This window comes from Marmota monax, unplaced genomic scaffold, assembly GCF_021218885.2.
Source record: "Marmota monax isolate L192 unplaced genomic scaffold, Marmota_monax_Labrador192_F-V1.1 WCK01_AAM20220418_F8-fsc00059, whole genome shotgun sequence".
Taxonomy (NCBI): Eukaryota; Metazoa; Chordata; class Mammalia; order Rodentia; family Sciuridae; genus Marmota; species Marmota monax.
Window position 1 is genome coordinate 5164194 of NW_026693595.1, and position 144179 is coordinate 5308372.

Genomic DNA, 144179 nt, shown 5'->3' on the forward strand with positions numbered 1-144179 from the left:
GTTGAACAATTACCTGTCCAAATCATAAATTCCTGTGTCCTTTGTTTATGTCAGAATCTCTTAACCTTGGTGCTATTATCTTGGGTGGATAGTTCTTTGTCCAGTACATTGCAGGATATTTAGCATCATGCCTGGCCTTTATTCATTAAATGTCAGAAGTACCCATACTCTCCACACATGAGTGTGACAATCAAATTTCCTCCAGATATCCAGACATTGCCAAATATCCTCTAGAGAACAAAATTACCTCCATTTAAAAACCACTGGTTGAGGGTTTTTGTTTTTGTTTTCTCTAAGAAAAAAAAATTTTTTTTCAATCCTGGAAATTGAACTAAGAAACTCACAAATGCTAAGCAGCACTCAGTGACATCCCCAGCCCTGTTTATTTTATTCTGAGACAGGGTCTTGCTAAGTGCCCAGGCTGCCCTGGAACTTGCAATCCTCCTTCCTCACCATCCTGAGTTGCTGGAATTACTGGTGTGTGCCACTGTGCCCGACAGGTTGAAGATTTTTAAGTGCTGCATAACAACCACCTCAAATTTTGTGGCCTAGAATGACAACTACATTATTTGCTCATGATTCTGAAATCTGACTTGGGCTCAGCGAGGCATGTCCTCCGCTATTCTTCAGTGGTCATTCTAATGGCTGCATTTATTTGGTGGGTAGGTAGGTTAACCTCACTGGGATATTGAGATGGCTGGGCCTTCTCTCTCTGATATGTCTGGTCTTCATTTTTCATACATGTCCTCTCAGTAGAGTGAAAAGGTGAAGGCATAACTCTCTATCCAGGAAGTCTCTCCAGCAGAATATCTGGGTTTTAAATGGTAACTCAGGCCTCCATCAACATAAGAATGAAAGTTGCCTGGCTTTCTTAAAACTGTTTCTGATTTTCAACTGAGCAATATTTCTGTATTTCTATATAAAGTGAGGAGGTTGTCCAGAAAATTAGTGGACCTTCATGTCTACTTTTGATTTATTGGGGAATCTGGGTGAGGTCAGTCCAAGAAGAAATTATGCAAAAAGTTTGCCCTTGGCCTCTCCAGAGTCCACAAGGCTTCAAGTCAGGATTCCCTTGTCTTCAGGCCTTAAGTGGCTCTGATCCTTCATTTTCAACCAACATAACTCATCTTGCTTCTCAAATTTCTGTTCTGAGGATTAACTTCCTTCTGATCTTAGCTGACTTTCACTTCTTTGGAGAGGCAGTCCTTGACCACCTTTTTAAAATTTTTAAAATTTTACCTTTTAAAAAATTTTTAATTAATTAATTCTAATTAGGTATATGTGACAGTAGAATGCATTTTGATTCACTGTACACAATTGCAGCACAACTTTTCATTTCTCTGGCTGTTCACAATGTAGTGTCACACCACATGCACAGCCATACATGCACCTAGAGTAATGATGTCCCACATTATCTTAAATACCCCTTATCCTATGCACCCTACTTCCTCATCCAAGTGCTTCTGAAGCCTATGCTTAAACATTCTGTTGTTGCACAGACCAAAGCGAGTCACATGGCCAAGTCCAGAGTCAATATAGAAAACGTCAGGAAGTATGGTTTATTGAAGGCCATCAGTGTAACCTTTTTTTCTTTTTTTCCCCCAGTGCTGGGGAGATTGAACCCAGGATCTCATGCTAAATATGTCTCTACCACCCAGTTATACTCCCAACCTCCATCAATGCAACTTCTGTCTCACCCCTTACTCCTAATTTTTTTTCCATTAGAGAGTTTATCACCATCTGCATTATTATTTTTGTTTTTTTCTTTTTACAGTACTGTGGATTCAACTCAGTTTCCTGCATGCTAGGCAAGCCCTCTACCACTGAGCAACACCCCCGCCCAGTTTTCTTAGGGGAGGAACCCCTACTTAAGTGGCGAGGGCTTTGCTGTCTGATTCACTCTCAAGAATCTATCAGTGTTTGCATAAAGGCCAAAAATAAATAATTGTTGAGGAAATAACTGAGATTTCTGAGTTTTCTAAACAGTGTTTAGCTCATCTACAAAAGACCCCGTGCTAACCAGTGAAGGGATTGAAATACTTTGCTTCCTTTTAAAGCACCATGCACATTTTAAAAGTAGTTTTCTGAAAATAATGCTTTAAACTTAATCATGTGGTAAATTCTTACATCCAAATGGAATATAAAATCAGATTTACCTACTTTTGTCAAGACTGGCATTTTTTATCTTCTTAGAAACAGGCAATACTTTATGGCATTTGTTAGCTTATTAATATTAATTCAAATAACCTTTTTTGCAGCTTTACTGAGGTATAATTTGCAAATAAAAATTGTACATGTGCAAGGTATGTCCTGTGATGATTTGATATGTATATATGTTGCATAATGATTACCATAATCAAATCAATCAACATATCCACACATAGTAATCAATAATCTTGACTATCTTTAAAAATGCTTTCATGGTCATTTCTTTAGAGTAATGCAGAAGTGTTAAAAAAAAAAAAAAGATTTGTGGAGTTCAGCTGGAGTGATGATAACTTTTGGGAAGTTGTTAAACTGTAGATTTTCAAATCAAGGTGAACTCAAGTTTCCCAAAGTGCTCTTTTGCAGGAATTTTTTTTCTTGTACTTTAAGTTTTTAATAATCTGGAAAATGCAGAGAGATTTCAAGCAATATATGTTAGAGGAATTTTGATGGCTTTGCATGTAAGCAGATCAGGAACAGAAAGGAAGGGTTAAAACTTAGAAGACAATATATGATTTCAGGATATTCATATTATTTCAAATTAAAATTTATATACTGTATTACTCCATTTTCTGTTGTTGTAACAAAACACCTGGGTACTTTATAAATAAAAGAGATTTATTTAACTCACAATTTGGGAAACTAAACCTCCAAGAGTGGGTATTCCCATCAGTTTGGTCTCCAGCAAGGGCCTCATGGAATATGTCATGTAGGGAGCTATGGTGAGATGGAAAGCCAGAAACTGGGGAGAGGCCAGTCTTGCTTTTGCAACCTCCTTTCCCAGTAACTAACTGGGGTCCCTAGAGAGCAGATTAGTTCCTTCTGAGGGCAGCAACCCAATGACCTAATCACCTTCCACCCTTAAGTGTTCTACACCTCTCTTATTGCCGCACTGGGGACCAAGTTTCCAGCATGTGAACGTTTGGAGGACACATTGAAACCATAGCATATACATAGCAAGTGTTCTCCATTCTTATACAAATTCATTATTAAAAATCTCTCAGTACATATCCACATGCGAATATAATGAAAAGATGTTACATTTCTTGTGTGTGTTTTCAGTGTACGTCATGTAATCCTCATAGAGCAAATATAAGATATTAGTAGCAATACTGCATTTATTTTAGACATGTTATCAGAAAATCTTAATCCAAAATAAGTTACAGAAACAATTGCATTCTATCTGAGTGACCTCAGACAACTCATTTCCATTCTCAATTGTGAAATGAGAACTGGGGAGGGCTGGGGTTGTGGCTCAATGGTAGAGTGCTCACCTAGCATGCAAGAGGTACTGGGTTGGATCCTCAGCACCACATAAAAATAAAAATAAAAGACATTGAGTCTACCTAAAACTAAAAAATAAATATTAAAAAAATGAGAACTGGGGAGATGCCCTTTCTAATTCTTAGGTCTGAGTTCTGGCAGCAAAGCAATATCACCTAGGTAAAGCTGTCTGTGTAGGCCTTTGAAATAGAAAAAAATACCAAGAGTATGTAACTTAAAAGGATTTTGTATGAATTTTAAAGATGTTGCATGGGAGGTTCCCCCTTCCCCCCTTTTTTTTGAATAAGAAGTCATGTTTTTGAGTGAGAAAGAGAAAAGAGGTTTATTCTAATCAACCTGATAGAATTTAGAGACTTAAAACATAACACATAAATGTTTTTCATTTCTCTGAAAAGGTTGTCAGAGTTTTATCTATATCAGAGTTGCTTACATCATCATTTAACACAAGTGTCCAGAGAGTTCAACAGGAAACAAGCAGCCTTCATAATGAGCTGATTAAGTGTGAGAATAAGGTTGTTTGGATGGAAGGAAATGAAGAAAGAAAAGATGGTCTGTAGATGTGCAGCTGTACCTCAGCAGAGAAAGGTCACACTAACATTTGGTAATGTTATTGCATTGAGCAGATGGGGGGAAAATTCTTCTAAGACTCTTAATTAAAGTGAAGATGGCAAACACCATACCAACTGCTTCCTAGTGAGGCATTAGTCACCTGAGAATCATTTCCACACCCATATACCGGGTGTAATAGGAACGAGTATGAGCAGAACATGATTTTAAAAATGATCCATTCTGACCCTCATAGAATGAAAGACCGTTTGAAGGAATTAATTTATGACAGCCTGGGGGGAAAGAGAAGAGGGAAGAGTGGGAGAGAGGAGTTTCTCTCTTAAAAGGGATTAGAGCTGGAAAATGCAGAGCAAGTGGAGACACAGGAGGTGCTGAGCCCATAAGTGCATACACTTTTCCATGCCATGGTGTTTGGTTCTCTCCCCTCTCCCAGAGGGCTTGGCCAACTCCTTTTTCATCTTAGCAAAAGAGCAAACACTGTGCTGGGCCCTGAGGATTTAAACATAACTAAGATTCCATTTTGAACCTCTGAATCTTGGGGTATCCAGTCTACCAATTATGGGAGCAGGCAGGATGGGACCCCGAGATAAGACTTGTTAAATAGTCTCAGAGCAGCAGGGTTAGGGTTGTAGACAATGTGTGTACAGAGCCATTGGTGCTGAGGGCAGGCTATGGATGACCCTGGTGTGTCTCACAGAGAGATGACATTTGCTATAGTCTTCAGGAAAAGGGCAAATTTGGTGAAGGTCAGTGGTCACAGGGGTTGTGGGAAGGGGAAGACTGGAATTTTAGAAAGATAGAAGTATCTGTGTGTGTGTGGGGGGGGGCTGTTCATGAAAGAACAAGGTATGTTTGGAGGGTGGCTGCTGTTTCTCAATATTAGAAAATTCTAGATTCTGTTACTTACTGTATTTATTTTATGTCTTTCACCTATGGCCTGGATCCCAAGGACAGTTAGTCTCCTATCCCCATCTAGAAGTCATTGAATATAAGCTGATTTAAACTCAAAATTAGCCTACTCATGGGGGTCACTAAAGAAGAGATCATCAAAAGCACCAATAGTACAGTTTGATGAGTACTAACCCCATTATAACATGGTCATGTTTAATTCTCATAATATCTCCATGGACTAGATACTATTATTTTTCCTGTTAAATATCTTTTTAGTTGTAGATGGACACAATACCTTTATTTTATTTGTATGTGGTGTCGGGGATCCAACCCAGTGCCTCACGCATGCTAGGCAAGCGCTCTACCACTAAGCCACAACCATGGTCTCTTATTTTTCCTTTTTAAAAGTGAGAATATGGAGGCACAGAAAGGCTGGGGATCTTGTCCAAAGTAAGACTAGTTAGCTGTGGAACCTGGTTCTAACCCAGGCAATGTGACTTAACAGTCACCACTCTTAGCCAATGAGCTATCCTCCCTCAAGACGAATGCACAGTTGTGACCAGGAGAAAAATGAATACTTCAAGTATCCCACTCTCCAGAAGCTTTCTCTCACTCAGAGAAAACAGCATAATGGTGAGGATGTCTCATACCAAGTAAGCTTGTGACACAGAAATGTACCACCTAGATCTGCCTGCAAAGAAGAACTGATGCCTATCTTGGGGTGAGGGACCTCTTCTGTCCAAGGTTAAGCCCCTTCCCAGGATGGACCACATATAGCGACTGATTCGGGGGGGGGGGTGGTATCTAAAGATCCAGTTATACAGGCCCAATATTCTGATGGGCCATGTGAGCTCCAGAGCTGCCGCTGGGGTTGGGGAGGCGGTTGGGTGCACACTGCAGCTCAACTTCTCCTTCTGTCCCATCCTGCTTCCTGCCCCTCCTGCCACAGCTGCTAACCCCATGGGTATTCCTTAATGAACATCCTGCCACTCTGTCTCAAAGCCTGCTTCCCTGGGGACTTAATCTATGACATCAATTCCAGTGAAGAGAAGTCTGTGCCCTCTCTGATTCCTTTGTAACTTCCTTTCACATTGGTTTCCTTTGATTTTTCAACTTCTAGAAAAATATCTAAGAACAAAAGTTGGCAAAATTCTCCAAGGTAGGTCATATAGTCACCATCCCCTTTTTGTTAATCTACTTTAGTTTTTAGAGTAGTTTTAGATTCCCATGAAAATTGAGCAAAAGTTACAGAGAGTTGGCCTGTAAGCTATTCCAAGACCTGCACTCCCACCCTTGAGCTCATTTTTTTCCAATCTTAGCACCTATCTCCCTTGGTTCGGGCTATTGATATATATTGTAGAAGTAAGACTTCTTTACAATCAAAACTTTTACCAGAATTATTTCTATTATTTTGTAATTTTTATTTTTAACATTTGATTATTTGGTAGACTTGATTTTAATAGGCTCTTGCCTTGTAGCCTGGGCACGATTCTTAAGCTTTCAGAGTCAGTATCCCACCTCCAAAATTGAAATAATAACCTTTGGGAGGGTTTAATTACATATCCTAATCCTAACTCAAGGTAAAGTGCCTGTTTTTTTTTTTGGAGGGGGGTTGCCAAGGATTGAACTCAGGGGCACTGACCACTGAGCCACATCCCCAGCCCTATTGTTGTATTTTATTTAGAGACAGCGTCTTACTCAATTGCTTAGTGCCTCACTTTTGCTGAGGCTGGCTTTGAACTCATGACCCTCCTGCCTCAGTCTCCTGAGTCTCTGGGATTACAGGCATGTGCCATTACTCCAGGTTGCTGTTGCTGCTGCTTCTGCTTCTTCTTCTTCTTCCTTTTCTTTCCTCCTCCTCCTGCTGCTGGGGATTGAACCCAGGGCCTCACTGATGCCAGGCAAGTGCTCTCCCACTGAGTTATACCCCACCCACTTTTTGATTTTTACTTTGAGACAGGGTCTTGCTAAGTTGCACAGGCTGGCCTCCTGGTCAGGCTCCTGAGTAGCTGGGATATCAGATATGCACCACAAAGTCTAGTTGCTGGGTGCAGTTTCGCCAGGCATGGTGGCCCATGCCTGTAATCCCAGTGGCTCAGGAGGCTGAGGAAGGAGGATCATGAATTCAGTCAGCCTCGGCACCTCAGCCAGGCCCTAAGCAATTCAGTGAGACCCTGTCTCTAAATAAAACATAAAAATGGGCTGGGGCTGTGGGGCAGTTTTGTATTAAGCTGGCACAGTAAAGGATTCAGTGAATGCAAATTTCTTATGGCTTCAATATCCCAATGCCAAAACTGGGTTGATCAAAAACCATAGAAATTTATTTTCACATTATTTGGCCAGACAACTAAACACAGTTGCTGCACATGTTTAAAGTCAAGGCTCTAGAGGGGACCCCTGTCTTGACTGTTCCAGCTTCTGGTGGCTGCTTGCTTTCTTGCCTGGTGGCCACAGCATTACAATCTCTGCTTCCATAGTCACATTACTTTCTCTTCGTCTCTGTGTTAGATTTCCAGCTTTCCCCTTGTAAGAGTTTTTGTGGTTGCAGTTAGAGCCCACCCTGATAACCCAGAATAATTTCCCTAACTCAAGACCCTTAATTCAATCACATGGGCCTAGACCCTATTTTTATTACCAGGTTAACATTTATAGGTTCCAGAGATTGGAATCTGGTATCTTGGGGAAGGGAGCATTTTTCAGACAACTACATAAGGTAGTTGACAGTTTCTGCCCATTTTGTGTGTGTGTGTGTGTGTGTGTGTGTGTGTGTGTGGTGGGGTGCTGGGGATTAAACCCAGGGCCTTGTTACATCCTCAGCATCTGTACTATCTTTTAAAGGCATAGTTCTAAGCAGTTCACTTTGGGATCAGTAAAGTAGTCCTTTGCCCCTTCCGGCTTGTCATTAAAAGCCATCTGCCCTATTTTAAGGATTTTTCTTTACTCTCTCTCCCTGAAGGGATAGTGGTTCCAAAGGGAGTCGGGTACCTGTTCTATAAAGTCCCAGCAGTAGATGGAGTCCTGTTTGGAGCATCTTTCCAAGGTTTTAATTGTGGACAAATTTTAGCACAGTTCCCCAAATTTACATTTTCCTGATTCAGTAGATTGGGCGATGTCTAGGAATACATTTTTTCCCCCAAAGTGTCTCAGGATTCTTTTCATCAGCCAAGATTTGGAAATACTGATTCCTTCTACAAATCTCTGAACTGAAACCTTCGAAATAGGGTATTCCCCTTCCTGCTTGCTGGGTGTGTCACGGTTACATGACTGAATTTTTATTGGAAGGGTGGGGTAAACAACCAAAAAAGAGCATCCCTGAAAAGTGAACAATCCTCTCTGTACAGTATTCACTGAAAGTGTTCCCTAGAGGGAAGATTTACAATTCCTAATGAAATAGAAAATGACGACGGCCGGGATTTGGCAGTTCTGTAGCTGTCATTAGCTCGGGATCTCTGGCGGATGACGGATCGAGCCCGGCCGCACCCTCGGCTTCAGCCAACGCTTTCCAGAGTGAAAGCAGCTTCCGCGAGGGGGGCGAGGTCCCTCCAGACCTAGTGCGGGTGTCCAGAGAGAAGTACTTTCCCAGTGGGATGGGCTGGGAGTGGCTTTCAGCGTCCCCGCCCCGCCCCCTGTAAGAGGCAGCTATTGCAGAGTGGCGTGGGCAGGGGGCGTGGGGAGATGTAGGTATATTTATTCTGGCCTGAGAGCTGGACGCTGGGAGTGCTACAAGCTACCAGAGGAACTATCATTGTCCCAGCAGTCTGATTCTTCAGAGGACTAAGAACCTCGCACCCCTGGTTGGCCAGGTGGGGGCAGCCGTGTTACGGTGACTTTATGCACAGAAAATTTTGTGGGAGTTTGAAAGTTCCTTTGGGAATGCTGGGACGCTGAGTAAGTCTCAGCAGGGATCGCTGAAAAAGTGGTGTCCAGCTCAGCCATAGGGTATAAGGGTCATGTTCGACCACGGCGTATGGGGGCGCAGCGTCTTCAGATTCAGCCGGAGGTGATTGGGGGCTCAGTTGGGCGTGATGGGAGACACAGGTACAGGTTCCGCCGGAGGCGACAGCGGAGCAGTACGAAGCTCAGCTGGGGTGAAGTGGGGCGTCGGTTCAGGTTTGACCAGGCCAGGTGCGCGCTACCAGCACAGGTAGGAGCCTGAAAGGCACAGCACGGGACGCTGTAGGGGGCTCTCGTCCGGTCCGCGGCGCGCCAGGGCGTTGTTCCGGCTCGCGGCAGCGAGTGGCGCTGAGCCGGGAGAGTCTACAGCTCCCGGCCCTCGGTGGCGGCGGGAGGAGTTCTGCGAGGCTACCGCCCCCTCCCGCCCAGGCTCCTCCTCTCTCTCCGCCTCTCTCGTTCTGGCTCTCCAGTCCGCCCGCCCGCCCAATCCGCAGCCCTCCACCCACCAGAGCCGGGCCGCTTGTCTGGCCGGCGGAGGCTGAGCGCGACCCTAGTGAGCCGTGGCGCCCGCCGACCAGGGACAAGCGCGACTCCTGGGACGCGCTCTGCTTCGCGCCACCGTCTCTTCCCCTATTGTTTCGGGGACACTCGGGTCGGCGCCGTCCGGGTCGCGATTCTCCTCCTCTTCCTCCCGGAGGGGAGGGAAAGGAGAGAGCCTAGCGTTTGCTCCGGGAGAGCGCAAGCCGAGGCCCCTGCCGCCGGGGCTCGGGGCTGGAGGAGGTGGAGGCGGAGGCCGAGGCAGAGGGAAGTGCGCGTCACTCCCGGGAGGAGAGTGTTTCACCTTCAAGCGGAGGCTGTGGTTACAGCTGCGTAAAAGCAGCAGCACAGCGGCGGGCACTGGGGCTGGAGGGGCTCCTTGGCCATGGAGAGGAGATCCGGACCGGGCGACGCCAGGAGCTCCGCTCAGTCTCTGTGGATCATTGCGTAGGCACCTGAGTTAACCGACGCTAGGCGGGGGAGGGGAAGGTAAGGAGCGTTGGTTTCGCCGGCCCCCTGCCCCGCCTCCTTTGCTGTCCTAGGAGTCCATTGCGAGGGCGCAGACCCGGGTCTTGCGCACCTTCCCGGTCCCTGGAGGCCTGGCCCGCTTTAGCGTTGGGCATTTCTGCCGAAATGAAAAATATTCTCCTGCTCCCCGCAGCACCCTCCTTCCCTCTCCCGCGCTCCTCCTTTCCCCGGTCTCTTTGGATTAGAAGTAACCAGACTCCTCTAGAGTCAGTTCTTTCAGTAAGAAAGGGTCCTTGGGAACCGTGTCTTGATTTCTTTCTTTCCCTGTATTTTCTCATTACGTTTACGGGGACCGGAACAATGGATCTTTGAAAGTCTGTGTGAACAGCCTTAAACTTTCTGTAGAGGGCTGGGATTAAACCCCACAGGAAGCCGACTACAGTGAAAGGTTGATGGAATGTGCATTGTAGAGTTTTACCTTCCGTGCGCGAACGCTTGTGTGTTTGCGGGGGCGGGGGGGGGGGAATCTTTGTCTCCTTACTGTACCCCTGGGTTGGTGGGTCCTCCATCCCCCACTTCACTTTGTGTTACTTAGGGTAAGATGAGGCTTTTAAGTAGCATGAAACTTTAAAGCTGGGGAATAGTTTTAGTACTGGACTCCACTCTGAGCTTTTCTCTGCAGAGTTGGGAGATCCTGGCAAAGGAGGAGCTCTCTCCTTGAGGACCCGAGGTGCTGCAGTCACTGCACTTTTCAGCAATAAATCCAAGGTCCTGACTTCCCTGGATGCTCTCTGCTGAGGGTTGATGTGTGTCACCAGACCTCTCCCTGGAGCGGAAACAACTCACTTAAATTCTCCACATAAGGTTAGGAAAACAGACTTTGATATATGTCTCCTTTCATCAGCAGTTGAGGATAAAGACGGAGTGCCCAATAATTTAAGAACTTTAATTCTGCTCATGAGCCTCTCACTACCTTAACTTCATTCCCTTTATGCCAGTGTGACAACAAAATGCCATCCTGTCCATTTGCATGTGTTGAGGGTATGCAGATGTGAGCTCCTTCCAGGGAAAAGTGAGAAAAATTGATAAAAAGGGGGAGAGGCTTCTTCTGAGCTGAGGGAAGCCTGAATTCCCAGGAAATGACTGCTAAAATCAAATACATATAAAATAGCTTTTTAGTTCCTTGGTTGGGTAGAACAGAGTTCTTGGTTTGACAGTTGAAGAAAGCTTGCTCTTTTTGTAGTTGGGCATCATGCTCTGGTTGGATGCCTCATTACCTATTCAAAGGGTTCTTCTGAGTTTGTGTTTATGATCAAAGCAGAAGAAGGTGCATAAGTATGTCCTCTACTTCGTAAACATTGGGTGGCACTTTTTGGTGCTTTATCCTATTGCTGACATGACTCCCCTCAGCTTTCTGTGTGTCTGCACTAGAGGAACTGGACAGTTTGGAACTTGGAATCTGTTTTCTGGCTTTCCGTTCAGTCTACCTTGTGCTATATTTTTCTGATCTATGTGTTCTTACATGATCAGAAAACTAAGGTTAGGATTGAACCCTGAGTCTTCCGCTGTTCGATTTTATTAGCCTGTGGATAAGAGAGTAAGGTGAGGACTGGGTGTGTGTATGTATGTCTGTGCATGCATGTCTGTGCATGCACATGTGCATGTGTATATACAGGAAGTAGCATCTGTAAATTCTTACATGTTGCTTGTGTAAAGTTTCTGTGTTGTGGTTAATTGAGTAAAGTCTCCTTCCTTGATCTAGCTTAACTGGTGAATTTCAGAAGTGTCAAAGTCCCAGTCACAACAGGAAACCTGACGGGTGCAACCATTTACTAGTCACATTCTGGTAGAATAATCAAGTCTGCCCTCAAACAGCTACTAGAAAATGAGAAGACAAGTGGGGGTAAAATAATCTTGTGGGCCATTTTTGAAGTTGAAAGGGTACTCCTTTCTAGCTATGTGCCTCTGTGTAAGTTTTTGAAATTTAGAAAGATGAATCATGTTTCAGAATGAGAAAACTTTATCATTGCTTTCAAATTTACAGCTTGAGACTCATATTTGAAATGCTGCATGTAAATATCTCCATTATAAAGTGTTCTAAAACATTTGGATCTCACATCCTCTATCTACCCAGCCACTGTCCATTCATTTAACTAACAATTATTAATTACCTATTGTAATTAGGCCATGAATTACAATAGACTTCTCTGGAAGGAGTCTCAGCACCTGCTTCTTGGAGCAAAGTGGAGCAACAGAGGGACACCGGTGGAGTGGCAGCTGTTGTGGAGACCACATGGTACCAAGTTATCCCATGTGGTGGTCTCCAGCTACCAAGATGAATAAGACATATCCTCCTGAGTTGCTGGGATTACAGGCGGGCACCACCACACCCAGTTCATTATGCACATTTTTTAAGAAGCCAGAGAAGGAACTGATTGGGAAAGGGGTTGTGTTGCAGTTTTTTGAAAAATAAAATTTATTAAATCAGAAAAAAATAAATGGGACTGAAAACTGGTATCAGGGTGCCATTTTAGGCACCTTGAAAGGGTTATACAGTTGCTAACCAACTATCTGCTACTGGGAAAATCCTCTGATTTTCTTCATCTGTAAAGTGAGTTTTCAAATGCTTTATGGAATGTTCTGAGGATTAAATTGGATTAAGTTTGCTATGTATATGATAAAATACTACATAAGCTAGTGCTATGTGTTATCCAAAGGGACTTTAAATATGTGTGTGTTTTAAAAGCTATCATTAGTTATAAAACATAGCTTGAACTTGTATTAATCAGAGATTTCTGATTTATTGGCTTCTTCCAGACAGTTTTGAACCCCCTCTGGGGAGCAAGTCTTTGTTTTAGGTTCTAGCTATTGTTAAATGGTATTCCTCACCTAGACAGGCTTCTCATCCCAGACACAGGAAATTCTCTGGCTTCATTTGGGTTGTGAGCATTAATTAGAAGGATGAGCTTTCTGGTACAGTGCAACCATGGAGAAAGGTTTGTCCTGTAACATACACATATCACCCTGCCTCCCAAGCTAAGCTGGCCTTTACTTCCCTCTATCCTACAAGATGAATATGGGAAAGAAAAGAGGAAAAGAAAAGAAAGCAAGAAAAGCTCTGTATTTTTGAGACCATGAAAATCACCTGACTAGTTTTCTCCATTTGAAAACAGTTATAATTTCCAACTAGACTGTTAGAGGCTCTTCTCTCAATAGCAGCAGCTGCTGTCTAGGTGAAATTTGAATCTGTAAGCAATACTTGCTTTAGTTCTCTACTTGAAATAGAATTAAGCTCATCTGACATTTTAATAAATTGCCTTTGATAGAAATCCAAACTCAGATATTTAAAGCTATTGAATTAAATGTGACTTTTTTGAAGAAAGGAGATGATATGAATGTAAATTGGTTTTTTGGACAGTGCTACATATGCTGAATCCTAGTATAGAGTTCCGGGGGATCTTAAAAATAATATTAAAACAAGGAAGTTGAGACCCAGAGAGGCTTACTAATTAGGTAAGGTCATATAGTAATTTAATGACTAAGCAGGGACAAGACCTCCTTTGTCTCTTATTTCCAGACAACACCCCCTCACACACCATATATTCTCATTTATTCCAGTTTGGCTTTGTTTAACAATATAGTTATTTGAATGTTTTTATGGTCAAATAGTATGCATTTGAGCATAGAAAACCATTGCATCCAAGTTAAAGACAGACCCTGTATCTTTTCATGTCGTAGTTCTTACACATAATATGGTGATCATTGTGGGGTGATGTTACTTGTAATAAATTTCTGTCAAATAAGGAACAAAGTGTAAGAATAATGTTAGCTTTACTTGCATTTTCTAAAAACAGGACCAAGTTTAAAATATTGTAGAAGTGAACATTTTTTTCAAAGCAGCAAGTTCCTGGAAACATTATTCAGATTTGTGTTGTGAATCACAGGATAAAAGCATACTAGAAATAGTTTGTATGTTCTTTTGTTTTTCCTTTATTTGCTTTGGGAAACCTTTAGTGTTGGTTGTTAGAAACTACATTCAGCAAATATTTTGTTGTATTTCTAAAATGTGCAAGGTCCTGCTGCTTTCTGTGAGCAAAACAAAGATAAATGAGACATGGGGTCTTTATTAAAATACCTCTTTAAAAAGTGAAGCCGACTTGGAAGCTGTAATTATTATCTCCTAACAAATGAATCTGGTGATCCGTGAAGCAAAACTGTTTTGAAATTGTTGTCATTAGACTAAAGTTATGAGCAGAGTTGTAGCAAGACACATATTTTCATTATAGCATGAAGAGTGGTACATCTTTTACATTTATTGTATCAGGGATTCATTTTAGTTTGGACAGTAAGTCAAAGTTTGGCAGTATTTGATGAATTTTATATAATGAAAAATTTGCTGAAGAGAGATTGTGGCATTTTTAGCTTCAATGTATTAATGTGCGCACATACACACACACTCACACTCTCTTACAGCTTTAATGCTGCATAGAAGGTCCCTGAGGACATTGTTGGTTGAAGAGTTATAATCCACATTGAGTCACTCAGAAGAAAGAATTGTCCTCATTGATTGTGAGTTTGATGTAACTATCGTAGAACATACAAACATCCACCACAAACTAGATGTCTTCATCGGGTCTGTTACCAAGTCTCTCTTAAGAGTGAAACTTACTGATTTGAAGATATTCCCCAAATTACTGTCTTGCCCTTTGGAGGAGGCAAACCTTCTGTTGTCATAATGGCCTGAGCTAATGATGACTCATTTTCCTGAAAATGAATGGTTTCACACACAATGAAATTGGAAAATTAATTGTTAACATCTTAGTCATTGGCAAGTTTAATTTAGCACAAGGAAAAATGTCAAGAGTCCTGTTTTGGAAGGAATGAGAAAAATGAGTTATTTTTTTAAAGATTGTAACAGAACAAAACAAAACAAACCCATATAACATTGTTTTTTTGACACCATTAGTGCCACCACTATAAAATGAACTTTATATTAGAATTTAAAAAATTATACCTCATGAATGAAAAAAGTGTGACTTTAATTGCTCAGTATGTACATACTGGTAGCCATTTCCGAATCAGCGGACCACATATAGCTTAAAAAGAGAATGAGGGATGAATAGCCTTTCAGTACAGTTCATGACATCTTTTGATTCCTGACAATGCTCTGCTCTCCCAAGGCCTACCCTGACTTGGACACTGCTTGTACTTACTGCATGGGAACTGCTCCCAGGATAGGATCAGATAGTGGATAACTTCCCAGCTGTTTGGTTACCATGTGGTCTTAGCTTGACTTTAACCTTCTTGCCTCCTGTTTGTGCTGGTAACAATAGCCTGCCCTGCTTCCAGGTATCCCTATTTAGGTACACAAAGGCCAACCATCTCTATAGTGCTGGACAGTTGCTTGTTCATGGAGGTCCTGACTTTTGACTCTGGCATCCTTGAGTCTTGGAGAGCAGAAGGCAACTGTTGAGAAGAGGTCATGTGATCCATTTATTTGGCCTAGGATTCACATGCCCTCAGAAGACGTAGAGATTGGGTTTATATTTTGGCTTGGAACTTGCTTTCCAAAGAATAGGAAAGACTTCTTGGGTCTGTTGCTTCCCCTGCCCTATTGGTGTGTTGGACAATGTATTGTTATTTTTGTGGCAGTTTAGTGATAGATTTTAGTGAATACTTACAAAGTAGTTATCAGTAATGATCTGATGGTACACTTTGGCGTTAGTACATTTGCCAGGGCTTTTAGAAAATTTAAACTTTCTTCCATTCACAGACATTTAAGAAACTGAGGTGATCACCTCTTCAGACCCACCAGACCAGTTTCTTTGTCCCAGTGTGACCTGGAATTTCTCCTTCACTGATATCGTCTCCCCACCTCCTCTTAGCACTAGGCTTGGAGCTCTTTGATTGGAGGGTTCATGTATATATATATTTTTCACCACTGTGTCTGCATTTTTTTAGCAGAGTCCTCAAGAGATTCTCAAAACTAAACTTGTACCTGGTTTGAAAAGGTTTTGCTCCCAGTGGCTAAAATTGTATTAAAAATAGGTTATGTACTACAGTTAAAAGAAACGGTACACTTGAGTCCTGGTCTTGCCATTAACCAAAATGTTGCTTTTTCTTCTAGCCCTGGATCATTTCACTTTGGACATCTGATTATTCATCTAGCCTCTTTTTGGTTTGAAAGGCATGTCAAAACATACTCATTGTGTATTTCCTATTGTCATTGCATTTCAGTATCTGTATATCACTAGATCATGAACTTTTGGTGTGCCTATACTTGTTTATGTAGCACATCTCGGCTTTATCTTTCCCCCCACTCTCCAGCATTCTACCAACATAACTTTCCTGGCTCTTTCTTCTTGAGAAGTAGTTGAAAGCGTTGTCCCTGGCATTCTGTAGAGAATGCAGCCCACAGGCGGCTCTGGCCTTTGCTGTAACCTTAATTAAATCAGCCTCCCTCAAGTCAGGCTTCAGCTTTGGCTTGTTCTTTTGAAGGTCAGCTGCAAGGCTGACACACGCCTGCACCACCATTGTGTGCCTCTGCCCAGCCATCCATCACTGTCTGCAGGTTGGAAGCCTCTCTTGGGTTTTACCAGCGGCTGGGAAGGAGGGCGTGGAGGATGGTCTAAGGAGCATGGGGGAGGAGGGGAGGACCCAGGATAGCAGCTTTTCAGTAGAAAGAATTCAGGAGGGAAAGGAATCTGATGAATAAATAATGGGAAAAAAGAAACAGATGAGCAGAGAAGGACTGATAGGTAAAATGACCCACTCCCTCTGTGTCTAATTTTCCAGAACATCTTCCAGGAGTTTATCTTTTAGTTCTGTAGAAAGACAAAATTACATGCTAAGTGAAGCTAGCCAATCCCTAAAAAACAAATGCCAAATGTATTCTTTGATATAAGGAGAGTAACTAAGATCAGAGTAGGGACGAAGAGCAGGAGAAGAAGATTAACATTTAACAGGGATGAGAGGTGGGAGGGAAAGGGAGAGAGAAGGGAAATTGCATGGTAATGGAAGGAGACCCTCAGGGTTATACAGTGGAGGGGGTAGAGAGAGAGGAGGGGAGGGGAGGGGAGAGGTGGGGAGGGGGGAGGGTGGAGGGTGGAGGATGGGAAAGGCAGCGGAGCACAACAGACACTAGTATGGCAATATGTAAATCAATGGATGTGTAACTGATGTGATTCTGCAATCTGTGTATGGGGTGAAGGTGGGAGTTCGTAACCCACTTGAATCAAAGTGTGGAATATGATATGTCAAGAAATTTGTAATGTTTTGAACAACCCACAATAAAAAATTAAAAAAAAAAATTACAGCAAATTTAGTTATGGATCTGCTGGGCTTTCATTGAAAATTCAAGAAATGAGGCAGCTCCATGCAACAAAACAGGAGAACTCCTAACCGGGCAGAGGCAGAACAGTGGATTTTATAAGGTGGGAAAAAGGAAACAGCACTAGAAAAAAGCTGATTGGTTAACATCAGATTATTGCAAGTTCCTTTTTTTTTTTTGTATAAGAGTTAAAGCAGAAGGGACTTCTGTATTCTACTGATTGGAGTAAATTGGAATCTCCTGTTTTCAGGGAAAAATTGGTTTGTTTGGGATCTTAAATGAAATCCCACAGATTTCTGAATGAAAGCGGACTTCATTTTTTTCAACAATCTCTTGCACGTATCTGTATGTATGGACTTAGCATTTATGCTGAATTCCTTACAGGGGTTGTTTTAGAAAAAGTATTTTATTCTGTATGCTCTGGAAATAGAATAGGCATTGCATAATCTTCTTCTGCATTGTATAAAAAGACCCTCTCAAAAAACTCTTTGTTTATAGAAAATCTGTATTATACATTAAGTTCATGATCTTCATGAGAAAATTGGTCACACTTAAATATTTATTTGAAAAATTAACAAATTAATGGACCTAAAAAGTCAACTTTGCTAAGATTATTTCTTGTCTCCTTCCTCCCTTCCTCCCTCCCTTCCTTCCTGGGGATTGAACCCAGGGCCTCACACCTGCTAGGTAAGTACTCTACCACAGAGTTATATCCCCAGCCCTTTTTTAAAGAAATTTTAGATTTTGAGACAAGATCTCATTAACTTGCCCATGCTGGCCTCTAACTCATGATCCTCCTGTCTTGGCCTCTGTCACAAGCATTTATTATGGACTCAGTCTGAGGCACAGTTAGATTTAATCAAACCTATTTTATCGATGCTAATCACACTTCAGACACACATCCTAATTCTAAGTCCTAACAGTCTACACCCAAGGGTCCCAGATGCTCACGCTCACGTGACCTGTCTTAAGTCCCGGCTGCTGGAACTTGATCTGGGGTGGAGGAGTCTGGTGCAGGGAGGACAACAGCAATGGAGGCCTTGGTCTCTCTGTCCTGGGTCCTGTTAGTCCTATCACCCCTCAGAAGTCTGGGTTCTTAAGTTCATTTTAAAATTCATTTGCTTGCAGCTGATAACTGGGTGAGGTCTGGGTGTATGCCCCGGGTGTAGACTGTTATTACTAACTTAAGTCAAGTTTCTGCAGTTTATCTAAGTTTTGCAGTTTACATTATATAATGGCACATTGCTTATAGTCTTTTATCCAACATACACACTAATTAATATAATCAACAGTCAATAATCCTATAATACTTCTAGTACTAATATCAGCCTCCCACACATCGCCTGCTTATTTCTATTGAACAGTTCTGTATGACTAAGATAATGAACTTGTTGTATCAACACACATGATCTAAATCTAAAACAAAACTAAATAAAATACCTACCTCTTCCACCAAAAAACAAAACAAAACAAAAAACTGAAAATCACCTCATCATTGTGCCTTTTTTAAAAAAAGTTGTAAGTTGGGAATATAGAATTATTCATTAAAAGTTCAAGGCTATTAGGAACTCCTTGAAGATTTTATTGGGTCAGATGTACTAATAGTAAAATCCATGATTTGTTTTCATGATAATTCATGCATATCTTGTTTCTGACATGTTTTACTTTTTGGGCATACCAGTCAGTTTGTTGTAAAGATCTTTATGAAAGATAGAATTTTTTGGCCCCCAATTTTTATTTTTTTTTTTGGTGGCGGGTACTAGGGATTGAACTCAGGGGCACTTGACCACTGAACCACATTCCCAGCACTCTTTTGTATTTTATTTAGAGGCAGGGTCTCTCTGAGCTGCTTTGTGCCTTGCTTTTGCTGAGGCTGGCTTTGAACTTGGGATCCTCCTGTCTCAGCCTCCCCAGCCACTGGGATTACAGGCACATGCCACTGGGCCTACAGGCACATGCCACTGGGCCTACTTCTTTGATTTGCTGTATTGAAACTGTAGAAAAGCTAAGATACTGGAAGTTGTGGAATTAACCCATGGATTGAATACTGTTTTAAAATCATGAGGAGGAGGAGGAGGAGGAAGAAGAATTAGATCAGCCTAGCTTCTTGTCTGTTCTTTCATGGCTGAACTTCCCATTAAAAATAAATTCTCATAAACTGAGTGTGGTAATCCCACTCTGAGGCAGGAGGATCACAAGTTCTGGCATCCTCAACATTTACTGAGACCCTCTCTCAAAGTGAAAAATAAAAAAGGACTGGGGATATAGTTCAGTGGTAAAGCACTCCTAGGTTCAATCTCCAGTACCCTACCCCCACCCCAAGAAAAGTTCTCATAGAAAGTGTAGGTGGGATTAAAAGAAATTTAAATAAGTCAAAATAATTGGATTTTTATTAGGTGCTCAATATGGGACCAGTCTGCATGTCTTGACACTGTCTGTGGGACCCCTCTGCATTGGGCTAGAGGAGTTGATGGTTTGGGGGACTGATGATATGGCCTGTGGGCAGGTGTCCTGAGCTATTCCAGTAAGTGATAATCACAGGGGAATGAATTTGTTTTGCCTATTGTTATCTCAGCCATAGAAAGACCATTAGGAGCTAGCCCTTTTAAAGAACTCTTACTAGTTCTGAATTACTGCTGCAGTCTCGGTAGAACACAGCTTTTCTTGGCTGTCAGCATAACAATATAAAGTGGCTGGAATGTTTTCCTTTTTCCTATGTGCCTGTTGCATTTCATAGTGTATGGTTAAACCATTGAAAAAATTATAAAAGGCTAAACTTGTCCAGCTAGTTTACCGCTCTTTATCTTTAGCATTCCTGTCAGCAGTTGTTAATTATACTTTTTAGTCATCAATTAGATTTCATATTGGCCATTGACTTTTTTGCTTTAAGTAATGTTCTTAATTTCTTCTACATCAGAGACACTCGTAAAGATTAGTTAAATTTCTCAGGGCCTCAAGAATGTTGAAGAAGGATTAAATGGAAAGTTTTAGTATCAGTCTCTGTGTATGTGTGTGTGTGTGAGAGAGAGAGAGAGAGAGAGAGAGAGAGAGAGAAAGGGAGGGAGGGAGGGAGGGAGGTGGTGGGGGAGAGAGCAGAACAGAGGAATCTTGTAGTTTAACAGATTGTTTGGGAGTATACTTACACAAAATCAAACATCTCTGAATGGGGGTACATTTTGTTTTTATTTTTTTTCAACCATCTGTCTGTTTTCTCCCAAATATGAATAAACACACACACACACACACCCTAGTACTTACGCTGAATTCCTTTGCAGGAATTTGTGATCTGAGTTCAACAACCACTTACTGAGTACCTCCTATGCGTAATGTCCTATGTGTATACCAAGACAAGAAAGACCTCATCCTGGTCTCAAGAGGCGAACTGTCTACTGCAGGAGATGGGCAGGTACACAAATGGAACCTAAGGCCAAAAGCAAGGCGATCCTCTTAGAGTTTTAAGCACAATACACAGAAGTGTGGACATAGGGAATGTTGAGGCCTTGTGAAAGAGACGGTGCAGAATTGAAAACTTTGAACGAGAGTATCTCAAGATTTTTTTTTTCCTTCAAAATCATGCCCTTTTCCCAGTTTTTTTTAAAACAATCTTTAATGTTACTGAAATTTACAATAGTTTGCATTCTGTGAGTACTTAGTGTAATTTATTGTAAATAAATTAATTGGATGCTTTTACCAACTGTATATGTCCTTCCTACCTCAAGCTGTTATTTGAGGTAAGGCATCCTTTCTCCAAGAAAAGAGTTTTATTTAAAATAATAGTGAGTTTTTAAGGTATCTTTTTGGGGGCAGCTGAGAATTAAGACAAAAGTACTAGATACTTCTTTGAATGTTTTTTCCTAACTTATATGTGTATATCTTTTTAGTCTGTGGTGTTCTCAACGTCTTAGTAATTTCTTTAATTAACTACTTTATATATTTGCCTTAAATTTTTATTTTTGTGGTGCTGGGGATGGAATTCAGGGCCTTGCTAACACAAAGCAGGTGCTCTGTTATTGAGCTATAGCTTGCTCCATCCTGCCTATGCAAATGCTTAAGTGCCTGTTAATTTGTTTGATGTATAACAAACCTTTTGAGCTACCACTTTTTGTTTTCCAGTAAATAAATACTCACAAAATAATTATTTCAAGGGACATCTAAATGCCCGAAAATTATGCTTTTAAAAACTGGGGAATGCATTTCCATTTCAATATGAATAATTTGGGTTATGGCCCATTTTGGATTATCTGTCTTACTTTAGGGGCATCACAGTTGTAATACCCCTAAGTGCATTGTAAAATATGCTAGACCCCTTCTACATAGATTGTGCTTTCCACGACAAGTACAACCCTTTAAAAAGCAGCATATAATGCAAGACAGACACACCATATTAAAGTGAAATTGGTCTGTGTAAAATTGATATGGTGCATAATGTTTGCATTAAAGCCTTGAAAGCTAGAGGATATTCTTCATTGTCTTTCCCCTGGTAGTTCCCTCCTTTGTTTTCAGGATGCCAAATTCAAATGCTACAAGTAGTGTTAACAACTTTTGGATGAGGTAGCCATTGGAGGTAGCCTGGGAACCTACATCATTTTAATGGTATTTCCTTGGCTAGTTTTATTCTGCTCTCCACAAGTGATTCAGAATCGAATATAGGAATTATATTTCTTGAGAATACTATAAAGCTTTTGTATGTCCCCCATAGTTTTCACCACAATCCTCTGACAGCAGGGACTCCCAGTTGCTTACTTAATGAGTGAAATGCCATTTTTTTCCCCATGAACAATTTAGATCTGAAACTAGCAGAGGTCTTTCACCTCCTTGGTTAGATTTATTCCTAGATGTTTTGTTGTTGAGGCTATTGCGAATGGTATTGTTTTTTCTGATTTCTTTATTAGCACACTCCTTGGTATACAAGAGACGGAGACATATTGAATTTTGTATGCTGATTTTAACCTACTACTTTGCCAAATTTGTTTATTAGCTCTAGCAGTCTTTTAGTGGCATTTTTTTTTAATCTTCTAGGTACAGGGTCATATCATCTGCAAACTGATAATTTGATTTTTTTTCCTTTCTTATTTTTATCCCCTTTCCCTCCTTCTCTTGCTTAATTGCTCTGGATAGAATTTAAAATAATTGATCATAATACTGTGTCCCAGTAAATCCATATATGTAGAATAAAATTTTAAAGTATTTACATCTTACATTGAGGGGAGATATCTGCTTAAAAAATGATTTTTTTTTTTTTTGCTTTTATTCTAAGATACAATTGTCAACAATATGTTAATTTCTAGGAAATGAATACTTGTACATTTACATATTTTTCAGTAAAATAGAGCCAATGGACTTAGAATAAATATCTATTTATCATCTGTCCCCATTTAGCTTGTGGTAGTCATGATTTGAATTTTCATCCTAGGTTGCCATTTTGTGACCTTGAAGACACAAATTATTCTCAGTGGACCAGTGACTCCATTGAGTGCCTCACTGCCTTTTTTTTTTTTTTTTTTGGGTACATCTGGTGACATATTATCTCACACAAAAGGGCCCTCCAGCCTGTTAAGTAGTAACAACCTTTCTCACCCCCAAACAATGAGGTATCAGATGATTGCAGCCTGAGAAACAAAGGATTCCCACTCCTTTTCAGAGAGGATTAGGGTCCTAATTCCCTCCCCTCCTGATGAGACTGGCACTCAGGAATATCTAGTTTAGTCTTTGCTTTGTTAATAGAGGATCATAAAGAGGCTCTTTGTTATGCTCCTCCTTTTCTTCCAGCAGGATGTATCCATTATTTTGGTTTGTTGCCTGGTACTTGCAGCAGTTCTTCAAATAGCACCTTGAATGGTGGTGTTTTTTTTCTTTTGTCGGAAAGCATAAGCTTTATCTAAATAATTACTTTGTTCACAAATCAAACCCCACAAAACTAGTGTTTTCCACAAATGCACTGACTCTAGAACATTCTTTGCCCCATGTAAAATCAGCATCGATTGTGGATTAGATTTCCTTTCTTTCCCTATTAATTTTCAGGTCTTTTGCGTCCTGGGAATGCTTATTTGTGGCTTCTCTAATGATTGTTTTGTGTTTCACAGGGTTTGTGGATGCTTTAGAGCATTTGGGAGGCACCCTTATTACTAGAATCTTGTTCATTGTTTGGCAGAAGATGAGGGGATTAATTGTAAGGGTATTGAATGAAGTCAGGTGATGCTTAGATGCTCTAGTTAAGGAAGGGGCATAGTGGGAGAGGAAGAACATCAGGTTTCTGAAGCCTTTGAGCACACCTTATTTATCCAGTCATTGCAACAAAACAGTATATGGTTTAACTAGTTCTTCTGCCCTCCCTCCCTCCATCTCTCCATCCTTCCCTTCCTCCCTCCCCCCTGCCTCCCTCCCTCTCCCTCCCTCCCCCTCCCTCTCCCTCCCTCTCCCTCCCCGTCCCTCTCCCTCCCCCCTGCCTCCCTCCCCCCCTGCCTCCCTCCCCCCTGCCTCCCTCCCCCCTGCCTCCCTCCCCCCCCTGCCTCCCTCCCCCCTGCCTCCCTCCCCCCCCTGTCTCCCTCCCCCTCCCCCTCCCTCCCCCTCCCTCTGCCTCCCTCCCCCTCCCTCCCTCCCCCTCCCTCTGCCTCCCTCCCCCCCCTCCCTCCCTCCCCCTCCTCCCTCCCTCCCCCTCCTTCCCTCTGCCTCCCTGCCTGCCTGCCTCCTTTCTTTTACAGATTAACAGAGTTTCATTCCAGACCTGAAAGTGATCATTGTAAACATAAGAAAATAAAAAAGGATTTCCATTTGTGTGTGTGTGTGTGTGTGTGTGTGTGAGAGAGAGAGAGAGAGAGAGAGAGACTTTTCCTAGATAAAAAACAACTGTGTACTATAGTCTAGTGAAGTTCTACATGAAAAATTCCTGACAAGATTAATATGCCCTTCCACGCCCAGCAAGGTTCTTATCATATTCTTGGAAAAATGCATTCTTTAAAGTTATTTCCTCTCAACTGTTTGGAAAGATCAGTGTGTAACTTTAGAGCCTTAACTTCAGAGTCAGAGTACCTGGGTCTAAGTCTTGATTGTCTGCACTAGTTGTGTGATGTTTGGGAAAGCTTATTAACCTTTCTGGGTCTCCATTTTTTCTCATGGGCAAAATGGGAATAATGGTACCTACTTGTAGATTTGTTGTATGCAGTCTGTTATTAGTGAGTTAATAACACATAAGGTGTTTAGAACAGCGTTTGGCAGGAAGTACATGTTAGCTGTTGTTGTTGTTGTTTTTTTTTAATCACCTGAATCATAATATTTGAATGTCTGCTTTTTTAAGAAAAGAAATGCAGAATTTAAAGAGATAAGATAGACTTCAGGCTTTTCCACCCAATGATTCAGAGTCTGTAGTGAAGTGAGAACACAGGTAGAAATACTTAAATTGCTTAACCCAAAGATAGTGGGAAAATTCAACACCCAAACACGAACACCTATCTGTTGGAACTTTCAAGGGCCACCCATGGTGCTCATAGGATTTTTGAGTTTAAAGAATTTCAGTTTAAAGAACTTAGCATAATAATACTCCAAGTGTGACCAGCTGCTTCAGTGTTACTAAGGTTCATTAAAAGATAGATAGATAGATAGATAAATAAATAAATAAATAAATAAATAAATGTAAAATCATTTGGACCATAAGCACAGGGGCAGAGAGCCCAGGAATCTACATTTTTAACAAGCTTCCCTGGTGGTTCTTAGGCATGATGAAAATTGAGAACAGCTGGTGAGAGCAGTTGGCTCTAGAGGCTTGCTAGATTCACTTGGGGAACATTTAAAAGATTCAGATGCTCCAATCCTGGCTTAGCCATCCTGATTTAATTGTTTTGGGGGTGTGGCCTCGGTATTAGCATTAGGAGGTTATTATAATGGGCAGCTGGAGTAGAGAAGCAGTGGTATTAGAAGACAATTAGTGAAGGTGACTGTTGACATAATTTATTATATCAGGGATGTAAGCTGACTTGAAATTTTCAAAAAGTCATTACAGTGGTTATCAGCGTCGGGATGGAATAGGGGATTATTTAATGGGCATAAAATTTTTGTTTGGGATGATGAAAAAGTTCATGAAATGGATGGTGGTGATGATTGCACAACTTTGTAAATATATTTAATGCCACAGAACTTAAAAATGGTTAAATGGCAAGTTTTATATTGTGTATATTTTGGGACAATTAAAAAAACACCTCTTAAAAGACATTATAATTTACATATTCTGAACTGTATTATTTTTTTCTTTTCACAGTGACAGGGTATCATGTATGCCACTGATTCCAGGGGACACTCCCCTGCTTTCCTGCAAACTCAGAATGGAAACAGCCATCGATCACCTGGTTATGTTCCAGGGAAGGTCGTTCCCCTGCGTCCCCCTCCTCCTCCAAAGAGCCAAGCTTCAGCCAAGTTTACCTCCATCCGACAAGAAGCACAGGCAGCCTTTGCATTCTCACCTGAAGAACAGCAAACACAGAGAGCAAGCCGGAAGCAGAAGCGACACAAGAATACTTTCATTTGCTTTGCTATAACTAGTTTCTCATTTTTTGTTGCACTTGCAGTCATTTTAGGAATATCCTCAAAATATGCTCCAGATGGTAAGTATATATATGTGTGTGTGCGTGCGCGCGCGCATGTGTGTATATGCTGCATACCTAGAACACATTCCCAAAGAAGAAAGGAGGAAATATTGGAATAATTTTTAAAAACTTTTTTTTTCCATAAGTTGGCTCTAGCAAGCCAAGACACAGTTAGGCAATATGAACCTGTTATGAATAAGAACAGTTGTTCAAGGAATCCATTGGAAATTATAAATTTCAAGGATTTGCTCTTCTTTGCTCTTTTTCCACTTGGTCCTGGTGCTCAAGTTGTTCTTGTAATCTCTCTTTTGGAAATGCTTTTAAGAGTCTTTACTGAATTCTTGTGGTAGCACAATTTCATCGTTTGTGGTAGAATGATTTTTGGACTACCGAAAGTATGTTTTTGTGTCATAAATATGATAAATTGGTGTTGATTTAAAAAATGATTAAAAATAATCATAATATGTTTTGGAATGAGCTTAGTAGACAGTTCCAAAGGAGGAGCTTTAAATATTTTTTAGTTATATACAGTGTACATCCTTGAAGCAAAGCCTCTCTGAGTATGTGTAAATTCTGACACTTAAAAAAAAAAAATCACCCATTACTTCATAGTTAAATATCATGTAGGGAGGTTTTTATTTCTTGAATGGTCTTTGCTTTTCAAGAAACAATATCAGCAATTCAGTGATAATATATTTACTTTGAATGATTTTGAAGAATTTTGTTGTCATTCAGCTTTAATAAAACACTAACAAAGAATTGCCTCATAAAAGAAATCTATGTATCTTCCAAAACTCAGAGGGCTCAGGGCTGTGACTGAGATCATCAGACCATTTCAGCCTGGCTTAGATGCTGTATTTGTCTACTTTTTTTTTTTTTTAAACAAACTCTAAAATAGATTTCCCCCACCGCTTTAGTTAAATTAGATGCTTCCTTAACTAGATATAACAGCTGAGGGACATTTTGCCATTTATAAGACTTAAAAACATTATTTTATTTATCTTTCACAGATGCTTTTGGGTCCCCAAGGGGGGGGGGGGTTAGTGCCAGTGCTTCTGAGACGATAGATGCAAAAGAAGAAAGATTTGTATCAACATCTTTGTTCCTCAAACCATTAGAATACATTATAAATTTGTAACATTGATTTCCATTCTAGGCAGTATTGACTTCCTCTCTCCTTTTCGCAGCAGAATAAGCAAGTTCCCTTCTGCTGTTTCATACTTCCCAAGTAGTCTGCAGTAAAGGGATGTTAGATAGTGGGAATCAGAGCTGAAGTCTATGGCTTTCCTTTGTATTTTCATGTCCTTTGAAAATGTTGAATTGCTAATGTAGTTCCTTGAGTCAACATTCTTTAGTTTCATATTTTGGCAATATAAATACAGATTATCCATGGAAAGATCTGTCATGCTGAAAAATTTCAGGCTCAGCATTTTGCTGTTACCACTCTAAAAGTGGGTAGCTGAGAAGGTGAGATTGGCTGAGCTGTTTTTCACTGCTGTCTGCACACCACACATTTTGTCATTAAGTGAATTTTACTGGAAGGGAACAGATTGGAATTTTTGTGATGGTTCTAATGAAGAGTGCTCCCCTGGGGAATAATTATAAACAATTAAGAGGAATTATATAACTGTTTTAGTGGACTCCAGATTTCAAAGGATGGGATTTCCCTCTCTGTAGCTGAGAATAGTGCTTGTTACATGTGGCATAAATTAACTTTATTTCTTTTTTCTTTTTTTTAATTGGAGATTGAACCCAGGGACACTTTACCACTAACTTACATCCTCAGTCCCCACCGCCCAACTTTTTTTTTTTTATTTTGAAACTGGATCTTGCAAAGTTTCTAGGACCTCATTAAGTTGCTGAGGCTGGACTTGAACTTGTAATCCTCCTGCCTCACCCTCCTCAGTTGCCAGTATTTCAGGCATGTCCCATGGCTACATTTGCTTCTTATATAACTCCATGGAGAATTCCAGCTAGATGTTTTAAGGGGGAGTGGGGTGTTGAAGAAAAGTTCAAGAAATTCTTAGTAGTTGTCAGAAAAAAATTTAAGAGATTCTTATTTCCTTAAGAGAATGAAAAATTGAAGGATTTCCACTCTGCTTTCTGTTCTGGGGATTAAATCCAGGGATGCTTTACCATTGAGCTGCATCCCAGCCCTTTTTCTTTTTTATTTTGAGACAGTGTCTTGCTAAGTTGTCTCCTTTTCTATATTGCTGGGATTATTGGTATGAGTTACCATGCTTGACAGATTGTTTTTATTTTTATATATTTTATTCTTTACAGTGCTAGAGATTGAACCCAGGACCTTGTGCATCTTAGGCAAGTGCTTCACCTCTGAGCTATACCTGCAGTCCCAAGGATTGATTCTAATATAATAGTGATGATCATTGATTTATCTGAAGAATTAAATATCAGTCATAAAACAGCTGCTATGAGAAAAATTATTTCCTAAAGTAATTGCCACAGACTTAGCTAGTGGGACTAATTTGAGGCGTGGTTAGTGTCACCTCTGAGAGAAAGCAGTAAGACTAGGACAACATAGGCACTTGGAAACAGGAAGAGGGTCGCAGAAGGTTATGCAAGTTCAAAGGGAAGAATCAGAAATTTTTCTATGTAGAATTTCTTTTGTGTTACACTCAGTTTGCCACTTTAACAAAGATATATCTTCATGTGTCTCTTCCCCCTTCCCCAGCCTTAGTTCCTAGAGATTAAATACCCAGCAGTATTTAACCCCTGAGCTACACCCCCAGCCATTTTTTTTTTTTTTTTTTTTTTTTTTAAATTTTGAGTCAAGGTCTCACTAAATTGCTTAAGACCTCTCCAAGTTGCTGAGGCTGACTTTGAACTCCTGATCCTCCTGCTTCAGCCTCCAGAGCCACTGGGATTACAGGCATATGTTACCATGCCTGGCTCTTCATATGTTTCTCGAGCATATCTTTCTTATTACTACCTTTGCTTAGTTTAAATACAAGTGACTTGTTAGTCTAGCTTGATGAATCATGTGGACTTGGATGGCAGGGGATACATGCATATCTAGTATTTTTATCTCCCCTTCATGCTCATCTTGTTTAAATACTATCCATCTTTTGGGGTCTAGATCTAGTGCCAACTGTTTCATGAAGCTGCTGTAATTACTCTGGCCCCATCCTCCCCTGAGGTCATTTGTACCTTAAAGTAACTACCACCTTGTTCAGCACATATCATACCTGATGGCTTTTTCTTCTAAGCTAGCAGGTAAACTTGAATGTGAGCTCATTTTATGCTTTAGAAGTTTTATAGTATGTATTACAAATGCACAAATCAATCTTCAACAAATACTTGATCATTAGTTGATCAGAAGTGAAGGTGTGATTTTCCCCCTTCGTCTTTCTCATTGTGGCACAAAATAAGGATTTCATGCATAAATAGCTGCAGTTTCACTGTCACCTGTTCGAGAGGCAAGTTGTAATTCTAGTAAAGGAACACTACCAGTGAAGAACCTCATTTCTTAGAAGCAGAACTTTCTCATCACTCAGCTTGCTAAGTGATCTTGGATTTGGCTCCCCTAATCTGAAATTTCCTCATCTCTGCAAATGAGAGGTCATGTTTGTGGCTACTTGCCTCTTGCAGTTTCATGGGAAAGCACACATGACTGAAGATGCTAGTATTCCTCAGCCTCTGCCTTGGAAGGAGGTGCTACGATGGCCCACTTTGTGATTCACTGTGCATAGGAAGGAACTTGTGGATATCCAGTCTACGTATTATTTAGCAATCTCCATTTTTCACTTACCAATATGTTGTGTTTTTTTTTTCTTTTTGTGGTGGTGGTGGTCAAACCCAGGATTCACACATTCTAGGCAAGTGCTCTACCACTGAGCTACATCTCCAGTCCTATATTTTCTTTTCTAAAACAACTTAGTGTGAGTCCAAGGGTAATTTATAATTTCACTTCTTACTGTGAATTTATTTCCAGAGTAGATGGTTTGGGGGAACTTCCTTTTTGCCTTGTGAAGTTTGACCTGAGCTAAATGCTGGCCACTTAGTTTTGTGGTAACCATTTTTTTTTTAAAATGTTGGGACAGTACAGGAAAGGGGTGGAATTTCTACCCTGATGTTAGGAAATCAAAATATATCAACACCTTACTTGCAAAACTATATGTAGTAGTGAGAATGCTTGGATTTGGTTAATGGTATTCTTGCCTTTTGCTGGGTTGGATGGGATATCAGTGTTGTGTTGTTTTATAGAGAATTGCCCAGATCAAAACCCGCATCTCAGGAACTGGGACCCAGGACAAGATCCTGCAAAACAAGTTTTTATCAAGGAGGGAGATATGTTCCGCCTGACCTCAGATGTCACGGTGAATTCAATAGTCATTGAGAATGGAGGTAGGTAATTGTCCCTGCCTGCAGAGACTGCAAGGTTGATCTTTAATATGGGGGATATTTGCTGTTCCTTATAAACTATTCTTAAATGGCATAGATTTGGGGATAGAATGTCACTCTAACCATGGAAATGTGTTTCCAAGATTGAGCCATGGAATTCAAAAACTCTAAGGACCTTACAAATCACTCGATCCTTTTTATAGATAGGGAACAAGAAAGGTGATTATTTGCAAGCTGAATCTGTGTTACAACTGACGGAGAATGATGAGAGAGTTAACATGGGTTTGCATAAACAAACATGAGATTCAGATTTATAGACTCTTAGCTATTTTTTCTAGAAATGATTTATTTCTAAATTGAATGGATTGAAATATCAACTCTTCACTTTTTCATTGGCTTTATTTTGAAAACTAGTTTCAGTTTCTAAGCAAATTTTTCCTAACTTAATAGTGGAAGTGTTATCTTTTCTTTGTTTCTTTCTTTTTTCCTACTTGAGGGGAAATCTATTCCTGTGTGTCTCAGAAAGATGTTCCAGAAGTTGGCCTACAATAATGTTGTTCCCTACAGGGCTGCTTGTATTTGGGGATGATAAAGATGGATCCAGAAATATTACTTTGAGGACTCGTTACATCCTGATCCAGGATGGTGGGGCGCTTCATATTGGAGCAGAAAAATGCCGCTATAAATCCAAAGCGACAATTGCTTTGTATGGCAAATCAGATGAAGGCGAAAGTATGCCAACATTTGGCAAAAAGTTTATTGGCGTGGAAGCTGGCGGGACACTGGAGTTACATGGGGCACGGAAGACATCATGGACGTTGTTGGCAAAGACGCTGAATACCTCAGGCTTGCCATTTGGGTCCTATACCTTTGAGAAGGACTTTTCCCGGGGCCTCAATGTGAGGGTCATTGATCAAGACACAGCCAAAATTTTGGAAAATGTGAAGTTTGATACACATGAGTACCAAAATGAGAGCAGGCGACTTGAGGAATTTCTGAGAGTCCAGGATCCGGGTCGAATTGTTGCTATAGCTGTGGGAGATTCAGCTGTCAAGAGCCTGTTACAAGGAACTATCCAGATGATCCAGGAAAGGCTGGGGAGTAAGCTGATCCAAGGACTGGGCTACAGGTGGGCATGCCTTATTCTTTTTCTCTCTAGCTCTGTGTTGGAGTCTTTGTTTGAGAAGAGAAAGGAAGTGGGGAAGAAATCACCCTTTATAATAGAAAACAAAGAACACTAAAAATGAGCCAGCACTACATGCAACATGAATGATATTCAATAACATAATGCCCGAGTTAGCCGGGTTGGATCGCCAGATATGAGATTCAGAAGTGCTTGTCTTGGCTGTCAGTTATGAAGGCCTTTGTGAATTATCTTGTCAGGTTTGGGAACAGAACAGAAATGTGTTCCTGAAAACCAGTCAGGTGGCATAAAGGCTGATTTGCCTTCAAGGAGACTTCCTCTTTTCATTACCTCTTGAAGACAGAAATTCTGAATGATTCAGGGAACTTAGGGGTTGAAAGGTTAGGGCACAGTTCCATGCTAAGTTTTAAAACCCAAAGGGGTGGGGCATTCCCAGTTTCCCTTTTCTTTTGGAACCCTTTGCATACTGTATTTCATACTTTGAGTGCATGTTTATACTTTGAACCCACTTGTTTGACTCAGGTCTCTAGAGTCCTAGCATCTGTGAGGAAGGAAAAAGTCTTACTGTCATCTAGACAGCCAAATTTATTTCTACTATTTATGGTTCTCGTAGCATCTACTTATTAACCGTGATTTCTTAATGCAATTCTGAGTCTGGGGAAAGTAGCTGGCTCAACATTTAATTCAAAAAACAGAAGTTTTAATTCTGCTGAATGTTCTTAGTAAAGTTGGGAAATATCTGCATTGAGAAAAGTAAGAGGACCTCAAAACCCAGAGACTGAAGTGATCTAGTAGTAGTTTTTTTTTCCTCTTTGATGGTAGGTTATTGAATGGAGTATTATCTATAGAAATTCTTTTTTTTTTTTTTTTTTTTTTTGTCCCATGGATTAAACCCAAGAATGCCTAACCATTGAGCCATATCCCCAGCCCTTTTTTATGTATTATTTAGAGACAGGGTCACACTAAGTTGCTTAGGACCTTGGTCAGTTGCTGAGGCTGGCTTTGAACTCAGGATCCTCCTGCCTCAGCCTCCAGAGCTGCTGGGATTATAGATGTGCTCCACCCTGCCCAGTATAGAAATTCTAGAAGACAAAAATTAGTGAAGAGAAAGGGTGTGTAATGCTTTGGAAATGCCTTTCTTTCACCTTTGATTAGAAGATGCTAAGTGCTGGATGCTCATTAACGTTTAGGTACAAGGATACTACCTTAGAGTCTGTCTTTAATCTAGTGAGTAAACTAAGGCTTGCATGCATGCTAACTATGCAGTAAGTCACTGCGGTTACAGGGGATAATGGAAACAAATAGAAAGAGCCCATAAACTGACCTAGGGAATTGGTGCTGGCCAAAGGCAAGAGACCTGGAGGAATTTCAGCAGTGTGCTGTGTAGACAGTGAAGGAGGAAAGCTTCCTATACCAGTAGCAAAACCTCAGAGGGTTTTGTGTTGTTGTTTAAATATAATTCATACAGAAAAGCGTTAAAAAGAATGGAGACTTTACTGATTTATCACAGAATGATCACTTGAGTTGCCAACACCTAGACCAAGAAATAAAGCATTACCAGCAGCCCATCCACCTGCAGCTGGGCCCTAATCACTCCCTCCAGAGCAAATGTTTCCATTCTCCTCAATTATTTGTCTCTGTTTGAGCTTCATATAAATGGAAGCAGACAATAGATTTTGTGTCTGCCTTTTTTGCTCAGCATTATGTTATTGAATGTCATACATGTTGCATGTTGTGCTTTTATTTTCTGTTGTAGGAATTTACTACCATTTCGTTACTGGTGGACATCTGAATGGATTTCCAGTTTGGACCTGTTATAAGAAATCCCTTTGTAAATGTTCCTTCACCACCTCTTGATGTACATGTGCAGATATTTCTGTAATTAATAGACCCAGGAGTAGAAACATGGTCTTTTCAAAGTTAGACATCTACTGTGTTAGTCAGTTTTCCATTGATATGGCAAAATACCTGAGATAATCTGTTTATAAAAAGGAAATACTTATTTGGGCTTACAGTTTCAGAGTTTTCAGTCCATGGTCATTTAGCCCTATCGTTTTGGTCTGTGGGAAGGCAGAACATCATGATGGGGAGCAAGTGGTGGAGTGAAGCTGATGACCCCATGGTGGCCCAGGAAGCAGAGAGGAGGCTGGAGTCCCAATATCCCCTTCAAGGGCCTGCCCCCAATGACCTAACTTCCTTCCACTAGGCTTCACCTCTTAAAGGCTCTAACACCACCAGTAACACCATCAGCTGGGGACTGAGCCTTTAGCACATGGACTTTTGAAAGACATTTGTGATCTAAACTTTAATACTTGCTGTGTTATGCTTTGTTTTATTGTTTAGCAATGGCAGGGGTTGCAATGTATATCCTCCCCACCCCTCCACCTGCCGCCTACCAGTGCTAGGGATTGAATCCAGGGGCACTCTACCACTGAGCTGCATTCCCAGACCTTTTAATTTTTGTATATTTGAGACTTGTTCTCACTATGTTGCTGAGACTGGCCTTGAATGATCCTCCTGCCTAAGCCTCCCAAGTTGCTAAGGTTACAGACATGTGCCGACACACACCCAGCTAAACTTCTCTTTCTTAACACCATCATTGTTTCTAGATTTTTATGATCACCAACTGTGACTATTTTGACTTTGGTTCCTTTACCTTCAAGAATGGTTTCTAAATTCCCTTTAAAATATTTTCACTGACTCCATGGAGGAATTTCGAATTGTGATCTTTCGCCAACGTTCCATTACATTGACATTATCTCCAATGTGCATAAACATACACTCCTTTGAAGATAGTGTTCTAGTGCATTGAAATTTTCATCAAGTGGAGGAGGGAAGTAGGAGTGTTTTGGAGATAATGTCAGTAGAATGGAACATTGTTTTATAGTTGCTGAGGCAGTTCTGGTAAATAAAGGAAGCCTCTGACATTCTTTCTCTCCTTCCCTCTCAAATAGGAGATAATAAATTGAGACATTCTTTATTTGATCTTTTCGGCTGTATCAAAGGATACAAATAAGAGCTACAAAGCATTGTCAGCCAAAGAGTAGCTAATCCACACAGGGGTGGCTTTGGGTTTCTAAGGGTGTAGGCATGCTTTGGTTAGCTTTTGTCTGTGAATATCCAGCCATCTGTCTGGCATAGATTATATTTGGCATTTTTTTTTCTAAAGTAGGAAATTCACATTTTTCTTTTCATGTTTTGGATCAGGAGGCTTAAGGCAAATTTTCTTGCTTTTGTTATTGTGTATGTGTGTTTTTTTTCCCCTTTGATTCTAGCCACCACACATTGAGCAAGTCCCTTTGATATTTAATATCACAGAAGTAAAGTGGCATTTTCAAATACTTTGCTTTCAACAAATAGACAGTGGTATATAAAATCAAAACTCTGTTGAATAGTAATTCTGAGACTTAAGAATGTTAAGAAAGTCTAACTCAGCTGTTTTTCAAACTTGCCTGCACACCTGGAGACTTTAAAACTTCCTGATGTCTAAAGCCTGTCTTAGAGCAGGATCTTACTGGTAGGTAGGACCCCCAAGCAACTGAAATGCAATCAAGATTGGGAATTCCTACTGTAATATTCAACTGAAATGCAATCAAGATTGGGAATTCCTACTGTAATATACATGTATGAAGATGTGAATCAGGCATGTTTGCTTCTAACATGTTGGTTACTTCAAAGTTTGGAATTACAACCTCATGGGAAAAGCAAGGTCTCAAGGTCAGGGGTTCTCAAAGTTCGGTCTCCTGACCCAGCAGCATTAGCATCTTTGGGAAATGTATTAGAGATGGAGATTCTCAGGTTCCACTTTGGGTACTTGGGTGGATCTAGCATACTGCCTCACCCTCTAGATGGTTTTGATGCTGACTAAAGTTTGAGGGCCATGCTGTAACACAGTGGTTCTGAAGTCTACCTGCACATTTAGGTCACCTGGGGAACTTTAAAAACATCCTAATGCTGGTCCCAAGCTTTAGATATTTTGATTGCATAGAACTGAATTAGGTCTGAGCATTGACATTATTTCTAAAGTTCCCTATGTGATTCTATGATGCATCTCGATTTTTGAGAACATTATAGAAGATAGTTTAAAAGAGAACAGGGAGTAATCATTTAAAGAGAAAGACAGTAAATGGATCTGTGCCCAGAATGATATGTGAGTGATATGGGTGTGTACTGAGGAAGGAAGTCCATGATTAATTGACACCATAGTCATCAGTGTTCCACCTGTTAAAGAGCTAGACAAGCAAGTATTTGCGAAAATCAGGCATGTTTGCTTCTAACATGTGGTTACTTCAAAGTTTTGAATTATAACCTCATGGGCAAAGCAATCTGTAAAAATGAAATCTATATGCTAAGTGAAGTTAGCCAATCCCAAAAAAACAAATGCCGAATGTATTCTCTGATATAAGGGAGGTGACTCAAAATGGAGTTGGGAGGGAGAGCATGGGAGGAAGATTACCTCTAGATAGGGAATAGAGGTGGGAAGGAAAAAGAGGGAGAAGGGAAATAGCATGGATGGTGAAAGGAGACCCTCATCATTATACAAAATACATGTATGAAGATGTGAATTTGGTGTCAACATACCTTATATATAATCAGAGATATGATAAATTGTGGTATAAAGATGTATTAAGAATTGTAATGCAAAAAATAAATAAATAGATTAAAAAAAAAGAAATCTAAAAATTAAAAAGCAACCATTACATCTGTGTTAGAGATTTAGGTCATTACTGTGACAGATAATCAGATGGACACACTCTTTTTTCTTCTAGGCAAGCTTGGGCTTTAGTTGGTGTCATTGATGGTGGAAGTACTTCTTGCAACGAATCTGTGAGAAACTATGAAAACCATAGTAGTGGCGGGAAGGCTCTGGCCCAAAGAGAATTTTATACAGTGGATGGTCAGAAGTTCTCTGTGACAGCCTATAGTGAATGGATTGAAGGTAGGCAAGGGTGGTTTATACTCTTGTAAGACATTGGTAAGTATTGGACTAGATTTTTAAAAAAATAGTATTCACATGACTGGTTGGATTCTTTACCAGTTGAAGCTGAGATTTGTTTCCCTATTAAAATCTTTTAGATTCAAGAGCTCTTCCTGGATTCGAAAAATGATCTGTTCTAGTTTGAACATCCCAATTGGACTTTGTTCTTGATTTTTTTTTTTTTTTTGAGTCATAGTGTGTGATTAAGTAGTAAAAATTAATTTGTTTCCTGTTGGCACTAACTGAACCAATCTGAATGTGATAGGGTGAGCTTTCTTTGGTTATGTGCAATGATAGTGAGCCTGATTTGTACTTTGAATCTTCTCTTTATGTAGATATACCACCCAATATTACCTTTGAACACTTGCTGTGCAAACAGACTTCTCACTTACTAGGCAGTTTTTCCCCACTGATGATCTGGCAAATACACTTTATCCTAAGAATCAAAAACACAGAGAAGTGTAAGATAAAAATGAATCTTCAGCCCTATTATTTGGAGATAATTATTTCAGTACATGATAGTCTAGGATCTTTTTTCTTCTATGTCTTCCTTCCTGCATTTTGCTTTAACCTGCTTCCTAACAGTTATTTTATTTATTTGAATTTTCTTCAACATAATTTTTTCATAATTCATCTTTCAGGATTATAGTTTATTCAAATATTGCCTAGCACAGGTGTTTAGGGAGCATCTGATTTTTTTTTTCCTTTTAAGGATGTTTACTGTAGAATTTAAAAATGTAACCCATCTTGCTGCCAAATTATCTTAGCTTCTTCTTGTCTGTGCTTGTCTATTATCTTTCTTTTCTAACTGAACATAAATGCCTTTCTTTTCTAACCAAATATAAACAGAATTAATGTGAAATGAACAAAATTAAGAGGCGCTTGTCACATGTGTGATTACCCAGAAAACTTTGATTTAACCTGGGCCATACCTCAGTTTTGAGCAGCAATGTAGCAAAGTGTTTACTAACATGGATTTCTCTTGACAGAATGCCTGAGCTCCCAGCCTTGCTCTTTCACTTAATATGTGATCTTGGGCATGTAACTTTAACTTCCCAAACCTCAGTTTCAATGGAAGCTACCACATAGGGTTGCAGAGGTGAAGAATGTGAAGTTTTTATTTTTAGCACAGTGAATGTCGCACTCAGTTATGTTAACAATGATGCAAACATGATCGGGGTTATAAGGATGTTTTTTATCACTATGATTAAAGACATTCTTTTTCTTTAAAACAACAATTAAAAGGAATCCCTGACAAATAACAGGAACTTTCACATGTTGCCTCCAAGCAACTTTCTGGGTTTGGGGTGAGGAAAATGGTATTTTTTAATACCTAAGGAAGTTGGAATCAAGCCCTAGCTTTCTGCTTCTAAGACTATTCCTCTTTCTACCGCACCATGGTTGTCTCTATCGAAATAGGTGGTGAAAAGCTTTTCTTAGCAGTATTTGGTCCTGTCAGTGGAATTTCGTGATCCTGTCTCCAGAAGGTTCCAGGCAGGGAAGATTACTGACGGACCTTGATTCAGCTTTTCCTTTGTAGAAAATGTCTTCATTTCCACATTAGTAATGACATTTCTGGAGGAAGGAACATTCTTTCTGTATCATAGGCTATTGTTTGTATCCAGTATTCTCAGTGACTCTTAGTTTCTGGAAGAGGTGGAAAATCTCCCCAGGAAGCAGGGGACTGAACTTATTTCCTTTTTAACTTCCAATTCAATGTGCTAATAGGAGATAACCTGTAGAATTTTCTTCTAAAGCTAGAAAAAAGTGAGGAATTGCTGAATGGTATGATCCTTCCCATCTAACCTTCTCACTTTCTTTTAAAACAAACACATTCTCATCATCTTTCAAATTCAGACTTATTTGTCTTATAGCTTACTTTTTAAAAAGTATTTTCATGTGAAACAGTGAATGTTCCTTGGTTGCCCCGCCCTTCTTTTTCTGGGGATTGAACCCAGGTGCACTTTACCACTGAGCTATGTCCCTAACACCTTTTTTTTTTTTTTTTTTTTTAAGTTTTGATGCAGGCTCTTGCTTTGTTGTTGAGGATGGCTTTGAACTTGCAATTCTCTTGCCTCAACCTTCAGATTTGCTGGGATTATAGGCATTTGTCACCATCACTGTTCTAGCTGCCCTTTTTATAGGGGGAGTGTTTTCTTTTATTAAAACTGAAAATTTGGGAAATGATTGTGGTTGCTGCTGTGGAGCTTTTAATTATTTTTGTTCTCAATTTTCCCATTTTTATTCTTGGAAAGAGAGAGTAATATACAGGTTAAAAAAAAAATTAGATTATGGGGCTGGGGATGTGGCTCAAGCGGTAGCGCGCTCCCCTGGCATGCGCGGAGTGCTGGGTTTGATCCTCATACACCACATAAAAAAAAATAAAATAAAGATGTTGTGACCGCCGAAAACTAAAAAATAAATATTAAAAAATCTCTCTCTCTCTCTGAAAAAAAAAATTGGATTATGCCTGAGGCAGCGCATGCCTGAAATCCCAGTAACTCGGCAGCCTGAGGAAGGAGGATCACAAATTTGAGTCCAGCTTCAGCAATCTAGTGAGAACCTGTTTCAAAATAAAAAATAAAGAAATTGAATTCTGGAAATAGATTAGTTTTCAGTTCTGGGGTTTTTTAAGCTATATTTTTTAGCCATTATCCAAGCTCCTAGATCTTGTTTTTTTTTTTTTTTTTTTTCTAGTGAATATAATTTCTGTCTCTCACAGTTTGGATGAAAGGTGATTATGCATGTGAAATTTTTAAAAGTTATTATTATAATTACTAGAGTTATTATTATTTATATTACTTTTTTGGATAAAATGCTATTATAGGCTTCAGTATATGGATGAAAGAATTATATCAAATAGCATCTGAAGTTTATGAGGTATTTTTATGACACACAGAAACAGGACAGCTCAAAGTGTAAAAGGACAGAATCCAAAATTTTCCCAGGTTAGGTTTTATCTGGATAGTTGGCTCAAGGCTGTAAGACTGTATATTATTCCTTCTTCCTTGCTTGAATTTCCTTCCTTTTGATTTCCCTGGCTTAAGTAAATGTGTTCTTTGGCTCTCGTCATTGCCCTGTAGAGTCAGCATCCTAAAGTAGCCCCAGAGTAGTATGTTGTTAGAATGAGAGAGAAGTACAGATGTTTATTACAGATGTCTTAAAATGGGCTATTTCTCTTTCTCCATTGATGTTATGAAGTAACTGCCTTCTATTCCAGACACATTTCCATGAGATTAGCTTTTGGCTCATGACAGATTCCATCATGGATGTTGTAGAAGCAGGAAATGCAACCCTGGGTTGCATTTCGAAGAAGGATAAGTGATGGAGAAGTTGATAATCTTTTCAGTTCACCTCTGCCTAATGGGGAACCAGCTTTGAATTTCAAAGGAGATATTAGGAAAGATCAGTCATTAGTAGTTACTAGGTTATATAATTTACATCATCCCAGGAATGCAGTACCATCATGTGCCCTTGGTTCACATTATAGATCAAGCTAGTCATACTTGTTCACTCAGCAGACATCTGTGGAGCTGTACTCTGAAGAACATAGAGTAGTGAGTACATCAACGGAAGCATGTAGCAGCTTTCACTGATGCACCTAAAGTTTATAAAAAGGTGGAACAGTGAAAGGCTCAGTGGTGAATACCTTTAATCCCAATGATTGCAGAAACTGAGGCAGGATAATTGCAAGTTCGAGGCCAGCCTTAGCAATTTAGTGAGACCCTGTCTCAAAATGAAATATAAAAAGACCTGGGGATGTAGCTCAGTGGTAGAGCACCCCTAGGTTCAATCCCTAGTACCCACCCTCCCCCAAAATGGTGAACAGCAAGAGTTGGGGGTCAGTCCAGGTAAAGGATGAAGTGTTTATTACATATTAAGTTTGTTTTGGTGGGGCTGGGGCTGGGGCTGTGGTAGAGCACTTGCCTAGCACGTGTGAGGCACTGGGTTCAATTCTCAGTACCACATAAAAATAAGTAAATAAAAGTAAAAAGAAAAAATAAGAATGCTTAAACAAAAAGATTGTTTGGGGCAGTGTTACAATTGTAACACTGAGTTGAAATACAGCAAGGGATCTGGGGATTGAGAGTCGTCAACATTTTAAAGCATAGTTTACAAATGTGATGTTTTTGTATCATGGCTGGTGGTGCATCAAGGTCTGTTTCCTAGAGAGCTAGGACATATATTTCCATATTTTTATCATTCATACATGCAGAGTGACTGGCATGTGCATAGCACTGGTAAATATTTCCTAAATTCCTTTTATCTTAACTTTTGATTTGTGAATCAGGGAGAAGGTTGATTTTAGAAAAATACAATCCTGTTAATACATCACTTTTTTGTTTTTGTTTTTTTGTTTAGGTGTTTCTCTTTCAGGATTCCGGGTGGAGCCTGTGGATGGAGTGAAGCTTCACCTGCTGGATGATGTTAGTAGCTGGAAGCCTGGAGACCAGATTGTGGTTGCAAGCACAGACTATTCCATGTACCAAGCTGAGGAGTTCACTCTTCTTCCCTGTCCCGAGTGTAACCGTTTTCAGGTCAAAGTTAAAGGTATCAGACTATTAAGAGTATTTCATGGGAAACACTCTTTCTTAGGGAGTTGATTCTTGGAATCATTTTTCTACCCATTCCTTACCATGATGATGATGATGATGATGATGATCATCATCATCATCATCATCATCAATATTAAAGATCTTGGCTAGGTGCCATGGTGCATGCCTGAATCCCAGCGGCTTAGGAGGCCAAGGCAGGAGGATTGCAAGTTCAAAGCCAGCCTCAGCAAAAGTGAGGTGCTGAGCAACTCATTGAGACCCTGTCTCTAAATAAAATACAAAATAGGGTTGGGGATGTGGTTCCATGATTGAGTGCCACTGAGTTCAATCCCTGATACCCTCCACCTTAAAAAATAATAATAATAATAATAAAAGATCTTAACAGTGTAGGACATTGAACATTAGCTTCCAGAGGGAATTAGAAATACTTAATACACAACATTCTTGCTATTAATGATGTGTAGCAGGCAAATTAGTGTTTCTGTGCGTAGGTTTCTTGGTAAAAAATAAAAAAGATGTGGACTACCTGGTCTCCTACCTATAATCCCAACTACTTGGGAGTCTGAGGCTGGAGGCAGAAGTTTGAGGCCAGCCTCAGCAATTTAGCAAGTCTGTGTCTCAAAGAAATAAAAATAAAAAATTGGGGATGCAGCTCAGTGGTAAAGCACCCCTGGGTTTAATCCCTAGTACCAAAAAAGATGTGAACCAGATGAATGGATTTTCCAAGTCCTTTTTAGTTTCTTTTTTATGAATTTCCCATTATTGCATAGTAACAAACCCAACTATTAACCAAATCCATTTTTGGGGAAATGTTTTCTTAACAAAAAAAATTATGATTTTTGATTTTTGCTTGATAAAAATAAATCTAATTTTTAAAATGGAATCTAGTAGATATTTTTATAACCGTCTTTCCTGTCATAATTTCGAATAATACAGTTTTTTGAAGGAGAGCAGTACACAAAGGGTTTCTCATTGTAAGCTGAGTATAGAAAGAATGGCTGACACCAGGTACTTCTTGTGAGCCTGATACTCTGCAAAGCCCCCTGTAGGTTCATATATGAGATTCATTGCACATTCTACTTATTGTTTTCCTTGTTTTTGTATTCAAGGTAGTATAATGATGGTATAAAACAAAAGAGTTTACAGTAACTTCAATAAGTGTAATAGATCATTCAGAGCTTTTTCCAGTAATTTAGTGTAATAGATCATTCAGAGATTTGAGATTTAAAGGAACGTGTTCTACTAAAATAGGATGATTGGCTTACTCAGCTTTTTTTCTCTGCGCTTCATTCAGTGTTATACTTTTCCTTCTCTTGATAATACAGGGCAGAGGCAAAGCAAACAAATAAAAAAAACTAAAACCCCAAATAAAAGCAATTAAAAAAAATCCCCCAGAATGATACCATCTGGCATTAAAAATTTTTTGGAAATTCCCATTCCTGATGACAAATCTACATGATTTTGATCTCTGTAAACTCAACTTGATGATTTATTTGTATTTTTCCTTCCTGAGTTTATCTAAGAGCATCAGAGAAAAAAACTGATTATGAAATTACTTCTGAACTTCCAGTAAAGGTAGCCATTTAAAAGAATGTGTACTAATACTAAAACAAGAGTGGGAAAGAAAAGATGGTAATTTTTGTATGGCTAATGTCCAACTGCAGATTACTTTTGAAGTAGGAGCATAAACAACTTGACGCCCTGATTTTAACTACTTCATCATCATCTTCTTCTTCTTCTTTTTTTTTTTTTTAAATAGATTCACTGCATTTGGTTCTTGATATGTCCTAGGCTAGAACAAGGAGAGGAGCTAGAGGGAAAGACTAGATTATTAAGCAGATTCCAGGTCCTTAATGCTGTTTACAGGAGAATTGGGCTACTTCAGCAAGCTCTCTGTTCCTGCCTGTGTTTGAGAGTTGGGAGGACAACTGGTAATGAGGATTTAGGCTTCGGGTGGGTGGTTGGACCAGATAATCTTTGAAATTGCTCTTCCTGGGATGCTGTGATTTGGAAGTTTGGAGAATGAAAGATGACAAGCTATTGATCGTGTTTTGGGGTTATGGAATGGAGAGGAATGTAGTTTTGAACTAAGTTCCATATTTTCTTTGTTGGAATATTCTTTTTCCTTTGCTCACAATGACCAGAAACCCCTCAGTTCCTGCACATGGGAGAGATCATAGATGGTGTAGACATGAGAGCTGAGGTTGGAATTCTCACCCGGAATATTGTGATCCATGGAGAAATGGAGGACTCATGCTATGCAGAAAATCAGTGCCAATTCTTTGATTATGATACCTTTGGGGGACACATCATGGTGAGCAAAAGGATTTGACAATTTCTTTGAAAATCCTAGTTGCTGAGTACATATTTGAAGAAACCTTCAAGTGGTTGAGATATATGGATAATAAAAAGAAATCATATTTTATTTATCTTTTAAATAAATGAGGATATTTTTAAAAACAAAACAAAATAATTGCTTCTTTATTTAGCTGACCTGGGCCTATAGCTCAATCGTTTTAGAACGTTCCTTTAAGAATTTATTAAATCAATATATTTTGAAAAACCCAAATATACAGAGACAAAAGAATAAGTAATCTTGTTGTTAGTGCATACAATTTCTGAATCAATTGGTTCTTTAAAAAATATGATATTACTAAAGAGAGAGAAGTAGTATATTTGCTTATTTCTGTATATATTTTTAATGCGGATTTTTATTCTGTAAGAATGTTGAGTACTTAGTACACAGGAGGCAATATTCTGTATTCTGTTGGATTTCTGGCAACATGTGTTCCAAATCACTTTCTTCACTGACTAGGCTGTGGGTGTTTGCAGCATTCCTGTTTCACTGACTTTGGAAATGTTGATCAGCGTTATTCCTATGTTCTTAGTTATATCATTGAAAATCTAGTGCTTAAAAATATTGCTCCAACTTCAGATCACAGAAGAATTTTTTAAAAAGAACCTAAGCAAACAATATTCTGTGGTAACTAAAATATTGGGGAGAACTTAGAAATATATAACTATTAGACTCTGGCAGAGGTTATAGAAATAAAAGAACGAGATTAGGAATGACCAAAATCTAGATAGTCCCTGACTCAACAATTTTTCAATTTTTACAATGGTGCAAGAGTGTTATGCATTTGGTAGACACCTTACTTAAAATTTTGAATTTTGATCTTTTCTGTGAAGAGAGCTGTGCAGTTCTGTACTCTAGAGATTCTGGGCAGTGGCAGTGAGCTGCAGTTCCCAGTCAGCCACAAGACCACGAGGGGAAAGAATCCATACTTAGCTTTGTTGCTAAGCTAGGATGTTTTGTAGGTTGGGTACTAAACAAATTTTTTTTCATCTTTTATCTCTTTACCGAACCCAGTGCCTCACATGTGCTAGGCCTGCATTCTACTACTGAGTTACAACTGCAGCCCCCTAAACGAATTTTTGACTTACAGTATTTTCAGTTTAATAAATGGTTTTATCTGGACATAACCCCATCCAAAGTTGTCAGGGAGCACTTGCATTTGAACAAGTCAAAACATACAGAAATCATTGTTGGCAGCTTTCCTGGTTACAGTTGCCTTTATTCCTAATTGAAAGCTATTTTTATAGCATTTTAAAGCATTCACTTATATAATGAAGCATCTCCTAAATTATTAATTAGGGATCTGGGAAAACAGGGTGCAAAAGAAATGTTTGAACATGTAGTATCCTTCAGATGTTTGGTATTTAAACAATAGTTTTTGCTTCTTTCCTCTTCTCTGAAGTGTCAGTTTGCTTTTGGTTACCTTGTTTTATAGATAAGGAAAAATTTTACTGCAGTCCATCTCTCCTATGTGGAATTGAAGCACATGGGTCAGCAGCAGCTGGGGCGGTACCCTATTCATTTTCATCTGTGTGGGGACGTGGATTATAAAGGCGGGTACAGACACACAACATTTGTGGATGGACTGTCTATTCATCACAGCTTCTCCAGATGCATCACTGTGCATGGGACCAATGGCTTACTGGTGAGTAGCTTCCATTACGTTGATATTATCTGTCATTGAAAGGTTGACTCTCCTTAATTCCCACGACTTCTCAGTTTTGCTTAAGTAAACTATTTCTCTCCATACCTTACTCTAAACTGCTGTTACTGAGAATTCTGCTATTTTTCTGTTTGAAGGAAGCCTACATTTTTTATCATCCAAATTATCTTCTTCGGCGAGAAATAAAATTTGACTTTGCCCCTTCTGCTAAGATCAAAAGCTTCTTTTTGCATTTGTACTGTGTGCTGTGCTGAGCCACACTTGTCACTTAAATCCCAGTCCATCTTGTTACTAATGACATTATATACTTGTATTTCTGCAGATAAAGGACACCATTGGATTCGACACACTAGGTCATTGTTTCTTTTTGGAAGATGGTATTGAGCAGAGAAATACTTTGTTTCACAATCTGGGACTCCTTACCAAGCCAGGCACTCTCCTCCCCACTGATAGGAACAACTCCATGTGCATCACCATGCGAGATAAAGTATTTGGAAATTACATCCCTGTCCCCGCCACTGACTGTATGTGAGTAATTGATAGAGAGGAAAACTCCTGTTTGATGGGCAAGGCCTGTGACTTTTGGGGAAGGCTTTTTAGAGGAAGTTGTTAATGGGCATGCTTTTTCATGAAGAATGTTTAAATCACCTTCAAAAATGCCTTGCAGGGCTGTTTCAACTTTCTGGATCGCTCATCCCAACAATCATCTAATTGATAATGCAGCTGCAGGTTCCCAGGTAAATAATACTGAAGTGTTTTCAGATTATTTTTTGTATTATTCATGTTTATAAATGCTCTGGTTTATAAGGGTGTGATGTCTTGCGTGCCTGTGGAACCCAAGTATGAACCTCGTTTCTGATACTGCTTGTCTGGTTGAGAGCAGGAGACATCTGAGGTGGTTTTTCTAAATCATTTATGACAGTTCATTTCCATAGTTTATTAAGGGGAAATGAGGTGAGCTGATCTCCAGGGTTAGATCATCTCCAGAGTGCATTTGTAGTATGTTATGTGTGGTCTTTCTGGATTCTCATGTTTAAGTCCTACTTTGTCAAGAAACTGATCATTTCAATTTCTAGTGTTGATGAGCAAAGAAAGCCTCAGCTTTTTGTTATGGGAGTGGATTAGTCTTGAATGCTGTCCCAATTGTCACTCTGATTGAGTAGTACTTCCTTTTATTAAATGCAGGGATTGTGAGCTTTTAGGTATTTTATGTCCTTGATAATGTAGCTAAAAACTCAAGTGATGTGCCATGAACCGACTGAATTGTTTAAGACACACACACACAAACACAAACACACACACACACACACATGAATAAGGTTTAAGAAAATAAATAAATAGAATATTTTTTAAATGGTAGAAATGTTCCCTTGATAAACCTGGAGAAATTTACACTTACAAGTGAGTGTGATTTAAAACTACTAATGTAAAATATGAATGAATATTGTTAAGACTGTAACTGTGCTGAAAATTACAGTAGAGAAATATCAGCATTGCAGTAATACCTAAATATTTGTGTTGCTACATCATGACTATTTAAAAACTTAAAAAGGAAAGGAATACCCACGTCATTTCTAAGGATTAAGTAAAAGATTAGTTGAAGGAGGTATTTCTTTTAGATAAGAATATGAGTGTCACTAGGTGACAGTTGAACTCATATCTGTGCTTTTTCTTTAAAGCATAAAACGTAGACTGGAGGTCCCTGTCATTTGAAGATTTTTATTTGACAGGGCAAAGACATGGGCATTTGATCATTTCAGGCTTTTATTCATTCATTTTTCCATCAAATATTTGTTGAGCTTGTGCGAGGTGTGTGCCGAGAGTGTCTAATTGGACACTCTCAGAGTAGGTTGCAGCCTTGCCGGGCACCATCTTCTGATCTATGCTGCCTTGCACGGCAGCAGCCAGAGCAGAGCTTCTTTTAGCTCTTTCCAGAAGTCAAGGGTTGAAGAATGAAGCAATTTTCAATTCCTCCATGAAAATGTGAGGTGAGATTACCAGATGCCCTTCCAGGGCCCCGATAAGAATAATGAAAGCATCCTGTGTATGTTCTGTTTCATTTCGTGGATTTCTTTCTTTCTAAAAAAAAGTCTTCTCCAGTAAAACTAGTGTTTGGCAGAGTTTTCCACCCAAAGGAAACCAAACTGTTTCTTCATTGTATCTTTCCATTGCCTTTTACAATGCTTCCTGTACCTGTTTTGACACCACAGAGTTTAACAGCAAACAGATGCTACCCTTCAACCCCATTGCATTCTGGGAGGGTCCACTTGGTCCTCAGCTCATAGGGGTATGTTACTGGACTTCTCGCCAGCACTTCGAGTCTGCTGTTGAGTTGTCTGTTTTGTTTCCAAAAGAGTTGAAGAGACAAACATTTTTTTCAGAGTAGTTTATTTTATTAAAACCCATTTGTAAACGTTTATCGTGGAAACAAGTTAAATATTACATTCATTTTGTACATATGCTTTCTATAATTCATCTCTCCTTTATGTTCCTAGAGGATTTGGCAACTAATATAGTACTTACTACATATATTTTAGTTATTTCTGTATTTCTCATAAGACTGAATTATTTGAGAATAGTCTTTTTTTGTACACCTGGCACGTAGTGTACATTAAGCAAATGTGTACTGAATTTGAATTAATATTAATCCTTGTATACTGTATGTTTATGTTTGAACAACCTGTTTAATCAACGTTCCAAAATGTGAAGTTTTGTCCTTCACATTGGGCCAATTTTCAATCATAATATAAAAAATTTTTACAGGCATTAAGAACATTATTTTCCATTTTCATGTCTCATTTTGTCAAAAATTTTTAAACTGTTCTCCTGTTATGGGCAGCAATGTTGAAATTGAACAGACAGGCTCCAGACGGAGACAGCATCCCGATTCATGCATGTGGTGGTTTTTATTTTTCCTTTGGCACGAATTTGCCTCAGGACAGGAAGGGCATTGGAGTTATTTGAAAGAAGTCAGTGAGCTCTACATGCTAGTGGACAGTTGTTTAATAGGCATGACTCATCTATTGATCAGGTTTGGAGGTAAACAGAACAAAACCACATTGCTTAAAGGCTGTGCTGTCCTGGTCACATGGAAGGCTTATTTGATTCTAAATCTGCATAATGTTGTAAAGTAGATAATAAGAGAAAGTTGTTTTGAAAGGAAATTTTAGCATCAGTCAATTATTTCTTTAAATTTGATTTAAAAATATGCCTCATATAATGCTTTGAGGCTGCTAGATGTGTGCACAGCTTTTTGTAGTCAATTCTGGACCAAAAACAATGAAAAATTTGTGTTACAAAGATTTAATGTTGCTGGCAAAGCAGTTAAGGTATGAGGGTGATTCATAGAGTGTCTTTATAATATAAGGCTTTAATGATCATGCTCTTTCATTTATAGGATGCTGGAATATGGTATTTATTCCACAAAGAACCTACTGGGGAGTCCAGTGGATTGCAGTTCTTAGAGAAACCAGAACTCACTCCACTGGGTATATTTTATAACAACAGGGTCCATTCAAGTTTTAAGGTAGGTTCTTAAATTTTAACTATCAGTACATATGATTTACAGGGTAAAAGGATGAACTCTTGTGATTATGTTTTAATCCTTCTTGTGCTGCTGTAACAGAATGTAACAATATAGCACCAACTGGGTAATTTATAATGAACACATATTTATTTGGCTCATGGCTCTGGTGGCTGGGAAATCCAAGATGGAGGGGTTCTGTATCTGATGAGTGCCTTCTTGCTTCATTATCTGTGGTACAAAGGCCAAGAGAGGGTGAAGAGGAGCAAGAGTTTGAATTCACATCCTCAAGCTCTTTTATGAGTATGAGTCAATTTTTGAGCCTCCTGACCTAGCCCATACCCCTGGGCCCCACCTCCCAGCACTGTTGCAATGAGATTTAAGTTTCCAACACCTGTGTCTTGGGAGACATCTTCAAATCAGAGAGATTACAAAGAAAATGTCAGTTTTGGGTAAAACTTGTCATTGGAGAAAGTAATTTGGGATCAAAAAGACATTTAACCTTTCCACTCTCAGCACTCTGTTTGTACATACACAGGTGTGCACAACACACACACACACACGCACAACACACACACACACCCACACACAGTTTGTTTACTTATGCCATGGACTTGATCCCTGTGTCTTCATCGTCTTCTCCTTTCCCTCCTTCTCTTTCACCTTCTTTCTAATCTTCAACATCTATGGGTTGGAATGTGCACATTGGATGAAGTACTTATGGGGATTAGGAAGCTTGCATACTTCCTTCTGTCCATCACAGGTCTGGTCAAACATTCTCTTGGGCATTTAATACTGATTATATAAATAGTGAAATATTGTTTAAGAATATTTGACCTACTTTACAATGCTGCAGATCAAGTAACCTACAGGTGATTCAGAAGCTTCAGTTTCCTTGCTGTTTAGCACTGCCCCCTTCCCCAGTGCCCTGTAGATCAATGCATTTGTTTCTTTTTGTGTTTGAAAAGTATTTAAATAATTTCATATATATAAATGACTAAATCCTTTACTTCCATGTGACTCATATCAAAGTTCAATAAACTTTTTGGTACTGGGGATTGAACACAGAGGTGTTAGCATACATCCCCAGCCCTTTTTATTTTTTATTTTGAGATAGGGCCTCACTAAGTTGCTGGGGATGGCTTCAAACGTGGCAATCCTCATGCTTCAACCTCCTGAGTCACTCAGGTGTGTACCACTGCGCCTGGTTCAATAAATTCTTTCTGTGAATGATACTCAGATTCTTTAAAAACATAGGTTAAGATTTGAAGAGCTTAGAATCACTTGGTGAATACTTTGGAGAGGAGGTAGCTTTGCTATGATTTTTGTGAGTTAATGCCTAATAATTTTTGAAAGTAACATCTCAAAGTGAAAATCCTCAATTTTTAATAACTGTAAATGGTACATAAACCACCTGATTCTAATTAAATTGTTAATGTCATATGCCATGAGGTAGTAATCTCTTGTTAATTATAGTAATAGTAAATGTAAATAATATGAGTAGATAATTAGGTTTTAGTTTGTTAATTTGGGACTATGTTAGTGGATAATACTTATAGCTAAAGGCAACCGAACCCTTGGAGTCCACGAAAAGAAACCTGCCATCATTGAAACACACACACCAACCCCTATGACTTTGGTTGCTGATGCCTCTCGAATCTCTATCTAGTCCAAGTTGGCCATGTTTATGTTCCTGCCTGCTGAGGTCCATTTCAGTGTCTCATGGACATGTTAAAAAAAATGTTCAAAATTAAAATCCTTATTTCTAGGCCCTAACTTATTCCTGAATGTCTGTTTCACGGAGCGAAACCACTAGTCTCCTTGTTGCCCAAACCAAAAAACATGAGCCACTCTGGCTTCCTTTCCTTCCATCCAGACATCTTATCAACTACTAAATCAACCCTGTTCTACCTAATAAACGAGTTCTCAAGTCTGTCTGATTTCCTGTTCCTCCTGCCACGAGTCTAGGTCATCTTTATTTCTCTTCTGGAGGACTGAAGTCATCTTCTACTTCATTTCTTGTCTCTCTCTTTTCCTCCTTTTCATCTTGCAGCTACACTGCTTGTTTTGTTTCTTAAGCTATCCTTGGTTGCGATAGTTTTTGAATTCTTGATTCCTGCAGCATATCACCTTTGTATGATCTGTTGTGTATATACTTTAAAATATTTCTTTAATTGTGGATGGACACAATACCTTTATTTTATTTATTTACTTTTATGTGGGGCTGAGGATCGAACCCAGTGCCTCATATGTGTGAGGCAAGTACTCTGCCACTGAGCCACAACCCCAGCCCCTGATCAGTCCATCCAGAATTCCACCCCCCCCCTCCCCTCAACTGTTCCATGCTTTCTCTCATCTTGAGACTTTTGTACAAACTATGCCCTGAGTTTTTACCTCTAGGATCTTCAGCTGCTCCCCGCCTTCCCCTGCCACGCATGGTTGTTCTTTCCCATCCTGAAGGTTTCAGCTTTACGCGGTCATTTCTGTTAAGGAGGAAACATTCCCTCAGTGGTGACCCACCCATGAAAAAGGCCGCATCTAGGAGCCTTTCTCTTCTGCCTTTCTCAGTCTTCCTCTGTTTTATTTTTTGCCATAAGCTTCTTGTGTTGGATTGTAATTATTTACTTAATTTCAGGTCATCCTGATAGTTTCTGCTTCAGTAATTGCACGTCATATTTTACTTGTTAGCTAATGTATAACGCTTGGTGCCTCCCGCAGAGTAGGCACTAAGTAAATATTTGTTGAATGATTGAATGAGTAAAATCATAAAAATATCCAGGAATGTCATTGTTTTTCATGCCTTTGCTCTGCTGTTTATCCCATTCCCCCCACATGCATTCTGGGTAGAAGTGATAAACTAGAACTTATTTACATGACTCGTAATATATGTAGGTGTAACTTGGGATGCATATTTATTTTAGTCTATTATTATGTATTTCAGGCTGGCTTATTTATTGACAAGGGTGTCAAAACAACCAACTCCAGTGCCGCTGACCCGAGGGAATACCTCTGTTTGGATAACAGTGCAAGGTAGAGCTGGCTCTTTTAACTCACACTCAAGCCTTATCTTGCCAAAGCAGAACTTTCTGAGTGGAGCACATTGTGCTCTTTTCTCTGGCAACACATTTGGGATAACATTTTGAAAGTTTACAGAGGGTTTTGGAAAAACACTTCTCTGCTGTCCCAGGTCCTGAGTGTGGACATTTATCTTACGGAAATGCCAACAAATTGGTGCTTTTCTTCTTTTTCATTGTGATAAATTGATGTTAGAGCGAGTTACAGAAAGAGAAAGAAGAAAGAGATGTTGAAAAGTTCTCATATTTGGAGAAAAGTGTGACTCATTGAAAAACAAGTTAAACTAAGATGTTTCACTTTAATCCTGAAAAACCAAAACATATAGAGTTTATGTTTAGTGGTCAAAATGGAACATTGCATTGAATCGATTTCAAAGGGAAAGATCCCTGATTTGATGATCAAGCTGATTCTGGTTCAGTTGTTTGTGGCCTCAGATCCACATCCTAGCCGGGCTCTGTGTTGTTTCCTACATAACCACAGAATGTGGTTGGGATATGGATCAGCATTTCAGCAGAGTTCTGTTACAACCTGTATGTGAGCCAAAATAAATAAAGGGTCTCAGATGGACATAAAGTTTTCTGGGAAAGATGGCAACTTACGGTCATATTTGGTAGACATGGTATAAATATTATTTTTCTATACTTCAGGTTGATTCACCAGTTTATGGAGTTGAACAGGTGCTAGATTTAATGGGCTCTTTTAATAGAAATTTAAGAGAGGAATGCCAGGCCCATTTGTTCTTAAGGGAATAAAGGAGGAACCATACTGTTGGTTAATGAATCTACGTGTGAAGCAGAATCCTTGCGATATATCACTAGGGCATGAGGTCAGGAGAAACTGGGGAAAGTAATTTGTAAATTACTCATCAGGATGCCTCATAGGTCAATTTGAGCAATGTAATATTTTAGAGCTATGATCAGATAGCATCGGAAAGCCCAGAAATGATGGGCACTATTTAAGTAAAACACAAGATACTGTATAGTTCATAGTTAATCGACACATGAAATGGATAGATAGGGAAGATAAAATTAATAAAAAGGAGCATAAAGATGAGAACAAATTATGAACCACCAAAAGAATATTAGCAAATGAAGAAATCTATGTTACAAGATCTCTCCTGCTTTTTAAGGGTTTATTATAATTTGTAGGACTAGTATAATTTGTAGAACTAGTAATATGTACATTGCTAACTTAGTGCCTCCAGGTAACTCTTTAAATACAGCACAGTTGGCGCCTTTCCTTCAAAAATCATTTATAAATTTAAATAATATTGCTGTGTGTGTATATATATGTGGTATATATACACATATACATATAATTAATATATGTACAAATACAAGTGTGAATAGATGAGTAAACATATTTAAGAATCCATTGATATTTTAACTAGATTTGACAATAAAATTCTACTCATTATGGCTTAAATTTTTTATCAGAGATTTGTTTATGGTGTTATGAAAATGATAATCTTTCTTCTGCATCCCATTATTTCTCTTACCAGTATGTAAGTGCTATACAGATTGGTAAGGAACTGGACTCCATTTGGATGAACTTAGTATAGAAGATGAGTTATGAGACATTTGGCAGCTGTGTTCCATACGTTTAACTTTGCAGAGACTAATGTATAGAATGTGTCCACCTGTATTCATATAATCCAGACATGACGAAAAATGCTAAAACATAAATGAGTAGTAGACTAGTCTACAAATTAAATGCCAGGCTCTTGGGATACAGAAGATACTGAGTTCATCAAAGAGGAAGTTGACTCACAATTAATCAGATGAGCCTTTCCTTGTCTTTAAGATGTGTGTGAACTTACAAGAATCCAAAAATGGGAAATTTTAACTCATGGAAGCACTTGATTTGAAATTGAGAAATGCCATCTAAAAAATGACAGAACATTAGAACCACCCAGTACAGTTAAAGCAGAGGACAGTTAAGGCTGGAAGTGTGCTGAATCACATAGATGATGATGAAAAATCAGGACAGTTAGCCATATTTTCTATATACCACATGGGGAAAGAAGATTAAAATAAAGGATATTGAAGCAAGTGGTTAATGACTGAATTATATGGATAGAGAGTTTAGAAGAGGTAAGATGGCTAGAGCAGAAAATCAGATGTTTCTTTATGGTAGTTTTTTTTTTTTTTTGAATAGTTTCTACCTTGTAAAGACAGCTTCCTTTGTAGAACTCGTCTATCTGCTTAATGTTGTGTCATATCTGCACAGCTATTTGCAGCAAGTATGATGACAGATGAGTACATGTTGACTCAGAGTCAGACTTTTTACCACTTAAGTCAGAGCTAGTTAGGGTAAAGGCCCTGAGTCACATAATTGGATTGAATGCCCTGTCTGCACTGCTACCACCCTAGTCTGAACCTCCAGCATCTGCCTGAAATACAGCCTCCAGAATGGCCTTGGAGGCCATTCATTTCCTAAATAGCAGCCTGTAATCTGCTGAAACCTGATACCTCACTCCCAATTCCAAGCTTCCATTGGTCCCATTGCACCTTGAATGAAGACCCACATGCTCATCTGGCAGGAGCCTGCCCTCCAGCCCATCTTCCTTGCTTGCTCTCCAGCCAATGGGCTTGGAGTGGATGCTTGGAGTGGAGTGCTGAGCTCATGTGTGCCCAGGGGCATGTGTACTTGCTTCTCTTTCTACAGAGCTGTTTCTCACATCATGCAGTTTGAGAGCACCTACTATATGCCAGTCAGTGTGACAGTAGCATTATGCCAAAGCTATTTCCTGACTGTATGTTTGAGAATCTCAACCTGCTGAGCTGATTTTTGAAAAGCTGTCTGTTTTTTAAAAGTTCTTCCCCTAACTTTGTGAAGTAGTAGACTTAGGGGATTATTTGTTTGAGTCATTATAGTGGTTAGTTTTTGACACCAAGTCTTTGACTTTTTCATTAAGGTTCTCACAAATGGTTTAGAGAGAAGGAAGAGAAAAGGCAAAATTCAGGCTTTATAAGTAAATCAATTAAATACAATCTATTTTAGATTTAGACTACTAAACCCAGTTTTATTTCTACATCTGAAACATTTAACAAGTACACAATTCAAATAATTCAATTCACATATATGTATGTTGAAATATACGATTACTTTATGTGATTAGTTTACATCAGTAACAGGAAACCTAAGAGTCTGTGAAAACATGCTAATTTTCCTGGTTTAAGTGTATATGTGGGTGTGTGGGTGTGTGTGTATTTGTTTTTAATGAAAATGATTTTTGTGTTTATAGTGTTCTGCAGTGTCCATTCTGTAATCTGACTTAAAAAAAAAATAAGAAGCTAAGAAGCAGTTCTGTGGGAAGTTGTATGTAAATGAATGTTACTTTTTTTCTTTGACATTTGAAATGTGAATTATTGTGTCTTAAGATGTTTGTTTTGGCCAAATTTAAATCCTGCTTCTTGATACTTCAGCTTATGACTATAAACAGCTAATTTTTATTCCTTTTTATTTATTTATTTTTTATAAAATTGCCCTCTGTTTAAACCCTCAGGTTTCGACCTCATCAGGATGCAGACCCTGAAAAGCCACGAGTTGCTGCTGTCATCGACAGACTTATTGCTTTTAAAAACAATGATTATGGAGCATGGGTGCGAGGAGGGGATATTATCGTTCAGAATTCAGCGTGGGTATTCTCAACCATGTTATTATCTGATGACACGTATATATTTGTTTTTAAGGTTTTTTTTTTAAAACCAATAGGATGAAAGTATGGTGGTGATTCCTGGAATCACATTGTTATTATTATTTTTATTAATAAGACAAGCTCTAAAGAAGTATGCTAGAGTTAACAGACTGCAAATATTTGGAATCGTCTCATTCTTGTGCTTTTATTGGAACTGAACTTGTCTGGTGACATGAGAGCTTTGCAATGAGATTGAACAGAAGCTTAGGATCTAACTTTATGTACTAACGTGGTTTATGTCAGAGCACTACTACATATTTGAAACTACCTGTATTTTTTTTTCCCCCTTCTTGGAAAGTCCTGAAAGTTTTTCTGATTTTTTTTTTTTTTTTCTCCATTGCCATTCAAAGCAAAGCTGTATAATTCCACCTTACTGAGTCTGTTGACTTATTTCTTACCATGACTTGAAGCAGGAAGTTTCTCACTTCTTTTTTTCTACTTGTTTAAAGAGAGGCCTGATGCAGGTTGAGCTAAAGGTTTGGTAATGCAGGTTGAGCTAAAGGTTTGGTGTTCAACCATCTGGAAAGAAGATTTTGATTTTTTTTTTTTTTTCTGGCACTGACCATTAGCTTCTTGGCATTTCACCATCATTTCTGACTTTTATCACCAAGGGGAGAAAATTGATATTATACTGAATCTGTAGAAATGACTTAGGCAACACATATTATACATTTTTGAAAAGAATACTATGATCTAATTATTTCCAAACAATAATTCTAAAAATAATAATTTTAGCTTGCACATGCTGCTTACTGTGTGTCAGACCCTATTCCAAATACTTGAAGTTATTTAGTATATTTAATGCTTCAAGGATTCTCTGAGGCCTGGCATGGTGGCTCCTAAATGTGATCCCAGCAGCTCCGGAAGCTGAGGCAAGAAAATGGCAAGTTTAAAGCCAGCCTCAGCAATTTAGCAAGGCCCTAAGCAACTTGGCAAGACCCCATCACAAAACATAAAAAGAGCTAGGAACGTAGCTCGGTGGTTAAGTGCCCCTGGGTTCAATTCCCAGTACATGAAGAAAGAGAATTCTCTAAGGGTGGTTATATTATTTATTTCAGCTTATAGATGAGAAAATCAAGGGAGAAAGAGGTCAAATAACTTGCCCAAGGTCACACAGCTAATAATTGGCAAAGCCAGGATTTGAACCAGGTGCCACCACTTTACAGTTTGTGCTTCACTGTGCATTTCAGCTTCTGTGTGGTTGGAGAGAGTAAACATGGGGACTTCCTGGATTTCACAATTATGTATTAGAGAATTCTCTCTTATGCGGTAAATTAAAGTGTTCTGTCATCATCTGTTCTCTTACAGATTTGCAGATAATGGAATAGGACTAACCTTTGCCAGGTTTGTTATTGCTTAAAAATGCTTACTTGATTATTATAAAGCCAGGTAAAATTACCCTAGATTTTTTTCCAGGGATGGGAGGCGGGTGGAGAATAGAGTAGATAACGCACAGGAATGTTTTATTATTCATGAACATTAAAAAAAAAAAAAAAAAAGTTAGCACCCTCTTTCTGGTACCACTAGAGGGCCAAAAATACATTTTTATTGACTAATTGAATTCATACCAAAGCAGTAGGTTAATCTGGCTGGAATTCCGCAGAGGAACAAGCCAGTCATAATTTTTGCTTAGAAGAAAGCATTTGAGATTTAGACTGCAGTTTTTTTAAAAAAAATAGGCTTTGAAAGAGAAAGAGAAATAGGAGGTTAAAAAAATATTTTTCTTTTAGAAGCTGCTTTAATTTAGCATTAAGAACTAAACTTTTTGTGTTAATATTTTTCTCCGGATGGTAATCATTGTTGTCCCCATGTTATTATCTCATTTGCAGTGCTGTTGCTTGAGACCAATCAGTTGTGGCTATTAAATTAAATTTCCTTTGTTTCTGTGTAAATTGCAAGGCACTTAATAATTTATAAGAGGTATTTTCACAGTTTAAAGTCAGTTCCTGGTGATTCGATAATCATTGAATTGAAAGTATAATAGAAAAAGGTATTGGCTTTGAAGTTTTTGTTTTTTTTTTAAGCTATTTAAGTTATAGTTTGCATTCTTGTGAGGTAAACTTGAATTTTTTGAAGGAGTGGAGCTGATGACTGTCTTCATTTTAACAGCGATGGAAGCTTCCCAAGTGATGAAGGTTCCAGCCAGGAGGTATCTGAATCCCTCTTTGTTGGGGAGAGCAGGAATTACGGTTTTCAGGGTGGTCAGAACAAGTACTTTGGCATTGGAGGAATAGACCAGAAGCCTCGGACATTACCTCGGAATAGGTAAACATTGCTTTGGTAATAGAGATTTTTAATTTAAGCAATAGAAGGAAAATGTAACACTGAAAAATTTTCTGTAATAATTCTGGATAGATTGGTTCCTACTGTAACTTCCTATCTTACTGTTGCTCCTGTTATTATCATTGTGTGTATTATCCTCATTAAATTTCATGCATTAACTATTAGTCATTTCATAGATTCTATCATTGATTTTATAACAAGGAAGTCTACCTTGTTTCTTAATTCTTACATAAGACCTTATGTAAGCTGGTGTTTTTTCTTTATTTTTCTTTTTACTTTCTTGAGACATAAAAAGTTGCCAAACCATAAACTATGACATTAGGTCAGTTTTCCCTCGGTTTGTGATGTTGGTTTTCAGAAATAGCCACTGGAAAAAGGAAATTACCTCTTGAAAACGAGTCCTAGAAAATAGGAGATGGTTGATGCCAAAATTGACTCAAAACCCCACCACGACTGTATAATTCACAGTGTTTGAGGTGTTAGGGGAGGGGCAGACTTTTGGCTTGTTTTCTGTCAGCATGATCAGAGCCATTAAAATAGTACTTAGCACTAGAAAGATTCTTCAAAGCTTTTAGAAAACTGTTAACTAATTAATCTCTACTTCAGTTCTGTGAGTCTGTTTGGAGTCGTCCTTATTTTATTTGAGAGAAAACCAGGTAGAGAAAATTCAAAGCATGTTCTAAAGACCTCAAATGTAAGTTTATGCCATATTCATCAAGAATCAGCTCCTTAAAGGAGTGCGCTCTCTGGATATTGGGTCAGAGGTAGGAGAATTGGGCAAACAGACTCTCAACTTTACTAGTTTCTGGCAAAGGGTGGCCTGTGTTTGGCTTCTCTGCCCTTGTGCCTGGCTTCCTGAGACTCTGTTTTATTGTGGTGGTGCTGGGTATTGAGCCCAGGGCCTGCACATGTCACACTAATCCTCTGCCACTAAGATGTACCCCGGTGGTGCTTGTCTTTGTGGAATATTGAGCATCAGGATATGCTATAGTATGTAGAAATCCCATGGAAGCCACTGGGAAAAGAACCTAATGAATTTTTTTAATAGCTAACATAATTAGGCTGCACCTGCCTCTCCTAATAGTGTAGATGGAAAAAAAAAAAAAAAAAAAAGGAGCCACATTGGTTGGGGAATGGGCTGCAGTATCATGGTGGGTGATTTGATTTCATTTTTTTTTTATTGGACATTGTCCTCCAGTTTGATTTCAAATTTGTTTTTGTTTGCCCAGGAAGATTTTCAAAACAAATTTCACATTGATGAATGGATTATTTTTGTTGTACTGATATTTATAATATTTTCTATGAGGGAGAACCATTTTGAGTTATGTGCTTAGAAACATAGCACGATGCACAGGTTTTCACACAGAATACTGGGTTTTCTTGTTAGGGTGTATGCTTTTGTTGTAGCATATCGCCAAGTTGTAATTAGTTACTGTAGAAATCTTTGCAGTGTGATTAAAGAATTCAATAGGAAATTAAACCTAAGGAATTGAGAATATTATAGGATTTGTACATTAATTCTGGCTAAAGATTTATGATTAGTAGGCTAAGGAGAAAGGAAGGATATGAAAACAAAGAAGTTCTCAATCTAGCCAGCCCTTTGACATAGCAAGCCCTGAGGACTTAAGCTTTTTACTTTTATTTATATCATTTCACCCTTTTACTGTCATTTAGTGGCTTCAGAGGAGGTTTTTTGGTGCTGGGGATCTAACCCAGAGCCTTACGCACTCTAGGCAAGTGCTCCATAAATGAGCTTCACCCCCAGCCCTCAATAAATCATCTTAACTGAGTTGATGCAAGGAATCCAAAGTCACTTCTATAACGAGACCTCTGTTCTATCCAAAAGGAGCCTATCTTCCCTCAGTCTATTGTGTTTATGTCTTTTTGTCTCTATTGCACTCAGTATCTGAAATTTTCACTTGTTTTTTTTTTGTTTATCGTTCCCACTGCAATATATATATATATATATTTTATTCCAGGAGGGACTTGTTTTGGTACCCTGGAATTGTGCTTAGCACTTACAGGATATTTAGCAGTTTGTATAACACAAATAAGTGCTGGTCAAGAGGCAGGCCTATCTGCATAAAACAAAATCTTGTATTTTAACAGGACATTCCCAATTAGAGGCTTTCAGATTTATGACGGGCCCATTCATCTCACCAGGAGTACTTTTAAAAAATATGTGCCAACTCCAGATAGGTACAGCAGTGCAATTGGCTTCCTCATGAAGAATACCTGGCAGATAACCCCCAGAAATAACATTTCCCTTGTGAAGTTTGGTCCACATGTAAGTACATTCTTAAGGTTCCTACACATATATTAGTGGGAAAAGAAGGGATAACAGATTCTGAAGGACAAAAACACAAAGGGTTTATACTAAATCTTAATGTTGGGGAAGAAGAATACGTGCAACTCCTAATCCCATTCACTCTTTCCCACTGAGTTCAAGGCAAGAACAGAAGTCCCAGGTGACTTGGGGTATCTCTGACATTCAAGTGATAATCTTGATTAGGTAAATGACTTAAAGTGATGACATAGGGGGCATGTCACAGGAACATGAGGACTTATGATTTTGGGAAATTGAGTATAATAAGCTAGTACTATAGCCCCATCTCCACTAGGAGGATTTGGGACCTATCTGGTATTTTACTTATATGGAGCTGTTTTTCTGGGTAACTGGAAGATAAAAAATTGGGGACACAAAGGAATGCTGGGAAGTGTGATCAACATCGTGTTCTGTTATAAACTGTTGGGTGGATTTTATAAAAATTGCAAAGAAGATAGACTTCCATTGTTTACAGTGTAGTAGCCCATAGAAGTGAATTTCTTAGCAGTTTCACCATTTCCCTGTTGTCCGTAATACACATGACAGTCTGATTATGGACTCGCAGGACTTCGCCATCTTGCCAGGTCCACGGTGGTGGTGACATAAGCCAAAACTGGAGAATAGCTCAAAGTTCTCAGTTCTGTCACTCATGTCACAAACTTTATGGTTGACCACTTTAAAATAAAGCACAAAATAGGTTTATCAGTCTCTATCTAGTTTTCTAAAACAGCTAGGGCATAGAACTGAGGTAGGGGCAAAAATTAGGTTCTTGGCTTAATTGGTTGATTTTCTTTTTGGTGCCGTGACCCCAGGTTAAGAGGTGGGCCATACTAAGAGATGTTTTCCCATATAAAATAAGTAGGAAGATTTTTTTCTTCTTCTTCTTCAGTGCTAGGGATTGACTCCTGGGCCTTGCTAGTCAAGTGTTCTTCCATTGAGCTACATCCCCATCCCTTTATGGTGAACCTTAGAGCACCTCTCCTGTGTGAAGGTTGGCTGTTTGCTTACTCCCATGTGGACTTCCCCATAGTCCTCCTTGCATAGAGTTCAGTGACCACTGATGTGGTCACATTGAAAAGCAGTTTTTGAAATGTTGCATTTATTGTGAGAGTCGTAATGTTAAATTATAACAGCATAAGAGCATGCATGTTGGTTAAGTTCAGAGGTTCATCCTGCTTGGAGTTTTCTGTGGTGGTGATACTCTGGGAATAGTTTCTAAAAGAAACAGTTTGCAAAATTTGTTCTGCATAAATAGGTAGAAAATGTACTATGAGCTTTTCTCAAATTTAACCATAGGAGGCACAAAGGAAAAAGAAAACTGTAAAACTTAAGAATCTGGACCTACTTGACTACAAACTTCACTGTTTTCCAATGAGTAGCTTTATCTAAATGATAAATATCCTTGGGTGATGTAAGAATAAAGAAATGTTAGAGGAAATCAGTAATTTTCCACAAATAAGAAGCAGCTATAAACTGTCATCTTCAATCTGCTTTGCAGGTCACTTGTACATGTTTAGTAAAGGCTTTAAATTAACCACCCGATATAAAAATTACTGAGCTGGGCATGGTCAGGTTGAGGAGAGAGAGACAGCAGTCTACACATTTCAGCAGATTTCAGTGAGTTCAGTAGTAACCCAGATATACTAATCTATGGCTTACATGATATATCAGTTTTGAACTATACTTATTTTTTGGTGGGGAGGGTCATATGAATAAGTAGCTAAAGCTTTTGGGGTGAAATACATTAACTAGCTCTAAAGATATACTTTAATAGGTCTTTAGTTAATTGAGGTATAATTTGCATGCAGGGAAATACATAGGTCTTATGTGTGGAATTTATAATTTTTGGCAACTCTCTATATATACAACTTCATAGTTCTTTTTCTCTCAACTCTGTTCGTTTCCCTTACCATAATTAGTTTTGTCAGAGCAGGTTAATAGTTTTCAGTGGGGGGAAAAAAGGGAATAAAAAGATGAGATTCAATATTTGCCAATTGACCTTTGTAAGGCTTTAGACATTTTTCCCCCAAGCAGGCTATTAATTAAGTAGAAAACTCTGATTGACTGGGTGCCATAGTTACCAACAATGAACCCTAACTCCAAACTGTTTTCACTTTAAAGCAGTTGTGTGATGGGCAGGCACTTGGGTCATCGAAGACTGATGCCAAGATGGCAGGAGCCCTTATTTTGTGATGTCCTTGGTTTTCACTGCCATCAGGTCTCTCTGAATGTCTTCTTTGGAAAACCTGGGCCCTGGTTTGAAGATTGTGAGCTGGATGGGGACAAGAACTCCATATTCCATGACATTGATGGCTCTGTGACAGGGTACAAGGATACTTATGTGGGACGAATGGACAACTACCTGATCCGCCATCCAAGCTGTGTCAACGTGACTGAGTGGAATGCAGTGGTTTGCAGTGGGACCTATGCCCAGGTAGGCCCAGAAGGCAGTTGGATGCTGAGTCCTCAAGCTTCTCATAGCGCTGCCTCTGTGAGGAGGTCACTTCAGCTTCTTGGTGTGATTGGTGCTTTGCCAAGAGTGATTTTTTTCAGGGGTTGGGGGAGTGAGTTTTACTGAAAGCCACCTCAGTTTAGCAAATGAAAAAGTGATTTGTAGTGGGACAAAATGATTCACCCTTGTTGAAATAGGTTTGAAATATTGCTGTGGAGAGAACGCTTGTGTTTTGGCTCTTAGGTTTCTCGCCCTGTTCCAGCCCTGTCCCCTTAGAGGAAGTTTTATCCTTTGCTTTCAGGGACATATTTCTTTACTTAATTAGGGAATCTGACTAAAGTGGGAAGTTCCTCTCTGGGAGGTGACCCTGATGACAGACACGTGAATACAAGGAAAACATTTAGTGTGTGGAATGGCACAGGAAAGTCAGGGCTCTAAGTTGCAAAGGTAATTTTGACAGTGAGATTTGAATGGAAGAGATTATAGAACGGAGGCACCAACAGCCCAGAATTTTGAAGGAAGCAGACCCCCCTTGCCCCCACTCTATTCTAGACAATGAGAGGTTAGGATTTAATAATAGACTGTCAGGGGAGATAAAAGAATAAAGGAAAGGGGATGATTAGAACATAGGGAAATTAAAGGAAGAGCAAAGATCCTTTAAGTGGAATTCGGGCTCTGAAAGCCCCCAAGGCCGGGAAGAAGCCCTCCTGCCCCTCCATTTTTTTGGAAGATGCTCTTATTCCGTCGTCTGGACTCTTCCTGTGAAGGGACCAGTTTTGTGATCTTTCCCCACCGCCAGCCTCTGCTTGCTTTGCCTGTTAAGCGTGCATTCGTGGACTCTGCCCGTCCCTTCTCTGAGCAGCCAGAGCTTACTGTATTTCTACCACTCAAGCTTCTGTAGTTGGAGCGTCTTATAGTGGAATTGCTCACCACTCTTCTGACTTTGAATCATGACTGTTAAAATATGTGACTTTTACATTTAAAAACTTAAAAAACAATTTTTGGATTCTGATCTATCAACAAGGACAAAGGGCTTGAATGTGTTAAAGATTCAACACTGCTTCTCATTTATTTTAATGTGTTATTAGCTTCTGTGTTATGGCATTTCTCATTACCATGAAGAAAAAAAAAAAAAAAACAGAAACAAAGTAATATAGGACAAGGAGAGAATGGAGAATTAACTGCAGTATAATACTGAGAAGAATGTGGTTTGAAAATATGATTTCTTTTTTTTTTTTCTCTCATTTTATTCTTAATCAGAATTTCCTTTGCTTCAAATTGTTTGCCCATCTGTACTTAGGAATCTATGGCCATTCTAGAATTAAAACTAAAGCAAAAGCCAAAAATAAAAAGCCCTCAGTCTTTTAATAGCTACAGTTTTCATTAAATTTTTTTTGTCAACCATGTGTATTCACGTGTGGGTATCTGTCAGCTCTCTTAAAGTGGTAGATGCTCACTGATGAAAATTATTATGAATTTATAAAGTACATGGTTATGATAACTCATACTTTTTTATAAATTAATTTTAATAATAAATGTTATGTATTTTTTCATTTATATTTCAATATTTACTCATAAATTATTTATCCCTTTGGGTTTTTAACATTATTTGAGGTAGGAACTTAATCTTTCTGTCTTAACAAAGCAGAAGAGTAGTTCCATTTGTACTTGTAGATGCAGGAAAAAATAAGTCATCAGGGACCTCCCAGGAGACTCTGGGAATGGTAGAACTGCAGGTCAGGAGTTCTCGCCTGAGAATTTGTAATTTGGGCTGGAAGTTCTCATCTGTAACCATTTGCTCTTGCTTAGAAATAATGTAGCAAACATTTGTAGGCAAAAGACAGTAGCATCTGAATCCCAACATAGAATAGTTATTTTATAGCTGTATGTAAACATTTTTAAATGGCATATGAGCTCCTTGCGTACGTGAGGGATAAAGACACTCAGGAAGAAAGGTGGTAACAGAGAATTAAGGTCACTTTTGCCACCTCCAGTCATCCTTGGGCAGGAGGTGGGGGATGTACATGTCTGCCTGCCCACCTCCCCCAAATTAAATATATGTCAAATATAAATAAAAGATTTAAGAAAATAATATATATTAAAGTCTATATTACATGGGTATTTAAATGAAAACAATCAGAAATATTAAAAGTATGTTTTCTATCTATTTTTAAGTCTCTAAGTGGTGTCAGTACAGAAGAGTATTAAAGTAGTCAGACATGAACAAAAGAACATATATGTAATTAAGTCATTATAGACAAGATTGTAAGAAATGGCAGAAAAAATATGGAAGTATTCTTCATAAAGCATCAATATTCACCAAACGTTTTAATAATTCTGGAGAATTTAGTTACTGGATACTGCTTTGTTTTAGGAAATTGTTCTGAGGTTTGTCCTTTGGAAGATGCATTTGTGGAAGGTTCTGTTTTGGCATGAAGAGTGGCTCGAATGCCACTGGAATAAATTCAAGATTTTCAAATTTGTCTCAGCTTAATGTTTTTCCAGTTGCTGCAGAGTACTTTATAATTCTTTTTTTTTTTTTTTTTTTTTTGAATGGGTGAAAAATGACTTCTTGGGCTAATGTAGGTCATGGAAAATTGAAAGCCAAAGCCCCAAGATATATAAATTTTCCATCTCTTGGTTTGGAGGAAAATCTCTTAGATTTGAGTAGAGGGTATCAGTTTTCACATTAGTTTACTAATTTTTTTGCCCATGTGTTCTTCAGATTGAGGGATTTCATGACAGGCTGAATAAGCCACAGGAGTTTTATATTCTGATGAATAAGCTGGCCTGCAGTGGTGGAACTGATGATGAAGATCTTGGCTAGCAAGAACGCAGGGTCTGTTCTGACCACATCTAGTTTAAGCAGGCTGCATTGTTAAGTGTGGCTTAGGATGTAGTTGGCCACTGCTCATGTAGTCTGGCACAGATCACAGAATCTCTCTTTTTAACGTAGAGACACTCGACTTTGTGCTAGAAAGATTTGTTTAGTTATTTCAATTTTCATCATCTTTCATTCAGTTCTTATTTGTTCTTTCAAGGTCTATGTACAGACATGGAACACACAGAATCTTAGTATGACCATCACACGAGATGAGTATCCATCCCACCCCATGGTACTCCGGGGGATTAACCAGAGGGCTGCCTTTCCGCAGTACCAGCCTGTGATCATGCTGGAGAAGGGCTATACCATCCATTGGAATGGGCCAGCACCACGGACTACTTTTCTATACCTCGTAAACTTCAACAAGTATGTTTCTATTACTGTCATTTCAAACAGTTGGGCAAGTACTGACTTAGGAAGGAAATATGTTATTGTTTTATTCACTATCAAGAATGCCTGTTTCATGTACTTTGTTCCTGTTCTGGAGAGGCTGTATGTTTTGTGTTGATGGAGTAAAGAGATTATTTATATAAATTGGGTCCTGTTATTTTGAAAACGTTTCTTTTTTTCTGAGACCCATGTATTGTGTACATAAAGCTATTTAGCAATAAGTTTTAATGGTAGGCTGCTGAACTTAAGTCCCTGTAGCTGAAGTTGGAAGAAGTTTTATATGATTTTCCAAATGGGCACTGGTAAAATTAAAAGATTTTTGATGCCAAGTTTAGACTTGACAGAAGAAAGTGGGTTTGATTGGTAATATCTGCTGTGGGAAGTGGGGGGAGTTGGGGTTTAAATGCCCTGACTTAAAGCATGATTTTTGTCCCTTCTCAGTTGTTTGTCCCAATGATATCAAACTCAATCCAAGTTGATATGTTTACATTAATTTACGCAAGTGTGTCAGTTGATAAAAAGAAAAATGAACTCATACTAGATGTGCAGAAGAAAAAAAACCTGAATGAATAGATAAATTCAAACTCTTTTTTCCCTGTAGTGGGTAGAGGATATGGCCACTAAATCTGCCTTAGGGAGTGGGGCCAGGCTGCAGTCAGAAAGTGATACTTTGGTCAGTCTTGTTACAAAATCAGAGTTGGGACAGGGCCTACTCTACCTGGGGAATGATGGATTTGGTGAGATGGGAACATAGGGTGTCAGGAAAAGTGACCCAAAGTGAAGTCAGATAGAAGAAAGGGGACTACAGTTGTCCTTCTGTGTCCTTGGGGAACTGGTTTCTAGGACCACCCACCCACCCATGAGTACTAAAATCTGTGGATGCTCAATGCCTGTTATACCGTCCTATATATTTTAAACCACTTCTGGATTACTTATAAAACCTAATATGATATAAATGCTATGCAAATAATTATATATAGTTTAAGGAACAATAATAAGAAAAGAGTGTGTTTTCACCAAAGCTGCAATTTTTTATTTTGGTGAATTGGGGTTCATTGGTTGAATCCTGTGAATGTCGACTCTGCAGATAAGGAGGGCCCACTGTATTTTGAAGGGCAGGAGCAAAGCCATCTAGATCTGTAAAACTGTTAACCTGTGGGGTTCTATGAAGCTGCTCAGATATGTGCCTAGAAAATTGCCATGGCTCATTCACCTGACTGGTCATAAAGCTCTGACTCATGGGACTCTCTTTGAACACCCAGTTGAAGTAAACAGAGAGGAATAGAACTTACAGTTGAGCTATAAATAGGTCACTTCCAAGAACGGGTGCTTATCATGGTGGGTGCCCTTGCTCTGAAATAGTTAGGCAGATGGCACGTGCTCTACACTGAACCATTGCTTCTCTCTAGCACTTCTCTAAAACTTCCCATACTCATTCCTCACTCTGCCTTTTCCCTCTTCATCCCTGTTGGTTCTGGCTCCTGATGTCACTCAGATCTCTACTGCTTTCTACTCCCACAGATTATGACTGAATTCAGGCCATCATCAATCCCCCCGCCTTTTTTGGGGGGAGGTGGGTACTGGGGATTGAACTGAGGGGCACTCAACCACTGAGCCACATCCCCAGCCCTATTTTGTATTTTATTTAGAGATAGGGTCTTACTGAGTTACTTAGCATCTCACTTTTTGCTGAGGCTGGCTTTGAACTCACGATCCTTCTGCCTTAGCCTCCTGAGCCTCTGGGATAACAGACATGCCCCAGTATGCCCGGCTTTCATCATCATCTCTTTCTTGGAACCCTGCAGCAGCCTCTTACTAAGTCTCCCTATGTCCGATGCTTAGTTCACATTGTGTTCAAGGAGAGATTTTTTTTTTTTTATTTGTAAATTAAGCTTATTTCAAAACTGATACAGGAAAGCATAAGCATTACACATATTTATGGGTTACCACATGATCTGATACATGTATGCATAGCATATTTAAGTCAAGTTTTACATATCTATCTTCTCAAGTGTTTATTATTTCTTTATGGAGGAAATACTGTTTTCCAGGGTGAGATTTCTTAAAGTCCAATCTGAGACTGTCAGTGTGTTCCAGAGAATTCAATAAAAGAAACAAATAATAGGGAGGATTGGGAAGAAATGTCAGCGAGTGATCGGTATTCTAAAAAGTTACATGGAGCAGGATTATGCACTTGAGGTGAAATGTTAGAATCAAATGATGCAGGGCTGGGGATGTGGCTCAGTGGTAGGGCTCTTGCCTAGCAAGCAGAGGATTCTGGGTTCAATCCTCAGTACTGGGGGGAAAATGCACAAGTTCTGTATAAAGTACTGTGCAAGGTTTTCATCGCATACTAAGCAAGTAAAAACATTTTCAAGTGAAAAAAGGCTGAACCTAAAAGTTTCAAAAATCCACATGGGCCTAAAAGTTAGTCATGCTTTTCTAGTTTAATTAGGTAGAAGTTATAAAAATTATGTGATGAGGAGAGGCAAGAGGAAGACGGGGGTAATTTCTTTTTCCAAATTTAATATAATTATAGAGCAGTCATAGACTTTGTCATAGTTCCACTTCTGAAAATAACACTTTTTTTTTTTTTTTTTAAGAGTTATAAAACCACTGGGCACAGTGGTGCATGCCTATAATCCCAGCAACCAAGAGGCTGAGGCAGGAGGTTTGTCATGTTTAAGACCAGCCTCAGCAATTTAAGGAGGCCCTTATCAACTTAGTGAGACCCTGTCTCAAAGAGAAAAAGAAAAGGGCTAGGGATGTGGCTCAGTGGTGAAGCACCACGAGAGTTCAATCCCCAGTGTGTACCCCCAAAAAGAGTTAGGAAGCCATACTCACTTATTTAACATAATAAAGAAAGTACAGGGAAAAAAAACATTAAAAAAAGCATGTAAACATTTATATTGTTCTCTTCTTTATCCACACTCAGATTTTCCTGCACATATGGATGTGCAGAAATTTTCTTTAACTGCCTCTTCCTGCATGAATACTTAGTGTTTCTCCTGTCCTCTGCTCGTTTGCTAGTATAAAAACCTCATGGAACATCTCTATTTGCATTTCTAATTATTCATCAGTGGGATTACTGGGTAAAACTTGTGTGACAATTTAAAGGTCTTATAACAGATTGAGAAAGTTCTTTAGAATGATGGAAAAGTTCTGGAAATGAAGAGTGGTGATGGGTGCATAGCCAGGTGAATACACCCAATGCCGCTGATCGCTACAGCTAGAAGTGGTTAAAATGGTGAACAATAAAAAGATGAAAAAAAAAAAGCAAATTATTTTAAATGACTTTTTAAAAGGATAATCAATATCTAACGACATTAAAAATACTAAGGTAATTTGGTGATACACATCAAAGGCATTAAAAAAGCAGTTCTGCCTGCCACTAGAAATTTCTTAAATGTATTTTTATCTTTTGTAATAATATTATGAATAGAAAAAGTCTTCAGAATGATTTTACCATTGTACACTTCCACCACCAGGCTGTTAGTCTTTCTGTCTCAATACACTCATACCCAATCATCTCACTTGGCTTTATTATCCATTTGGAGTATCTTGAGTATATTTATTCAATGTTTATTCACAGTCTCCCAAATCCTGTTGAAACCAGATTTTTTTTTCCTCTGTAGAATATATTCTGCAAATTTATTGGTAAGAGAAATGTGGGCAACAGATAAAAGTAGGTGATTGGTTAGTATGTCAGGGTTTGGGATTTTCATTGTTAGTGGCTCAACATACAGTGGAAATTTAAGAAGGAATAATTATAGTTAAAATTTATATGTGCCATGATTCCCAAAGGATTTTAACTCAAGTGTGAATTATTATTATTTTTTTAATTGTATCTCCTTTAAAGGAATGACTGGATTCGAGTAGGCCTCTGCTATCCATCAAACACAAGTTTTCAAGTTACCTTTGGCTTTTTACAACGACAGAGTGGCTCATTATCCAAAGTTGAAGAATATGAGCCCGTGAACTCACTGGAAGAACTGCAGAGGAAGCAGTCTGAGAGGAAATTCTATTTTGACTCCAGCACAGGGTAATTCAGTGGAACCAGGGCATGAGAATGAATGCTATTTTTCTTTAATGGTGAAATTACTAGTTCTTCATCGTAGCCAAGAATTGCCTGTGATGTGATAGCTGTTTAGGAAAGCAGCTGATGTGGGTGCTTCTCTGCACATCGTTATTAAGGGTTTAGAGGAGAACTAGAATGACTGGTTATTATAGCTGGCAGTAGGAATTGAGTGAAGATGTTTGCTATTTACATATTAAGACAATTTAGGGAGAGAAGTTATCTTTGACAATGAATAACCAGTAGACCCAACTGAAAATGAAAATCCTTTTTTCTTCAAGAAGTCCAAAGGTAGTTATTTACATGTGATAGAGTTCAGATTTCAGTGGAAGCGCATTTTTCTCTTGCTGCTGCCTTAAGGTTGTCTTTCAAGTTGACCTTGAGTTTTTGAAGGTCATTGTATAACCATAGCGTATTTGCTTTCAACTTTCTCTAGGCTGCATCTTTCCACTGTTTAATTCTAATCCTGTTCACCTGGGGTCCTGTTGGCTTTGTCTGCTTTTGTCCAGTTACAGTCTCTCAGCCTGTGGGTTATGGTAGGCTTGACCTCCTGTCTTATTCCAGCAAGTGGCATGCTCTTTCAGTCTCCATCCTTAAGCTGACATTCCAGCCATATACCATTGTCTAGGTACTGTAAAGATATTAATGTAAATAAGATGCATTTCTTTCACAAATTCACAGTCCATTGAAAGATCTGGGCATGCAAAGCAAGTAATTAAGAGAGTGAAAGATTTAAAGGCTGTAAATTCTATAATGGGATATTTAATGTGCCTTTGTGGATACTTACCCTAGAGTAACCAGAGACATCCTGATAGGGTGACACTGGACCTCCCAAGGAACAATTAGGAGATGGAAAAAGAGATGGGTGAGGTTTGCAGGCGGAAAGAACAATGTGCACAAGTGCATGGGCGCATGGAAGAATGTGGCATGGCATGTTTGGGGAAAGGCAAAAAGCTCAGAGTGGGGAGAAGGGTGGCAGGATTGATTGGGGGAAGAAAATTAGGGTTCAATTGTTGAGCGTCTCGTTGGCCTTTGAAAAAATTGCAACTCATTTTCTCTCCAGGACCTGCAGTGACCGGTGTGATCAGCCTAAGTTTTTTCTTAATAATCATCACTAATTTTCAATTTCTAATTAGAGTCAAACCATCTACCTTCATTTTTATTCTGTAGATGACAAATTCCACATTCCCAGTTGTTTTTCCACAAAAATAAATGGAGTACCCAGATTTGTAAGGATAGTCTGGTAACCACAAATTAATGATTTACCTGAATAATAAGAGGTAAATATTTTCTGGTCTGGGTATCTCAAGAATCCTTCAGCCTCTGAACAACGATTTTGTTTTAAATTCCCTTTATTTTTACAATTTTAATTATATTTCAGAAATTACATTTCAATCAGGTCCCTGACATTCTGAAATTATTGGATGGTAAGGCAGTGACTAACTTTTTAACTCTCTCTCTTTTCTTTTTTTTTTTTTTTGTAGTTGTAGATGGACAGAATGCCTTTATTTTATTTATTTTTATGTGGTGCAGAGGATCAAACCTAGTGTCTCACACATGTAGGCAGGCACTCTGCCACTGAACTACAGCCAGCCCAATTTTTTACCTCTTAATCTCAACATTGCATTGTTCAGTGACCTCATATTAAAATATGAATCCTTTTTTATTTTTAAATATTTTTTAGTTGCAGCAGTAGCTTTATTTATTTATTTTTATGTAGCGCTGGGGATCAAACCCAGTGCCTCACACATGCGAGGCAAGTGCTCTACCACTGAGCTACAGCCCCAGCCCAAAATATTAATTCTTGATTACTGGTTATCAATCATTTTATCAAAGTCCTTTAGAATCTTGACTTGCTTTGGTTTAGAAAGACTGGGTTTGCAGATAGATATTGGACTGCTGCCTGGGCGTTAGATTTTTCTGACCATCTTGGCAGTAGGAGGAAAAGTTGGAGAGAGTGGAACTCTGTTGATTTAGACTGAGTTTTGCTCAGTTACAGACTGAAGGACCCCAGGCCCATGTGCTCTTGGAACACATCACAGGAATTGATTTGAGACTATCTTGACCATAGCCAAGCAGAGTTGTTGTTTTATGACTTCAATTTTGTACCTTAAACCAAAATGATTTATGAGCAAAAAGACAAAAAGAAGAAGAAGAAACCACATCAATTTAGGAATCCTAAGCTGAATACAAGTATACAGTTTTCTAAGGAATTTTTGAGCCAGGCCAAATTCCATGCTCTCAGATTACCTATTTAACTAATTTAAACCTGAAATCAACTTTGATATCTTCCAGAATGACTGAATCAAAGAATTGAAATATTTTCCAAAGCAGTACTGCATTTGACTTAAAACCCTACAAGGACAGGGAAGAAAGTGAAACAATTCTATTGGTTTTGCAATTAATTTTTCTTCTTACGAAAAGTTACTTATTGGAGAAATCCCTTTGGCCATGAGTTGATTTGAGGAATTTTATAAGTTTTTGAGAGGAAGTCTAACACCAAATGGGTTGCTCTTTGCTTTGTGCAGGTTACTGTTTTTGTATCTCAAAGCCAAAAGCCACAGGGATGGCCACAGTTACTGTTCATCTCAGGGATGTGAAAGAGTCAAGATCCTGGCATCAACAGACTCAAAAGACGTCAGTAATTGCATGGCCAAAGCATATCCACAGTATTATAGAAAGCCATCGGTGGTCAAGCGCATGCCGTCCGTGCTCACCAGACTCTGTCAAGGCTGTGGCACTCACCAGGTAAATAAGGAAGAAGAGTGGGCTGGGGTCTGGGAGCAAAAATCAGGGGGTTTCTTTGGAATAGGAGCACTTTTCTTTGAAACATATGTGTTGCCAATTTATAAACACTTGCTGGTGTCTCCTAAATTGGGGCCTATTCTAGAATGTGATCCTTATAAGAAGCAAAGTAGTCCAAATTTATAACAAAAGTACCTGTTCCCTGTGAGACATCAGTTTACTCTGATTAGCTGTGGCTTTTATAGTTTGAAATTAGAGGTTACTATATTGGCCATCCTTTTTTCTTTCCCAGATTTGTGATTCTGTTATAATGTTGCCACTTGGTTTATACATCAAAAAGTGATATAAAAATGCTTTGTTTTATTGGTAGTGTGAAATTTCTCCTCAAAATGTGCAGCTTGTGTGAGAATCATTCCTTTTTTTCCTTTTTTTTTTTTTAAGGTGGAAAGCCACTCTTTAATTTTGAAGCATGTGCTATTATATTTCCTTGTAATTCAAAGAACAGACTGACTTTGGTTAGAAGTGAAAAATGCTTCCTTTGATAGATTTCTGATTAGACTACTATATTTTAATAGATCTTGGTTCAAAAATGGCAGTGGAAATAAACCCAAACAATGTGCTTAAATTCCACATATGAATGGGTTCCAAAGGAATCAGACCAGTTCCAGGTGAAAAAGAAATACAGAATGAATACTGCCCCGACTCATTTTTAGTCTTCACAAAACAAATATGGGCTAAGGTAATCATCCTCTAAGTGTAGTCCCCCCAACCAGCAGCAACAGCATCCCTGGGAACTTGTGAGAAGTGGGAATTCCTGGGCTACCCCAGTCCTACTGAGTCAGCAGCTCTGGAGCAGGGGCCCAGCAGCCTGCAGCTTAATAGTCCTGCAGGTAATTCTGATTCTATTCACATTTGAGTTCTACTGAAGATGGTTTTTAGAGCAAGAATTGAATGATCACAGAAGTGCCTACTGCCTACTTATATGGAGAAAACTTCTAAAGCTTGAGCTTTCATTTCTAATCAGCGTGATGGATTTGAGGAAACAAAATCTTTCACTGCATAAATTCTTTATTTCGTTCTCTCTTTTCATTTATTTTTGGCTTTGTGGCAGTGAAAGCAGGGAGAGAAAGATGGATTTATGCTGCCCAATAGGATAGAGAATGAGTGTTGTTGTTGTTGTTGTTTTTTAATGGCAACTCCTATCACAATCTCAGTCTCCCATATTCTTGAGTTGCCTATATCCTCCCATACAAGTAAAACCAAAAACCAAACCGACAAAACAAAAAAGCCTTGTGTATATGAAGAGTATGTTTGTGGGTATATGTACATGTCGACGGGCCCTTTGTTGGTCCATGTTTTCTCTTTCTTTTTTCTTTATTTGTGGTATTTTGGGTTGAACCCAGGGCCTTGCACATGCTAAGCAAACTCTCTACCATTGAGCTGTACCCTAACCCCTATGCAATATTTTGATTGTTAAAGTGCTAGTTTGAGGTGATCTTTGTGAGAGACTAATTTTTCCAGCCTCATTCTTGAGTTGGATTTGTTCAGAAAGTTCTTCATTGCTGAAGAGACTTTATTTAATTTTTACTTTTGTGTGGTATTGGGGACTGAACCCAGAGCCCCGTCACATACCAGTTAAGCTCTCTACCACTGAGCTACACCTGCATGCTGCTGAAGAGACTTTATATAACTTATAATCAACATTATTTGTGACAATGATTAAGTTATCCTTGGAAACATCCTAGGCTTTATTTCATTAAACAGTTTCATGCATTAACATGTAGCATTCTTTATTCTTGTGCCAGAAGCACTGATCATAATTTTTTTTAATGTCTTAAGTACTGACTTTGTTCAGTTGCAAAATACTTGAAGTATTTGGGAATATCACTTTTAGTTTGAGAGGAATTTTTATTTTGAATATCAAAGTGAAACACATGTATTTAGAAGTAAGTAGGAAAATTCAGATGAACTTTTGACTCCAAACCCGAAATTCAAAGAAATGTCCAGATTCTGAATGCTGCTTAGTCTTCTGATGATTATTTGTTCTTGCAAAAAAGTTTTTGACATTGATTTATTAGGAAATACGCTTTGAAGTGTTAAATTATGTGAGAGTTAAGTGTTTTGAATGAGCAGAAGCCTCATGGGGCGAGATTGGAGGAGTGGAAGGGATGAGGAAAAGGAATCACAAAGGCAGGGTGTGGGGAAGAAGGTGCCGAGCTCATGCGGAAGTGAGGGAGGGGCCCTGCCTCTTGAATGTGATAGGTTGGAGAGAAATGAGGGCCTGTCCCTAGGTGTAGCTCTGTCATGAGACTCTCTGCAGGTCACAGAGGTGTGCTGAGACCTGGTCATGTACAAGGCCACTGGAAATTTTAAACAGAGTAGCCCTTGTTGTAGGTACTTCTTTCCTCAATCCTAGAATGACTGAGCCCCAATTCACGATAATCGATCAGAAAAGAACTTTTAAAAAGATTTGTATCTATATTTGCCCAAAACGTTTACAACAATTTAAATTCAATGCATATTTATTAAGGCACTTACTGAAATGACTGAATTTTTTTGAGGGGAGGATGCTGGGAATCAAACCCAGGGGTTAGCACATACTGAGCCCATGTTCTACCACTAAGCTATACCTCGAGCCCCTGAATTAATTTTGTCAACAAGATTATATTTGTTCGAAAGAGATTGTTCCAGAAAATGAAAAATTACACTTTTTGTATTAAGCATTTTAAAAAAACGGAGTTCAAGGTTATGCAATATGTACAAAAATCTCAGAAATAGAAACACAATGGCACTAATAATATAACTGAGTTTCTCTGATGGACCCTTTGGGAAGAGGAAATAGTCACCTTAAATATGGAACCTCTTCCTATCTAGGTGGTGTTTACCAGTGATCCTCACAAGAGCTACCTCCCTGTGCAATTTCAGTCACCCAGCAAAGCAGAGACTCAGCGCGGAGACCCATCTATTATTTCTGTAAGTACTGTCTTGTGTTGTTTTAGTCTATTTGGGCTGCTGTGAGGCGGGGTGGCTTACACACAACAGAAACCTGTTTCTCTCAGTTCTGGCAGCTGGGCAGCACATAGGTAGGTCAAAGCACTGGTAGATGTGGCCTCTGAGGAGGACCTGTTTTCTGGTTCTTATATCTTGGTGCCTTCTGTTGTGTCCTCAGATGGTGGAAAGGTTGGGTTCTCTCTTGAGTTCCTTTTCTAAGGACACTAGTCCCTATCCTGAGGGCTTCACTCTCATGTCCCGATCACTTTCTGAAGGCCCCACTTCCTAATACCATCACTTCAGGAATTAGGAATACAGCAAAAGTTTTGCCCACACAACATTCTGACCATAGCAGGTGTGTATCCTGCGGTGGATTCTTGCTTTTATCCTTTATCCTGATGACCTATATTAACTCTGATAGTAGTCACTGGTTTTAACAACCTTTTGATTATTGGTGGCAAATGATACAATGAGGCATAAAAACCTCTTTAAACATTTGTAATGTGTTTTGAAATACATTATTATCAAAATTCTTTTTTTCAAAGTGGATTGTTTACTGATTACTTTTGGGCTAATGTTAACACTTGTTCACATTATCTTTTAGTCACTGTTATAGATGACTCTGATTTCATTTCTATAAGAGAAAAGGCATCTTTGATTTGCTATAGGCAATCATCACATAGAAAACTGTTTTACCTTGATTTTCAACTTAAAATGAGCGCTCAAGATATGGGGAATGAAGGTTTTAAAATTTCTTTAACTTTTTATTTTGAGATTGTCTATTTTTTTAGTTTTTTTGGGGGGGTGAGGAAAGTGAAAATACAAGAATTAGCTTGCTGCAGTCTGGCTGGGCACAAATCACGAGCCACTCAAGCAGGAACAAACTTTATTTCCAAACTCCCGTGTATACCACGCACGTGGCCTTCTCCCGGGACACACCACACACCAACCGGAATTCCTCCTCCAGAAATCCCTCCTGCAACACTTCCCCAACCAAGGCGAACTCCCCAGGAACTCCAAAGTAGCAGACCCAGGCAGGGGTCTGCAGGGGTCTAATATACAATTAAATACACAGCTTAACATAACCATCATCATCTCAATGGCTTGCTGGCGTCACTGTCACCTCTCAACCACTCCGTTCTGGCAAAAATGCCATGCATCGGTTACACATCCACATTTTTACATAATGCCATATTAGTAACTGTTGTGTAACCGATGTGATTCTGCAATCTGTATTTGGGGTAAAAATGGGAGCTCATAACCCCCTTGAATCTAATGTATGAAATATGATATGTCAAGAGCTTTGTAATGTTTTGAACAACCAATAAAAAAAAAAATGCCATGCGTCATCCCGACTTGGCTGTGGCCCTCAACATTAGCTGTCTTTTTAAAAATGGTTTAATGGAAGTACAGTAGTGAGTCTCAGTGTTAACACTAGAATTTGAGCTTAGAGTCAAGTTAGTCATGGGAATCGAACCGTGGCTTGTGACCTATCCCAAACCAGGTTGACCTGGGAGCCACCTTGTAAAGAGCTCTTTGTGGGAGCAGGTATCTAGCCTCCGGTTCATAGCCAGCCAGGACCTGCACCCTGTCTCACATGATCTCTTTAGAAGTTCATTTTTTTTTTTTCCCCAGTGGTGGACAACATGATCACAAATCCATTTATATGTGGACAAAGTTATATTTTAGTTTTTTTTTTTCTTTCCCAATTTGTTTTTGTTGTAGTAAGAGACACGTAGCACAAAATTTACCATCTTAACCATTTTTAGGTGTTGAGTTCAGTGGTGTGAAGTACATTCATATTGTGCAAACACCACCACCATCTAATTCCAGAATTTAAATTTAAATTTTACTTAATAGCTTTGAATTAAGGAGATTCCTGTTTAAATGTAGCTCAAAGATTTCTTAAAGACTGTATTGACATTCATTCCCCTGTGTTAACAGTCCTTTATTTTGTACGATGCTGAAGATGTAATTTTATGAGCATGGAATTTGTTAGCTCAGCCTCTTCATGCATTCATGAAGGCTGATCCCAGCCTACTGATTACATCTGTTGGGGCTTGCATAAGGGAGGAGGGTAGGTGCTGAGGCCCACTGTTCTAGTAGCTCACTAGATAATTGAAGAAGAAATTGTTTTGCCTCCCCAAGCCAAACAACAACAACAACAAACCTTCAGAAAGGTTATGCCCAAGGTCTGAAGACTTAGTTTGATTCCACTACTGCACATTGGGTGCCCGGGACCCTGGAAAAATCAAGGGACACTGTGTATCTCCAGCGTTCCCTTCTGGTTGACAGAAAAACAGCTTTTCCCTCTTGCAGATACATAATATAAGCATTCTTTCCTGGGACTTGGCATTGCATTGTTTTTTATGGAAAGTTTTAATTTAACTAACAGGTTTTGGAGGATAGTTTTTCACAAGAACAGTTGGAGTGTATTGAAAATCATTATATATTTTTTTCTCAAATTTGCTTCAAATTTTTTTGGTAGCAGGGATTGAACTCGGGGGTACTTAATGACTGAGCCACATCCCCAGCTCTTTTTTATTTGAGACAGGGTTTTGTTAAATTGCTTCATGCCTTGCTAAATTGCTAAGGCTGGCTTTGAACTTGCAATCCTCCTGTCTCAGCCTTCTGAGCTGCTGGGATTACAGGCATGTGCCACCACATCCAGCTGTACTTCATTCTTAAGCATTCAGATTTTTTTAAAAATAAGGGAATCTCTTCTAGTCTTTGCACATAGAAAATTTACTTCAGAATCTCCAGATCTCTTCACTAGATTAGAGCAATTTAAACATAACTAACAAGACTATTTTGAATTTTGGGAAGATCAATATGATTAGAAATAAAATTTGAATATAATTTCTCCAAGTCAGGTCAGGTGAAGTGGTGAGAGTGTTTCTCCTTGGCTAGCTCACTTTAGTTCAGTTTATGGTTTTCCAAAGAGTAACATTGCCTTTGGATTAGTATTTAGCCAGCTTTGTTTTATTTTTCCTTTCTGGCTGAGAACTTAATAATATTTGGATGTGTCCAGAGTATGCCTCTTTCTTGAAAAGATCACAAACCATTAAAGAGGATGATTATGAAAATTCAGCTCATGATCATTGTAAAATAAAATGTAGCTCAAAACTCATTTAAAAGCACCATTTTGCTCTTTTGACGTCAGAAGAGGGCTATATTTAGAGCTAAAAGAGATAGAACAGTTGGACTTAAATGATATTTCAAACTCCATGAATCAGATTGTGATCTGTATATAGGTGTAGCACAGAGGCCAGCCCCTGGTCACTGTAGAGCTCTTGCCCTAGTGACAGTGCTTGTGTGTAGACATGAGGTCCCAAGCAGTGCAGAAGGGTCACCCAGCTCAGCTTGGTGGGGCTCAGAGTCTCTTAGTCTCTTACTCTATCAGCAAAGATCGAAGCATAGTATGTAGGTAGAGTTTAGAGGAACAAGGTGCAGTTTCAGACATTGGATGGGAAGAATAAGTAAAACATGTAACTCGAGTCCTTGAAATACAGTCTGATTCATGGGTTAGAAGGGGCTAGAAAGACCAGTTATCCTAGAGATCTTCCTGCAACAGTGATGACAGCAGAGGACATTTTGTATCTTCAGGTCAATGGCACCGACTTTCCCTTCCGAAGCGCAGGTGTCCTCCTCCTCCTCGTGGATGCGTGCAGCGTTCCCTTCCGGTTGATAGAAAGAAAGCTTTTCCTTCTTTCTGATTTCAGTCGCATGGAAGAGTATTTGAAAACAAGCATCCCTCCAAGGTAGGTCTGGCTCACTCTGTACCAGGGATAAGCCACCTTGAGGATGTGGAGTCCTCTACACAGGTAACACTGGTCACCTCGCAGCTTTGGTATGTCTACCTGGTCTTTAACTCTGTGGGCATTCGGGGCTCTGCGAAAGGTACTCATTCCTTTTCACCTCAGTGTGATGCCTGTGTGGTCCAATCAGTTGACAAGCTGTTACTTATCCATGGCAGAACTGAGATGTTAGAAGATTTTGCAAATGACAAGAATGCTCTTAGGAAAGTTCCTTGTGTGGAACACTACTGTGCTGCTTTTTAGTACTAAATTGCTCTATGAAGGTTTATTACCATTTTGAAGTACCTTTCCAGGCAGTTTTCTTTGTCCCACTGATTGACCCTTACACAGCACTCTACTATATTTAGGAAGTCATTGCTTAGTCATTTGGAAATGACTGTAAAAGGGTAAATTAATTTTTAAGTGGTTGAGTGTCTGGTCTGTCTGTTTTTGGTTGTTGTTGATATCTGAAGAAAGATGTACAGGAGAGAAATCTTTCTTTTTCTGGGTTGGTCAGACCTTTCCTGGGGGAAAAGATGTGAACTCAGGGTCCTCTCTGCCCCTTAGCTTTGCTGCAGATGCTGAGTGCAGCCATTCAGGGAAGAGCATAAGCTTCCCAGGGAGTGAAGACCTGTCTAGCTTTCAAATCGTTTTCAGTTGATGTTATTACTTATGTTTTTATAGATCACAGGATCAGGTCCCATGAACTAAGTGGATTATTTTGGTGCAGTATTCCATGTGTAATATAAAGTCATCCTTTAGCATCCATGAGGGATGGTTTCGGGACCCTCTGCGAATACCAACATTTGAAGATGTTCAAGCACCTCATATAAAAATGGTGTCATATTTGCATATAACCTGTGTACATCTTCTTGTATATTTCAAGTCATCTCTAGATTATGTGTAAACGCTGTGCAAATAATTGTTATACTGTATAGTTTAAGGAGCAGTAACAAAGAAAAAAAAGTCTGTTCATATGCAATACCGATGTAGTTTTGTTCCCAAATATTTTTGATCTGATTGCTTGAATTCATGTATTCAGAACCTGTGGATATGGAGGGTTGGCTATAGTTTTATCTTATGGTTCAAGATAATTATTGGAGGTTACCATATTCTTTAAGGGTTTCAAAGTTTTTCCTAATGATGAAAACACATGCACTTATTTCCCCTAAAACAGTCTAGGATATAAATTTCACCACAAACATTTAGGACAACACAGAAGTCCTGCAAGTTAACCTATAGATTTGAGTTAAAAACCAACTCATTAAAAACGTAGTTTCTAGAAAGAGTAAGAAAGGCTTTTGAGAGATCAGTAATACCAATTCTTGATCTGGCTGCTGGTAACGCAACTATGTTAAGTTTGCAAAAACTTAAGTCGTTTGGACACTTAGGAATGTGTTCCTGTATGTATGTTGCATTTTAACCAAGTATCGAGAAATTATGGGGCAACTGGCAGTGATTTCTAGGAAGACTGAAGGCTTGCTTGTGTGTGTACATGTATGTGTGTGGTTGTGTGCATATACCTGGGGGCACACGGTGGCACGTGGTGGCAAGCTGATCTGTTAATGTTCTCACAGCAGAGTCCTGAGTAATTCTGACCTGTAAACAAAAGTCATGTCTTCAGGGTTGCTGAGGACAGTCCTCTGGCTGATTTTGAATTGAGGTTCCACTGCTTTAGAAAGATCGACCCCAGCACAGAACTTAACAGTCTTAGTCTAAAAGTCAAGGCCCACATTAAGAAATTAAATACAATACTGAATTGTGATATATTCATACATGCACATAGCATAATTTCGTCAACTTCATTCCTCAGTTCTTCTTCTTTCCCTCCCTTCCTCCCTCCTCATTGGTCCCCCTCTTCTATTTGACTGATCTCTTCTATTTTCATAAGATCTCCTTTTTGTATTCCTTTTTTATTTCTAGCTTCTGCGTATGAGAGAAAACATTTAACTCTTGACTATGGGAGTTTGTCTTATTTCACTTAGCACAATGTTCTCCGCTTCCATCTATTTACTGGCAAATGCCATAATCTCATTTTTCTTTTTGTCTGAGTAGAACTCCATTATGTGTGTGTGTGTGTGTGTGTGTGTGTGTATCACATTTTCTTTATCCATTTGTCTGCTGACTGACACATAGGCTGGTTTCATCACTTGACTGTTGTAGGTTGTGTTGCTATGAAAGGTGGTATGCATGTATCACTATCATATGTTGATTTTAGTTCTTTTGGATAAAAAACAAAGTGTGGGATAGTTGGGTCGTATGGTGATATTGTTCCTAGTCTTTGCAGAAGTCTTCATACTGCTTTCCAATGTGGCAGTACTAATTTGTAATCCCATCAGAAATGTATTAGTATAAACTCTTTAAACAAATTACAATAATACAAGGGACTTGTTAATATAAAATACTAAAATAAACCTTGAAACTATAGTAACTAAACCAGGAAAAGGATCCACAAGGATCAGAGTACTATGGCGATTTACTATATGATAACGATGGCAAGGTTTAAAAGATGTAAACTTTTTTCAAAAACCATGGAGAACACTTTTGTTTTATTATTTTTTTATTTTTTAATTTATTTTTTATAGTCCTAAGGATTGAACCCAGGGCTTTGTGCATCTTAGACAAGCATCTTTCCACTGAGCTACACTTTCAACTCTTATTTTTATTTTTTAATATTATGTTTATATGGAGCCAACCTAGAAGCCCTTCAGTAGATCGATGGATAACAAAAATGTGGTATATATACACAATGGAATATTATTCAGCAATAAAAGAGAATAAAATCATGGCATTTGTAGGTAAATGGATGGAGCTGGAAAATGTAATGCTAAGTGAAGTTAGCCAATCCCAAAAAAACAAATGCTGAATGTTTTCTCTGATATAAGGAGGCTGATTCATAGTGGGGTTGGGAGGGGGAACATGGGAGGATTAGATGAACTCTAGATAGGGCAGAGGGGTGGGAGGTGGAGGGAGGGGTTAGTAATGATGGTGGAATGTGATGGACATCATTACCCTAGTACATGTATGAAGACAGGAATGGTGTGACTATACTTTGTGTACAACCAGAGATATGAAAAATTGTGGTCTATATGTGTAATATGAATTGTTAATGCATTCTGCTGTCATATATAACAAATGAAAATTTAAAAAAGAAGATTGAGTTTATGATGATAAACCATAGGTAAATAAAGAATCTTAAGTAAAACAAAAGCCATACTCTCATGAGCAACAAATTATTCCTTAAAAGAGCCAAGTCCTAGCTGCTCTCTGGGTCAGACGTCAGTAACTTTCGCTTTCTCTACTTTGGAGTTTTCCCTTGTTGTAGTAAAGTGAGAAGTTCCATCTGGAGCCAGAAAATTGGAACCTGTACTAGCAAGAATAAAAAAGCATCTGAGCTGTTTTTCTTTTTGATTTCTGCTTTTATCTGGAATTTCTATGTTGTACTCAGTTCAAAAAGGTACTCAATAAATACCTGCTGGATGATGAGAATTGACTCCGATTTTCTCACTTTCACTTACAGGTCCATTGTTCTGTTGAGCACAAGAGGAGAAATAAAGCGGTTGAATATTTCAGATTCATTAATACCTCTGGGATTAGCCAAACCAGCTCACCTTTATAACAAAGGTTTGTATTTGTATTATTCTATCAAGTTCTTGTGAGGCTAACAGCATATGCACTTTTACAGTGGAATTGAGCTACCAGGCTGTTTTCATGAGCTTGTTTGGCAGGTACAGGCATCATTAAGATAATATCTACATAAGGGGGACAATGTTAGAGGAAGTGTGTTGGGATATGGTTTGTTACTTGGGTGGTAAGAGCTCATGAGTTCATTCGCTGATATGAGGAATTGTAGAGTGCTTATATGTATATATATCTTCATTTTGCTCAGCCCTGACTTACCTCCTGCATTATCTTGCTGGAAACTAGTAACTATACAAATTGATCTTTCTTTTTTTTTTTTTTTTAGGGAGTACCATATTTTTGGGATTCAGTGGAAACTTTAAACCATCATGGACTAAGCTATTTACCAGTCCTGCTGGACAGGGTCTTGGGGTGCTTGAAGAATTCATACCTTTGCAGCTAGATGATTATGGATGTCCCAGGGCCGGAAGCATCCGCAGAAGAGATCTGGAATTGTTAAAGCAAGCTTCAAAAGCGCTTTAGAGACTGACTGTAACTTAAGTGCTGGGGGAAAAAATGTGAACTAACTTATTTAATTTATGGCATTTAAAAATGACACTGTTAACCCAACAGAACCGTTTTCTTGTTTGATACTAAAAGGGGAGAAAAGAGTTTTAAAGGGATTGCTTGAATACCAGTTCGTGCACCTTCTAATTGTACAAAATGTTTAAGGATTTATTTGTCTTGGTAAGGCTGGTGTATTCAGAGAGCAGTTCTCTTGTTCCTCACCTTGCGCCCTACTATTTGGTAATGACCATATATATATATATATATATATATATATATATATATATATATATACACACATTTTGTATAATGGGCATGGCGGGGTGGGATGGGGGCTTCTAAGAGTCAACCTGAGCTCTTTAGAGGACCTGCTACTGTAGCACCTTGGATACTTGAAGTCTAATGCTCAGTTGTGTTGTAAAGCAGTTGATTTGGGTATCTGGCTCGTTCAGCAATGCCTGGGGCCCTATTTCTGGGAAGCCTTTGAGAATTTTGTATGATGCCGAATGACAGAATTTTACATGACAACTCAGGCCCAGCTCATGCCCTTTTTTGCCTGGACATGTGCTATTTTTATTCATTTGTATATTGATTACTTCTAAGGAATCAATTTTCAAACAGGAAGTATATTGGGACAAAAGGGCTTTGGGGGACGAGAAATCCCTTTAATCTGTGACCATTGAGCAAAAATTTGACCTGCACCAGGGTCTGAGGTTGTTGGGACCAGTTTTTGCAGCTTTAATTCTTAGCCTGTCTTGACTGTGTATTTGTTTGAAATGCAGAGCTGAGCTGAACAGTTACGTTTTTGTTTTTGTTTTTGTTTTGTTTTAAAGAAGCAGGATGTTTTCCTGAACTGTAAACTTTGTTATTTTTAACTTGCACAAGGGAAGTGTGTTCTTGTTGTTGCTCTTGCACCTAGGTTTTTTGTTAATGTTTTAGTGTGGATTTTTCAGAAGCTTCTCTGCTCACCATCCTGCCAGGAAAATCCCAGAAAGCTTAATGATACTCCAGAATGATGGGGGGAGGCGGGCTTTTTAAAGGGTCAGAATCATGAAGCGAATATTGAGAAATGAGCCTCTTCATAGCCTTAAAGGAGTGAGTCACTCTGCATTAAATGGTTAAGGAATTAAAAAGGGCATCATGACACCCAGTTTCCCTTTCCACTGGGATCATGTGTCTCCTGCCAGTGAGGGCTGTGTGTGGCAAAAGGAGATTGGCTCCACAGCCTGGGTGTTGCACATCAGGAGGAAAGATACTTCAAAATGCCTTTATATTTTTATAAACCCACAAGGCACAAGTCTGGTGGAGGGATGGCCAAGGGTGTTCAGGCGGATGTTGGAAATAAGCATGGACAAATTCACTTTCCTCTACCAAGGGCCAAGGCTGATGGCCTGTACTTCTGTGTCCAGGAGACACTACAGAGCAGCTCTGTGACTTCTGTTACTTTACAGAATATGCTACCTCAAAGTGCTACCGATAAACCATTCTAACTGTAAGTGCTCGTGTTAAGGGCACGTGTCTTAATCAAAGTTTGGTTATCTGTTTTTTGGGTGTGGGTTGTTGTTGTTGTTGTTGTTTTTTCCCTTGTATAGTGATGAGTGAGATCTTACCTATTAAATATATTATTGGATCATGGTTCCTGAAAGTGATTAAAGTTTGTGTGTATGTGTGTTTTATGAGTTAAATATCTATGATGTGTGTTTTTTAGAGTTTGGTTCTTTAAAGATTTGGGGAGGATGGGTAAGTTTCAAGGCACTCAGTTTTTTCTGATTTATATACTAATAATCAGGGTCTAAGTTAAATAAATAAAAATAATGTATGCATGTATTTTATACATGTGTGTCTGTGAATCTCTGATTTTTTTTAAAGTTCTGCATTCTAGCTGCAAAGAAGTTATTGGCGGAAATAAGGAAAGCAAATCCAGTGAGTAGATTTTGTAAGGCTGAGCATCAGCAGGGTGGGACCATCGTCTCCATATTCTCCAATCCTGGCTGCACATTGGAATCACCATGGGGAGCTTTACAAAATACAGAGGCCTGGACCCCACCCTGTAGATTTGAATTAATTGGTATGGGGTGCAGCCTGGGCATTGGAATTTTTTTATAGCTCCCTGGGTGATTCTAATATGAAGCCAGGTTTCAGAATCACTGTACTAACACAATAATAGGCCCACTGTTGAACTTCAGTCTGTAATTTTTTTTTTTTTTTTTGTGATTCAAACACAATTGCATTCATCTACTATTTTTATTTGAGTTTTCTATATTACTCATGGGACTTCTAACCCTAGACAAAGCGGTTCACTTGTTGTCTCTCTCTCTCTTTTTTTTTTTTAATAGAACTTTTTTTTTTTTTTTTTTTACAGTTTTCAGTCATTAATCCTCTCCAATTGTTAAATTGGACATACAAGTTGATACACACATTTCAGGCCTTTGGGAGCTAGCAGTCTGTTCTAATTCTACTGAGAAATTTTATTCCAAAGTGATTTATAGGTTTGTAAGCATTTTCTATCAGGTGAGGCAACTGATTGAGCTCCAGAAATGTGGCTGCTACAAATCAGCCAGCTGATGGGAAACACAGGGTCTCTCTATTGTCCACAGACTGGTGTTTTACATCTTTGCTGCGTGGGTCCTGCTTCTCCACCTGAGCCAGGATGCCATAGGCTATCTTCAGAGGCTATGAGAGAGTGCTTGTGAGAAGATGAAAGGCAGATGCACCCCCCCATCATGGAAAATGACTCCAAAGCAGCCGCCAAGCTGATGTGTAGACTTGGGGGCAGGGAGCTATGACTCCTCTGTCCCTAACTTCCTCACAGGTCCTCATGCCTTGGAGTTACTGTTTTGAGCGGGGCTGGGCAATGAGGAGAGGGAAGGAGGATTTCATGCCTCAGGTAACTAGGTTTTTATTCCCTAAGAGATGAAGTCATGTGTGGGCCAGTCTGGTTGAAAGGCATTTCAAAAGGAAGGAATGCACTCGGTTAATCCAAGTGTGTTTTTCTGTTATTCCCAGTGGATAAATATACCCTCAAGACAATGCCTGTTGATTTTGAGTGGCAGAATTGGAGTTTTTCTTCTAGATTTCTTGTTTAGTTTTCAGGTACTTATTAAACCATGCCTAATGACGTGATAAATTCTCCTGGAGGTGAAAACCTTTAATAGGGTGACAGATTTGTATCATTACTATTTGTTGGACTTGGTAATGACCCAGTTTGCTAGAAATGGGAGCAGACTCTCTGGGCTAGAGCAAATTTTCAACAAAAGATGTGGGTGGTGAGGGGGTTTGGGCACAAAAAAATGAAGGAAAGTCATTCCCAGTTCTTCATTCACAGATGATAACCTGTTTCTCATGATTTGCTGGGCCATTTGAGTCATTTGGAAGACGGAAAGTTTTTTACTCTTACTTAGCTTCAATATGAGAAAGAAACCCATAAAAACAATGCTTAATTAGGTCCTCATGTTGTGGGAAAAGGTTGGCACATGTTTTGCTCTTAGTTGATAAAATCGGAGCGTGATTGAACTGTGATTTCTAAAGGAGAAGCTCTGCCCGACAGGATGTCCCCAAACATCAGCCTATACCAAGCTGTGAAAATGTTCTATTCAAAATTAAACAGGATGGGTCAGAAAACATCTTCCCAGATGCGTTTTCTGTAATTTCCTTTATGTGGACAACATGGTGAGTCTAAATATGAAAAGTAATTAAAATTCATCCTCAGGAAAGCTTAGATATGATGATCACAATTGGTTAATTAGAGTTGGCAAAGTATGACCTGTAAGCTCCCTGCCTGCAATTTTGAGCTAAGAATGGGGTTTTTGTTTTTAGTTTTAATTGACACATTTATATACATGAGACACACTGCAGTGTGATAATTCACACATGCATCGGGGAGTTATCAATTTAGGGCAATTAGCATACCCACCACCTTAAACTGTTATCCTTTCTTCATGGTGAGTATAAATTCCTCTCCTGATTTTTTTTTTTAATAGTGGGAATTGAACCCAGGGATTCTCTACCACTGAACTCTACTCTTAGTCAACCTTGATTTTTTTTTTTTTTCCTTTTCCCCTTTGAGACAGGGTTCCACTAAGTTGCCAAGGCTGGCCGTGCACTTGTGATCCTCCTGCCTCAGCCTCCCAAGTAGCTGGTATTATAGGGCCATCACCTTGGCCGGCTCTTCTGATTATTTTAAGATGTATGATGCATTATTGCTACTTGTCTGGTATTCTGTAGCACTATAAGGAGCTAAGAATTATTTATATATTTTTAATAACAACAAGTTGGAAAAAGTCAAAAGAAGAGTTATATTTTATACTGCGAAAATTCTGTGAAATTTAAATTTTCATTAGTGTTCATAAGTAAGGTAGGAACTGGAAGGAACCCAGCCAAGCTCATTCACTTCTGAATTGACTATTGGGACTTTCATGTGGCCATGGCTGAATTGAATAGTTGCAGGAGTCTGTGGCCCATAAAAAAATTGAAAATATTTACTATTAGCCCTTTACTGAAAAATTTGCTGACCCTTGATCTCAGTGAAGAGTTTACTGGTGTTCATTGTCCTGTTCTTGGAACTGCTTACATTGTGAGAATTTAAAAAGTAGCCAGTTAAGGAAAAATCCCTTAGCAGAATTACATGCAGTGTTGATGAAAATGCAGAACCCCAAACCCAAGCTCAGCCTTAGAATTGTCATCCCCAGCGGGCAGAGCAGAGAATGAAATTCCCTAACAAGCTCTGCAGGGGTTTCTTATCAAGGATGAAGTTTGTAAACCCCATTGAATGTAGTGAGTTCTTTCCCCTCAGCAGAGAACACTTCTGGACATATTTGAAGTGTTTCTTTTTGTAATCTTGTTGATGCCATCTACATGGTCTTCTCCAGAACTTCTTTTGACAGTTTAGGGCAGAGTTGATGCATAGCAGGGGGTATGGCTGTTACCTAGGCAAAGGTTTGTGAAGCCCATGATTCGGCCCTCCCTCCACGATGTCTGACGTTCTCATTGTTAAAATTATTCCTTTGGCTACTGTTATTTCCACTCTGTGATCCCAACCATTCTTTGTTTTCTGCAATTTATTATTTTAAGTCTGAAATTAGGCTGCACAGGATAACAACAGGGTTTTTTTTTTTTTTCTTTTTTGAGTGACACTGTAATCCTAGTTAATATTTAGCAGAGGTCTCATTGATAAGTACAAATGCACTTTTTAAAAGTAGAATGAATGATTTTATACAAGCAGTTTGCTTGTGGTACTGTGGATTGAAACCCTAGACACCATCACTGAGCTACATCCCCAATCCTATTTATATTTTTATTTTAAAACATGGCCTTACCTAAGTTGCTGAGGCTAGCCTCAAACTTGTGACCCTTCACCTCAGCCTTTTGAGTAGCTGGGATGACAAGCCTACACTACCATGCCTGGCAAGCAAAAGCCTTTTAATGCATGGACTTCATAGAGAATCACAGGTGGTTGGGTGGACTTGAGAGAGATGGAAATTGATCCTTGTTAAGGAAGAGGGGTGGAGCTCTGGGAGGTTGGGGCAGTTTCACCTTCCCTTAGCCCATATTGATGGTTAGCACCCAGTTCCTGAGGGAGGAAGGCCTAGACCAGGAAGGTTGCTGATGTTGGAGAAGGTGGGCTTCCAAGTGTCAGAAGATAGGCAGCATCATTAACTCCCAATATGGGTGGGAGGGAGAGAGAGTTCTGATAGGAAAGAGAGAACATGATAAAACTTGTTGCTTCCTCAAAAAGGGTACATGGGGTCACCATTGCCTTGAGGAAAATAATGAGCAGTTAACGGATTGGAGACAGCCTGATAATTATTTACTGTAGGTTTTGGGGGACGTTTTGGTGAACAACAGGTTTGACCTACTCTAAGGCACTTTATTAGTGGTGTTACCTAGAGCAGCTTCCTATTCCAGATCCTCAGCTTTCTCATCTATAAAATGGGATTACTAATACTTTTGTTTTGGGTAATAAATGAGCATAGCCATGGCTCATGAACATAGCCGGTAATCAGAAACACCTAATAGTTTCAAAAAAATCACAATTCCAGACACTTCTGAATTCTCATTTGGCAGTTTTACAATGGTCAAGAATTAGGAAATCGACTTTTCCCAAATAATGCCAGGTTTAGGAATCATTGAGAATACCCTTTGCAAAACCTCTGCCCTAGTTTTAACACATTTCTGGTACTCAGCTATTTGTATCTAGAGAATAGGAGCCTGAGCCAGGCAATACATTAATGAATTGGTTTGAGCATCCTCAACAAGTTTATGTTTATGCCTTTAGTTGTACTACCAACATAATTCAACACACTCGCTTTTATGGACAAGAGCCATGAAACATGGGCAGTGGGAGCTGGGGCACGGGTTCTGCCACAAAAACGTGGCTACACCCTGTTCTGCAGCTGATGTGTGCAGTTTTCTGCTCTCCATTTTTATGAGGGGAAACTTCAGTTCAGCTAATAGTTTGCCTCTTCCAATCCATAAACCAACCATAGACCAATAAAATAAAAATAAGTCATTTCTATCTCTGTTTTCATCCAGCTACATTCTCCTTCTCCCTTCCTAGGCAGTGGTGAAAATGCTGACATTGCAGAGAAGTAGTTCAAAGCTCAGGCTACATAGTGAGCTGAAGCCGAGTTAGAGAACTAGAGGAATGAGTGCCTTTGCCAACAAGCCTGCCCAGGCTTCTGCACCCCATTTTCCCCTAGTCACACACCTATATGTCTTGCCCAAGTTTCACTGTGCAAGATGTAGGTGAGGAGGCCCTTCTGAAACTCACTCCTCATTATCCTCATTATCACAAGTTCCCTGTTCAACTCTCAGGGTTTCAGTCCTTGCTAAACTAATTCAAAAGCAGGTTTCAGGGCTGGGGGTGCAGCTCAATGGTAAAAGATGCCTAGCAAGGGCAAGGCCCTGGGTATCTCAAAAAAATTATGTTTCATGACTTAAAGTTTTTCTTGGGTGGTTACGCCATTTTGATATCTGCCCATGCTACTTAAACTGCTGAGAGTAATGAGCACCTGGAATTTTTTAGTATTCTTCTGGTTGGCTTGGTTTTTAAACCAATTTTGCCCTCTGGCATACTGACCTCCTGAGAATGGTTCCCTCTATGTGTTGAGGAAGTTATAAATCTGGAAGAGTCACAGACAAGAGTTAGTCATTGAAAAATGGACTCGAGCTGTCTGGAAGACATGAGTACTTGTGTTTGGATGAAGTCCCTTGTGTGCACCTTCAGGAAGGTTGTGGATGATACTGTGATTTTCATTCTATTACAGTAACGCTCTCAGAACACAGTGGACTAGGAAGGGTAAAACTACACGGCTTAGAAACCCACAATCCATTCGAATTCCAGCCCAGATACTTGGCCATAAGAAAGGATTTTTTATCCTGACATCTTCCTGGAAGCTGTGCTCATTGAGCACGGAATGCTTATCCTGCCTTGCATTTTTAAAAAGTTTTTTATTATTATTATTTTTGTAGTTGGACACGATACCTTTATTTCTTTTATGTGGTGCTGAGGATCGAACCCAGGACCTTACACATGCTAGGTGAGCGATCTACTATTGAGCCACAGCCCCAACCTTGCCTTGCATTTTTATAAATCACCTTATTTCAATAGCTGAAAGGAAAAAGATTTGGTAATTACAGCTTTCCTTTGTCATAGGTTTATATTGAAAATGTTCTAGCAAGGTTAAGTAAGGATCCAAGTGGATAGATGATTCATAAACAGAATTAGGAATAGTAAGGACTGTAGAGGTTTCCTGTGCTATTTTATCCACAAGAAGAGGGTCAGTTACAAGCATAATTTTTTTCCTTGTTGGGGAGGGAATGATTTTATCATTGATGATCTATAATTTTGGGGTCTTGTTTCAAATTCCTTGAAATTAGATAATTTGGTTTCAATATAGTCTTTAAAATAACTGATGGCAAAGTCTATTGACACATATAATTGTTGCTTATGTTGAATAGTCACCTAAATTATCAATTTAGTACAGGTGTTATGCCCTGATTACTTGATTGCAATAACACAAGGGCTCTTTTATTTTTATTTCGTCCTTAACTTTATCCACTTGCAAAGACAAGTGATTAATATGAAGCATAAAGCTAATCATAGAGATTTAAATAACAGTAACATTGGAAGGAGAGAATGAACAGAAAATGAAAGAATGGTTCTACCTTAATTTTTTTTTCACTTTGCCTATTAGTTATTTTTAACTCTTAAATTAACAAGTCAGAGCTGGTGGACTAATTCTTGAATGTCTGAGTTTGCTTAGTGTGATAGGCCACTTTTAAAAAGCAAATTCTGCCCCCCTTATAACTTTTTATGTGTGTTGTTCTCATATGTTTGAGAATTTCTTTGTTGCACCAATATAATTAGCTTGTTGAGTGCTACAAAAATGATATTACCCTGATGTGTGCATGGTGGAGTCCTGCTTCAGGGGTCAAGTTAAATCTACTGTTAATTACCAAAGGGAAGTTAGCTAATTAGTTCTACCCTCCAACTTAGTATAAATTTCCAAGTTTGAAAGGAAGAAGAGTTTAGATTAAATTTCTATAAGTCAAAGTGCCTTGAAGGAATCTGTGGAGTAATGAGTGTTAAAGTTTCAGGTACCATGTGGAAAGAAAACGGGATTCAAAGGGAAGTATCCCTGTGTTATAAAATCTTTATCCTTTAGACTCCGTTGTTTACTAAGCCCAAGATTATATTTCGTAAAGTAAGGTTATGGGCTGTTTCCATCTGAATCCGGGGTTTACTATTCATTTGCAGATTCCTGGACTTCATTTTAGATAGATTGCATTACAATCTTGGGGTGAAATCCAGAAAGCTGCATTTTAATAAGCAGGCTAACCACTGGAATGAATCACAGAAACCAGAAATGCCACAAATAAGGCATTACAAATAGTGGGTACAGGATAAACTATTCAATAAATAATCAGAGAGTAATTAACTTTCCATGTGGGAAAAAAATGCAATTGGATTCTTACCTAAAACCACGAAGAAAAATAAATTCCACATAGATTAACTATTTAACGAGAAAAAGTGGAACTAATGAAACATTTTGGAAAAAATATAGGAGAATATTATTTCAACATTGGAATATACAAAATTATCTTCACTACATTAAAAAAATGAATTATAAAGAAAACAACAGAAAAATTCTACTAGATTATAATTTTTGTTCATTCACACTGCGATAACAAATATAATAGACTGGGTGACTTATAAATAACATAAATTTATGTCTCTCAGTTCTGTAGAGTAGGAGGTCCAAGATCAGATTCAATATCTGGTGAGGGCCCACCTCATGATTCAAAGATGGCACCTTCTCACTGTGATCTCCCATGATGAAGGTGCAAGGTAGCTCTCAGACTTCTATTGTAACAGCACTAACCTCATTCATATCTCCACCCAGCCAAAGGCCCCACCTCCTACCATCATCACATAGATTTCAGTATATGGATATTAGGAAGACACAAACATTCAGGTCAGAGCCCAATTTAATACTTTGTATGACAAAAGATACCATAGAGTCAAGAAATACACCATATATTTGATATTTTGTTTTTATTTTTATAAGTGAAAAATAATTTTTATACCCCCAGGCACAGTGGTGCATGCCTGTGATCCTGCTACTTGGAAGGCTGAAGGAGGAGAATCAGTTCAAGGGCAACTTGGACCACGTATCAAAAATTAATAATAATAATAATAATAATAATTATTATTATTATTATTGATGGGTATGGAGTGGTAGAGCACCCCTGGGTTCAATTTTCAATACAACAGGTAAAAAAACAGAGATACCATTTTGAAAGTTTAGTGAAGAGTACAGAAAACAAAACTGAGAGATACTTGGTTGGTTGGAAAGTAAGATGGTACAAACACTTTGGACGTCAAATTGGTAGCATCCAAAAGCTTGCTGAATTTTGTTTATTATTGTTTTGAGGTGCTGGGGATGAAACCCAGGGTCCTGCACATGCTATGCCAGCGCTCTGCCACTGAGCTACACCCCTAATTGTATCTGTACTACCCTAATTATATCTATGTCTGTGAAATTTTTGTTCAGTTTTTACAAGCAAGCATATACAAAGGCTTTCATTATTGGTTGTATTGGTGAAAAATTGGAAAGAACATGAATGTCATCAATATGGGACTGCATAAATATGTTACAGGATACTCACACTTTGGACTACTATTTTCTAGTTACAGTGAATGAATTAAGTCTACGGCATCAGTACAGGTGCATTTAGAAAACATAGAGTAAGGTGGCCAAGTTACAAATGGGTACATATGAAATAACGTGATATTTATGAATACACACTTATTGTTGTTGAGGATGCATGATCCAATTTCTTATCTTAAACAAGAGATTTTCTTTCTAGTTTTGTTAAATTTGGAGATTTGCTTTTTTTATATCTAGATCCCAGAATGTTGGGATCTAAAAACTCTCCTTGAAACCACGTTATCCAATTTCCTTCTTTCAAAAATATTTTTAAATGGACTTTTTATTTTTAGAATAGTTTTAGATGTACAGAAAAATTGTGAAGGCATATATCCCATCTTCATTTCCACTATTATGAACATCATAATTGATATGGAACAATTATTAAAAAATTAATGTTAAAATTAATGAATTAGTGCTAATATGATAATTATAGTTTATGTTTTATTCCTATTTTTCTTTTAGCAAATGTCCTTTATCTGTCTCAGGATCTCATCTACGATATCACATTAACATGTTAGTTATGTCTTATTAGACTCCTCTAAGCCACAGCTGATTCTCAAGACTTTCCTCGCCCCTGCCCCATAACTTTGACAGTTTTGAAGTATCGTAAAGTATTTGTAGAATGTCCTTCTTTGGAGTCTGACACAGTTCTCTCAGGTTCTGGGTTTTGGAAAGAAAGGAATAAAAGTGGAGTACCATTCTCACCGCATTGAATCAACTGTACATATTAGTAACATGACATTACTCTTGGTGTTACCTTTTTTTTTTTGATACTGGGGATTGAACTCAGGAGCACTCAACCACTGAGCCACATCCCCAGCCCTATTTTATATTTTATTTAGAGACAGGGTCTCACTGAGTTGCTTAGCTCCTCGCCTTTGCAGAGGCTGGCTTTGAACTCTCAATCCCCTTGCCTCAGGCTCCTGAGCTGCTGAGATTACAGGGGTGAGCCGCTGCTCCTGGCTTGGTGTTAACTTTGATCACTGGATGGAGGAAAACTTGTCAGCTTTCTCAACTGTAAAGTTGCTCTTTTAGCTCTCCCCCTCCCTTTTCCATGCTGTATTTTTTGGAAAGAAATCTCTATGTGCAAGCAGTCTCCTAGTTTCCAAGACTCAAGGAATTGTAGCTAAAAAATAAAAATAAATATAAAATAGGAAGGAAGGGAGAGAGAAAAAAATTGTAACTCAAAAAGATAGAGGGATTTGTTCCAGTTAGAGTTAATCATACCTAGTCTGTCTAGTATGAAGTATGGTTTGGGCCACAGAGGAGTAACTTAGTGCATAATTAAATAATTTTAATACAGTCCATTTAATTTTAAATAAATCAATGTGATCTAATTTTCTTTCACTTAATCCATTTCATTCCATCATCCCATATATGGAATACCTATTAAAAACTTAATTACAGTATATACTATGTAATATCATTACATAATAATGTAACTATATTATAGAAAATTATAACATTCATATAGTAACATATAAAAGCTCTAAGATTATGATTTCCAACCTATTTTAATACACCTGTGTCAATTTTGTTGAAATATTTACAGAATCGAAAGCTTGGGACTGAATGGGTTAAATTTTACATTTAATTAATACATTAAATTAAAACAACAGATTTGGCACATACAAAATCTACTTGTCTCCCAACAACCCTTCTATTGTTAGGTCTAGAATCTACAATTATTAAATACCATATTTTTTATATTAACACATCCACCCACATATCCACACACTTGAGCTCTAAATAAATACAGGAAAATTTGTACATTTTGGAAACTAGGAAGGAACTAATATCAGTGAGAAAGAGATGAGGCTCCAGGGGAACAGCAAGTAGTACTGAAAGACTGGCCATAACATTTGCCATGGGCAGGAAATTCCAAGGTCCTGGATCTTTGGAACACAGTCAAAAGGGGACAGGAGTTGCATAGCAGGTGGGTGTGTCTTTCTGGACCCTGGGTTCCCTGGCCCTTGGGGATGGACACTGTGAATACAAAAGAGAAGAGCTACCACTGAGGTGCTGGGCCACAAGTCAGTGGCCCCAGATGCCCACGTTGAGGGTGGTATTTTAGATGGCCATGGAGGCAACAGTAGAAAGAAGAATGATTACAGAGCGAAGTGGTGAAACAACAAAAGCAGTGTGAACAGTACAGAACAGTTTTAAGAAGTGCTTTCCACAAAATAATAACAACAGTGCTATTTGTGATTCAAAAGAAACTGGAAATAAACCCTTTATAATAATTTGGAAGTCATAAAGCAGAAATTTGAAGGAATTTAGTTAGCTAAAGTCCTTGGTTTTTTGCAGTAGAGAAAAGAAATATTAATTAACTTTGATCTTGTCAATTTATTATAAATGTAAGAGTATAGGCTAAAAAGAAACACATTCATAACATGTATGTTGGAAGGTGAAAAGAAAGAAGTTTAAGAAATTTGTCTATTTTAATGCAAGGTAGCAAAAAAAAACAAAATAATACCCCCCCCCCATAATAATAATGTAAGATGGTAGATATCAATGCATATATTTCAATAATTATGAAAATGGGTTTAAACTCACTTTTCTAATATTGACTAAAAAAATCTGTTTGGCTCGAGGTGTAAAATGTAATTGTGTGCTGTTTATAGATATACCTCAAAGAAAATGATAAGAAATGATTAAAAATGAAAGAAGAGAAAATGGTAGATTAGCCAGAAGAGTTGATATAACAATTTTAAATAAGTCTAAAATTAATAAAATATTAAACAAAAAAAATGCATAAAGAAAGAGGGCAGCCTAATAATTGATAGCATTGGGGACTAAGAGATATATACTTTCAGAAATGGCTAGATCAAGGAGGTCAAATTAAAGAACCAGCTATTCTGATGCATCATGAAAGTAGAAAACAGAGCTGTAGTTCTCTAACTTAAGGTCTGTGTTTCAGTCATCAGTTTGCCACAGTGTCTGCAACATATTTCCCCTATATTTAAGTGCATGTCCTCTGTTCTCCAACCTCATCACAAGGTCTGTACTCTGTGAGTCTTTGTGTATGCCCTTGTCTATCCAGATCTTTCTCCTCCTGGCCCCGCATCCTTAGCTAATGGCTTCCTTCTTACCAGTAACAGATTTCAGTTTAACTGTCCTATTATGTCCTAGCACCTCACCCTGCTCCCACGGTGGCATGTGTACTTCTGTCACATTCCTTTCTTCTCACTAGACAATAGACCTTCCAGGACCAGGGCTGAGCCCTTCACTGCACAGTGGCCCGGGGCCTGGCTGCTGGTTTGCTTTCTGAGGAAGCAGATCCGTGAAAGAATGAGTTATGTAAAAATGGCGTGTGATCCCAGAGGGAGGGATTAATTCTGCCTAAACCCAAGGCTTAGTGAGGAAGTGACCTTTAGGGAGTAAGCCCAGGGAATGAGTAAGGGGAAAGGTGGTTTTCTTCCCGGTGGAGGCACCAGAGTGAACAAAGGCCTGAAGGCCAGTAAGGCGGGGCTGGGCAAGGCATTTTGAGTGATCAAATTTGATGTAGGTGGAGTGTGTGTGGCAAAAAAGAAGAGAGCAATAAAGTTGTGCATACAGATTGGGGATTGTTTGTAGACCCTGGAGTGTCATGCTGAGTGTAATCTTTAATGTATAGTCAAGGGACGTCCATCCAAACATTAGAGTGTATCAGAGCTGTTCACTAAGTATTTTTCTGAGCCCATATGGAGACTGTAACTTCTCTTTCTGCCTTCAGAATTATCCATAGCCACATGACTTACTTGGACTGATCCTAATGAGTGAAAGTGAGGGTGCCTCATGGGGCAGAAGCTTTAAGACACACTGTTGACTTTTCTCCAGACTTACCTATTTTGGAAGCAGGAGGCTTGGACCTCAAGTGAGAATGCCATAGATAGAGAAGACCCTCAGTTATTCTTTCATTGGCTAAATAAGACACAAACCCTTGTTTTAAGACACTGAGAGGTGATGGTTATTTGTTATTGCAGAATGGCCTTGACTGTTCCAGCTAATATAGGTGTTTTTTAAATCTGATCTGGCACTAATGAGACCGGAAGGCAGAAGAAAAATTCGGAGATAATTTCAACAAAGCCTTGGCAGTGGGGAAAGTGAGTGAATAATGACGGACTGTGAGCATGAGGACAGGGAGTGCATTGGTTTTATGTTTCTGCATTTCTGGTGCCTGGTGCAGTTTCTGGAAAGAAAGAGAAGTCAGGGGAGAGTCTTCCATAAGGACCTGTAGTGAATATTTTGTGTGAATATTTTGTGTCTCTCTAATGCCCAAGTCTTAACATCCTTTACATATGAATGTGATCTTATTTGAAAATGAAGTCTTTGTAGATATAATTTAGTTATAAATCTTGGGATGAGATTATCTTACATTTATGTTGGGTAAAATCCAATGGCTAGTGTCCTTCTAAGAAGAAGGAGAAGGAAATTGGATATACAGATGCAGGGAGGAGGCCATGTAAGATGGAGGCAGAGACCTGAGCTATGCAACTACAAGCCATGGAATGCCAAGGATTACCAGCAGCCATCAAAAAAACAAAAACAAGGTAAGGAATGGATTCTCCTTCAGAGTCTCTGGAAGAAACACCTTAACTTTGGAGTGCTTGCCTCTAGAACTGAGGGAGAAAAAAAATTATATAGTTTTGAAGCCACAAAGTTAGTGGTAATTTTTTAATGGTAGCCCTAGAAAAAGAATACACGATTCACTTCACTTACCACGTGGGGACAACTTTAGAATAACACTTCCTATTACAACCCTCTCTGTCATATCCTCCACCCTCTTCACCAAGTAGAAGTGGCTTATGTGATTTGTGACATTGGGGAATTCAAACAACAGCTAATAGCATACTGTACTTCATACATATGTACACTTATGTGTCAATTAAAAACAACAAAACAAGAACAACAACAAAATAGAAATGTGTATGGAGTGGAACATCCAACTTTTAAGGCTGAATAGAGACAACGATTCCAGAAAAGTAAACTCAGAAGGTTTTCAAAGACATTAGAAGAAAATCAAGAGAAAATGGCATTTCAGAAGCTAGAAAGGAGATAATTCCAAGAAGGGAGTCGCAAATGGTATCTAATGTTGCTGAGATATTCAGCATAATTAGAACCCCAAAGAGGTAGTAGGTTTCCATTATGGGTTTTATTCCTGCTGTGATTTATTCACAGAAAAGACTGAGCAAATTGGTGGGAATAGAAGCAAAATAAAAATTTTATCTCCAGGTTTTATCAGATTGCTGGAAAGGGAGGCAGGGCGGAAACAAAGGTTTTTTAAAAACATGGACCCTGGAATGTGAATGTAATTGATGGAGAGAACTGAAGATACGAGCTCTGTGGGATACAGAGGATGAGTAGGCCCAGATGAAGAAATTGGGAGCAGGGGAGTGGCCAAGTGATAAAAGGGGAAAGCATGTATTAAGTACCAGGAGATTTTTCTTTCTTAAGATTGGTAAGTTGGTATATGTAGAAGACATTAACCAAGATAGGAAGCCATGACAAAAGAATTGGTCCTTAAAACATTGGCAATCGGGGCATGGTGATCCCAGCAAAAAAGGCTGAGGCAGGAGAATTGAAAACTTGAGGCTAGGCTGGGTAACCTAGTGAGACCCCGTCTTAAAATAAAAAATAAAAAGGGCTGGGGATGTAGGTTAATGTAAAGCACTCCTGAGTTCAATACCCAGTACCAAAAATGAGAAGTATTGGCAAGAACATTTTAGGTGAGATGACTAATTTGGGTAGCCTAGGCTGAGTGAGGGTAGATGTGAAGTTAGCAGGAACAGACAGTAGACCATCGTGTTAACTGTGAAATATGGAGGGATTAGAGGTCCTAAAGAAGGTGATCTTCTGTGTAGTGTCAGAAGTCTAACACCACATACTACCTCAGACTCTTATCAAGGGTTAGCTGATGCTTGAGATGAGGAAGGTATAGTTCATCAACCCTAAGAGTTTGTCAATTGCAAGACTTGGCATTATTCTACATACTAAGGAAAAAAGAGAAGGAAAAATGAAAACCATTCCTTATGATTGGTCACAGAAGTCTCTTATTGCTCTGAATTGTCTCCCACTATGCCCAGGGATTTGCAGTTTGTCTTGCCTGTTTCCTTGGTTCGTGACAGACATCATTTTGTACACATTTTAGTAACAAAATAGGAGACCATCTATTTGTGAACATCATCTTTCTTAGTTCCTGTAAAATGCTTAGCTATTTCTTTAGAAGAAAATATGGAAGTGGGGTCCGTTTTCACTCCTGCAGTGAATATTTTTTCTGCTCAGTTTAAATGTTTTCCTACAAATACAATCAACTGTTTATCTCACCCATATCATATTTATGCCTCTCAACTCTGTTTCAATGCCTTTCAGCATTCTCAAAATCTTTTGTTTAAATGTCAAATCAAATTGAAATATTTTTTAAAAACACATAAACACTGTAGAACCAGATGCAAACAGCTCCACAGAGGTTTGACATTCACATGAACAGCTCTGACACCACGGTGCACATCAGCAATGACAACTACCTCACGATGTCGCCTTGACGATAGGGATTGTAAAATGCTGCTACCCAATAGTAAAATGGCATCCCAATCTCAGAGATGCCAAATGTGAAAAAAAACGTGTGTTGGTATTGCTGAAATGCGAAAATTATATTTCACAGAACTGTGGTTGTTGAAATTGACAGATAATCTTTGACCCTAATTATGAGTACCTCTTTGATACCTAACTTCTATTTAGCATTACTAACAGATATTATATTAACATTAATCTGAGTTATAACTTTTCTTCTATTTTTTGTTATCCCCCCAAAGAAGAATAAAATGCCCAAGAAGCTTGTGCTCTGGAAGGTGAAAAAATAAAGGCTTGTGCATTTTGTTCCCAAATAGCTCCAACGGGTGTAGGTATTCTCATCTGACAATGGTAGGTGTAGTTTTGCTCAGAGGTGAAAATGGGTCTGCATTAATTTCTCTAATTCTTAGGGAAGGTAGGGCTTTCTGAAAGTTTCCAAAGGTTGAACCCATTCATAGAATTATAGGGCTGGAGGATCTCAGACAATGTCCAGCCTTATGATGTCAGTTTTACAAATTGAACAGCTACTAAATGCAAATCAAATGTGACAAATGGACTTTGCTCAAATGTGTTAGTTTTTGATGTGAAGGAACAAACAAGCCCAGCTAAAGCAAACACACTGAAATTTTTAGCAAGTAAAAAAATTGTGTTTAGAAGACATTGGTTCTGAATGACAGTCAGGTGCTCTTGACTGTATATCACACATTCCCAAGAACAAACCTCTCCTGTCTCTGTACTCTGCCTTCCATCAATCATACCCCATCTCTTGTCATTTCAGTTTGCTCTGCTTTGTTTTTGTCCCTTGTTGGGTTAAGGTTGGTTTGTTTTGTGAAAATAACCAATGCCTGGATTTCTCACTCTCCAGAGTTCTGGGGTGAGTTAAATCTACAGATGTTTATGAGTGTTGACAATCCCTGTTGGCAGATGTTATAGCAATACTTTTGTTTGAAAACTGGCTTTACTGAATGATCCTAGCAGAAAGGGAATCCTAGGAATTTGCTTTCATTTAGATCAGACATTTGAACCAATTGAAGAATGACCCCCATCTTCCAGCTCTTATAAACCCTTAGGAGACTCAAATTTTGTTTGTGCAGTCTGAGAAGAATTTTCTTGCTTTCATCTAATCTGGCTGCGGGTGGGGGAGTGGAAGACAGTTGTTCGAAAGGAAGCTGTTTGTTCATCCTAGCTCTCAGATCCGTTTCATAGGAAAATTTCCATAGGAATTCTGAGAAACAAAAGCTCCAAGGCAGAGAGCAACATTTGTTCTATTCAACATGCCCATGGCTGGGTCTGTGGCCAGCAGGGCAGCCAAACCAAAGGAATTTGAAGAACACAGTGACTTTCTGAATTGCAACCTCATGTCTGGCCACAATGCTAATTATTTCACATCAGCAACTTGGTATATTATGCTGGGGATCTTGGTTGTCTTCTTTTGTTAGTAACAAGCAAACTCCTACTGCTTATTCAGGAAGGTCACAATGAGAAAGGATGGGGGGACAGAGCTTGAGAAAGTAAACACAGGCACAATCTCCTTTTCATTATAAATCATTTCCTCTTCCCCTGCTTCTGTAATGATCAGATGATAAATGATTGTCATCTTCTTGGGGTTCTCTTTTCCTATGGAAGGACACGGTGTAACTGGGAAGCAGAAATCTGAATGCTGTAGTCTAAAGAGCTGGAAAGCAGAGGCAGGTGGTGAGTGAACAAAGCCCAGACATGCCCAGGGTTAACTTGATTGGCAGGAATCAACAGAACTGGGAAAACTTCAAGCCATAAAGCCTTTGTTTGGAAAGTTCTAAGAATAAAGGTTAGCCAGGTCAAATTAAGCTTTTCTATCAGGATTTCAAAATAAATCATTGGAAAAACAAAAACAAAACAAACAACAAATGTAGCACCTCTCTCTTTCCTTGAGACTGGCCATGTTTTAAGTTCAGCCAGAGGACTGGTAAGTTGAATGTTGAAAAAGTGTGATGAGTCTCTGAACAACTCAAGAATCTAACCCATCCTGCAACACATAAACACTGGTGGGTGGCCTTAGCTGAACCTGTTTTTTCATTTTTTCTAGTGTTTTTATTGGGGTTTAATATTTGTAGGGTTTACACCATAAGCAGTTGCAATGCCAAGTTGATACACACAGCATCAGGGCCTTAGAAATGCCAAACTGAGACTTGGGAACAAAAAGACAGGGTAGGTAATAAATAATTGGGTCTGATCAGAAAGATGGGGTCTGATTGAAGAGGAAATAAAATTAAAAGCTAATATATCCCACCCTCCCTCCTCCTCCTCCAATCTGTTGCCAAGGCTACCTGCCTCCAGGAAATTGTTCCTCCCTGCAGGAAATCGTACGACTTATTAATGAAGTACCACCTGGGTGGCTCTTTCCTGCCCATTTGGGCAGACATGGAAAGGCACCCCTTGAAGGCTTCTTTCCCACCTTTTGGCCCACCTTTTGGTCACTAGTCTGGTAGGCAAGATAAGGGGAGAAGGAGGGCATGAGAACAAAGGAAATGTAAAACCTATAAAAGGGGCAGGATGCCCCCCAATTCTATGGACACCCAGCTCTGGAGCCCCTTCTCTTCAGAGAAGACTTTGTTCTATCCTTTAAATAAAACATGCTTTCTAAGCTTTCCTGTGCATTTCTCGGGTGTTCAATCGTCACATCAGGGAAACAGGACTTGGCCCTGATTCTCATCACCAGCCTCAATACTGGAGGTGCACCTGTGCACCCTCCATTCCTAGATGTTATCTTTGGCACTGCTAGGGAAGGAAGTTCAAGTCTCAGTTTTCTTGTGTGGAATTGTGATATTCTGAATAACACTGATTTTACAAAAAGTCAAGTGAAAATCTCTATGTAAATGTCAACTATAAAGGTCCTAGAACTTTGCCCAGCATGTCTGCCTTAAACGCCATGTTCTCTGTTATAGTTTAGATATGAAGTCTCCCCCCAAATCTCCTGTGTTAATACAGGAGATGAAATAGTTCATAAAAGCTGTAACCTGATCGGTCCATTCTAGTTTGAATGGACTAACTGGGTGGTGATTGTAGGCAGGTGGGGTAAGGTTGCAGGGGGTAGGTCACTGGGGTTGTGTCCTAGAAGTCTTCATCTTCCCTGGGCCCTTCTCCCTTCCCTTTTCTTTCGCTGCTGCTTCCTGACTGCCGTGAATGAAGCAGTTCTCCTCCATGACATCCTTCCCCCATGATGTGGTGACTCACCTTGGCCCCAGAGCAAAGGACTTGGCCCACTATGGACTAAACCTCTGAAACCAAGAGCCAAAATAAACTTTATCTCCTCTAAGTTGTACTTGTTAGGTATTTTGGTCACAGTGATAAAAAGCTAACTAACATAGCCTCCTTCCCTAACATTGATTCATCTATTTATACATCCAACAATATTGATGAAACCAAAAAAACATATGGTCGTCACTCATTAGTGTTTGTTGGATGAAAATGTTTTATGGTAAAGCATCATCATTATCATTTATAGCAGGGGTTGGCAAACAGTCCACAGGCCCTTTTTCAAAAAACCAACTTTTATTGGAACAAAACCACATCCAGAACTGAACTGTAGTTGCTTCTGTGCTATACCAATACAGATAAGTAGGTATGAGCGACTTTCAAAGCCTGAAATATTTGCCATCTGGCTCTGATAAAGGAAATTTTCAGGCCTCTAAAAACATTAGGCACATTCCCCTAAACTTCTTTATCTTCCGGTGAATAATCTATCCATGAATATTTCTAGAAAAACATTTCTCAGGGTGTGTTTGAGAGAACACATTTTCTATGAGCCACTGCTTCCTTGGTTAAGGAGTTCAGAAAATATGATTTATAAGGAGTAGTGTTGTGGCTGGGGTTTAGCTCAGTGGCAGAGCACTTGCCTAGCACCTGTGAGGTACTGGGTTCGATCCTTCACCACATAAAAAATAAATAAATAAACAAACGAAGGTATTGTGTCCATCTACAACCAAAAAAAAAAAAAAAAGAAAATCGTTAAATTTGACAGTTAAGAGCTTATGATTTTAATTCAGTGTTTTCACAGGTATTTGACCCTGCTCTTTTTTTCATTAATTCATGTGTTATAGAGGTATTTGCCACAGAAACATCTTAGAAAGTTAGAAAGAGAGCATTTACTGTACATGCTACCTCTGGAAAATTGGAAGTGACTACTACATGTATTAAATTCCAGAAGGGGCATGAGGCACAGCCAAGGTACTTTGGGGAAGAATACAGTAATGAAAAATAGAAAATAGGGCTGGGGATATGGCTTAAGCAGCAGTGTGCTCGCCTGGCATGCGCGGGGCGCTGGGTTCAATCCTCAGCACCACATAAAAATAAAATAAAGATGTTGTGTTCACCGAAAACTGAAAAATAAATATTAAAAAATTCTCTCTCTCTCTCTAAAAAAAAAAAAAGAAAGAAAGAAAGAAAAAGAAAAAAAGAATACAGTAATGAGTTCCCTCAGTTAACCGTGGCCTGTGTGCCAGAAATGTACAAACACCTTATTCAAAGTACTTATAGTAAAAGGATCTCTGTATTGCTGCATATGAAGTGTGACTTTGAGGATGCCTTTTTGGTGTGAATTATGAGCTAATTATGAAGAAATCTCACAAAGAATTATCGCAAAGATACTTAAGTCTTATTTTCCAAGAGAACTTCTTAGAAGATGAAATTTATTTGTTTTATTTATATATATGTGTGTATATACATATATGTATTATGTACACATACATATATGTATGTGAATATATATGTGTGTGTATATATATATATATACACACACACACACACACACACATAAATGATTGTTGTATATTTTTATTTTGCTTCTTGTATTCCCATAACACATTTTATACCTCTTGTAGTTATCCTATAGTTCTCAGGTATTATGATAGACTTTCTTCATCCTCTTTTTTCTTTGCTCTTCAGATTTGGAAGTTTCATATTCTCAATCTCAGATATTCTTTCCTTAGCTGTGTCCAGTTTCTAATGAGCTCAACACAGGCATTCTTTATTTTTGCTATAGTGTTCTTAATCTTTAGCATTTCTCTTTATTTTTTTCTTACAGTTGACATCTCTCGCCTCCTAGTTCCCATCTGTTCTGGCATGTGTCCTATTTTTCCCATTAAAGCCCTAAACATATTCGTCTTAGTCTTTTGAACTCCTAATGTGACAATTCCTCTATCCTGCCATATCCAAGTCTGCTTCAGATTCTTGATCTGTTTCATTGAATCGTGGATTTTTCCCTTTATTTGCCTTGTAATTTCTTTGTTGAAAGCTAGACATGATGTTCTGGGTGAAAGGAACTCATAGGGATAGGCCTTTAGTGGTGGTAAGGTGTGTGTCCGGGAAGTGCAAGCATCTAACCTTTCCATGATTAGGTTTTAGTCTTTTGGTAATCCTATGCTCCTGGATTGTGAACTTCACAAGTGCTTCCCAGTCCTGCACACACACACACAATAACAACAACACCCCCCCCCAACACACCCCCTCTAGGTGGTACTGGATGGCTAGAGGAGACTGGGGTTGGGTATTTACCTTATCCCTGTTTGGTTAGGTTCTGAAGTAACCAACTTAGGTTAGGCTCTGATAAAATAGTTTCTCTTGAGGGCAGAACTTGAGAAGAACAGAATGCTTTAGCATATTTCGAAATGCTAGAAGGTCTTAGCAGATTTTACCCCAAAGTTCATGTGAGAACCTGGAAGTAAAACCCTTAAAAAACTAGGTCTCGCCCATGAATGGATTTCTCTGGAGTTTTTAACTCTCAGGTTTGTTCCTCATCAAGCCCCTAGCAACTTAACCATTACAGGGTAGATTTTCCCGCCTTTGCTCATGAAGGTTTCCGTGTGTGGATTCTTTGCTCTGGTAAGTTGTTATACACTGTAACCATATATCTGTCTCTCCAGTTTTTAAGGCAGCAGGTTGCTTTGTGACTTTGCTTCTCTGACACATTTAAGAAGAGTTAATCTTCATTTTGTTCAGCTTTTTGTTTGTTGTTAGGATGGAGTGGTGACTTCCAAGTTGCTTATAGGTACACCAGAAATTGGAAGTCTACATCATTCTCTATATCTGGGCCCTGGGATTAGGGTCCTTTTCAGATCCTGTGTGTCAAGAAAGCATTATTAATTTCTTCTTTGAGATGCTACCTTTGCTCCAAATATATGGCAGTATTAAAAGAGTGTCAAAAGTACTATATGTATCAGTAAAAAGGAATAACATCTCCATGTATTAGAAACACAACAAAACTTCTATACTATGATTAAGGGTTGATTCTGGATTCTGCCCAGGGCTGTGTGGGCAAGTAGGAGTGTCTCAAGACCAAGGGATTAAGCAAAACTCTCCTGGTTCAGAAAGAGTTTGGAAGTTTCTTTAGGGCTGTCACTTTTGGCAAGTTCTGTATCCATGAAAAAAAGACATTGAATGAGTTCACCACTCGAAACTAAAACAAGCCTCATACAGTAGCAGATCACCAATATGTGCAATATTAGTAGAAGCAACCTCAAACCTGGGAGAGTGGCTGAAAGCAAGGGAAAACAAAAAACAAAACAAAACAAAAAAGCTCCTCACCTAAGATGAGCTTGTAATGCACATTTCAAAATATATGAAAAATTTTAGTCAAAGATGGACAACCAACAATTTGAGACAAATTCATTTTAGGTACAATTTAAAAACCAGAATAAGTTGAAAAGGTATTAAATACATGAGTTTAGGATTATGAGTGGTGAATGAAAAAAAATTCATAAAAAGAACCAGAATTAACCAAACAAATATAGGCAAAAATGCAATAAGGAGAGAAACATGAACTAGAACTATCTACATATCTTTTGCATGAGAAGTCCAGACAGTTAAATGAAACACACAGTAGATTGTATTCATTCTAGGCTGACTCCAAGGGAGGAAGTAGTGCTCTGAAAGTGGGAAGAAGATGAAAGACAGGAGGCTTCAGCATATATTCAACAGGAGTTTCAGAGGAAGAGAAAGGAAGTGGTAAAAAAAAGAAAACAACTGAAAAATTTTCAAAATTCAAAAAATTCACAAATCCTCACATTGAAAAGAATACCAAGAAAAATGAAAAGGATAAATAGAAGTAGATGCACATGTAGACACTGATGGTAATATTACAGAACCACACACACCAAGGAAAAATCTCAAAAGCTACAAGTGAGAAAGAAAGAATTCTTGCTAACAAGTACTCATTCAATGAACAATAGACTTCTTATTGGCAACAAATTCCAGAACACAACAGAATAAGATTCTCAAAGTGCTGTTGGAAAACAACCGCAAACTTTGAATTTTAAACTCCAATAATAAATATATATATAAAATATAAAAGTAAAAACTTAAAAATAAAGGCCATATAAAGACAGTTTCAAACATGCTTTAGCAAAACTTAACCACTTAGAAGCCTTAATGAAAGAACCATCAACAAATATCCAAGAATTGAAATGTAAAATAAAACCAACAAGAGAAACTAATGGTCTTTAACTGCTCTTAGGTTTAATTAACCATTGACAACACACACACACACACACACACATACACACACCAAAAACTAGATAAGAATATTATGGAAGAAGGTAAAGTGGAGAGGGAGTCTTTTCTTTGAAGATTGCTTTGGTTGAATTTAATAGGTGGATAAAGATATTAAGTAGTTCTAGACCAGTGTTCCTGGTCTAGATATTAAGATATTAAGTAGTTATTAAGATATAAAAATATTAAGTAGTTCTAGACCAGTGTTCCTCAAGCTTTGGCATTCATCAGAATCACTTAGAATATACAATTTGTGGCCCCACCTCCAGAGTTTGTGTTATTAGGCTTGGAGTAGGGCCTGGGAATCTGCATTTTTCAATTTCCACATGACGCTAATGCTGCTGCTCTTGAAGCCATGCTTTGAGAACCAGTTCTTTAGTGTTTATTGTGAAGATATTGTAATTAAGTATGTAGATACAAATTAAGGGTGATCATTAAAAGAATAGGAACTCTACATAGTTTCAAAACCACAGTGGAGAGGCCGGGTGCGATGGTGGCACTCACCTATAATACCACCAATTTGGGAGATTGGGGTTCAAAGTCAGCCTTAGCAACTTGGCAAGGCCTAAGCAACTTAGCAAGACCTTGTCTCAAAATAAAAGCACACCTGGGTTCAATCCCTGGTACTAAAAAGAAAAAAAGAATCCCACAGAGGAGAAAAAAGAATATGTAAAAATGTTATAACAGAAGGCAAGCAAGAAAGGGAAAAACAAGAGAGTGAGGAGGAAGAGAATAGCATATAAAATTAAGATGGTAGAACTAAATCCACAGACTAGAAAGGGCTTTGCAACACTTATAACTGGTAAAGAATTTGTTTCCAGAATTGATCAAGATTTTTTACAGACCTTTTAAGAAAAGACAAAGCCCCAATAAAATGTGAAAGGAGGTGATTCAGCAATTCAGACAAAAAGGAAATTAGTATGGACAAAAAGCCAACAAAAGTCTCACTAGTAAGCAGGGAAATACAAATTAAGATATGGATTTATAGCCAACAGATGTTACTTGAAAACAAGGTGACAGTTGCTAACAAAGATATGATCTTTCTATCAATTGTCAGGGTAAAAGTGCACATTCTCTTACCCTGTGTCTGGGAAGTTACACTTATGAAAAATCTAGAGGAAATCTTGCATGTGTGTGCAGAAGTGTGTGTACAATGTTCTGGTGGTATTGCTTGTGACAATAAAAAACAGAAAATAAACTCATCTTATCATCAGGGACTGGATCAAAATGTGGTACCTTTGTACAGTGATTTACTCCAAAGAGTTAAAATGAATTGGTGCTATAAATACAGAGTTTACATACAGATGCTTTAATATTCGATATTATGCAACATTATTTACCCTGAATACTTTGAATTGGCCTCAGTTAAAATTTTGGTTGAAACTCTAAGCTAAATGTTTCAGCAATAGTTAATGAAAAATTTCAGTGAAGTTATTGGCATAGATGTTCTGGAGAATCTAAAAAGCACAATCAGCCTTTTTTCTTTGTTTAGATTAGCAAGATAATGCAAGAGGTTAAGGAATATTTATGTTCCAGTTACATGATTTAAAAATCAATCTGTGTGTCTTTTGTATTTTGTTATCATAGAATTGTCTCTATCTATGACTATTTACTTCATAGTACAAAGAACTTTCCTATCAAATGTAATAGTGACTGTCCTAAGACTGTTGACTTGATAACTTGTAACAATGTATGTTTGTTTTAGGAAACTTCATTTGTTTAAATATTTGTATTAGAGAATTGTGTGTATCTTTTACTTAAATAAACTGTCAGTCATTCTGTTCTTGTTTCAACCAGCATATAAAAACTGTTCGTTAAAGACAGGAATGTATAATTTAAGATTTTCCTGGGGCTGGGGATGTGGCTCAAGCCGTAGCGTGCTCGCCTGGTATGAGTGCGGCTCAGGTTCAATCCTCAGCACCACATACAAATAAAGATGTTGTGTCCGCCAATAACTAAAAAATAAATATTAAAAAAATTCTCTCTCTCTCTCTCTCTCTCTCTCTCACTCTCTCTTTAAAAAAAATAAAATATTAAAAAAATATTTTCCTACTTGCAAAAATTTTTTTCCAGTTAAAAAAAACTAAGGCTTGTAACATTAACTTAAAAACTACAGTATAAATACCAGTTTTCTAGTTATGTGTGTTTATTTAAACAACAAAATTTATAAAATTAACACGACTGGTATTCCATGTGGCATTCGTTTACCAGAAACATTAGTGTCAAATAAATATAAATATTGCTTAAACTTAATATATCTTGGTGATGAATTATTGAAGTGTGAATCTGCAGGAGACAGGCAGCTTCATTATCTCTCATGCTTACTTCAGAAAATAAGTGATCTGATGGATATATGGCAAAAATAGCATTGCTGAATGTAGATGTGAGTACTTGGATATTTGAGTATTTGATTTTACAAGGATAAGACATCACATGCATTCTTAAATGGTTTATAGATGGAAAAATAATTATGTGAAAAATGTGTTCCTTTTTCTCATATATGCAATTTATATTAGCCAATTCCTAATTTCCCATGCCAAATCTGGTCTTACACATTTCACACAGACCCTGTATAACTCCAGGGACATGAGTCTTCAGCTGTGACAGCAGTGAGCCAACAGCATCTTTACATTGCTCCAGTCATGTTTCTGCACATTTCTAGCTGGCAACCTCTTACTTATCCATGACAACCACACAGACCTTTACCAGTCTCTTGATGCTCCCTCAGCCTCCTAAATGCTCAGCAGATGACGTCATTCGAGTTCCTCAGGAGAGTAGAGATTCTGAGGCATTCTTTCCAGAACATCCCTCCAGTTCTTTTCCCCTTGTTCTCCAGGAAAACAGGACAAATTGTGTGTGTGTGTGTGTATGTGTGTGTGTGTGTGCATGTGTACAATGTTGTTTATTTATCTAGCAATTGATTTATTTTAAGAAATCAATTCACACAGTTGTGGGTTGTCAAGTCAAAAAATTTGCAGGGCATGTACAACCACAAGAATGGGAAGTTAAACTCCATGTATGTCTAATAGGTCAAAATACATTCTACTGTCATGTAAAACTAAAAAGTTTCATGTAAAATTAAAAAAGTGGGGAAAAAAAGGAAATTCCTGTGGCAGTTGATGTTATAGTCTTTGGTTTGAACACAATTTGGAGGTAGAATTCCTTCCTTCCTCAATGGGTCAGGGAGTAGGGTGCTGGGGAGGTTTAGTCTTTTCTTTTAAGGCCATCAGCTGATTGGGTGGGTTCACCAATAAATGGAGGTCAATCTACTTTATTCAAACTCTATTTTTTTCTCCCATATTTTTTGTTTGTGCATTAGAGCTGTACATATTGATGGGATTTGTTGTTATACATTTGTACATGCATACAATATAAGAACATAATTTGGCCAATATCATTTCCCAGCATTTTCCCCCTCCCACCCTGCCTCTCACTCTTTGGTCCCTTTTTTCTACTGACCTCCCCTTGATTTTCAAAATACCCACCCCACCTTTGTTGTCGTTGTTGTTTTTTTCCTCTTTCTAGCTTCTGTATATGAGAGAAACCATATGACCCTCAAGCTTCTTTTTTTTTTTAATTTTTTATTGTTGGCTGTTCAAAACATTACATAGTTCTTGATATATCATATTTCACACTTTGATTCAAGTGGGTTATGAGCTCCCATTTTTACCCCATATACAGATTGCAGAATCACATCAGTTACACATCCATTGCTTTTTAATTGGACTTTTTCACTTGAAATGATGATCTCTAGTTCCATCCATTTTCCTTCAAATGCCATAATTTCATTTTTTATGACTAAATAAAATTCCATTGTGTATTTATATCATATTTACTTTATCCATTCATCTGTTGATGGATACCCAGGTTGAGTCCATAGTTTTGCTACTGTAAATAGTGAACTGCTGTATACATGTGTATGCATGTATTACCAAAGTAAAATGTCTTTAATTCTTCAGGATTACTGCTGAGGAGTGGTATAGCTGGGTCCTATGGTGGTTACATGCCTGTCCTTTGGAGAAGTCTTCATACTGATTTCCATAGGTGTTGTACTAATTTATGGTTCCACTGACAGTGCAAAATTGTTCTTTTTCTCCACATCCTCTTTTATTTATTATTTGTATTCATTATATCCAGCATTTATTATTTGTATTCTTGATGATTGCCATTCTGATTCTGACTAGTGTGAGATAAAATCTCAGTGTAGTTTTGATTTGCATTTCCCTAATTGCTAATGATGCTGAACATTTTTTCATGTATTTGTTGGCTATTTGTATTTCTTCTTTTGAGAAACATCTGCTTAATTCATTTGCCCACTTATTAACTGTGTTCTTTGGTTTGTTTTTTGGTGTCAAGTGTTTTGGGCTCTTTATATATTCTAAATATTAATCTTCTGTCAAAAGAGTAGGTAGCAAAGATTTTTCTCCCATTCTGTGGGTTCTCTCTTCACATTCCTGTTTGTTTCTATTGCTGTGCAGAAGCTTTTAAATTTGATGCTATTCCATTTATTAACTCCCCACATTATTTCCTAAACTTTTGGGGTTCTACCAAGAAAATTGGTGCCTGTACCTAAAAGCTGGAGTGTTCACCCTAGGTTTTATTCTAAGAGTTGCATAGTTTCTGTTCTAATTCTGAATCACTGAAATTGAAAAGGACTATGAGATGTGGGCTAATGAGATGGATAAACTCTTCAAATTCCTGATTAAACCTAAGCCCCACCTGCTGGAACTCCACTCATAAAACTTGCAGACACCCCACTATAGGAGTGCATTGATCTGATCTGTGCAGAAAAAACTCCAAATGACATTACTTCCCATCCCATTCTACCTCATACAGGGGAGAAGAGAAGCTAAGACTTATTTGAACCAACTTTAGTCTTAATCCACTCCAACTGGCAGCTTGGTGAACAACACAAAAAGAGGATGGGGATAATGACCCCTAAGCCCTTGCTTTCTCTCCCAGTACATAGCCCAAGAAGAAATGGAAAGAAAGGCATAGAAGGTGTTTGCTGGGTTTCTGTTCTCGTGACTAAAAGGCTCAGGGGTCACTCCAGTTGAACTGGGCTGACTGGGCTGCGCAAAATAACCACACAAAAGACACAAATACCTTTTTCTTTGGGGTTGCTGTGATGGCTCCTCTGACCTCAAGGGTCCGCAGGAAGAGAGAGCAAGAGCACGCGCTGACCCCTTTTATTGAGGAGAAGCTATTCAAATGAGGCAAGGGGTCAGGTTTCCGGGGGGGATGAGTCTATCTTCATGATGTCCACTGTCAGCAGGTTGACTGACATCTGGGTGGGCCACACCCAAGGGCACAGTAAGAGGAGGGGACACACACAAGGCACTTCCATGGAAGATTCTATCCTAAACAGGGCAAGGGGTTACATGACAAAGGAACAGGTGAGCACAGCTTCACCCATGGGGCTGTAGCAAGACACACCCATGCATGAGACACCGACCCTTGAACCCAAGAAGGGTGGGGAAAGCTCTGCCACATTTCTGTGATGGAGCAGAGCGCCTCAGCACCCAGTTGGGGAGTGTGACCCAGTCACATGCAAGGTTGGTCTCCCACAAGTGTTCATCTATTCTCATTGACTATTTTGACCACCTTATTTAAAATGATTGCTTAATTTTTCATTAAGTACATGTGTTTTTCTTTTTCTTTTTTTGTTTTTGTGTGTATTTTCTCTGCTGATTGGTTTATGGACATATACATATTTTTTTTTTTCATTTTTAACATTTTAAAATTGTAGTTATTTTTCCTTGCCTTGTCTTTTGAGGATTAGAGCATTTGATTAGTATATTTTGGTTTTGTTTTATGTTGTTTTTTATTTGTCTGTTGCTCTTACTTCTTATTCTTTCTTTTCATCTGCTAACAGCCAAATTCTATTGTTCTCTATTTCACTCTGTCGTTACTTTGTTATTTCTACTCTTTCTCTTCCTTCCTTATAACCATCACATGCTACATCTCTTCTGAATTCTCTGTTCACTTTTTGAAATTATGAACTCTTTTCTGCCTTTCTATCACATTTTATTTTCACTTAATTAACTGCATTCTTCCCATCATTTAGCACTAATTGGTTTATGTAACTCCTGCCCCCCACCATTCATTTTGTTGCAATTATTGCTGCTGTGAATGACATACTTGACCTCTGTTTCTTGCTTTAATGACCAATATAGTTCAAGGTTACTTATTGTTTTTGCTGTTGGCAATTGCTGACCCTACTATTTCTTGGTTTTGTGGAAATTAAAATTGTATATGTCATAGGAGAAACCCAGCAATGAACTTAGATGCAAAAATACTTAATAAAATATTAGCAAATCATGTTCAACAACATACTAAGAAGATTGTACACCACAACCAAGTTGGTTTTTCCAGAGATACAAGGACAGTTTAACATACACAAATCAATAAATATAATTCATCACATTAGCAGACTTAAGGACAAAAATTGCTTAGTAATCTCAATAGATGCTGAGAAGGCCTTTGTTAAAATTCAGAACCCATTCATGATAAAAACATTGAAGAAACTAGGGATAGAAGAACCCTACCTCAACATCACAAAGGCACTATATGAAAAACTACCAACCTCATAGCAAATAGGGAAAAATTGAAAGCATTTCCTTTAAAATCTGGGACAAGACAAGGATGTCCACTCTCACCACTCCTATTTAATATAGGACAAGAAATTCTGGCCACAGCACTTAGGCAAGAGAAGGAAATTAAAGGGATAAAAATAGGAAAGGGAGAAGTCAAATTATCACTCTTGGCAGACGACATGATTCTATATCTAGAATATCCAAAAAATTCTACCAAAAGACCATTAAAGCTAATAAACAAATTTGGCAAAGTAACAGGTTACAAATCAACATCAGAAAATCAATAGCTTTCCAATGTACTAACAAAGAATCTGCTGAAAAAGAAATAAGGAAAATAATTCTATTCACAATAATCTCAAAAACAAACAAACAAACAAACAAAAAAAAACTGGAAATAAATTTAACCAAGGAGGTCAAAGACCTCTATAATAAAAACTATAGAATATTAAAGAAAGAAACCAAAGACTTCAGAAGATGGGAAAACTTCCCATGTTCATGGATAGGCAGAATTAATATTGTTAAAATGGCCATACTATCAAAAGCAATATACAGATTTAATGTATATTGAATCCCCACCAAAATACCAATGAAATTCTTCACAGAACTAGAAAAAACAGTCTTAAAATTAATTTGGAAGAATAAAAGACCCAGAATAGCTAAAGCAATTTTAAGTCAAAAAAGCAATGCTGGAGTCATCATAATACCTGACTTCAAATTATAATACAGAGTTATAGTAACAAAAACAATGGTACAGAACAGAAGATACAGGGACAAACCCACCCAGATGCCATCTGATCCTTGACTAAGGTGGCAAAAACATACACTGGAGAAAAGACAGCCTTTCATCCATATGTAGAAGAATGAAACTATACCCTTATCTTTCATCCTGTACAAATCAATTCAAAATGGATCCAAAACCTAAGAATTAGAACAGAGACTATGCAACTCCTGGAAGAAAACCTAGAGTCAACACTCCATCATTTAGGCATGGGCACCAATTTTTTGATAGAATCCCTAAAGCTCAGGAAATAATGCAGAGTGTTAATAAATGGAATAGCATCAAATTTAAAAGCTTCCGCACAACAACAGAAACAAACAGAAATGTGAAGAGAGAGCCCACAGAATGGGAGAATATCTTTGCTAGCTACTCTTTTAACAGAAGATTAATATCTAGAATATATAAAGAGCCCCAAAAAACTTGACACCAAAAAAAAAAATCTGCCAATTTTTGTAACTTCCTTTTAATGTCTGAGGCTGACTAATATAAATTTATCCTTTAAAATTATGTGGCCCTCAGGTATTCAGAATCTATTGTAGTGTGCTTTCTCAATGCCTCTGGAAGTTTCTCCAGAATGTTTGCAGGGTTCTTCTGATGAATTTCAGATATGAATTTCAGAATTCTTGATGAATTTCAGATATCTTAGACTTCTGCCTTGATGTTCGGAGACCTTCAAGGAACAGAGCCTGAAGATGTCTCATTTTCTAATTATCCTGTTCATCATTCAGTTTCCATTCAGAATTGTTCTTAGGAACTGCGTGTGCCCCAGGTATATTATTAGATTTACTCCTACTCTGTGTTGCAGGGGCATGAATGAGACACTGATCATTTCCAAAATGTTTAGATGTCCTTAAAGAGTCTCCTTTTCATTAGAGGTCAAAATTTGGTTAAGCAGTAATATAATATCCTTCCAGGTTAAGACATAAGTTTTGGAACACTTCAATGTATTTATCTGGATCCTTTGAAAACTTACTTAGTCCTTTATTTACCTCAGGTGTTGAAGAAAAAAATGGGACATGGATATTGTTTGGCTCAAATTCCCTTTCTGGCATTTCCAGAAGTGGCAGTATGTTTTGTCCTCCTCTAGGGGTGGATGATGAGGGTCTTGGGGAAGGAGGACAGGAAGGCAAGGGTTAGTAGGGGTTAGGAAATCTTGGGATTTCTCTAACTTTGCTACTCTCTTAGATGTTTCCTTAGACTTCTCTTCCATTAAGGCTGCAATTATAGCTGGGTCTAGCTTACATTGCTGATATAATTTGGGGTTCTCCCTCAGAGAAATAAAATTTGAACATAGGGGACCTCAGGCCATTTTTCTTCCTTCTTACAAAACAAACTAAGCTTCAAGATAGGTTTAAAGTTTATACTTCCCCCTGGCAGCATGATTCTCCTTTGGAGAGTTTGTATTGAGGTCACCCCTGACAGTAGAAGAAAATCAGGCACATTTTCCTGAGTGTCTGTGAATCAAATTTGTCCCAGTTTTTTGGTGGGCAGGCTAGTGGTGAAACTGGCACTACTTTTGAGGCTGAAGCTCCAAACTGGATCAGAATCAGAACTCAGGCACTCACACCAGAAGAACTGCCCACTCTCAGAGGGGTGTCTCTCTGAATGAGCTTCTTGGCCAATGGCAATCCCACCCCTCTCATTCTACATGATTCACTGGATTTATTGCTGCCTTACCAGAAAATCCCTCAGATTTTGGTTTCCACATGACAAAGAACCCGAGGAGACTCAGACTTAGTGGATCTTATTGGTCTCTCCTGGACACTATTGGACTTCCATATATGATGGCTGATAATTAAATGTCAGCCAACAGTGGGATGTATTTCTCTGCTTCATGTGTCTACAAAATTAGAGAGACTAGTAAGAATTAATTTTCCTTCAATTGAGCAGGATCCAAAGAGTCTATGTAAGATCAGGGTCATCATGGACAAAGGACCCTTTTAAAGGGGTTTTTCCATCTACAATCTGCATCCCAAGAGGGGTCCCAGAAGGACAAAGAGGACAGGTTGTCTCCGAGGACTTTCTGCCTTCCTCATGGAGAAATTTGAGGAAGAATTAAATTAACAGTTGTGAGCCCAGTGGGCTTGGAGATACCCAAGAGGGACAGAGGGATAGAGTTCAGCTTCCTTCCATGGGAAATGTGTGAGAATGTGTCTCCTAGATCCCTAAAGAACAAAAAGAGTTGGGTGCCTCCCCTTCCCTTTCAGACAAAGAAACTGGGGAGTTGCATGAGGGTGAAACAATGGTGGTATCTTTGCAAGTCAGCAGGCCTTCAATATGTGAGAAAGGGAGCCCAAACCCATTTCTACAACCACTCTGCATAGTATATACCTCTTTCTGCGGATAGACCTTTAGTTATGAGGGAAGCACTTGGGACAATCTAGTGTGAGGAAGGAGGTGCAGGTGGCTCACTATGAAAGTGCTGGCCTCGCAGAATGTTCATTCAGCACCATGATATATCAATTGCCGTAGGATACCCCAAAGAGCTGTTAGGAAATGGCATCAGAAGAGGGCCTTTGACAGTCACTGAAGACCAATCTTAGACTTTCCAACTTCCCACCAGATCCTCACATCCAAGGGCAGGCCAGGATCAGGGGCCACCGTCTACTTGCTCTGGATGCACCCTGAGGCAGGATAGAAAAGTGGGAAATGGCTCCATTGAGCTCAACATGTCTGACTTGTAGGGCAGGAAATTGGAAACTACAGAAACGGAGGAACCTATTACCTGAGACTTGAGCCATGCTAATTGTTTTTTTTTTTTTTTTTTTAGAGAGAGAGATTTTTAATATTTGTTTTTTAGTTTTTAGTGGACACAACATCTTTATTTTATTTTTATGTGATGCTGAGACTCAAACCCAGCGCCCCGTGCATGCCAGACAAGAGCGCTACCGCTTGAGCCACATCCCCAGCCCATGCTAATCGCTTTTAAGTGGCTGACAGGTGCCCAGTTTTCCTCCAAAGGATAGTGAAGGCAAAGAACATCAGTAGCAAATGGCTTACCTTGGTGAGGATTGTGGTCCTGGATGAGCCCCCAGGATGTTACTGGCTGGATTTGGGATAGGGTTCCTGTTCCATGGAGTTGAAGAATAAACACCACAAATGCAGCAAGTGAGCAGGAATTTTATTAAAAAGGAAAGTGAGAAAAAGATCCAGAACTTCCAATGCTGTGTGCCTAGGAGGGTCAAGGCTGTTGTTTAAGTCTTACAGCATCCCCTTTTTTTGTGTGCCTCAGAGGGCATGGGCTCTATTATGGATCATGCAGTAACCTTTTGTGAGGTAGAAATTTATACCTTTTGAGAAACAGGAACAGTTTAATAACACATCAGGGTATGTTAAATGGTGTCCTCATGCTTGCCCTCTTGTTGACCTTTCCTGTCCCTCCCCTACTTTCCAAGGCCTATCCTTTTCTATCTCACCAGTGGTAGCTGTTACTATTGCCACAACTGGCTTGGCTCTAATGTAGTCTTTCTTTGTTGATTAATATATCCAAAATTTCTGAGTCTCTAAGACACTGTGACTGTCCAATACTGAGTTTTGGTGAAATCCCTCTTTCACCCACCTTGCAGAGATGCAGTACTACTGCTGCTTCAATCCCAAGCAACAGAGAAACTAGGAATGCAGCCTTCCTCTAGCTCACTATTTTGAATCTCCCTCAAAGTCTACTTTAAATGTTATCACATCTGAAAAATATAGCATTTAGGTAAGTTTATCAAATAACTGGGTACCACAAATTTAGTCATTGTACCTTTTCCCCTGGGACCTACTGATCTGAATCCACAGCTTTTATTTTCACTGTTCCCTGAAGTTTCTTTTAGAATAATGACCTTCGTTCTACATTAATCTATCCATGTTCCTTATCTTCTTTTCTTTTACTTTCTCCAAACATCATTTTATCAACGATGCTCTCTGACTTCTGTTTCTTCATTGTCTCTCATTTATTTTTGTTTCCTTTTGGTATCTAATTATGTTATCTCCCATCTTAAAAAAAATCACCCTTAATTCTCCATCTCCCTCCCATTTTCCCTATACCCATGCCTCCTGTAACAGCACTAACTCATTTCTGAAAATTCTGTTGCTAAATGAACAGCCATTAAATGAAGACAGTATTTCCATTACTTTTAATGGAAACATGATGAATTTCATCTGAACTCATACACTCAATTTTTATAGGTAGTAATATATGTTGAATGATGAAAACAAGTTTTTACAAATAATTAATAACATTGAAAATCAACAATTTGTGCATCAAGTATGATATAATGACTGTTAAGCTAAATATTTATCTTTGTATCATTTTCTTCAAAAGTTTTTCAACCTGTTCGGGGCACATGTTATCTTCACTCCTCTCCTCCCTCTACCTGGTCCCTTTCCTCTGCTCTCCTGGTCTCCCTTCAATTTTCCTGAGACCCACTCCTACCCCTGCCACCACACATACACCTTTTCCCCCTCTAGCTTTTGTATATGAAAGAAAACTTACAATCTTGATTTTCTTTAATATTTTTAACATCCATCACTTTTTTTATTGGTGCATTATAGTTATACACATTGATGGGATTTGTTGTTACACATTTGTACATGTATACAATGCATGATATAAAAATATAATTCGGTCAATATCATTCCCCTACACTCCCCCCCCACCCCGACCCCCTCCTTCAACATACAACCTCTTGGTCTCTTTCTTCTACTGATGTCTCTTCGATCTTCTTGAGATCCCTACCTTTCTTTTTCTTTTTCCTCTGTATCTTCTGCATATTATAGAAAACATATGCCCCTTAACCTTCTGAGTTTGAATTATTTCATTTAACATGATGGTCTTTAGTTCCATTCATTCTTCTGCAAAAGACAAAATTTTAGTTCTTAACAGCTGAATAAAACCCCATTGTGTATATACACCACATTTTAATTATCCATTCATTCATTGGTGGACACCTAGGCCATTTCCATAGTTTTGCTATTGCAAATTGTGCTGCTATAAACATGGGTATGCATATATCACTGTAGTATGATGACTTTCATTCTTCAAAATAAATACTGATGCATAGTGTAGCTGAGTCCTATGGTGGTTCCATGTCTAGTCTTTTAAGGAGACTCCAAACTGATTCCATAGTGACAACTCTTGATTTTTTGAGTTTGGTTTATTTCACTTAACATAATGTTCTCATCAAGGGGAAAGACCTTCCATTTTCCTGAAAATGTCACTTCTTACAGAGTTTATGATTAGTATATTTTAGGTGAAAAAGTCATTATAGTCAAACAAAAGTGATATAATATTTCAAGAGCCCGGTGGTAAAAATCTTTCCCTTACCACCTACTATATAAGGTAACATAACTCTTTACTGCTAAACTTTTCAAAAGAGAAATCTACTATTACTATCTCCACTGTCTCAACTCATTTTTATGGTTGTTTGGGTTCAGTTCTCTTGCCAAGAACCTTTTTAATTGGTCATCCTGTTTTTAAGTACAATATTTTGACTTGGCTTCTTGGAAGTCATTCATAGGGCCAATCATTTCCTCTTGTTTTAAAGTCTTTCCTTCCTTGATTTCAGTTTTGTTGAGCAAACACACATTGATGGACCAGATACTTTGTGTTAGAAATCATACTGGCTGCCAGAGACCCAGGGGTGTGTACAATGTAGACTCTGTTCCTGAGGATTTAACAGCCTGGGGCTTGAGGCAGACTAGTAAAATTTGCTTCAATATAATGGCATGGATTCTGGATATAACTGTACTTAAGGGCAAAAAGTAAAAGCAGTTTACTGTGGTGTGGAGGAGAGAGACCTAGATCAAGTTTTTTTTTGTTTTGTTTTGTTTTGTTTTTAAGTGGCATCTGAACTGAGTCTTAAATCTTGAGTATTAATGTGGTTTTCAACTTGTCACATTTCCTTTCTATCTCTGGTTTTTCTTTTTCACTTCTCTTTTTGGTGTTTATGTTCCTCAGTCTTCCCTCCTTGGTATCTCATTCTCTTCTCATTTTAATCTCTCTCCTTCTCCATGGTGGTATATCCTGCTTATATCTGTCTCTGAAACTGCCAACTAGATGTATTGCAGACACTTCTGTCTAGTCTAGACATTTCAAAGGCAATTCAACCTAAGACATCTAAAGTGGATAATTATTTAATCCCTTACATCTGTTCTTCCTCCTGTGCATCCTACCAGAGAATGACACCGCACAGCCTAGATACCCAAGCCAACAGTCTGCCAGTCATACTCCACTCCTCATTTTCTTTTATCTCCAATGTCTATCTGCTCCCCAGGAGTTGTGGTTCTAGGTACTCCACATCTCCTACAACCATCTGCTTACCTGAGTTCCTGCTGCTGGAGTCTTAGTTCGGACTTCCTTGTTCTTGCCCATGGCATTCACACATCTACTGGCCTCTCCATCTTCAGGCTTGCTCCCCTTTCAGTATTTTGTATATCTTGACTGCAGTGACCTCTCAAAGCTCACATCTGAGCTTTGATTAAATCATTGACCACTCCTCATTGACATTAATGTGTGAGATAAACTAGTTGACCTGGCTCATGTATCCTTTCCTCTGGAAATGTTCACCTTCTTTCCATTTCCAGCAAACAAAATTTTATGTGGTTCCCAGTTGACCAGGCTCTCTTATGTTTTTATACTTACACATGTTTCAATTACTCTGGCTGGGATTTCCTTGTCTTCTTTCTTTACTTGACTGACTATACCTCAGTCACTAAGTTGTCACTTTTAAACTACAAAAAATTCTTTTGGGTATAGAGTGAGGAGTGGGATAGTTGGGTCAAATGATGGAGTTTTTTTGCAGTCCCACCAGCAATGTAAAAGTGTGCCCTTTCCCCCACATTCTCTCCAACACTTATTGTTATTTGTACTCTTACTAGCTGCCATTCTGACTCAAGTGAGATGAAATCTTAGAGTAATTTTGATTTTGCATTTCTCTAATTGCTAGAGATGTTCATCATTTTTTAATATATTTGACTGATTGTATAACATCTTCTGGGAAGTGTCTTTTTTTGGCCCATTTATTGATTGGATCATTTAAAAATTTTTTTTGTTGTCATAGATGGATGCAATATGTTTGTTTTATTTATTTATGTGGTGCTGAGGATTGAACCCAGTGCTCCATGAATGCAAGGCAAGTGTTCTACCACTGAGCCACAACCCCAGCCCTAGATTATTATTATTATTTTTTTTGGTGTTAAGAATTTTGAGTTCTTTATATATCCTAGAGATTAGTGCTCTATCTGATGTGGGTGTGGTAAAAATTTGCTCCCATTCTGTAGGCTCTCTATTCACTTCACTGATTGTTTCTTTTGCTGAGAAAAAGCTTTTGAGTTTGAATCCATCCCATTTATTGAGTCTTGATTTTAATTCTTGTGCTATATATAGGAGTCTTATTAAGAAAATTGAGCACTAGTCTGACATGATGGAGATTTGGGCCTACTTTTTCTTCTGTTAGGTGCAGGGTTTCTGGTTTAATTACTAGGTCCTTGATCCACTCTGAGTTGAGTTTTGTGTATGGTGAGAGATAGGGGCTTAATTTCATTTTTCTGCATATGGATTTCCAGTTTTTACAGCACCATTTGTTGAGGAGGCTATCTTTTCTCCAATGCATATTTTTGGCACTTTTTTTAAATATAAGATAACTGTAATTATGTGGGTTAGTCTCTGTGTCCTCTATTCTGAACCATTGGTCTACAAGTCTATTTTGGTGCCAATACCATGCCATTTTGTTACTATTGCTCTGTGGTTTAGCTTAAGGTCTAGTATAGTGATGCCACCTGCTTCATTCTTCTTGCTAAGGATTGTTTTTGCTATTCTAGGTCTCTTATTTTTCTAGCTGAATTTCACAACTGCTTTTTCTATTTCTATGAGGAATGTCATTCGGATTTTGATTATAATTGCATTAAATCTGTATACTGCTTTTGGTAGTATGGTCATTTTGACAATATTAATTTTGCCTATCCAAGAACAAGGGAGATCTTTCTATCTTCTAAGGTCTTCTTTAATTTCTTTCTTTAGCATACTGTAGTTTTCACTCTACAGGTCTTTCACTTCTTTTGTTAAGTTAATTTCCAAGTATTTTATTTTTTTGAGGCTATTGGAAATGGGGTAGTTTTCCTAGTTTGTCTTTCAGAGGATTTGTCACTGATGTACAGAAATGCCTTTGATTTATGGGTGTTGATTTTATATCCTGCTTGCTACCTTGCTGAATTCATTCACTATTTCTAGAAATTTTCTGGTGGAATATTTTTGGTCTTCTATGTATAGAATTATATGGTTGACAAATAGTGCTAATTTGAGTTCCTCTTTTCCTATCCATATCCCTTTAATTTCTTTTGTCTACTAATTGCTCTGGCCAGTGTTTCAAGAACTATGTTAAATTGAAGTGGTGAAAGAGGGCATTCCCGCTTTTTTCCAGTTTTTAGAAAGAATGCTTTCAATTCTTCCTCATTTAGAATGATGTTGGCCTGGGGCTTAGCATAGATAGCTTTTACAATGTTGAGATAAGTACCTGTTATCCCTACTTTTTCTAGTGTTTTGAACATGAAGGGGTTCTGAATTTTGTTGAATGCTTTTTCTGCATCTATTGAGATGATCATATTATTTTTATCTTGAAGTCTATTGATATGTTAAATTACATTTATTGACTTCCAAATGGTGAACCAACCTTGCCTTCCTGGGATAAACCCCACTTGATCGTGGTGGTGCACTATCTTTTTGATATGTTTTTGTATTCGATTTTTCAGAATTTTATTGAGAACTTTTGAATCTATGTTCATTAGCGATATTGGTCTGAAGTTTTCTTTCTTTTATGTGTATTTGCCTGGTTTTGGAATCAGGGTGATATTGGCTAGCTATACCACTTCTTGGTCTATACCCAAAGGACTTAAAAACAGCATACTACAAGGACACAGCCACATCAATGTTCATAGCAGCACAATTCACAGTAGCTAAATTGTGGATCCAACCTAGATACCATTCAGTAGATGAATGGATAAATAAAATGCAGTATATATACACAATGGAATATTACTAAGCATTAAAAGAGAATAATATCATGTCATTTGCAGGTAAATGGATGGAGTTGGAGAATATAATGCTAAGTGAAGTAAGCCAAGCCCCTAAAACCAAATGCCTAAAGTCTTCTTTGATATAATGATGCTGATTCATAATGGCGTGGGTGGGAGGAAACATGAGAAGAATAGATGAACTGTTAGATAGGGTAAAGAGAAGGGAGGGGAAGGGAGGTTGCATGGGGGTAAGAATAATGGTGGAATGAGATGGACATCATTACCCTAAGTACATGTATGAAAACATGAATGTTGTGACTCTACTTTGTGTTCAACCAGAGACATAAAAAGTTGTGTTCTATTTGTGTAATATGGATTGAATTTTATTCTGCTGTCATATATAACAAATTAGAATAAATAAAAAAATAAAAAAAACTATAAAAAATTGTCCCTGAACCCTCCTTTCCCAATTCACCTTCATTTGAGGTTCATGCTTACATAAATTTTTGTATCTAGTGTTTAACATACCACACATCTGTAACATGCCTGTATTTCTACTTAGTCTCTAGGGTCCATGAACCCAGTGATGATTTTTGTTCCCTGTGGCCTCAGATCCTGGAGCAAAGCCAGACTCACAGGCATATAAGATGTACAAAAAGGATGTGTGTGGGATGAATAAATGAATTGAGCTTTCCCTACGAACTCTTGCCATGGCCATCAACCCACCAAGGGCTTCTTTTAAGTTTGCACTATAAAAATCAAGAGAAAGGGGGAAATCATTTCCCCTTCTATGTGTAGAATCATATGGTTGACAAATAGTGCTAATTTGAGTTCTTCTTTTCCATGAGGCCACACCCTCAGGAAAGGAGTCCCCATGGCACTTGTTGGGTGTGTTGTGTCTGCAGCAGCCACCACTAATCTCCAAGCAGCTGACCCCATTGCAGGAATGTCCTCTTTCACCACTTCTATTTAACATAGTTCTTGAAACAATGGCCAGAGCTATTAGAAGAAAGAAATTAAAGGGGTATGGATAGGAAAGGAAGAGATGGCAGCTCTGCTACAGCAGAGAGATAGAGAACAGCCTGTATCAGACCATGGGCTTCATGCTCTAGATGAAGCCCAGCAAAGAGAAAAGCTGACTTTTATGATGAAGACCAAGATGAAAAGGATATATTGCTTGTACAAGTTTTGGAAGATATGTGGGAATGGAAATTCCTACAGTTCAAACCTGGAGCTCCTATAACAGAAGCCAATTAAAAAAAAAACAAAAATCAAACCTCATTGCACCGGAAGCTAGACAGGAACCTTATCCTGTTAGTCAGACAGAAGCTTGGAGATGAGGATGTTTGGATGCTGCCCCAGTGGTGGCCTGGGAGGCCTTCCCAGGGACAGCTGAGTGAACACTGGCTACACTCTCAGAAAACAACAAGGAAGCCAAGTACCCAGGAAATGCACCTTTTGATTACTACAAGTTGAAGTTCCCCCAGGCAATGCTGACAGAGAGTAACCCTGGGGCCAAAGTGTTCTTCTTTAAAGCATGAGTACTAAGAATACTAAGTGGAGACTTTTCCCAGACTGGGAAGAAAGGCCATCATGTGTGGGTCAGTAAGGAGGAGTTGGGCTACTATTTGAAACTAAAATGGCTGACCCAGGTTACTTGATTTCTTTTGGACCTCTAATGGACTTAGCTGCTTGTGGACAATGCTCAGACAAATCAGGGGTTAGGGCTTTGAGAACATTTGTGTGGTAGCCACACATATGCAGGGAATATCAAGTAGCAAACTAAATTCTGAGAATTAAATGAGTCTATTGTTGTGTTGGTCTCAGTTGATTTGCCCTTTGGGATGACTGGCTTCTCTCAGTGAAGAGGGAGCCACCTCTTAGGGTGCCTTTCCATTTTCCCCAAGCTGATAATTGAGTATTGTATTACTTTAGAGTGAAGTAACTGGCCTTCTGGGCTCAGGAAGAAAGAACAGAAGAATATGAATCAACCGAAGCGTTGAGTTCTATGAAAACTTCTAGGCCCACAAGAAAAACCTGTTCCATATAGTTTCTTAGCCATTTTCCCTTTCTTTTCCATTTGATATGAGAGAATTTAAATCTTGCCTAGGAAATAATGCCTTCTTTTCCGTCTCTTCCTCTCTCCACCTTCTCTTTCTTTTCCCATTCCTTTTCCCTTTCTTTTCTTTCTCTTTCTTTCGTTCTTTCAAAATGCATTTTATATTTAAAAAAAAGAAATCAATCATATCTTAACCTGTTTTGAAAACAATTGTGTGAAATAAGCAAGTTCAGCTTCTCTCTCCATTCTGCAAACGGAGGAATCATGACCAGGCTATATAACCTGGCTCAGAGTCCTGCTGTGCATTCCTGATGGAGCTAGAGAAGGGTGAGCTCTTGCTTGTGGGTTGGGGCTTTTGGCTATTGTTTGTTACTTGGGTCACCCCACTTGTCCCAGTGCCTGGATATAGAAAGTATAAATAAATATTTGCTACATGAGTGAAAAAAAAAAAAAGAAGGGAAAGAAAGTAGAAAGGACAGAAGGCAGACTATCAAGAAAGGTGGCAGTTAAAAAAAGATCTTTTGGTTAAAAGAAAAGCAGCAAAACAATAAAACAAGTCCTAACCATTGACTTTGAGATTTTCTAAAGATATGTGACAAAATCATAGAATTTGCAGGGAAATGGATGGCATTAGAGCAGATTATGCTAAGTGAAGCTAGCCAATCCCTAAAAAACAAATGCCAAATGTCTTCTTTGATATAAGGAGAGTAACTAAGAACAGAGTAGGGACGAAGAGCATGAGAAGAAGATTAACATTAAACAGGGATGAGAGGTGGGAGGGAAAGGGAGAGAGAAGGAAAATTGCATGGAAATGGAAGGAGACCCTCAGGGTTATACAAAATTACATACAAGAGGAAGTGAGGGGAAAGGGAAAAATAATACAAGGGGGAGAAATGAATGACAGTAGAGGGGGCAGAGAGAGAAAAGGGGAGGGGAGGGGAGGGGAGGGGGGATAGTAGAGGATAGGAAAGGCAGCAGAACACAACAGACACTAGTATGGCAATATGTAAATCAATGGATGTGTAACTGATGTGATTCTGCAATCTGTATATGGGGTAAAAATGGGAGTTCATAACCCACTTGAATCAAAGTGTGAAACATGATATATCAAGAAATATGTAATGTTTTGAACAGCCAACAATAAAAAATAAAAAAAATAATAAAAAGTGCTTAAGAAACATTATATTCCAAATTAAGTTCACCGAATTCTCCTTAGAAGTAAAACTAAATTCTACAGAAGAGAATCATGCTAAATGATTTAATAATAAGTGATTATTATATACTGAATAAGTGATTTCCAAAAACCAAAGGTTTAATGTTCTCTCTGAAATTTGGATGCAAACTCACAATAAGGGGTCAGGGATAGAAGTTCAGTGGATTAGACAAAGGGAAAAAAAGGGAAGGAGGGAAATGAGACTAGGAGGTACAGTGGAACAAATCTGACATTATTTTCCTATGTTCATATATGAATATGCCACAATAACTCTCCACATCATGTACAACCACAAGACTGTGATCCTAATTAGAATAAGATATGTTCCATGTGTATAAATCTATCAAAATATACTGTACTGTCATGTATACTTAAAAGAAAAAAAATTTTTTAAAGAAGTAAAACTGAATTCTAAATTAAAAAAAAACTTATTTAAAAAAGAAGAAATATCAAAAGTCAAGCTTCTCAAAGACTGGAGATAAAATCTTAAAACAATGCTAATTATTATTTAAGTTAACATTAAGGAGCATTTTTGTCATGCCAGGCACCATACTGAGTGTTTTGCATGCATCGTTTGAATCTATCTCTGCACAGCACTATGAAGCATGGGTAATTAGTATGCCCAGGTTTCTGATGGGGAAACTGGTGCCCAGGTCAGCTGGATTGAAACTCAGTGCTTTACGCCTTCCAACAAGGAATTTTCCCCTCAGGGGACAGAGCTCCACTCTCCAGGCCTTGCACAGGTACAGCTGCATTCTCCCTAGGCCACAGCAGCTCTGAGAAGCAGGAGTCATGGCCAGGGTGCATTTCTACCCTGTCTTCATAATTGCTTTTTGTGGATTTCCCTATTGGGACCCTCTGGGCACAGGGACTGGCAATGCACCCGAGGCTGTGGAGGAGCTAAACATTTTAAGGTAATTCCAACTTTCATTTTCCTGTGTGGTTTGTGGGTGTGAGTGCTGAGAACAAGGTTCTTCTGCAGAATGAGGAAGTGGGGGGCCAGGAGTTAGAATAGCTGATCAGAACTCCCTAAGGAAGTGGAACTAAGGCAAGACCTTGTGGTTTCACCACCAGACACTCAAGTAGCTTAAATTGGACACATATATGCGTGAGAAAGAGGGAGAGAGAAAAGAAATGTGATCTAGTAAATGAATCTGCAGAAGCCTCTCTTCATTTATTTGGAGCCTCCTCTAAATTTCAAATTCAGAGCTCAGCTCAAAACAAACCTCTTACCCCAACATTGGATGTCCTTGGTGAATCCAGAAGATTTTATGAACTAAATGTTATTTGACTCAACTATCATGTATTTATGTTATTAGGTGTTACTGATCCTTTTGTAAAGATGAAAATATGAACCCTGAGAGAGGTTTAACAACTTATTCAAGACCACTCTGAAAATGAGGAAAGGAGTTTGGGTTCCAGAGTAGCAGCTCTAGTGGTCACAGGCTAAAGGACTTGACCTTTCCTATCCTTTACTGGCTCACAAAAGCCCACTGTAAAGTATTCAGGAGTTTTCAAATTGATTATTGAATCATCGGTGGTTTGAAATCAACATGCAGTTTCCATTAAACTGAAAGGGGTGTCAATGAGACCTGACTTGCATCCTACCAGAGCAACGGGAAGTTCTGGTTAGAGTGTTCTATTTTCAGCTTGGGGGGAAAGAAAAAGCCATGATGCTAGATGAGTTGGGATAAGGAAGGAGGAAGGAAGAAAAAAACGACGAAAGGGAAGGAAGGAAGAAGGAAGGTTTGAATAAAGGACAGGGTGAAGTGAAGTAAAAAGAAAGAGAAAGGGAAATAGGGAAAGAAAAAGGTAAGAAAATAAAAAGGACAGAAGGTAGATTAGAAGGAAGAAAAGAAAGAAGAGAAGGAGAAGGCAAAGAGGGAAAAGACGGGTATAGAGTAGGCAAAACAGATGAGTAGTCCAGTCCATGTTTACAATAGGTTCTTTGGGTCATAAAATAATTGTAAACAAGAATTCTTCATTAAGAATAGAAACCTATAAAATAAGAATTCAAAAAGAGACTCGTAAAAACAAAAAAAAAATGAAAAAGGAGATTTCGGAGCTAAGGGAACAACTTAAGAAACAAAACAATGTCATTACAAAATCTAATTAGAAACATAAATGAGAAACAACAGAAAACAGTACACACAGCTGAAAATCAAATTATTACATAGAAGCAATGTTGAAGATAATCATAGTGAACACAGAGGAAAAATGTAAGAGTTGAGAGCAGAGTGAAGGGTCACCACCCCTGGTTTCCTGGCTCACTCTTGGGTCTTCTTCCTGAGATCCCAGTCTCTTGACTCCTCCACTTCTCATTACTCATCAAGCTTGCTAGCCTTACTCTCTCTTTCTCTGGATGAGGCCAAAAATACTCCTTGAAAGTCTGAATAATAATTTTTTTTTTCTGAATCATTTTGTGTTTGGCAAACGTCTCTGGGAACAACAGTATTTCTGGTGTGGATGGAGCATGGTTTAGAGCAAGAGATTTTCCACACTGAAGGTTTTATTCTGTGGTCTGTCACGGTAATCAACCCCTGGGAAACTAGGTTTAAGTTAGCTCCCTTCTCTCCTTTTCACCTTCATTATACTTGGCAACACAAATGAACAGACAAAAAATTAAAACAAAATGCAAAACAGAAACACTACCACCATTAAATCCAACTACATGCCTATTTGGAGCATCTGAAAGGGGTTGGAGTAACTAATGCAAATGAACCGACTCGTCTGACTTTTTCTGTAATTTTTGAAAGAGAACTTGATATTTCCTGGCTTTCCTTGTTTGTTCTCTTTACTTTCTGATTTTTCAAAATGATATTTTCACAAATTCTTTTCTGTCCTCCAACCTTTAGTATCACTCTGTTCCTACACTATCTTGGCAGATCCTTTTCCTTCACGTGTCGAAGCAAATTGATGGTAACATGCTTAACTTCCCCCCTCCATTTTCCATTGCTTGACTCTTGTCTCTCCCATCAACTCAGCAGCAGGGTGGGCTCTTCATCCCTCGTAAAGCACTTTCTAGCATTGGCCTCTAGATCAGCCTCAGATGACTTTTCTACTTCCCCTCCTACCTCCCTAGCTATTCCTCAGAAGCCTTACTGGATCCTCCTCTTTCTGACTCCTTGTTAGTGTATACAAAGCCTCAGCCCTAAATCCACATTCATCTTCACATATGCTGGCTTATTCTGGGGATAGAAATTGGGCACAGGTTTTCCTTACAGCTTCTTCAGTGATTTTGCTGCATAGCGAGAATTGAAGGCCACTTACCTTCCCTTGGTAATTTCAATCATTTCTTAGCATAAATTTTATCTGTATGGTGACTACTACAAAATTTCTCTTTCCGCTGAACTTTGGACTAAACATAGCTATTTCTGTATACTGGATTTTGAGTAAATATCAATAATATGATATTCCCAATCCTTTATTCCCAGTCCAACCAATTGTTTCTCCAGACTTTTCCCTTCTCAGTTAAGTTGCACTAATTTTAATCCAGTTGCTCAAGTCAAACGAAACCAACAAGCCAGCCAATCAACCAAAATTACAAATGCACACTATCATTTGTCCTTGGTTCCATATTTCTCATTCCTCTACCTCCAATCCACTAGCAGATCCCTCCTCTCTACTTGGACTGTATGCCCTGAGTTTGCTATTCCTCTATATCCTTTCTATTATTGCTGTAGTCCAAGATACCATCCTAAATGGACTTCCTGCTGTAAGAGTAAAAGAAATTGAAGTTAAAGTGTAAAAGACTGGGTATTGTAAAGTTTCTAAGCTGCAAAGCCTGAGTTAAAATGTAAAGGACCAGGTACTGTTAAGTTCCTATGCTACACCCAAAACCTGAAATTCCTGTAGCTGTTAAAACAATTCCCAGGACTGTCCAGTAGATAAATAACCTGGACCCTGTGCAGTTTGGCACGTAGGCATTCAGGGCCCAAACCAATCAGTTTGAATGTACCCCCCTCCTTAGAACTCACCTATCACTCCCGCCCGACCTGTTCCCGCCAATGAATGAACTAATCATGTTTGAGAGTTGTTGTTTGATTTTCCTGTGCCTCATGATGATTTGCTCTGATGTATGCAGAGCCCCCGCCCTCCCCAAAAAGTGTACTTAAGCACTGCTCAACCCCTGCTCGGGGCTCTTGGCCTCTCTCCCTTCTTGAGTGAGCCTGGAGCCCCAGCACGCTGGATTGGATCCTCAATAAATCCCCTTTTTCTGTTGCATGAGCCGGTCTCTTGGTGGTCTCTTCCGCCGACGTTCGCCGGACCCTTACACTGCTTCCACTTTCCCATTCCAGCTTCCCTTTCAGTTCATTTTCTACACTGGAGTTAACTTGGTCTTTTCAAAATGTAAATCACTTGGTACCCTCTATGCCCCTCTTGCTTACGTTTGGCTCTGTACTCTCGCAGTCACTTCATGTCTTGGTGTAAAACTCCCTGTGTGAAATGACTCCTGTTCATGTCTCTAACCTCACGTCTCCTTTCCTGCTCTCCCATTGAGCTCTAGCCATGTTGATCTTCTTTCAGTTACTCAAACATTTTGAGCTTATTTCTGCTGTAGGCATTTTTTTGTTCCTTCTATAGAATGCCTCCCTCTTCCTGCTATAATTTTTCTTTCTTTCTTTTTTTGTAGTAAGGATTGAACCCTAGGGGCTCTTAACCACTGAGCCACATCCCCAGACCTTTTAAAACAATTTCACTTAGCAAGTTAGGGCCTTGCTAAGGTGCTGAAGCTGGCTTTGAACTTGTGATCCTCCTGCCTCAGTCTCCTGAGCTGCTGGGATTACAGGCAGGTGCCACTGTGCCCAGCTTTACCTTCTCTTGACTGTCTCTTTTGAATCATTCTGGACTTAGCCCACGTGTCACATCCAAAGAGAAGTCTTTCTTGACTTACATGTCCTTTCCTCACTTATTCACAATTTGTCCTTATATAGACAGCACTTATCATACACGACTTGAAAATCATCTTGGCTTTTGTGTTGTATATATTTTCTCTCCTTCTTTAAAATGTAAGTTCTGTGAATGCAAGGATCTCACCTGTCTTGTTCATTCTCATTTCCAGTGCCTACATATTTTAAATATATTTGTTAAATAGACTCCAGAATGGAAAACCTATTGTTAAAATGATCAGTGTTGAGAGTTAGACACATTTAAATAGAGAAGTAGGGCTGAAAACTGGAGGATGATAATTACAGAACAGATTTTAAGTATTAAAATTTTTGACACAGTTAACATAACAATATAGCCTACAAAAGAAGGTGAAGGGAATGATCCAAGGCTAATTTTCTTATTGTTCAAAGTAAGGAGTCAGTCTTTCAATTTCACTTTCCAAACTTCTACCATTTAATTCAAGTACAATTCAATTTTATGTTTTAAAACATAGCATATGGAGTGATACCCCATTTTACATTTTTCCTCCATCTACCCAGCTTCCTGTTAGTATATATTAATAGAAAAGAGATGTTAGAAAGAGAAAAGAGATAATTGTTTCTGGGTTGTTGGAATTCTGGTGAGTTTTTTCTTTCTTCTTTAATCTTTTTTCTATTGCTTAAGTTGGAAAAACAAAACCATGCCAATGAAGTGAAAAAATATCAATGAGGCGAAAAACCAACAAAAGAAAGGTGATCAAGTAAATACTACTTATGTAGAACACTCTTCCAAGAAGCCACCATGAAGGAGAGGATTGAGAGAGATTCTCCTAAGGTTCCCTGAAGAGCTTTGCTTGCTTGCTTCTTGCAGGACAGGAGGATACTCCAGGATACAACAAGGCTGATAAAATGGACTCAGAAACTAGGATGTATGCTTGGTATTTTCAGGCAAGAGAGGAAGTGATCTACTGAGCAAGATCCCTTCCCAAGAAGGGAAGAGTGGATGGTTCCACTGAGCCCATTACAAACTCGCCTTCATTAGAAGGGGGCGATTTACCTATCATGAGAGGGCAAAAAGGAGATGAATGTGGTCAGATGCAGGACAGTATTTAGATTTAGCACAGTTGAGTTTTTTCACGATGGGTGCTTTGCTCAGTGTTTGCACAATCACCAAAGGGTCTGAAGGGAGTTCAGGAACTTTCAGGAGGAATATTGCAATAGAATCTAAGATGGATGAGAAGAGAGGCAAAGAGGTTCTAGTTAATAAACAGAAATTGGTGCTACCTATATGTTGAAACTGATGACAGGTTTGAAGGAATGTTGTCACTAGTGTATTTGAGTGACTGTCTTCCATTCATGAACAGAGAAAGACTATCTGGAGCACTTACTTGGGACTTAGTAAATGGCTTGTGCCAAACCTTATCTGTAAATAAAAGGGTTGAACTATATCAAGGGATCTCAAACTTCAGTGTGCACACAAATTATTTAGTATCTTGTTAAAATGCAGATTCTGATTCAGTAGGCCTTGGATGGGGGCCTGAGTTTTTTCATTTCTAATAAGTTCTCAAGTCCTTGCTGCTGGTCCAGAAGCCATAACTTTGAGTAGCAAAGATGGGCTTCAAAATTCTGATGATAAAATTTTAACCTTGAAATGTATTTCCTCCTCCTTCTCATCTACTCTTCTCTGAGCTTTGCTAATTCATCTTGAAACCAGATCTTTGCACACTTCTATAGATTTCCCTTAACTGGGCAGGAAGTAAATAGAGAAAGATGCAAACCCTGCAGAATGAACAACGCCCAGCAACGGAAACAGAGAGGGTTCTGATGACGTCTCACAGCTTGTGTCTGCCTGGGTGGGGGTAAGTGAGACTGCCTTTTCCCAGGCCTGTTGTGTCAAACAGGAATGCGCTATCATGCAGGAAATGGCTTCAATACAAACAGGGACAGCAGAGATCAGGGTTGAATGAGAGACACTGATCACAGCAAATGGCAAATTGTGAACAGACACTCAGATCAATTTCCTTCCTTTGTCGCGTCAAAAGGTTTTTGTGTCAAGCTTCCTTTGCTTAAAAAACACCTTTTCCCATTCTCAAATATTTAATACTGACCACTATGAATCACTTTTTATTCAGTCAACTTTAGCTTTCATTTTGTCTTAAGACCAAAGACTACCAGAAGATCATCTGGAGCCAACCTAGAGAAACCCACTTAAACTGCTCCCATATTGTGTTTCCCATACGTGACTCTTACATTTCAAGAGGTCCCAATTACAAGGATGTGTTTTTCTGGAACAAACGTGTTTTCCACAGGCAATAAACATGTGCTTCAATTATTAGATAAATAATGAATTCTTTAGCAAATTGAATCTGATATATTAAATGAAAAGAGAAAATTTGTTACAAAGAGAAATAGAGAAAAGAAAGGAACATCATTTTTTTTTTTGCAACAGTCATAACTATTGAGAAGAGATTTCATTTAGTGAAATGTGTGTTGGTGATGGTAGGAAATGCTGAATATGAGTAATTTAGAATCAACATTTCCTTTCAGGATGTTTCAATAGAGGAGGAAATTATTCCGAGAAGTACTTATTGGCTTGGTATTGCATATGGAACTGCCCATGGGCCAAGTTTAGAAAGGACTGCAAAAGACACACCCAGGGTCTGAATGTCCGCTTCCAGGCTTTTACTCTGTGGGCACCCAGCTTTCTTAAAGAGAGAGCTCTGTCACCCCCAAAACATGAAGAAAGGGTTGATATTATCTAATGGCTCCCCCTTTTTTTCTGGGGACCTTTGACTGAGTGTTTACGGATGGCAAAACAATAAAGGGAAAAGAGCTATTTATCTAAGATCTGGCTGTTAGGTTTTCTTTAAATATCTTGACTCCATCAAATAAATGTTTTGGAATATTTTTTACATTGTGCTAAAATCTAAGCCATCTTGATCTCCAGGAAAAGGTGGTTGGGTGCCACAAAAGAAAATAAGAATGTTTATTGATAGCATCCATTTGCAATAGAGTAAGCAATCTACTGAACTCTGGAAAGAGCAGTCACAAAAGGCTGTTTGCACAGGAACAAAACACTGTGTGCAATAAACACAAATGAACTCAATACACACAAATGAACTCCCAGCTTGCCCTCCTCCCTGCCTCTCACTGTGTCTTCCTGCACACTGTTGGATCCACAGGCCATGAAATAGATGACAGCATTGACCAATCAAGCTGAAGAATCATCGGAGGTCACTTTAATTAAAAACTGGTACTCATCATTAGATTGGAAAAAAAAGAGAAGGAACTGGATTAATCTTGCTTGAAATGCATTGTTACCATGTTACAATGCCAAGGAATTTGAAGGGTTGTCACAATAGGCATTGTAGCATTTTTCCCCCCAAGGAGCTGCATAGCGGGTGTGAGTGGATTATAAGACTTCAAATTGCTTTGAATAAAGTAGAAATGTTTTTATGGAAGGAGTTTCTACTACATGTAGCACATTAAATTCCAGATGTTCATCCCTACAAAATCTCCACCAGATGTCTAAACTCATAGTGGATGGGGATGTTTGTTGAAAGTAAGGCATGGAGCACCTGTTCTCCAGAGACCTCCCTCTTACCTTTTCATGTGTACTGGCATGTTAATCATGCAGGAGTGATGAAATATTTAGGTTTCATTTGATAATTAAAAAGGTTAGGGAAAATTTTAAATTGCTAATTACTCTAGAAGCCAGTTAAGTAAATGACTATAGTATGCCTCTTGGGACATTTTTGAAGATTTACTAACAACACTGTTCCACAAATCTGGGATCCATTTTTGGAAGTGAATGCAAATGGATAAAGAACTTCAGATCAAATAATGCAGCCCAAAGGACAGATAATGACCTTTAGCATAGGATCCTCATTTATAAACAAAAGCAGCCCTGGTTTCTGCTATACTGTAACTTATTTGCTGCACAATAGCTTATTGTAGAACCTCCATTTTTATAAACCAAATGATCTCTTCTTTCTTTTGTCTTACACGGAGTAGATGAGCATTGCGTCCTCAGTGGGCAGGGAGGGGGACTCTAAGGCTGTCTGTGGTGGATCCTTTCAGCAAGTCACTGCTCCTTTCTGTGTCATATTTCAGTTTGAATTTAGTTTGAGTTCTACAGTTTGAGATCTATGTTAAAAATAAGAGTTAAAATAACTGTCACTGCTACTTTTGAACAAATACTTCAATTTCCACAAAATCAAGAAGAATTTTACTAGTTCCTGGCATATGTAAGGACAGTCACTGTCTTTCTAGCTTGTAGCCTGGCAGGGAGGTTGGGGAAGAGGAAGGAACCGATGTGGCTTTCTTCAAAGCTCATAGCATATAGCCTGTCACACATCTTGTCTTGCTAACTATGGTCCCTTGAGATGGCAAAACAAATGACTTTTTTTATGACCTTCTTTTGCTTTCTGAGGACTGCCGTTATGATGCAGTTAAACTGAATTTTTTAAAAAATGAAATAGATTTTATTTTATTTTTTCAGGGCAGATTAAGATTTACAGCAAAATTGAGCAAAAGGCTCAGAGTTTCTGTGTGTTCCTGCCCCTATGAATGCAGTCACCCAGCAACCCCACACCCCATCAATATCCTGCCCCAGAGTGATGTTTGTTACAATAGATGAACATACGTTGACACAGCATTATGATCCAAAGTTTGTAGTTTATATTAGGTTTCACTCTGGGAGTTGTGTCCTCTGTGGGTTTTGACAAATGTATAATGACCTATATTTACTGTTATAGCATCATACAGACTAGTTTTACTGCCTTCAAAATCCGCTGTGTTCTGCCTATTCATTCCAATGTCTCTCTTAGTCCCTGTTCATTTTACTGTCTCTATAGTTTTGCCTTTTTCAGAACATTATATATTCAAACTCATAGTAGGTAGCCTTTTCCGATTGGTGTCTTTCTGGCAATACATTTACGTTTGCTCCATCTTTTCATGGCTGAATTCCTTCTTATAAACAAAACGTTAAAGTAGAGAGAGTAAAAATACATAACGGCTTGCCAAGAGTAGGGGCTTTAGTGTGTGGTCTTTGTATGATAAGTCCCTAGGATGACACATTAGATTTTGATAATCCTCCAGTGGACTTGGGAAGTTTTTATGTACCAGTTAGAAATTCTAAGTCTGTTCTGCCATTGTGATGCTCCCATCTGTTTGATATCCCTTTGTCTTCCTTTATTGCTTTCCATCTCAATGAACATAAGACTATAATGAGATTTTTTGATGGGTTACTGTTACGAGAGGAGATATTTATTCACTTCTACAAATAAAGGGGTATAGAGAATATTTTTCTGTTTTTCTGCTTAGACGAGTTTGTCCTCTGATTTGGGCTTCCTGTTTCAGTAGAGGGCACTCCGATCTCACCTAGAGCCTAGTGTTTTTTTTTCATTTGACCAGTTGTAGAAAGAAGCTCGCTTATCATATCACTCTCTGTTTTGCAGTCGGCAGTGGGCACACAGTTGAAGTAGAAACCAGATGTACCAAATTAGGGCTCAGCCCTATCAGGAAGCCCTTTGTTCATCTCTTCTCCTGTAACTCCTGTCATTTTCTGTTGTAACTAATGCATTTACCTGTAACATTTTTGATGAGTCGATGAACTCTTTGGAGCTGGAATCTGTATATTTAACCCTGAGAGTGTAGCACAATGCCTGAAACTGCCTATATACCCAAGAAATATCTGTTGATTCCATGAAAACAAAACAAAACAAAAACAAAACAAAACAAAGGTAGAATGTAGCTTGACTGTAACAAAGGGAAGCTTGTGCATGTGTTTGTTTCTTAGGAAGCCAACTTTATCTTGTGGATTCAATAGTAACCCATGTTGCTATATATCAGGAGACAAAAATGGCATCTGCCTTAGGTCCAGACTGGAAGAGCCCATGGGGCCACTCCATTTGGCATGGTATTGTGTTTGCTGTCCATAACAGTGAGGTCATGGCAAGCCATATACATAAATGCTACTTCTTTTAGCAGAATTCAGACTGGCAAGAACGCAAGATAAATCCTGTTTCCTCATTCACTTCTCCCTTTTCCTGGTGCTTGAACGCCCATTTGTCATTCCAAATCTTAGAATCCTAGCAGACATTCAATTGCCAGTTCCCATGTCACTACTTTCATAAGCTCAGCGACAGGCCACCAGTAACCTCTCCTGGTCTTGTGAAGAGACGAGATCTTTGAACGACTTTTATGGCATTTTTGGGTCCCTTCTAATTTTTTTTTTTTTTTTTTGGTACTCAGGATTGAACCTAGGGGTGCTTAACCACTGAGCTACATCCTCAGCCCTCTCCCCTTTTAATATTTTATTTAGAGAGGTTCTAGCTTAGTTACTTAGTGCCTTGCTAAGTAGCTGAGGCTGGCTTTGAACTCGTGATCTTCCTGCCTCAGCCTCCTGAGCCACGGGGATTAGAGGCGTATTTCCTTTCATCTAGTTATTTTTTATTTGTGTGTCTTATCTTTTCTCCTGGGATTTTTCTCTCCTTTAGAAAGGAGCTTGTCGTTTTTGGAGTACCTACTACATGTCATATTATATCTAAACTTTACAACATTTCAGTAGTAGATATTACCACTTTTATTTTATCTGATAATAGACTGAAGCGCAAAAAAGTAAAATATATTGAGTATTATCACTCAGCTAAGAACGTGATTGATCAGTTTGGCCTGATGGCAAAGTTCGTGTTCTTTCTATTATGTTATGCTACCTAGAAACAGGATCCACTATGCCCCTGAGAAGGTTGAATCCTAAGTTGTGAAAAGTAGAACCCTTTTACTCTTTTTTGTAGATTTCCAGAGTTGTTATGATTTTCTTGTTTAACTACTTATCACAACCTGTTCACAGAAAAGAATGTATGGAGCCTTCATTCATATTATATATTTAAAAATTTTAAAATTGTTACATAATCTAGGTGCAGAAAATACCGATATCTAGTGTACAGCTTGGTGAAGTTTTACATATTATACAGAAAAGAGTTAACATGGTATCATGACTGCTGTCCTTAGAAAGACCTTTCAAGATTGACCGTTGGCCTGTATCCAGGAACTTGAATTCCATGAGGGTTCCCAGTATTCTTTTATAAGAATGACTGGTTTTGTGTTTATGTGAATAATGTGGTTTATTCTGAGCACTTTCTTTCCTTCTGAGAGGCTGAAATTTTGGTACATGCTGGGAAGAGGCACCAACTACTTGATTGGTTTCCAATAAAAACCCTGGCAATGGGCTTGAATTGTGGCTCAGTGGTAGAGCACTTGCCTAGCATGTGTGAGGCACTGGGTTCAATTCTCAGCACCACATATAAATAAATAAAATAAAGGTCCATTGATAACTAAAAAAAAATTTAAAAAACAAAAAAACCTTGGCATTAAGTCTCCTCCAAGGAATTGCCCTAGGAGAGAACTCTTCATACATATTTTTACTATTTTCTTTTAAAATTTATTCTTTTTATATAAATATGAAAGTAAAGTGTATTTTAACATATTATGCATATATGAAGTATAATTTTTCATTCTTGTGGTTGTACATGATTTGAAGTTACACTGGTTATGTATTCATATGTGAACATAGAAAATTATGTGTTTTTACTATTTTTTTGCTGCAAGAATTAATATCCTGTAGGGCTTCACTGCAAGAGGATGCTTGGAATCTTGTACCTGGTTTACATGAAACTTGGCCCTATGCACCTTTCTCTTTGCTGATTTTACTTTGCATCTTTTTGTTGTTCTATAGCAAATCATAGCCCTGAGTATTACTGTATTCTGAGTCAGGTAAATCATCAGACCTGGGAGCGGTGGATTCCTGCTGTGGCTTGAATATAGTTTGTCCCTCCAAAATTCATGTTGGAGCTTAATTCACATTGTGAGATATTCAGAGGGTAGAAACTTAATCCAACTGGGATGCTTACAATTGGGACTTTGGGAGCCCTATGATTACTCAAATATGAGTGCCTTTGTAAGAAAAGAGAGAGAGGCCAGGAGGCATACGTATACACATATGTCCCCTGCTGCCCATCACGTGAGACCCTATGCTGCCTCAGGAACACTGAGAAGGCCATCACAAGACCTCTTGACCCTCGGCCATAAACATGAGTCAAAATCTCTTTTCTTTAAACTTACTCAGTGTATATCATTATGTTGTTAGCTGTAGGAAATGGACTAATAATCCTCAACACATGTGTACATATATACACATGTGTACATATACCCAACACATGTGTGTGACCATCATGATGATCGAGATATAGAATATTTCCATCATTCCAGAAATTTCCTTCATGCCTCTTTTTAGTAAATATCCTTGTCTCCAAAACAGGTTACCATTATTCTGGTTTCTGTTGCCATAGATTGGTTTTGCCTGTTCTTGAACATCAAATCCGTAGAGTCATAAATGTATATGCTCTTGTGTCTGACTTCTTTCACTGAATATAATATTTTTTGAGATAAGTCTACTCATACATAGTATACCATAAACTCATAAAATATGTCACAATTTCTTTCTTTCTCTTAATAGACATTTGTGCCATTTTTAGGTTTTGGCTCTTACGAATTATAGCCATGATAGACATTCTTAAACAAAATTTTGTGAGGACACTCATTTCTGGGAAAACATCCCAATTGTTGTGTCATAGGTAGAAATATTATTGCCTATCCTAGAAATTTTTGGAAACCTTTCTAATGCAGCTGTATCATCTTTCATCTCCACTAGTATTGTATAAGATGCCCCCTTGCTCCGCATTCTTGCAAAACCTTGTCATCCATCCTTTTAATTTCAGCCATCCTAAGGGCATGTAGTGACAACATACTGTGGTTTAATTGTCTCTCTCCGATGACTAGAGATATTGAGCACCTTTTTACATTCTTTATTAACCATTTGTATATTTTCTTTTGTGGAATGATTTATATTATATATTGAAATTATTTTCTAAAACAACTCCTGATTTTGTCTTTAACTTACCTCACATTTGAGGTATGTTATTCTTTCATATAATTCACCATTAAAAATTTTCATTAGTTTATTTAAAAAGTATCATGTTACAGTTTTCTCTTGTTCTATGTCCATTATTACCCTGCAGTGCTCTCATTATCTGTTGGGATGTTTTCCTGTGCCTCATTCTTTATTTTCTTAGAAAAACATTGTCTAGAATTCAACTACGATATTTTCCTGTTGCTCATTTTTTTATTTAAATTTGTTTTCCTTCATTCTCAGGAGAAAGAGATAGGTCAGGATAACAGTTTTTGTGTGGCTGTACAGTCACCTCTCTTTGTAGTTTTATCATTTTTGTTCAAAAATATGGACTCATACTTTTGGAGAGCGTCTGGTTTTGTTACTGATCTGGGCCTTCTCTTTCTTTTCTCTTGATTGGTCAATTTGGGTTCTATTCTCAGAAGTTTCTTCATAACATAGAGCTTTTTCCTGGAGGGGCACTTGGGCAGATTTGGTTTCACAGTTCCTAAGACTCAGGTTGAGTCAGCCTCTTGAAAACTTATTGTCATCCCTTTATACTTAGTTAAAAAAAAAAGTCCTTCTAATTCTGCTGCTGTCTGCAAACTGACTGACCATGTTTTCTAGCCAATATATTTTGCAGTTATCTCATTCTCAGATCTTTGTTCCTGTCCACTTCCTCCTGAATGGGTAGATGTTGATACTACATGGGGCTTGCTGATTTGTTCCAACTCACTCCTCTTCTGGGCTTCATGAAGATAACATACTACCTGGTTTTGTTATAGGGTTTGCCTATGGCTTTTGGTTTGGCTCTGGCTGTTTTTATGGGGTGATTTAGTGAAGTTAAAATCCTGCACACCTTCATGATCATCTTGGTCATGATCATATTGATAATATTGGCTCTGGCTGTTTTTATGGGATGATTTAGGGAAGTTAAAATCCTGCACACCTTCATGATCATATTGGTATGTCTTACTTCTCAGATAACAGATGAATTTTTGACTCCTTGAAGTCATACAATGGTAAATTGGTGTCTACTGGGCCTTTTGAGAGAGAGGGTGCTGTGGTTTGAGTATTGTTTGTCCTCTCTGAAACTCATCTGGAACTTTAATTATTATTATGAGACGTAAAGGGGAGGGACCATGTGTGTCTTTTAGAGGTAATTCTGGTTCTGCCCCCATGCATGGATTAATGGGTTAAAGGATTATCATGTAATTACTAGATTAGCGGGTTAATTGGGCATCGTGACAGTGGGTCTGCTATAAAAGCCAGTTTTGCCAGGTCTTTTGTGTGCACTCTGTTTCTCAACAAGTGATATCCTGCACCTTCTCAGGATTCTGCCAGCAAGAAGGCTAGAGTCAGATGTGGCCCCTCAACTTTATACTGTAATCATGGGTCAAACAAACCTATTGTCTGCTTATCCATTCTGTGGCATTGTCTAATTAGCATCAGAAAAGAGACAAAGGCAAGAGACTTAGAAAGAATATATAACTCTATGCTTAGACCCCCCCCGCCCCCCGCAAAAAAAAAAAAATGAACTATTCTATATTCTCTACTCGATTTCCTTCCCTTGGTTTGAATTCCTAGGAGTATGTTTCACTGGTTTCTTATATAAGAGTAGCTTAACAAAAGAAATTTCTTAAACTCCTTTCCCACTTCCCCAAACAAAAATTGACAAAGGGGAGGATCCAAGATGGCGGGCTAGAGGGAGGTTGTGTTCTGTGTTATTCCAGGACCTGGGATTCAAGTAGTGGGAATACTGTTTCTCTGTGAGTGATTAGAGGACCCCTGACAGCTGTTCCCATGCAGGAATCACAGCTGCTGTGCCTGTGCAGGTCTCCAAGCCTCAACATCAGCACAGGACTCCTGGCCACTCACCCATGCAGGATCTCCAGGTGCCACAGCAGGAACACTGGCATCAGTACCTGTGCAGGAATCCTGGCGGCTGCTCCCATGCAGAACACCCTGTCGCTGCCCATGTGTAGGACCTCCAGCCCCCACTCCCATGTGGACCCCCATCTACCAACGTGGGGCTCCCCTGATTGCCTCCATCTTGGGACACTGCGACCACCGCTATAATCCCCTACATGTGGTAGCCTGCACCTGGGAACACCCCACAGGGTCTGGATATAGCTGCCAGCCATAATGGCTCATGCCACAGAGCTGCATTTCTGAACACGCTGCCTACTGCCATCACCTGTCCCCATCTGACCTGACACCCCATCGCTGAAAGCGATCTTCATCTTGGGACATCTTTGTAACCATCTTTAGTTGGGGCAATCCTCAACTGGCTGGAGCTTAGAAGCAATATCAATATCTCCAACTCCCCCCAATCCCTGGCAGCTGCTAACCTGGCACAGTGCTTGTGGCTATATTGCTGGTCTGTAGCTTGCAAAACCTGGTCCTGAACTGCCCAATACAAAACAGCTCTCTGTGACAGGTGCACAGCCCACAAGACCTCTGGAGAGAAAGTTTCCTGACTGGTAAGTAGATAGGGAGGGGGTGAGTGAGATACAGTTTAGAGAATAAATCAGAGACAGGCAATACAAAGAGATAAGAACAGGTGCCCATATCATATCACCATCGGGCTGAAAGGAGATCCTTGGAGTGCAGTCTCTCATTGAGGACCAGCAAGTGCTATTCCCACCCCCAGGAGCTCTGCCCCCAAGACCAACCCTCCCACCCTAATAATATTCACCATCCTGAAGGTGGAGATACCAGCAAACAACAGACAACCTCACCTATTGTATGAGAAGGGAAGCAGGAAAGATACTGATCTCCAACCAAAACAATCCTTGTATCTTCCTTCGAGATTTTTCCCCCTCTTTTCTCTCTCTCTTCTCCTGCCTTCATATTCCCAACATTTGTGAAACCAAGTACTTTTCATGAATTAAGGTACTGAAGACTGGGATGTCTGAATAGTATATTACAATTGTGTTATGTATATATTTTTTATCTCCTATTTTTACATTTTTAATTTTTCTTAATATTTATGTTTGTTTTTTGGTACTCTCTCGATTATCTTCCTATTTACTTGTCTCCCCCAAATCCCTTTCTCTCCTTCTCCTGCTACTAGCCAACTTCTTTAGATTTCTTTTTTCATGCTTTCTAAGATCTAATGACTCTATATTCTTACCTCCTACCTCCTCAACATCTCATGCTACACCTCACCCTTTGTTCTTTGTCTACTA

The 144179-nt window shown here is 38.7% G+C and overlaps 1 protein-coding gene, 1 long non-coding RNA gene and 1 pseudogene across 6 annotated transcripts; 2 read left to right on the plus strand and 1 right to left on the minus strand.

The window, feature by feature from the left end:
- The first annotated feature begins 8599 nt into the window (after positions 1–8599).
- On the plus strand, positions 8600–83497 carry Cemip2 (cell migration inducing hyaluronidase 2). 5 transcript variants are annotated; one of them, XM_058584012.1, is made up of 25 exons: positions 8688–8750; positions 10529–10710; positions 25428–25770; positions 29977–30117; positions 30682–31243; positions 36028–36197; positions 40599–40787; positions 42937–43106; positions 44584–44793; positions 45134–45339; positions 45479–45548; positions 48209–48337; positions 51276–51364; positions 54918–55049; positions 56418–56453; positions 57219–57374; positions 59502–59679; positions 61937–62152; positions 65212–65420; positions 69304–69486; positions 72048–72267; positions 75139–75237; positions 78862–79016; positions 82573–82676; positions 83020–83497. In XM_058584012.1, the coding sequence occupies exons 3-25, from the start codon at positions 25440–25442 to the stop codon at positions 83214–83216; spliced, it is 4152 nt and encodes a 1383-aa protein (XP_058439995.1). In that variant the 5' UTR covers positions 8688–8750; positions 10529–10710; positions 25428–25439; the 3' UTR covers positions 83217–83497. The 5 variants fall into 5 exon arrangements, with proteins under 5 accessions (XP_046315375.1, XP_058439995.1, XP_046315374.1 ...); XM_046459418.2 differs by lacking the exon at positions 8688–8750 and adding an exon at positions 9164–9867; XM_046459419.2 differs by lacking the exon at positions 10529–10710 and having other exon boundaries at positions 8600–8750.
- On the minus strand, positions 48465–50931 carry LOC124102961 (uncharacterized). The gene is made up of 3 exons (XR_006855043.2): positions 50729–50931; positions 48936–49018; positions 48465–48565 (listed from the first exon to the last, which is right to left on the minus strand). It is a non-coding gene; the product is annotated as an uncharacterized LOC124102961 (long non-coding RNA).
- Positions 83498–124059: 40562 nt separating the features above from the next.
- On the plus strand, positions 124060–125577 carry LOC124102981 (large ribosomal subunit protein mL46-like; annotated as a pseudogene).
- Positions 125578–144179: the final 18602 nt, after the last annotated feature.

Coding starts and splice junctions, on each gene's coding strand:
- Cemip2 (XM_046459419.2), top strand. CDS start 25,440: ATGTATGCCACTGATTCCAGGGGACACTCCCCTGCTTTCCTGCAAACT. Junction 48,338..51,275: donor GGGTCCATTCAAGTTTTAAG/GTAGGTTCTTAA, acceptor TATGTATTTCAG/GCTGGCTTATTTATTGACAA. Junction 62,153..65,211: donor GCAGTGGGACCTATGCCCAG/GTAGGCCCAGAA, acceptor TGTTCTTTCAAG/GTCTATGTACAGACATGGAA.